General features: G+C 41.0%; 3 protein-coding genes across 5 annotated transcripts; 1 reads left to right on the forward strand and 2 right to left on the reverse strand.

Moving 5' to 3' along the window:
- Nucleotides 1–3,547: 3,547 nt before the first annotated feature.
- LOC141998592 (multidrug resistance-associated protein 1-like) lies at nucleotides 3,548–58,322 on the reverse strand. The gene is made up of 28 exons (XM_074971465.1): nucleotides 58,149–58,322; nucleotides 54,143–54,204; nucleotides 49,023–49,164; nucleotides 46,841–46,998; nucleotides 42,376–42,553; nucleotides 40,694–40,948; nucleotides 37,390–37,455; nucleotides 35,877–36,014; nucleotides 32,152–32,298; nucleotides 30,616–30,700; nucleotides 30,421–30,487; nucleotides 29,526–29,652; nucleotides 27,322–27,498; nucleotides 25,973–26,140; nucleotides 24,162–24,348; nucleotides 21,259–21,331; nucleotides 20,654–20,714; nucleotides 19,239–19,458; nucleotides 18,511–18,665; nucleotides 15,771–15,926; nucleotides 13,619–13,818; nucleotides 12,857–12,983; nucleotides 10,752–10,853; nucleotides 9,128–9,271; nucleotides 7,927–8,085; nucleotides 6,929–7,095; nucleotides 5,624–5,818; nucleotides 3,548–5,121 (listed from the first exon to the last, which is right to left on the reverse strand). The coding sequence occupies exons 1-28, from the start codon at nucleotides 58,212–58,214 to the stop codon at nucleotides 4,995–4,997; spliced, it is 3,909 nt and encodes a 1,302-aa protein (XP_074827566.1). The 5' UTR covers nucleotides 58,215–58,322; the 3' UTR covers nucleotides 3,548–4,994.
- A 4,500-nt stretch (nucleotides 58,323–62,822) lies between these two features.
- RBM11 (RNA binding motif protein 11) lies at nucleotides 62,823–74,742 on the reverse strand. 2 transcript variants are annotated; one of them, XM_074971486.1, is made up of 6 exons: nucleotides 74,410–74,561; nucleotides 72,148–72,516; nucleotides 70,169–70,331; nucleotides 67,698–67,776; nucleotides 65,432–65,525; nucleotides 62,823–63,402 (listed from the first exon to the last, which is right to left on the reverse strand). In XM_074971486.1, the coding sequence occupies exons 2-6, from the start codon at nucleotides 72,148–72,150 to the stop codon at nucleotides 63,070–63,072; spliced, it is 672 nt and encodes a 223-aa protein (XP_074827587.1). In that variant the 5' UTR covers nucleotides 72,151–72,516; nucleotides 74,410–74,561; the 3' UTR covers nucleotides 62,823–63,069. The 2 variants fall into 2 exon arrangements, with proteins under 2 accessions (XP_074827587.1, XP_074827581.1); XM_074971480.1 differs by lacking the exon at nucleotides 72,148–72,516 and having other exon boundaries at nucleotides 74,410–74,742.
- Nucleotides 74,510–116,671, forward strand: LIPI (lipase I). 2 transcript variants are annotated; one of them, XM_074971466.1, is made up of 10 exons: nucleotides 74,510–74,645; nucleotides 80,780–81,156; nucleotides 83,084–83,192; nucleotides 86,250–86,351; nucleotides 89,528–89,617; nucleotides 95,307–95,474; nucleotides 99,660–99,755; nucleotides 101,738–101,849; nucleotides 104,138–104,311; nucleotides 116,584–116,671. In XM_074971466.1, exons 1-10 carry the CDS (start codon nucleotides 74,510–74,512, stop codon nucleotides 116,669–116,671), a joined length of 1,452 nt encoding a protein of 483 aa, XP_074827567.1. The 2 variants fall into 2 exon arrangements, with proteins under 2 accessions (XP_074827567.1, XP_074827571.1); XM_074971470.1 differs by lacking the exon at nucleotides 74,510–74,645 and adding an exon at nucleotides 77,383–77,461.
- The last annotated feature ends 27,508 nt before the right edge of the window (nucleotides 116,672–144,179 follow it).

Below are 144,179 nucleotides of genomic sequence, written 5' to 3' on the forward strand. Positions count from 1 at the left end.
CCCTTTGAATGGCTTGTATTAGGGCGGCAACTAAAGGCAAAGAATTAAAATACATATCCAACATTGTGGGGCGGGGGGGGTTGTTTTTTTTTTTTTTTAAAGTGAACAGGACTTTTCTTTCGGCTAAACTATCAATGGACTGATGGACATTTAATAATGCGAAGAATAAAACTTTAGGGTTAGAATAAAGGTGTTGTAAGGATTTTGATGTCTAAAGGCCAATCTGAACAGAAGATTTTGGGAAGCCTCACAGTAACCTCCTGCTGGGTCCCCCCGTTAAGCCCATCTATCAGAGCTGAATATCAAAAACTACACACACACCAAGTATAAAAGCAAATAACAGTTTATTTAGCTAAGGGAAGAGGAAGGGAGGACAGGGGAGTGGATTAACAACTCTGGAGACTTGAGATACCACTTACACACAGTCATACACTTAATGATATAGATAGATGTTTGTTTACGTGGAAGGTGGCAGGATCCAGACGACCGAAGCCAGCGATGGACTGATGAACTCTGACCGTGGACAGCAAATGGAATGGACAGGTATGTATGTATCCCTATCTTAACTCCCACCCTATCCCGCTTTGTGTCGTGTGTGTGTAAGACTGAACTAACTACTCGGATCAGGTCCGTGCATGCCAGTCTGCTTTCCCAAATAAAAGCATAAACAAACCCAAACCTATTAGTAAATAGCTATTGCAGGTCAATAGCTACTGCCAAGATGGTACTGCAGTGCGAGAGAGCTGGACACTTGAACCTCTGACCACTTGAAAGCTCCAGAGACCAAGTGTGTGCCTAGCTCCTCCCCTCACACACTTTTATAGGGAGCTGTTGCCGGGCAAACCTAGTTTCCCGCCTCTGTGATTTCCCGCCTCTTCTTGGTACCAAGGAACAAGAACCTGACACACGATGGAGGTTACCTTGTCCTATTACCAAAACAAAATGGCCCTTTAAGTTACAGATTTCAATAATTTGGCAGAAGTAAATGAGGTTTAAAACCAAAATTAACAGTGTATATATCATTAAAGATCCAGGTTTTTACACAGTATCAATTGCATATAATGCTTGTTGCCACATTTTCACAGGCCAATGAGAAATGAATAGTTTGCACCAGTTTTTTTTTTATTATTATTATTAAACAAAGCTGTGGGTACACATGGAAATAGTCTGGACAAGGTTCAGTGCTGGTAGTTAGCTGACTGTTGTTTGTAGCTCCACTTCCTATGGAAAATGCAAGTGTTCCTTTTCTCTAAGCAGTAATCGTTTATTGCTGCTGTGCATTGCAGCACTTACACTGAAATGATTCATAGTCTATCTGCGCTGGAGCCAAGGTTGTTTTGTGGGAGGGTGGGGCAGTACAACACAAAAAGCCTGACAGGTTGGAGGCAGAGATGCTTAACCATAGATGTTAGGTAATACATAATGAAACAAAAAGAAAAAGGAGGACTTGTGGCACCTTAGAGACTAACAAATTTATTTGAGCATAAGCTTTCGTGAGCTACATCGGATGAAGTGAGCTGTAGCTCACGAAAGCTTATGCTCAAATAAATTTGTTAGTCTCTAAGGTGCCACAAGTTCTCCTTTTTCTTTTTGTGGATACAGACTAACATGGCTGCTACTCTGAAAACTGACATAATGAGACAGTTATCACTCTTAAGTTAGTCTCATTAACCCCTTTTCATAAATGCAACTGATGTCCCAAACTAGGAGAATCTGATATGTTTGGCTCTTCTGTGGTCCTTATTAGCAGCATATGAGCATTTCTCAGATACATGAATGTAGTCACTCATCTTGTAAGACAGAGTATTCTCATCTCACAGATGAGGAAATGAAGACACAGAGAGAAACTGAGTTTCTCAAACTTACTAATGAAAAGTTTGGTAGAGCAAGCACTAAGACATATAACTTCTAACTCCAGTCCCTTAGCCTCAAGGTAAGCTTTTCTCTTTGTCAAAGCCCTCCATCAGCATTTGGTGACCACCAGAGAGAAGCCTGCCCATGGTAAATCCTCTGCTCTTGTTCAGCATAAGGGAGAGGAAGGAAAGCAAAAATATTAAATGTCCTTCAGAGAAGACACATTGCAGGGCATTCCAGACAGAGGGCAGTTCCCTTTCAGCACAGCTGACCTTACCTTGTATCAATGATGGCTGGCTCTCTCTCTACAGGAGAGAGTGCCAGCTACAGCATCATATCCTTCCCCTTCCTCAGTCAAGGTCTTTTCTAAAATAAATATTAGGGTGGGGGTATCTTATTGTTATGAGACTCACACGTGATAGTTTTTCTACTACATTGCCTTCCTCCAGCAATGGACTACCTTTTTCTGTCCTCTGCTCCCTGGGGTCTTGTTAAGCAACATCTCTTACTTGTGATTTATTGCTACAAAAGACAAAAAGGACAAACTTTTTTTTTTTTCAAAATTGTTCAGTCTGTCTTTAAGGAATGTTAACACTGACCTGATATTTTCAAGGGAAATAAACCTTGTACCTTGTAGTGGCTGTACACCTCTTATTAATCCTGAGAAAATAGGTAATGTTCCACTTCGTCCCTAAGTCCTTAGCTTTAGAGAAGAATGGTACTTGTACATCACTTCCAGACTTCATTATTTATTTCTCACTGCAAATTTTCCATCTTATTGTTTGCTCAAACATCTCTGAACATGCTCTTGCAAACTAGCATCACTTGAGTTTAAAAATAATTCTTTCCACCTGGTTCATTTAAGTATGTAGCTTCTTTAGAAGGAAGATAAATTCTATAGAAACAATTGCCTTGTGTTAATATTAACTTCCCTGAGAAGTTAAATGCAAGTGTGTGCTGCAGAAGTGGGCAATTATGAACACCTGTGTTTAAACAGAAGTTTGTATGTTTATTTTTATTTTTTAAAAAGGCACTACCAAGAAAGGAACTAAAGGCCTCTTCCCTCCCTGGTTTCATTCTGTCACACTCAAGTTTCTAAATACCAAATAGGCTAGATTCTTGTAGTTGTCTTAATAGAACTCAGGACTAAATTCAGGTGAATGAAGGTGCACCCTTTTGTGCCAGCAGCGAATTGGGCCTACAGCTTGTAGAAGCAGCTGGGTTGAATTATGTCAACACCATCAATGATGTTTTACATACAAATAGCCTGATTGTTCATACGTAAAACAGAAGGCTGGTGCACAACATAGATCTTTTGAAGAAGCTTAATTCTGAGATTATAGTCAGTTGACAATGTCACAAAAAAAATCTATTTTAAAAGCAGAATTGCTCACCTCATACAGAAGGCAAAGGCTTCAGCATGAAGTCTAATCTCTGCCAAAATTAATTTAGCTTCACCATAGCTACTCTATCCTATCTAATAGTTTGGTGCAAGCTCTAGTGTATTAGTATATTTTAGGGAACTGTATTATATACAGCTGTCTATTATTGTCAGGGACAATACTGTACCTTTGAGATAAATTAAAAGTAGCAGGTAATGCCTGGGTCCTTCACTTACCCTTTTTTCCTGGGAGAGGCCCAAGCTACCACCAAAACAATGAAGCTGATGACTCTGCCAACATGACCAGAATGGCTGCTCTACTGGTGGATCTCCAATGGGAAGTACTGATCACTCTTCTCTGCTATTCCTTGTACGGCTGCTGTGACAGGGTGCCCACCTCAATTTGATTACCAGGAGGCAGAGTGTTCAGTGCCTACTTGACCTCCTACAGCATTTATGCTATAGTAATGAGGCTGGGCTGGGGCCCAACGCCTAATCAGGCCCAGGAGAAAAATCAAGGAACTCTGTAAAAGTTGTTCCTCGGGTGGTACTATAGACCTTAAAGAGTACAGTTTTGGATAGAAGCTAGTTTGGTGTTGGACTAGGTGAACACCAACGTGCTCTAGCTCCACCTGTGTGCCTCTCAAGAGAATAAGGCATGTAGGAGATGGTACATAAGAAGATACAGGTAACCTGCTTCCACAGCTTAGATACCTCAAATGCGTGCATAGGTTCTTATGGGGGAAGTAAAATGACTTCTCAAAGCAGAACTGTATCTGCTCCATGAATGTTTGAATTAGTGCAAAACACCATTTCATTTTTTTCTTGGGTATTCTTTAGTACGCATTGTATATTCTTATGGAAACTTTCTTCTCTTCCCTGTATCTTTTCACCCAGTTTAACCACAAAACAAGGCACCAAATTAGAACCATAACTTACAGTCCTTTATATACAGAAGAATATGCGTTGTCAGCATTCCCATTAAATATGAAAAGAGGGTTCTATTGCCACGACTAGCACAAGAATAGCTTGTACAAATGTGCTTTAAATATAAAATGAAGATTTCCCAGAGGGATTTTCCTTTTAGGAATTCTGTCACAATTTGACTTGAGAATGCTCAGTTAGGTGGACAAAAATAAGTACTAATCGTTTAACTTGTCATTTATTTTAGGGTTTTCAAAGGCCATTTAAAAATATCTACCAAATATACCCATAAAGAATTTTTAAAATATTCATGTACAGATTAAAGTCAGCACTGAACCCCTTATGTTCATAAAATGACAATTCTCAAATGAATTTTCACTAGCTCATTATTTATAACAGAGGATACTGGTTAAATCAGCATTATTTTCTAAATAATTTAAAACATACAAACTGATTCAACCAAAACAAGTGCTGAAGGTTCTGGAGCGTTAAGTAGTGTGGCTCACAAGCATTTATGTAGTCTCCAGATCATTTATTAAAGCAAAAGTCACTGTATGCTATGAAAAGCATAGCTTTATTATTTTGTAGTTCTAGAGAAAAAGTATATAAAATATTTTAAAGAAGGTTGAAGAGTGTGCAATACAGATCATAACAGTAGCAACCATCAGCTTTTATCCTATCACATGTAAGAAGTTTGTAGTGTTAAAACTACCCAATTCCCCTAAACTTGTGATCATTTTATAATGTCAAGGATACAATTAACCACACATCCCTGGAGCATTTCCTGCATTCGGAGTTCAGAATAACCAGCATTCTTGTCTTCACAAAAATAAGTTCATGAGTTATTTGTATCTTGTGTTATCCCAGCCTCAGAGACCATTTTCGAAAAAACTCCTTGCTGAAGTAATAAATTATGTGGGGTATCAAATTCTATAATTCTTCCAGAGCCCAGAACAAGCACTCTGCAATGCAGAAACAAAAAGGTGATGAGGAAAACTGAGCTATTTTTTTCAGCCATACTTTCCAGCCCTATGAAGGTGTGGATTAGGTAGATTTCCTTTAATATGGGAAAATCTCTTTGCAGTAGATAACTCAGAGATTCATGAAGCTGTGAACTCCTGCACAAAAAAAGTTTTTAGAAAATGAAACTTTGCCTTGTCACCTTAAGTTCTAGAGTGCAATCAACTTACTCTGGTAAATTAAATGGACTTGCTAGTAACTTGTGTTTGCAACTGTGATAAAATGGAGTTAAAAATTAATTCAGTAATTAGAATAGGAGAAACACTGTAGCACAAATATCAGTCTGTTTACTGTCAGTAACGACTGCTAATATAAATATATATGTATTTCATGGTACCATAGATTATATGAGGAAAGTGTCAAGCCAGATCAGCTTTCATGCCTACCAACTTTGACAATGTCTAAATGAAACCACATGTTTTTTAAAACAATATTGAAACTTACCTTTCAGAATCCATGATAGTATGCAACCTGTGGGCTACAGTTAATACTGTGCAGTTGTGAAACTCCCTCCGGATGGTGGACTGCACTAGGTTATCGGTTTCCATGTCAACAGAGGCTGTTGCCTCATCTAAGATCAGAATTTTTGTCTTCCGTAGCAAAGCCCGGGCAAGACAGACAAGTTGCCTCTGCCCAACACTGTTAAACACATTTGAAAATGGTGTCATTTCAATAACTTTGCAAAAGCAATGCTGTGTTCCCACCCACAATAAATGCTAGATAATACCTTGATCAGGTTATTTTGTAGAGAGAAAACAATGAGTAGGATAATTTTTCAATTGTTAGCAAAACCAGATGCTTACAATCTATTTTAGAGCACATCCCTGGTTCCATTTTCCAGATGGATGCATATTTGCATCCAGTTTCCACGTTAACTTAATACCCAGTATTATATTCATGTCCTAATTTGGACATGGGATAAGTCTGAAAGAGACTGATACACAGCAGATGATTATTAAATTATGTATTTTACAAGGGTAGGAGTTGGTTCAGGATGAGAGCTTTAAAAACTCTTTTATGCTATCTTTGGAAGTGGCATGTCCCATTTTTTTCAGATGCATTGGATGCAGATGCATTCCAATTTATTAACTAACTTTCCATTTCTGCTCTGCTTTTTTAAATTTTGGATTGCCACTCTGCTGCTAAAAGCTTATCAAGCATTTATATACATTTCTCAGATTTTTAGCAGACTGCAATGGCCTGACTCTTACACTCAGAAATTTTTTATCCTATAAAAAGTGTCACCTTCCTTGGCATATCTTTGAAATAACAAGGCACTGTAAAGAGAAACTAAACAGCTACTTAACTACACTAAGCAAATAATAGAAGATATAATATAGCGCAAGCGATAGTGTTCTCTTGGTTATATTTTGTTCCCTTTCTTTTTCTTCTTACTTTTTATATTGTTACTTTTCTCTCTGATTTCAATGATTCTGTTTGTGGCAGTCCTTTCCCTGCCTTGGACTATTTGCTCATTTCTCAAACACTTATAATAGATTTTAAGGCCAGAAGAGACCATCAGATCATCTGGTCTGACCTCTTGTGTAACATGGCCATAAAATTTCACCCAGTTACTATTTAGCTAAGTGACCACAAATTGCTTTACAAGAGTAATTCTATTTAGAATGAGGGAGTCACTTTTGTGACATGGAAAAATATTAGAATACTGTCATGTAGAATGTACTGAAGGAAAATCAAGTTAGCACACCAGAAGAGCTCCCTAGCCAGTAGATATTAAAACTTTTATACCTGAGGTTTTCACCACCTTCTGAAATCTCATGAAGGAGTTTCTTTGGGAGTGACTGGACAAAATTCTTTAAGTCACACAACTCCACTGCCTCCCACAGCTCATGATCAGAATATTTTCCAAAGGGATCCAAGTTAGATTGAAGGGTCCCAGAGAACAAGACGGGGTCCTAAGAAATAATATAAAATGCCTAAGCAGTAGCATCACAAATCTTAAAAAACAAAACAATGTTTTTCAACAAACACTCACAGGAATGTTAGGATTTTAATGAAGGTATTCTAGAAATAATACTTTTTAAAAGGCAAACTATAATATTTGAAATCTGAGTGAAAAGGCAAAACTAGCTATGCTCAAATTATTTAACACCACAAAGCCTAAAGGGGAGGGAGAGAGTGGTCTAGTCTATGTCTTTGGTAAATGAAAATACATATTCAAAAATATGTATTAAAAAAGAAGAATGTGTACAGTTAGCAAAGAACATTGTTTGTTTTTAAAAAAAATCTACTAGCTTTCTATAAATATATCCATAGTTACTGTGGACCAGTTTTTTTAAAGATATTTAGGCACCTAAAGAGGCAGATAGGCAAAAGCAGGTAAGTGCTATTGAAAATCCCAGTAGGTGTCTATCTGCATCTTTAGGAACTTAAACCTCTTAAGAATCTGGTTTTGTGCTTTTACATGACAGGGATTTAATATTCAATTGAAATCACCTACTATAAGGCTACTTTTGATTTTGCAATATGACCATTATTATTATTTGATTACATCCAAAGCTCTCTTTTCTTGGGGTATACCTGTTAATGAGTAACTTTGGAGTTTTCAATATTAGCAATAATTACAGTAATAATATCCTGATTTATCTTTCCTCTGGTGAATTGGTACAAAATGGGGCCTTTCTTATAGTTACAGTTTCAGCCTTTGGGATTTAGAATTTCTTCACAGATATGCAATAGCTAATGTTTGAATGAAAGACAAGTGTCTATTCGGAAACAGATTTTACCTGTGGAATAATGTTAAGATTGCCACGTAGATCATGTAGTCCAATAGTTGATATATCAATTCCATCTATAATTATTTTGCCTCTGTCTCTCTCTATAATTCTAAACAAGCAATTTGTGAGTGTTGATTTACCCGCTCCTGTTCTTCCTACAATTCCAACCTGGAACAAGATATTTGCTTTAAAAGAAAAACTAATAATGGAGAGTTTAGTAAACTAATGCCTTCAATTTCTTTTTAGTGACTTTAAACACTGTAGATAGATATCATGAGTTATAAAAGAACACTGCCCCTTTGTCCATAGCCCAGTGGTTTAGGTCCCACCTCAGATTTTCCTTAACTCTCTCACGCTTTGGTTGGGAATCATCATCAGGATCCTGACTATCTCGTTTTCTCTGGGGTAGGAGGGAATTCCCAAAGAAGTGTTTTGTGGTACCCACTCAAAAGCTAACATTCCCATCTGCTGGCACTGCAGCAGCACAGAAATTTAGGGCCAGATTGTGATCCACTGGCTCACCACACGAGTAGTTCCTTTGGCCCATGACTTTGTTCATACTGTTTCTGGAGATAGACTAACCTAACTATGGTTGGTGCTCAAACAAGAAATAAAAGGATCTGTGTTAATACTGTCCTCATTAAAAACATAAGTAATAATTTACCATACATAAAAGACAAAAAAGAAAAATAAATGGCTGGAAAACATTTGTTTTCATGCGCCTAAAATGGAGAGCAAAAGATTATTAAAAGTCATTTTACCAAAAAACTGGCTGCATAAGTTTCGTGTGAGGCACTCAACACTTGACAGGATTGGTTTCTAATTGGCATTACTAATCAAGCTACACTATAACTTGAAACTAAAGTCTGTCATTTAAAAACCTTGGTCCAGATCTTCGGCTTCTGTAAACTAGTGGAGTCCTATTCAAGTCAGTTGAGCTACATCAATTTACACCATCTGAGCATCTGTCCCCTTGTATCTAATGTTGCTATTAATAAAAAACTTAGATTAAAATATACTTTTCCCATTGGCTGCGCAACCATTTAGAAAATAGTTTCACGAATTCTAATAGCTTATTATTTACATACCCAGTAAGAATTATCCTAATTTGGACTCCTTCAGTTATGCTTTTATACATGAAATCTATTGACTGTAGAAAGTTAAGGGGCCAATTAAACTATTTTTGATTATTTCATATTATGTACAATACCTTCTCTTTACTGTGCGTTCGGAAGGAGACATCCTGTAGGGCCAAATCAAGACCTGTTCTATACCGAGCTTGGTAATTAATGAACTCTATTACCCCTTTACTGGGCCATCCCATCGGGGGCCTTTTAGACATTATCCAGGGGGCCTGAAATTAAATTAACATTGTTTTAGTGCACTGTTTTACATTTTTACAAGCCACTTAGAATACTTTATGCAACCCATTTATAGTTTTAAAAATACAAGTATAAACACATGATGATGACTCAGACTCAGTACAATGCACTGAGAAGTCAGACAACTTCTTGGACATCAGGATTTTTAATTAAAAATACTTCACCAAATGCAGAGGCATTGCATGATCCTCCTCAGTAACCAGACTCAGACAAAGATTGCACATATTCATTTAGAGAGCAACCTTGATTATTCTACCAACTCACAGGCCTGAGTTTTGAAAGAGACTCAGGCTTCCAAGGCCCTGGCTATTAATACTTTGTAATACATTCACTATTCTCAGCAAGTACCGCCTTCACCTTTCGAACAACTTTATTCATGTCTGCAATGCCACTTACTTTGAAAAAAATGCATAGGACACACTGTTCAGACTATATCAGGAGTGAACCCATGCTAGTTAAGGTCAGGAATCACTTCGGCTTATTTGGCCCACTGTGGGAAGTAGCAGTATTTGAGAATGGCTGCCCTGGCTTTTGGAAGTCTGGAGCCCAAACCATTTAAGCCACCATAGAGGAGCTTCGACAGCAGAGAGGAGAGGGACATTCTGTGAAGCCAGCCCTTCTTATACCTCAGCAGGTTTGTTCTCCTCTCATGGAAGCAGAGGGGAACACTCCAGCCTAGAATTGTGATGGGCAACTGTTATTCTAGTTACAGCAATTCATCAAATATCCACTCCTACCTTGCAACTTTTGTATCAGCCTAGTAGCAAAGGTTTTGATGATGGCAGATATCTCATGCTCTGTAGTGAATGGAACATACCATGTATCGTTGCACCATTGTATATTTCTGAATTTCAATCATGGGGTGTGATTGCAACTCATGTAGACATACCCAAAGAGCTGGATTAGCAGTGAAGCCGTGACAGCATGGCTTCTTCATGGGCTGTACAAACTCTCCTGGGTAATTACTCTGGCAACTACCCTGCACTGAAGTCCATGCTGCTGTGACTTCACTGCTCCAGTAGCCAAGCTAGCTAGCTAAAGTGTCTCAGGTTCATCTACCTGAGCTGTCATCACACTCCGTGATTGTAGTATAGATATACCCACAGACAAATTCAGATAGTAGTTCATGATGAGACTTAGAGATTTAAGATTTATTTTATGTATTTGTTTGTTTCTAACTACAATAGCTACCACAAAGTCTGATGTCAAGAAACTTACTGGTCAACATTAAAAATACAAAACTGTTTTGACCATTAGTATGAAGAGAAAGTCAAATACATTAGCTCATGAATGTATCACACTTTGAGAATGTACATATATTATTAATTATAAGACGCCATTTGTATTAGTCATTCAATTTATTTTCTTTTTATCAGTTAGCCACTAGCTTATACACATATATGAAATAGTATCCAAATACTAAGTTTATATTCAGTCTTCTAAAATGCTCACCTCTTTGTCCATTTTTTCATATTCACAAACTCTTTCAATGGAAACTCCATTAGTTTCAATTTCACATGCTTTACGCACCCAAAAATTCAGACTTTGAGTTATCTGAAAAAGATAAGATATATTCATGAGATGGTCTAGGTTTACCTGGTCCTGCCACAGCATAGTGGGCTGGACTTAATGACTTCTTGAGGCCCCCTTCAACCCTACATTTCTATGATTCATTTCACAGAATGTATTAAAATTGTTTGGCCTTCGTAAACAGCATAATATATTTCAGAAATGTATTATGGATAGTAAGAAACAGCATCAAAACACAATATCAGCTGCTTAGATAGTTCCAGAAGATGCAGAGCACAAGTCAGGAGTTGGTATGCAAAGCTGGCTTTAAGCTTCCACTTTCACTGCATTTATCCCAGTGCTACTCCGAGCACTTCTTCCACCATTTGCTGTGTTAGAAAAACTAGGTCAGGATTAGTGTAGGGTACAGGGCACCCTGGCTATCACCTTTTCCCCAGTAACCAAGCTCCCCTTCTGTGTTACCCTGGCAGAAAGGGGAAGTGTAGGTTTATGAGCCTGTGTTGTATGAATACTGTTGCAGTATTCCCTTTACACTGGGACAATCCTCCCGGAGCCGCTTACACAAGTATCTTAGCAGCGTGACAAAGGCAGCTGCAGTGCACCTAGGGATCGGGTCCATCACCTCTATCCTTAAGCACTGAGAAGCTATTTTTGCAAGTACTAGTGCTACCTACTCCAGTATTGGTAAGTTAATGCATTGGACACTAATTTTATGCGTCAATTCTCACAGTTGCCATGTGATGGCTGCTCAGTTACAGCAGTACAAAATTGGTCTATTTTAAAACTGTTCTAAGACATTGTACATTATATATCAGAACTAGAAATTAAACTTTAACAAAACTGGTCAGTGACACAATGAGTTAATAAACTAGCCATCCTAGGTTAAATTGTTGTTCTGAGGTAGGAATATTTAATGATGAACCTAAAGGCTTCTTAACAAAAAAAAACAAAAACAAACAAACACAAAAAATCAGCTATACTGAGAGCCCATATTTAACCAAATGTGTATAAGATTAAAAGTACAAATAAAAAATATTAACATTACTGAAAGCTAGTTTGTAATATACCTATCTGCAAAGACCTGAGTTCAGAGCTGTGATCCTCCAGTTAAGATGCCTGTGTTTTGGTGTTAAAGCATACAAGAAATGACGTACCCTTTCCTGTGCTGATGCAATCTGTTGCAGGGAAATCACAGAACACTGAATTCAGATCTTAGCAGGTATAAAGTCTTGCGGTAGCCAGTATCATCTTCATGGGTATAGTGATATATGTCTATGGTACTTTACCCCAAAGAACATACATTCTAATTTTAGACCACAGGATGAGTGAGAGAGAGCGGGAAAGTACACAGGTGACAGGACCAAACTATCAAGATATTGTGGATGCGTGGGTTTTTAAAACTCTTTAAATCATTAGGGTTTATTGTCTCTCTAGCCATTAATCAACATAGGTCTAGCCCTCCTTATTAAAAGGGACATGCTTGTCAAATGCGGTCCCAACTATGCTACTTTTTTTTTCTTTTTTAATAAAATAGGCCAGTAGAAATGTTTCCATTAAATACTTCAATACCAAAACAAAACTCATTTTTAAACCAACCTCCTCCTTGCAATGATGGCAACCTAAATATTTCAGCATTATGCTAGTGTACCAGAACTACAAAGTACGCATCTGAAAACACGAGTGCAATTGACTAGACTACTTCCCTTCTCCAAGCTAGCAAAATACTAAAAGTAAGCCATGCAGTGTAGTAAGTTTAATATTTACAATTCTCTTTCAATATTCCAATATTTTGTTGTTGCATTTAAACCTATCAATATTTGAATTGTTAATAAAACAAACTTCCACAATTAGTGTAAATTCAAAGAAAAACACATAGTAGTGAGAGTACATTCTGCTCAGTTACATCCATGAGATTAAAAATTGCACAGATGTAACTGTGCAGAATTTGGCCTACTAAATTTTACCCCAATCATTCTTGCCTTCCATATGAAATATTGTAGAAGCATCAAAACTATACCATCACTTACATTCAGTGCATATGATATGGATAAACCCACTGTAGAGGAATTAATTGTACTTCCAGCCAGCACTGCAAACAAGGCAGCAAAGAAAACCATCAGGTTTCCTAAAAACTCAAGCCTGACAGCCAACCACCTGTAGTCAATGTAGCCAGGGGAAAAAAAAAAAGGACTTATCTAAAGAAATTTTATTATGGAACATTGATATAGTAAAATATCAACAATTATCTCTTATAGCACCTGTCATCAACATGCTTTACAAAGAAGGTAAGTATCATTATCTCCATTTTACAGATGGGGAAACTGAGGCACAGAGCAGGTAAGTGACTTGCCCAAGATTACCCAATAGGCCAGTGGCAGAGCTGGAACAGTCCAGTGCTCTGTCAGCTAGGCCAGACTTCTCCCCAATCCATATAAATAGACAGCAACTCCATAAGTAAGTCAGTTTATAATTCTCCTCTTCCAGCAGCTGTTAGTAGACTTCATTGTTGTAGAATATTCTCATCTCAGAGCAGGCATATCTATCTCCTATAAATTAATTGGATTCTTGCACACAGATGATGACATACCCTATTGCTTAGATACAAACCAGGAAGCCAGTACTAAGAGTGGTGAACAAGTTACAGTGCTTACACACATTTTAGGATTATTTTAATCTCTTAACGAGCCTGCTCCCAACAAAGCTTATTATTTTAGCCACTGATCTAAACAGGATCAGGATTTGGCCCACTGTGCATAACTTCTATAAATTCTAGATCGTTAATACAGTACCTGTTTGAGATAACATTGTTGTAAAAGCAAACCAAGTTCTCATTCACCACATCTTTGTTTTGTCTAATGAATCTTTCTTGGTGTCCAAATGCTCGGATTGTAGAAAGTCCTAAGAGAGTTTCACTGAAGTGGGAGATCACAGGAGAATGTGATGCCCCAGCTAATCGTCGGATTTGTCGTGAACTAGCTATGTAGTATCGCTAAGGAAACAACACATACAAAAGAGGCAGATTCTAAGTTACTATAAGGGTTGGAAAAAAAAGTTTCACACAGCTTTGAAACTTCAAGTACAATTTGTGGATTATTTTCATATCATAATAAAAAAAGTCAAACAATTTTAGCACAAAACTTTTTGAAAATTTCTCTTTAATTCATAGAGGTGGACAATGTCTGTGCCTTATTGTAATAACCAGGCATGTAAGCTACTGGGAGGGCTAGCAGTAAGAGTAGTGTCATTTCCAAAATTGCCATCACTCCTGTTGCAACATACACCCTCTAAAGAGGTGAACTAAGTTTTACACTGGAATTTCCTGACTTATGTTCAAATGAAGGCCCCATCTTAAGTTTCATCAGTATAATTATGTATATTCTCAAATCTTGATCGCCTCTCTGCTCCCTCATTTATATCTATTAGCATATACATTATGCTACATTATGAACATGTCTGACATCAACAGAGCCTGGAGCGGAGATAGGGAAGCCGATGTTTCAAAGGACAGTTTTTCTGACACATTAAAACGACAGTTGAAATTTAGTTAAGGGATTTCTCTAAGTTCCTGTTCCTCAATGCTATAATTCATATCTGTGCTATGTATTTTCTTGAAGCAAGCTAGGCCCTACAAATATCTGCATGTGTTGTCCCAGGGTAGCACACACCCTACTTCAGTTTTTGCTTTGACTCTCTGTCTTTCCATATCACATGCCCATTCTTTTGTCATACAATTTTATTGGTTTTCTTAGAGGGACTACAATATAATATCTTACAAGAGAAAAAAAAGATGGGCAGGAAAGAATGGAAGTCACTGAAAAATACAGGCATTACCATGGTGGATAAAAATCAAGGATTTAAAAAAAAAAATCGTGGTTTTTTTTTTATTTAAATTGGTTTTTCTTGAAAATGCTTTTTGAGGAAAAAACCTACCTAAAGATAGTTTTAATTAAGATACATGATAGCTCAAAGATATCTCATCATGGAACAGGGATTATAAATTCTAATTCTATAGTATGAGACAATATATTCATGTAATGTTTAAGAAAAGTTTTGTAAATGAGTTCCAATAGTTCATGGATTAGGGACCCAATCTTATGGGTTCCAGGGGCTTCTGTATAGATTATTTAGGTTATTCTTTCTATCTACCCAATGGGACTCAGGGCTAAGTCTAGAAGATACCATCAGAGATGCTTAGTTTTGCATTTCTCAAACTGTGTATTTGTGTCTCCAGAGAAAACATGCTTGTTAACAGCAAAAATGTTTTAAAATAAATAAATAATATATAGATGTGAGAAATAACAGACCTCAACCCTATTGTCCCTCTGCAAATTTGTGTACACAGAGTTAGTCCCTTACCTCTCTCTAAAAGTGCACAGTTTCATAAAGATCAATGAATAGAAGATTGTTGGGGGCGGAATAGAGCCTTCATTGATTTGAGATCTACTATACCATTCTCTTACTAGAGGGGAAAACCTATAATGGCAGCAGGCCATAAAAGAGACCCAGTTTGGGTCTCATCTATCTCTGAGTTGTGAAGAATATGTATTAAGGTTGTAACAACCAACAAGAATGCACTTTTATGTAGACATCCATGATTAAATCGAGTCTTCCTGACTAGTGATTCAAATCAAATCCACCCTGGGCATTACTGTAGGAAACAGTCAAAATGTATTTGACTACTCTGTATACTTGAGAGAAGCTGGAGGATATTTTTAGGAGTCAGCTTTAAAAAGTGTGTGTGTGGGCAGGGAGGCGAAGATTTGGGTGGCAGAATACTAAAATATAAGTTTCTTAGGTTTCTACTTTGGCTTTTCAGGCAAGATTTGAAATTTACACCCAATTGTTTTAAACAATGCTTAATGATGATTTTGTTTTAGTCTCTCTCTCTCACACACACACGGAAAATACATATCGCTTATTGTAAAAGTTTAAGCAACTTACTTGGATAATAAAATACAGGTATCCAAGGGGAATAACTACCAGTATGAAGAGAGGTGAAGCAGACATGATTACTAGAATGGTTCCAATAACATCTAGTGTACAGTTTAACCAGGTCCGTAAGTAGTAATGGAAGCGTAGATCAATGATAAACATGTCCTGTGATATTACACACAAAAATTAGTTTTAATGTCTCCTTACTAAAACTGTAGACATTTCTCAAGAAACTGTCCTTAGACTCTGAACTCCAACAACCCAAATCCTTTTACTGCAGCAAAAATTGTTGGGGGAAAAGTTCTGGTGACATACTGACATACGACAGACTAATTTAACATATTGTAATCTGTCTATTACTACAAATAGATAGAATTACTCACCTTTTCCCATCTGAACTTTGTTCAGTAGATGTTGTTGAGGCTTGTTGCTAAAATATCAGACTGTTCCATAGTTGGTGAGTATACTCTAAAGCTTAACGCGCTAAACTGAACTGCCACAGAAATTCATAGTGGCAGCTATTGCTGCTTTCCCCTCTCAAAATACTATTAGGCAAGAGAAGGCATACGAGACTGGGAACCAGAAACCATGAATTCAACTCTCAACTTTTCTATTCACTCCTGTTATTTCTGTTCCTTTTATAATCTGTATTATTAATCAAGGCCTCATAACCCACTGAGAGGTTATAAAAGCTGGGAGCAAAACCCTGATTCTCAAAAGGCAGATCCAAGTCTCATTTACTTAGCCACACTGCCTCTCAGAAAGAAGCTACCAAATCTAAGTACAAGGTTATGATGTCTGTTTCAGTGCAATATGCATCCTCCTTGGGTCCAGTCCACAGAAGATAGCAGCCTACCAGTAATTGCACATCATCCTTTAGCTCAAGTAGCAGATGTATATGGGCAGTGCTGAAGCTTGTGGGTTCAAACTATGTTTATGAGAGGAACGGGCAGCATTATAGTTATATGAAATAGAATTCTTTTGTTTTTAAAAAAATGTAAGATGTTATATACAAAAAATAAAAATTACAAATGTTAAGGTTGCAAAGTCATGCACTCAAAAGTTAAGAAAGGTCATTCCCTGAGCACTGTCCATTCTGTGCATTGAAAGAGGTATTGGGTGGGGGTGGGGGGATCCTAACTTTGAGAGCTTGAATTTCACACCTTAGTGTTCATTCAACATAGTTTGTCTGTAATCTTTTATATCAAGTAGCAATGCATTAGCAAGATATAAAAATTATAATCTTGTAATATCAGTGGGACATTTCACTTCATATTCTTTATGAAAATATGCTTATGATATGAATGACATAACTGAGATATACTTTATGCCAGATGGCGCATGTAAGATATAATTGGAAAGGTTATGATTTACTGAATGTGATTATCCAATTTGTATGCCAGTATCATTTCTGTATCTGAAGTTAGGAATATTAACTATGTATCTGTATTTCAAAATGTGTTACTTTGGGTGTCACCCCCAACCAGCCCTTCAGGTACAACAATGGAAAAGCCAGACAGGGCTAATGGGCCATTAGCAGAGACAATGAACTGTGAAAGAGCCTAGTCTTCCTGTGGATGCTCCAGACAGCCTATGAATAATGGTTGCCACAGCCCTGCAGAGACATGAGTCTGAGTCACCTGGTATTGGACCCACCCCTTGTAATGCCAGTGTTCTTCCACTTGGAGACAAAGGGTTCCCGCCATACACAAGAGCTATATAAGGCAGGGGAGTGACATCATTGTGTTTCTTCTCTGCCTCCGCACCCAGAGAGACACTGAAAAATGCCTGGAAGCAAGAACTAAACTTGGGGGAAAAGGGTTAAGCCCAAGCTGGAAGGGCATCTAGCTTGTGGGTAATAATATCTGAAGTCTCAAGCTGCAGACCAGTGTAGCTACCTTTCAAGACTTTCTCTAATCTGCCTACAACAATATCTAGGGTGAGAAATTACTCTTTGTAACCAATTTCTTTAGTGAAACAAGCTTAGCTTGTGTGTTTTGTTTTATTTTCTTAGTAATCTGCTTTGTTCTGTCTGTTATCTCTTATATTCACTTAAAATCCACCTTCTGTAGTTAAAAAACTTATTTCTCATTTATAATATAACCCAGTTTGTGCAATTCATAACTGGGGGTGGGGTGGGGGGGGGATAAGAGGCTGTGCATACCTTCCTCCACAGAGGGAGGAGGAGGATTTCAAAATTTACCTTTGGGTCTGCACTCCAAGGGAGGTGGACACCTGAGTGCTGGGGCAAGTCCCTTAAGATGAGCCTTCCCAGAACTGATCTGAGTGTCTGTTTCATTCTGCAGTTGGGTGTGGCCCTGCCTGTGTGTGTGCTGGAGGAGACTTAATAGCCTGGCTCAGCAAGACAGATAAAAGGGGTGCCCAGGCTAGCAAAACAGGCGGACTCAGTGGTATCTCAGCACATCAAATGGCATCCTAAGGGGGTAACCTGTCACAACCAGACTGAGCTCAACTCAGCTTAACACCTCTAGTTTGCAGGACTGTGCTCTGAGGTATGCACGCCCAGTGACCATGGACAATAACAATATTAAAGGGCTTCAGTTGATAAAAGCTACTGGTGGTTTTTGCAGGAAAGTATTCTATGGCATTTGCGTAGGCTTCTTTCTATACTGAAACTGATGTCTAGCATCTGGTATTACTCTTTGATTTTTAAAAGCATTAGATGGCATTAAAGTTGTAGTTCTTTGCAGTACATTTTCTAAAAAATGTGGACATGTTTTTCCTTTACCTTTGTGAATCTATTGATGATCTGACCTACTGGATTAGTTTCAAAGTACTGGAGGGGAAGGTGCAGCACGTTGGCTAACATGTGATTATGCAATGTCCGAGAAGCACAGAGGGATCCCCGAGTAAGCACATATGCACCATAGCAGACCAGAAGACCTTAAGAATGAATGAATACATAAATAAATAAAACAATGACTGGTGGTTTTTTTCCTCTTCTAAACGGATTACACTTCAGCCTGGTAGGCCCACTATAAAGTTTTGTTTTACATACACATCTGTTCACATCTTACCCCTTCATAAGCAAGTCTAGCCTACCTTTAGCAAGTGCGTGTGATTCCTGTTAACACTAGCTGTGACATGGACATTGACATCTAACCCCACAAAAAATAGTAACACCTCATTAGCTAAAATGTGCACTTGTTCATACAACATTGACTTAGTACCAAGGACAGCCATTTTACAAATTAGTCTAATCTGCCTTTTCAATAATTCCTTCACTTTACAGCTCCCTAGCTTGATCCTTTCTCCCTGCCACTCCCCTCGACCAAATGTGAAGTGATTCTATTCTGCTGCTATACACACCTCTGATTACAGAATGACCAATATAGTTTGTCTTTGTATTACCCCAATCTCCAGTCTCCATTACAGATTTAACAGAATGTAAAAGAACCCCAGGCAACTAAGCTTTGCAAATACAGAGAAAATAAAGTCTTGTATGCTTAGGCTTACCTTGTATGAATCCCAAAAGCCCATAGATACCCAGTTTGTTGTTTCTTAAGTGTTTCCACTCTGTGTGATCCTTATTTTTTTCTTCTTCTGCTGACCAGGTGCTAAGCCACAGATTTTGTCCTACGGCTACTGCATTTTGTCCCAGGTAAGCTGCTAGGGTTAGCCACACCCACAGCCATCCAAACGCTTGCAGGTATTTCAAAATAACTGACATTGACATCTAAATACAAGAAAAGCACAGGAGTTACTAAAAAATGTCACCGTGAAAGACAAATTACAGTAAATGAACTGAATATACTAATTTCTTCAGACATTCATATAAATAATGAAATCTAATAATTTAATCACATGCAGTCATATTTTGGATCTCCAAAAATCTATTTTCCCCAGAAATAATTTTACCCCTTATAATACAAATTTGTCAGCTGTACAGGGTGGGATACTTTTAATATATGCTACACACAACATTAAAAAGAACATTAAGATTACAAACTCAAACCTAAAAATGTTAGGAAATGCCAGAATTAAGGTTGCTTAAGCACCTACAACTTGCTCCCTTTCTTCAAATGCATTATAGTACAATAATTAATTACATGATCACATACTGCTCTTTTCAATAGGACCCTAGTCTCATTCAGGTGCACAGGATCGATGATGCTCACTTAATAAGCAATTATTCATTATTAGTTTTCGCTTCACTAAACAATGTGTGCTGTTGACCTTATTTACTTCATGCTATTCAAACCCTGCTCTGAATACAGAATTATGAATTTTTCTCATGGTCTTTCCTATAATGCTCGTCACTACAGTATCTGAGTACTACACAAATATTTATTAATTAATTTTGATGACACTAAGGGCATCATCTCCATTTTACAGACTGAAAGCTGAGGCACAGTAAGATTCAGCTCAAAAGCATCCAATCATTTTCTGTGCCTAATTTGAGACATCTCAGACCTGATTTTCCAGACTACTTAACATGATTTTCAGAGGCTTATAACTTGACCAAATATGGGCAGATTTTCACAGTGATCGCAAAAAGCAAATCCCTGACACAAAGGCCACCCTCTTTCCAAATTTCAAGCCCCGGCTCCAAAACATGGAGGCATTAGAACTTTTCAAAGAAGGGGTCACCAGAATTATTTTTAACACAGGCAAAACATGTTTTTCTCTAGCGCTGAGCTCAGAAACAGCTGAACTTTTCCCAAAATATTCACCTTGAGGCAGGCACCTAGTATGGAAAATTTCAGCCCAAATGGTTAATGTTTGGCAAAGCTACCAATAACTGAAAACTGGGTCTTATAATGGGCAATGTCAGGAAATCTTAATCGGTGGCGCTACCAGCCCTGCCTATAATTACTTTAATACATTACATGTATATAGAAAACTACAAAGGTAATTTAGCTAATGCTTACACTGCCAGTAGCAACATTTTCTTTCTTCATTGAGAATGCTTTGGTTTGTTCAAAGGAAGAACTAAAAATAACAATTTTAAATGTATTTTAATCATAAATATGAAGTTAAACATCAAGAAAAACACATACACAGAATTAATCTTGAACAAAAAACAGTGAACTTAAAGGTCTGTGAATTCCTCTTCCTTGAAAATGCCACAGCGTATTTCCAAGCCCTTCCTTTTTAATCATTAAAATGTTAGCGTATCCAGACACAATAACCACGATTGATGCAGTGTCCTAAGTGCACACAGTGCTTTACAAACTTGCAAATAGATATCAGCCCCTAGGAATTTACTCAGCTATCAAACAGAATATAGAGGCAGTCTGATGTACACAAAAAAGCAAACCAAACCAATGTGAGAGAGCAGCATGAGTGCAAAGAAAAAACAAAGCCATATTCTTATGTCGCTTATGAACAGATGGAGTGGAGCCCCTCCCCTAGCCCAGATTTGCACCCAAATCTTGCACTATGCACTCCCTAAGGCTGGACTAGTTCTGGTATCACATCAATTACCCTCCCCAAATCGGATCCTGGCTGTGTACTACTTGCTTTCAGTACTTACCTGTTCTTCTGCCCCTGGAGCTCTTTTTGAGGCAGAGTATTGCCTTTTTGACTCTCTCTCTTTAAAGAAGACACTATAGTGAAAAAATGGAAAATACTTTTTTCGAGTCTTTATAGTTTGTTCAGACAGCTGCAATAATTAAGAAGCGAGTAATAAAAAGGAGAGAATGCAGGTGAAGTGGAAGTGGGGCTGCTCTATAACTATGTATGAATACTGTATACTGACCTGGTTATTGGGATGTTTACTGTATGAATATGTTGGTTTAGATTAATAGCAGTATCAGAGTTCAGGACCAGCTGCACTTTTGACCCCCTCTTTAGCCTGAGTGAACCTTTTCAGGTGACAGACCCGTATCTTCACGTCTCAAAGAATGCAATCCTGCAATTCTTCCACTTTCAGAATAGGTTCCCAGGGTGCAACACCCCTGTGTACTAACCCTAGTTACTCAGCAGACCCAGCTGTGTTCAACTACCTACAAGTCTTGTGCACTTCAGGATCCCTGTGACCAGTAGGTGAATACAGTGACTCCGAATAGCCTTTTCAAAACAGAAGTATTGTTTAATCCCAATAGTAGGAACAAAGCATAAACAGAGAAATGGGGTTTTAACACAACAGATGGTCTACACATATATCTATCTTACCTAAAGGCATAAGTAGGACTATCTTAACCCAGACACCCTAACCTCTGAGGACTGGGATTCAGTCTGGTCCCCGGCAGATTGCCTCTCCCCTCAGTTCTTCAGGGACTGTCCTTTTATCCACGCCAAAGTTGGGTGGATCCCCTGTCCTGTGGCTGCTAACCGGTCTGTTCAACTCAGCATGGTCAGAGGTAAAATTTGAAAGCAAATAACACCTGCATTGTCCTTTAAGTATCACTGTATGGGACTATCTGAAGCTATTGTCCATTTTCCTGCATATGTGCTGTTGACCCCTTGTAATCATGACAGAAAATGACATAACAATCTAACAGATCATACAATATTAATGAAATATAACAGCAGATCACGTATCATTCACAAGCAGGCTGCAGGGAAAACAAGCAGGAAGCAGAACAATGGCATTAGAAAGTTACCTTTCTACCAACACTTACGAGACGATGCAAGAGCCATTCACTTTGATGTCCTACCTCCCACCCCCCACTAAGTCAACTGAACTAGTTTGTCAAAAAGGGTCAAACTTGGGAACATATGCCTGAACTAGATGGAAAATGACACATTCCTTCAAGCAGGGGGAGACACAGTTAGAGGGAAACAGACTAACACCAAGACCGCAACAGTTAGTGGGAACTGGTAAAGCGAGGCCTGCCTACTTGGCAAACCTCTAGGTGTGTGTGTGTGTGTGTATATATATATATATATACACACATACACACACACACACACACACACAGATGTAATATATATATATAATTAATATGTCTGTATATCTATTTGTATATTCTATCTCTGTAATATATAGTAGCTGTTTTTTAAAGTTTGTGTGTTAATTATCTTTACTTACAGTTGTCAGGAGTGTCCCCTTTGAAGTTTGGCAACAATCTCTCTGTTGAATCTGGCCTATTTCATTATGCAAAAACTGATTTGCTTCCATCCCACTATTTTTCATAAATATATGATTACCCATAGAGGCCTTGCTAACCAAAAAACATGTCAATTTACACAGTAGCAGCATCATTTGCAATCTGAGAATGCATTGTTTAACTAGTTTCAGAGTAGCAGCCGTGTTAGCATAAGCTTTCGTGGGCTACAGCCCACTTCATCGGATGCACAGAATGGAACATATAGTAAGAAGATATATATATACACATACAGAGAAGGTGGAAGTTGCCATACAAACTGTGAGAAGCTAATTAATTAAGATGAGCTATTATCAGCAGGAGAAAAAAACTTTTGTAGTGATAATCAAGATGGCCCATTTAGACAGTTGACAAGAAGGTGTGAGGATACTTAACATGGGGAAATAGATTCAATATGTGTAATGACCCAGCCACTCCCAGTCTCTATTCAAACCCAAGTTAATGGTATCTAGTTTGCATATTAATGCAAGCTCAGCAGTTTCTCGTTGGAGTCTGTTTTTGAGGCTTTTCTGTTGCAATATTGCCACCCTTAAATCTTTTACTACTATACAGAAATAGGAGATACAAAACAAGGAAATGTTTGTTTCTCAGCACTAGAGCAATACATTAAAAAAACCAAACAAACAATAAATTCAGAAACTTTCCACGTGAAATGTTTCCCAGCAACACCGAAAGAGCTGTCAGCTAGATAAAATGTTAAGCCTAAACATCCCTCTGAAAAGTGCAGGACACTTTCTTTGTATATTTGTGAGAGGAAGAGAAATGCTCTCAGGTTGACAATTCCTATGCCATACTTCTCCATAACATGTTCCACAAACTTATGGAAATGGAGGGGAGTTTCTAATGTAACACCATGTAGATTGGTGATGTACCAGCAGGTATTACTGTAATAACTAAAAATGACTATAAAAGTGAGAATTATTGAAGTGTCAGATACACCAAAATGAATCTTTGACTAAAGTCAATTAGGAGTTAACAGGACAAAAAACCATAAGCAGAAAAATCATGAAACTATGTGGCAGTTTCCTGTTCCAGGAATTACTTATATTCACACAGGGCCTGGTCACAGGAGGGCCTTTAGGTGCCTGAACTCAATGACTTACTATTCCAATAGTGCCTGAATTTTATTCCAGTTTATAACTTGGAATCTCAGTATCTAGACCTGCCTGAATTCAAACAAGTGATAGAAAGGTGAAAGGCTTCTTTTACCAAATCCTTGTGCTATTCAATCCCCTAAAGGAAAAATATTTTCTTAGCAATTGATGTAGAAAGGTAAAACTAGGTTTTCTGAAAACATGGTATATTAAAAAATACTATATGTGCTCACTTTTCATTTGAGGTGTTTCTTCACTTTTATTTTCTGCACTGAAGACTTGAAGGAGCTCAGCAAAGTTAGCTCTTTCTGAGAGCAGCTCTTGGTAGGTCCCCATGTGCGCTATCCTGCCATCTTCCATTACAATTATAACGTCTGTCTGAGGCAGGAGTGTCAGGTTATGGGTCACTAAAATACGCGTCTGAAAAACACAAAACGTTTTATTTTTTACCATATGAAAATGAAGTGTGTACTAACAGTACAAGGGAGTTTTTAAAAAAGGAGAGTTGCATATGGAATTGTCTTAGGAATTTATCTAGCTGCTTCTTTAAAGCAACCAAATAGATTTGAAGAAATTGTTACCATTGTTACATATTACGATAAACTAAGTAATGATCAAAGTACACATTATTATACTGCTGTTGCACACATGGTTCTTAAGGCATGTTGTATCAGCCTTACAAATAAAAATACTTTAGAATTAGCGAAGTGCTCATTTTTAATGATAACAGAAGATCATGAAAGCTCGAGTTTCTTGGTAAGAGTCTCTCTAAATACAACCTAGTACCATATCTATGTTGATAGCAGCCCTGTTCATCTTGTTTAGGCATCTGTCACTACTAGTGTTTTCAGTACTGGAACCTCCTTTTTCAGGTGTTTATTACCAATAAAGCAGGTGAAGAAGAGGAGGTTAAGAGGGAAGTAAAAAGAGGAACATCTCCACTTCCACCAATCCATGAATTCCATAGGCACCAGCTAGCAGTAAATAATCTGCATAAATCAGTAATATTGAGGAAAGTTACTTTTCACCAAGATATTTGAATCTTTAACAAATTTTAGATGAGAAAACTCCATTCCCTGCCCACTCTTCCTCGGGGATTCCTTTGGTCACCAGAAAACCTTTTTGCCACTAACATTGGATGCAACTTCCTATCAAGTACATTTGGAAGTTGAATCTAGACAAATTCAAACTGGAAATAAGGTGCAAGTTTTTAATGGGGACAGGTGGGGGTATAACTAACCATGGGAACAACTTCCCAAGGGTTGTGGTGGATTCTCCATCATGAGCAGTTTTTTTAAAAGATATGTTGTAATTCAAATAGGAATTTTGGGGAAGTTCTATGGCCTGTGTCTGATGCAGGATAACTAGATGATCGCAGTGGGTCCTTCTGGCCTTAGAACCTGTGAACCTTCGGCCCCCCCTTTCAGCCAGGTGAAGGATCAATGGTGACCACAAGGCCCTTCCTCCCTCCTCACAGATAGAATCCACGGCACTCTTAAAATCTCTGTCAGCTAACGAGCAAGGGCCAAGTTGGAAGCCCAAATATTATATGACTCTCTGAGACTATATGGGTACATCTGTACTGCAATAAAAGACCCTCTTTGGCCAGTCAGCTGACTCGGGCTCACGGGGCTAAAAACTGCAGTGAAGACATTCGGGCTCAGGCTGGAGGCCAAGCTCTGAAACCACACAAGGAAGATGGTGCTCAGAGCCTGGGCTCCAGCCCCAGCCCAAACTTCTACACTGTGCTTTTTAGCCCTGAGGCCTGCGAGCCTGAGTCAGTTGCCCTGGACGCTGAAACTCGGTGCCACAGGTTTTTTATTGCAGTGTAGTTGTACCCTTTCAGACTTCCAGGTCAGCCCAGGTTAAGTGTTAATTGTGTCTGTGTTCATAAGACTGCTTGATATGATTCAAATAGTATAATCAGCAGGGCTTCTTATTTAACAAGGTGCTCCCTCTTTTTACCATATATAACAAGCCCACTCAGACACGATTGAAGATTTTCAATTTGCCTGTTGTACTATGTGAAGACTGATTTATTTACCTTGTTTTTTAAGAGCCCTGAGGGCCCAATCAGCTTCTCAAAAAGATGCTTTCCAACATGTACATCTACAGCAGACAAGGGGTCATCCAGAAGATATAGGTCAGCATTGCTGTAAACAGCTCTAGCCAGACTCACTCTCTGCTTCTGCCCCACACTTATATTCACTCCCTAGGAAAATAAAAGCAATATTAGATCAAACCAGTCAAAAGAGATACACATGATTTACTAAAAAAGAAAAGGAGTACTTGTGGCACCTTAGAGACTAACAAATTTATCTGAGCATAAGCTTTCGTGAGCTACAGCTCACATCATCGGATGGAAGATACTGTCATTCTCAAGCAGCATGTCTAGCTCCTATCAGTTACACTATACCACTAAGTGAAAATAGACTGTGTAAATCACTTCAAGAGGAGATACCACATATGAAACATATTTGTGGTAGTTTTAATATATGTATATAATTTATTTTCCATTCTTCTTGAAGGTTATAGGGTTAAAAGTAATTGTTTACAGCTTAAAACTGCTGTTGTAAGTCAACCATAGAGCATGAAAGTAGGGACCCAGCTTCACTTCAAAAGAGGAACTCTTTGGAAGTGGCTATAAATCCCCTTAGAGTTTTACAAATGTCCACTTAGCTTTAATTGAAAGAGTTTACAATTAAACTTTTCCATTCTGGTTCTCTCACTAACTTCCATACAGGAGCTTTAGCAAACTCCCAAGCTTAGGACTAGAAAAGGATATGGATGTATTTTATACAGTACATCTCCTTTGTGACAAACATACGTAACCTTTGAAAAAACAAGAGTGATATGTGATAGGCGAAGTATCCACGTGTTTGCGCACAAGCTGGGAAAAGGGGTAGAGAGGGGAGAGCAATATTATGGACAAGGGAGGGGGTTTTCAGAAGCAACCAGCATTGGCCTAACTCTGTTCCCACTGATTTCATTTGGGGCAGAGTTAGGCCTTTGTAGTATTTTTCATGTTTAATGTCAATTAAACTACGTCTACACTAAAGAGGTTGCAGCGGCACAGCTGTAAGATCTCTCATGTAGTCTCTCTATGCTGACGGGAGAGAGCTCTCCGTCAACACAATTAATCCACCCTCAACATGTGGCAGTAGTTATGTTGGCAGGAGAAGCTCTCCTGCCGCCATAGCGCTGCGCACACTAGTGCTTATGCTGGCGTAATTTAGGTCACTCAGGAGAGTGGAATATTCACACAACTAAGTGACATAAATTTTGCTGAAGGAAATGTAGTGTAGACATAGCCTTAGCAAACTAAATGCATTTGGAAGACATTGTGAACTACAGCTCAGCTGAGTGACTGCATGTGATTTTTCAAGTTCTCACCCTTTCTCCAATCTCCGTTTGATCCCTATTTGGTAACTGCTCCAAATCTGGTAGTAGAGCGCAGGCTTCCAAAACCCTCTCATAATATGGCCTGTTCAGATCTGAGCCAAAGAGAATATTTTCTTGCAAAATGGAATTCTGCATCCAGGCCTGCTGGGAAACATAAGCCACTGAACCCTAAATAAAGAGAAAAGGCAACACTCTCATTTGGACAGTTCTACATGTGGTAAGATAGCATTTTAAGAACATCTGCTGTTCAAATTATATTTCAAAGTAAAGTCATTGGTTATTACTTCTAAAACATTAGCATAGTCAAACTGTTAGAATTCTAAAAAGTCAAATGTTCCAAACCAAGCTGTTGAAGATACTGGCTGAAATACTGTGCATGTTATGAGGGCATGTGCACACTATACTCTGTCACCCTTACACGCATTGAGTAAAATTTTACTCATTGAGTAGCCTCATTGAGAGCAATAGGACTTCTTGCATACTAAGGTATTACTCAGTGCACTTAAAGGTAGCAAAACTGGACCTGTAGTTAGTACGTGGCAAATATAGGAAGATTATATTTTGGTTTAATTTGCAGTTTTTAATGTAAAGCCAGTTTTGAAGCATTGCTCAATTAGAATAACAAGGTGAAGTACTGCTTAATTCTGGAAACTCCTGTGGTTAGTTACACACTGCCTTTATGTACCACTGATGATCCCGCTAGATAAAAATGTCAACACTAGAAACTAACATGGTTTTATGGGACAGGAGTGATGATTTTAAGAGCTCCTGACTATATGATCAGAGTGGATCCTTCTGACTTAAATGAATAAATCTATGAACATCTATTAATTTTATTAAGAAATATGATGAGATTCATTGACATCACCCTCCACCCAATGAATCCATACTAACTCTTCAGTAGTTTACTCTATATCAGGAATCAGCCACCTTTGGCACGCGGCTCATCAGGGAAATCCGCTGATGGGCCAGGCTGGTTTGTTTACCTGCCGCATCTGCAGGTTCGACCGATTGCACCTCCCACTGGCAGCGGTTCGCCATTCCAAGCCAAAGGGGGCTGCAGGAAGCAGCAGCCCCCACATCCCTCAGCCCATGCCACTTCCTGCAGCCCCCATTGGCCTGGAATGGCGAACCACAGTCAGTGGGAGCTGCGATAGGCCAAACCTGCGGGCGCTGCAAGTAAACAAACCGTCCCGGGCAGCCAGCGGATTTCCCTGATGGGCACGTGCCAAAGGCTGCCAATCCCTGCTCTATATAGTTCCCTGTCCCAAAGAGGCCCCCCCTCACTTTTGTTGTTGTTGTTTTTTATTTCCACCAAAATGTACTAAATTGATTTGCTTGCTGTAAATTAGCAAGAGACTTCAGACCCCTCTTTATTTAAACATTAGTGAAAGGCAATATGGTCTAGCGGATTTACATAGGAATGGAAGAAAGGGACTAACAAATTCTAATCTTACTCCAAAGTGACTCACACTCAGGAGTTACTTGACAACTCTGTATTTATCAGTATTATGGTGATTGGTTAATCTATTTACAGTGTTTGGTATGATAAGTATTATTATTAGTGTGGGCTATGTTGAGAGGTTATCTTTCTGCTTAGCTGTTTTAGCCTAATATAAGCCTCTTTAAATTCTATTTTATTGTGATGGGCACTTGGACAATTTCTTCACTCTGTTCAACCACAGAAAGAGTTTATGCCAAGGGAGCTGTTATCATTGAGAGGGGCAGAATGAACTTCCTTCCATCTCTGTCCACAACTCACTTTCCCCCATTTAAATGTTTTCTCTCCTTTCTATGTGTAAGCCATTGTGAAAGGGCTGACTGTCTCCTGCAAAACTATATCACTGCTCCAAATGAGTTATGGTTGTATCACTCTTCTAAACCAGCCACTGTAGGATGTGTAGGCTTGATGCATGACCTTAATCCTAAGGATTTTTGCAATAAATAATTATAGGTTTACTAAAAATGAAAACTAAATCATATTAGTTTTAATGTAGGTGGCTGCGAATCAGTTAACTTGACAAGTAACATGAATGCCACCAAGCCATTTTTTCACAGAATCCAATGGTCAGCATACTAAAAGAAATGCTTCCATTGTCAATATATTTTATTATATTCACAAATAAACCATCTTCTATAAAACAGTCATATTGTAATAGTATAACTGTGAATACAAGAAACAAAATCAACTTTACTTTTCTCTGGACTGTTCCTTCAAACTTGTTCATTTCTCCAAGAATAGCAGAAAGGAGAGATGACTTTCCAGATCCAACCTGCCCCACCACAGCAACTAAAGAGCCTTCCGGGATCTTCATGTTCAAACTGGAAACATTTAGGAAGACAAACAACAGTAATCCTCTATAAACACTGTACTGTGTACAGAGTAGAATCCTCTTTAGTGGACACTAAACGGCAAAAATACAGCCTACTCCACTGTGACTGGGGAGGTGAATATTTCAGTTTGGATACCTGTGACTAGAGCATACTCTAGAACCCTGAAAAGCTATGGACTTAAGGAGACTGTAGTGTCTCTCTGCGTGTTAAAAATTCACCATATGCTATCAATTGCAGAATCAGGGCAACAGTGCAGTAGGAAGCCACCACACAGTACAAGATTAACAACAGTAAGAGACCATGTAAGTTCCAAAAGGAAAACAAAAACACCCTGTTTGATTTGTAGCTATTTTCACAAATGCTTTCAGGGGGCTCAGTGGTCCAGCTTGTGCAGCTGTGCGGAGGTACTGGGCCATCTTGTGCCTTCATGTCTCTGTTCTGGCTACCTGCATAATGAGTAGCAATGCGGTAGGAGAAGACGGCTCTGGTCACATAGCAGTGCCAGCACCTCAGGAAGCATGCGCTGTTATGGGTTTAATCCATTCCCTGAGTAGTGGGGAGTTCCGGAGGGATACTGTGGTCTGGGGAGTCAGTCTCCCACCTCGCTGTTCTGGGACATCACAACGTGCTGCACCTTGCACTAGGTGGACTGTTATGTCATGATCTATGTAAACTCCGCCCAGCAGAATGTGATGCCTGTACAGATTCTTGTTCAAAGTTACTTCACAAACCTACTTCACAAACCTTGATTCTTACTTATTTAAGATTGAAGGTCCAGTCTTCTCCCATCGGAAAGAAGCACCAATAAATCCCACAGCATGATCTGTTGCAATAAAGAGAAATTAACAATAAGTTACAGAGGCAGCCCCTCAGTTGATATTGCTGGTTAATCAATTTGTTTCTGCAGATGTTGAATAACAACAACAGAAACAACAACAAAACCCTGCTTACTTCCACTGTAGTTTGTGTTGATGTCTTGAGGGTCAAGGTCTTCAGAATACAGAAAATCCTCTAAACGACCCAGAGAAACCTTTGTCTGTAGAATGCACAAACTTTTATGCTATTTGGGTTTTTAAGCAATACTTCATATATTCTAGATTACACGAAGAAACAAGCATGTCTATTAGTTTATTCTGAGATGGGCAATGAAGTTCTTGGCACTAAACAGAAAATGTTTTCCTTATGTACATTCATAAAGGTAGCTGAAGTTTTAGGCCAGTGGTCCCGAAACTGTGCGGCGCACCCTGTAGGGAGGCACAGAGGAACATTCCAGGAGGCAGTGTGGGACCTGGGCCAGCCCCCATAGGGAGCAGAGCGGGATAGCCACCCAGCTCGCTATGCCCCCATATCTGCTCCAGCCCCACTCCAAGCCTTGGCCCCATGCCCGGCCTCAGCTCCCGGCTGCAGCTCCAGCCCTCTCCCCAGCCTTGGACCCCAGCCAGGGCTCCATTCCCAGCCCCAGCCCCATCTCAGCTGCGGCCCCAGCCTCAGACCCCTTACCCCGTCTATGTTCCCCCTCCCAAGCTGCAGCCCAACTCCCAGCCCCAGCTCTGGCGGGGGCACGGACAGGGTCAAGGAGGGGCGCAACCCTGAAAAGTTTGGAGACCACTGATTTAGGCGGACAGCAGTATTCACTTGAAACACCACACCCTGTTAGACAGCATGGATGCTCGTGTCCCAGTGGGAAGTAGGCTCTGCTGACTCATGAAGGTTATGTCTTCACTGACAAAAAAAGGGTGCTTTAGCTATTATTCTACTGGAAAAACATAGTGGAGACAATGCACTTTAGTTTTATTTAAGGTAAATGAAGCAAAGTCAACCACACGTTGGGGTACCATGCTGACCTGCTAGCTACCTTGTGGCAAACACTATGAGTGACTTGTTTCCACGCTCGTTAGTTATCTTGCTGTTTAAAAAACACCTGTGTGTCAGTGGAGACAAAGTCTGAGACAGGTTGTTTGTGGATTAGCTCTCTGGAAGAGAGAGGGAACATTTACCATATAAACTGAGCAGTCCTAAGGCAGCAGCCAAGCTTGGGGAGACTTAGCTCAATTTTGTTATACTACTGCTAATTTCTGGGTTAATAAAACCAAACCCCAGGAAGGGTTGAGTTCTGATTCAGCATATTTTGTTACCCATGTCTGACAGCAGGATGGAGAGGGCATCTGCTGACAATGGCCTTGCTACTTTCTTTACAAGAAACTGAACTACATAGAGAAACAGTAGATAGAGCACAAGTAGAAATAGGAACTGTACTCATGCCACCTGCTGGTCATTCCTTATAATATACTCTGAAACCCCCTCCAATACCAGTGCCTCTCCCACCCCTCAAAGACATGAAAATTTCAACAAAATAAAACTAGAAATAATCAGGTGGCTTAACCTTAATCTTAAAATAGATTAAACCACATGAAACCCCGAAGATTAATAAAGGGCCATAAATGTCATCCTTTTTTGACACCTATTTGCATTTGATTTAGATTTTACCTGGGCTACGGCAGAGATCACTGTTGGCAAATCAAACAAAGGCAGTCGCAAAATATTAAACAAAGAGATAGATGTAAAAACTTTAGTTGCAGTTAGGACATTCTCTTGATCCAGCAGAAAATACACTCCAAAGGTAGCCAATGAGACCTTTAAAAAAAAAAGGGAGGGGAGGGGGTGATTATTTTTCCATTACTTTTCTCATCCTGCTTAGTTTTACTTTTCAATGATTCCTGCTACAAAAATATGATGGTAGCAATTAAGAGCTGGATGTTGACTACAGCTTAATGCAAACTGAAACACAAACTGTGCTACTATTCATGAATTAAAACGAACATACTTCTGTCTTTAGACTAAATACAAGCTCTTATATCTTGTGGTATAAAATTCCATTTCATACTTAAGTTTGTACACACATAATATTCCCACTGGATTTCAGTCTATTTGAAGGTCTTAATTGTCTCCATTTGTTGATTGGCACTTGTATCCCCACTGTCTGCTTGTTTTCCACAGTATATTGGCACTGTCATTTTAACAAGCAATTGCATGCCTACTGACATAAACAAATGAAGGTGTTTCTGTTAGAACGGGGCAGGAAACAGATTTTTGGTCCTGAATTGGGACAAAAAGTCCATCTCACATATTTATGGACTGACAGTGTGAGGAAACATTCCATTCAGCGCACATGAAACACTGTGTGTCAATTTTGACGATTTTCCTTTTAAAATTTTATTTACTATAATTAGCTTGCATTTCAAAATGAAAAAAGTCATTCTGAACTAAAGAAAAGGACTTTTTTGTTTCAAAAATGTCAAAATGGGAAACTGGCAACTCTGAAATTTTTCCAATTTTTTTCCACAAGAAGTGTCAAAACTGTCCCTCTCCCATGAACAGGTTTTGTTTCAATGAATCGGCATTTTCTGAAGAAAAAGATTTGAGTCGACAAATTCCCAACCAGCTCTAGTTTCAGCCTTACTAGAAGGTCATGAAGGATCACCTAGGTTTTACTATTCCTAAAAACATGTGACATTCTAATAAAGGTCAAATTCTCAGCAGCTGTAAATGGACAAAGCCACTGAAGTCAATGAAGCTGCAGCCAAATATAAAGCAACAAAGAATTTGGACATGTACGTTTTACACGGGTGCTCTGAAAATCAAGTTAACTAACCTAGGCATTTCACACAGAATGGATATATTTTAAAGGCTTATGTTTTGTTAAAGATGATAAAAAGGAGAAAAAGATACTTCTCTACTTTAAAAAAAATGGAGGACTTTTGGCACCTTAGAGACTAGCAAATTTATTTGAGCATAAGCTTTTATGAGCTGTAGCTGTAGCTCACGAAAGCTTATGCTCAAATAAATTTGTTAGTCTCTAAGGTGCCACAAGTCCTACTTTTCTTTTTGAGGATACAGACTAACACAGCTGCTACTCTGAAACTTCTCTACTTTAGTTTGCCAAAACAGGACTTATCCCAGATGAGGATCTGGCCCATAATTTCTCCTATTTATTGAAGTGATTAAGTCTGAAGGGCCAAATGCATTCCTAGTGTAACTCCACTGAAACGGAGTTGGGATGAAGTTGGCTAGAAGTCTTGTTATTCTTTTTTGAACAGTTTTAGTTTCTTAAAATTCAGAACCTTACAGTTCAGTGGCACGGAGGGGAGTGGCAGAGAGAAAGGGAAGGGAAGAGAGAGGAGGTTGCTAAAAACAAGGATTAAAAGCATCTTCCAAACTTTAAAAAGCAGAAAGGCATAATAACAACAGAGCTGGTCACCATATGACCACATGATTTTTCAACAGTGTTTACTTATATAATTAAATTGTATCATTTTCTTTCTTCTGCAGGAATTTAGGAAGGGATGAAATATGTTACTGAGGTAAATGCACAAATGTATTATGCAGTAACAGTTGCACTTCTGCAATTATTATTTAGTACTTTACAAATCATGCATCATAACATGGTTGTGATTTATAGTACACAAATAAACATCAGTATCCCACTTTTACAAATGAAAAAACTAGCACAGAAGAGTTAAAAGATTGGCCTAAATCCATACAGTAAACTGGAATTAACCCATGAGTTTCTGACTCCCAGTTATGAATTCAATCTACTAACACATGGTCCCCCAATTTTCCAGCAGATGTAGGCTTTAGCTCAGAAGATCAGGTGTGCTGCAGAAATAAATGTGTTCACTTATGTTGTTTTTGGTACTTTACTATAGCAATCGCTTGTTATGTGTAGAGCCTTACCAAATTCATGGCCATGAAAAATGTGTCGCGGACCATGAAATCTAGTCTCCCCCTGTGAAATCTGGTCTTTTGTGTGTTTTTACCGTATACGATACAGATTTCACATGGGACACCAGAGTTTCTCAAATTGATGGTCCTGACTGAAAACGGAGTGGACGTCACAAGGTTATTTTAGGAGTTTGTGGTATTGCCACCCTTATGTCTGCACTGCCTTCAGAGCTGGGTTGCTCGAGAGCAGTGGCTGTTTACCAGGTGCCCAGCTCTGAAGGCAGCGCCCTGCCAGCAGCAGCGCAGAAGTAAGGGTGACAAAACCATACCATGCACCCTTACTTCTGCACTGCTGCCTTCAGAGCTGGGCAGCCAGAGAGTGGCGGCTGCTGATTGAGGTCCCAGCTCTGCAGGCAGCAGTGCAGAAGTAAAAGTGTTGTACTATGTCATCCTTACTTCTGTGCTGCTACTGGCAGTGGCTCTGCTTTCAGAGCTGGGCATCTGGCCAAGAGCCGCTGCTCTCCGGCCGCCCAGCTCTGAAGACAGTGCAGACGTAAGGGTGGCAATAACCCCTATAATAATCTTGTGGAACCCTTCCCTCCCACAATTCCTTTTTTGGGTGAGGACCCCTACAATTACAACACTGAAATTTCAGACTTAAATAGCTGAAATTATTAAATGTACATTTTTAAAAACCCTATCACTGTGAAATTGACCAAAATGGACTGTGAATTTGGTAGGGCCCTAGTTATGTGGCTGCAGAGGAGGGAAAAGAAAAATTCCTATCTGACTTCTGAATATAGCTATGCTATCAGTAGGTGTGGAAGCGTACTAAACAGATTGTGACTTTTGTGAATAACTGCGAGAAGCTTTATTTGATATGTAGGGAGTTTGATGGGGGAACCTCTAACAGATGCTATCAACTTCAAGGAGTGTGTCAGAGGGAATTTAGCTTCTGTCCTTCTCAAGTATATTATCCAGCACAGCCAGGCTTAAGTTATCTCTAACTCACTCCTATGTAAGGTATCTTTTTTCACCCACAGAAAGTTATTCTTCTCAGAAGAACTAGAATGTGTACCTCTTTCCCCACCTCCACCCCAATCTTGTTTCCTTTTAAAAATCTGAGCATGGAAAAAAAGCAAAAACTTGTCTTAGATGCTTAATGGGGATATCAACAAGAATCAACGCTATTAAAAAAAGAATGTGTGACTGTTTACATTACAGAAGGAGGGTCTTTGGATTAAGACACTGGACTGGACTGAAGAGATCTGGATTTCATTCCTGGCTCTGCCACAGATTTCCTGTATGACCTTGGAAAAGTCACAATCTCTCTATGCCTCAATTCCCCTATGTAAAACTGGTATTATAATAATACTTCCCGACCTCACAGAGATATTGTGGTGATAAATTCATTAATGGTTGTGAGACTCTCAGATACTCTGGTGAGAGTGATAGCTAGCTACAAAAATGGATATTGTTAAGTAACGCACCATAAAAGGAATACAGGTTAAAGTTAGCATGGAGAAAGTTGTCAGGTACCCAGATGACTTCAGAACATCTATTTCATGTTCTCGTATTTCCACGACCTTCTTCTGATATGAAGGTTCCCATGCATAAAGTTTAAGAATCTAAATACAAATAAACAGAAAATTACATCTTAGTAAATCAACAGCAGTGATTGTTAAAATGAGTTTAAATTCCAAAAATGTATCTGCAAATGTTGAACAATACAAAACTGTAAATATCCAACACTTGCATTTTCCAGTGTATAGCCTCTACAAATGAAATATTGTCCCAGCAATATAACCCAAATATAACCCAATATAACCCAAAATGAGATTTGTTATGAAGAATGCTATAGTGTAGTCACCTTGAGCTCTATACATTTCACTGTGCTCCTGTTTTGGTGGATTACTTATTATTCCAGGTTACTACTATCAGCATTCACCCCATGTACATTTTAGTTTATTAAATTTATTCACAGAGGTGCCACCATCTGACTTCATTCTAACCCTCTTCTATCACTTTCTGATGTGGGAAAAAATCAGCGTGGTAAGCTACACACTTATTTTATTTTTCTGGTGCACAGCATGTAAGACTGATCATCTCCAGGTGGTGTGTCCAGACAATACTGTTATCTGATAAGGAAGTAAATTTAAAGTGTGGCCAAAGGACTCCTAAGGACACCTGAAAACATCCTTTACTATTGTCCAGAACACCAGACAGAAGAATTACATATACAAGTAGGGCCTAACCCTTTAGCTATGTGAGTAGTTTAATTGAAGCAAGTGTGCCCATAGAATCTGGAAAGAAACTCTTAGGATCCATCTACATGAAAGATACTATATAAGGTGGTATTATGAATGAAAAGAACACAAAATGCCCAAGGAAGGAGAGGTTTCAAGCTTTGTATTGGCAAATAGCTACCAGTCCATCATACTAGCACTTTCATGATGAAAATATCTCTATCTTACTTGCAATCAAGAAGCAACATCTTAAAGAAAGTATTATATACATTTTATAGCAGCACCAATGTCTGTGGTTAGAAATCCACAAAACTTCAGAAAAATGCAGAATGAACTGTGAATAATTTGAAGTACTGGCTACTTCAATATTTAAAAATTGAAGAAGCATAAATGACAAATAGATTTTCAGAAACAAGAACAAATTTGAAAAACTCAATTTTGTTCTTCAAGAAAAGTGAAGTTTAGTGAAGATTTCCAACCATCTAATGACAAACTATCTGTGCTGATTAAAAAATAAAACAAGAGAACATGATCAAAATATCATGGGTAATCTATATTTTATAATCACATCTCTTATTTTAATAATGCTTTAAAAATCCACTTTAAGTAGTTATATAACAGAATATATTTTCCCCTAAATTCTTCTTTCCTATATTATCAGTCGAAAGGTTCAGTGACAAAACCCTAGTTTTCTGAATAACATAGTCGTTCATCTTTATTAGGGAGAGCAATGAAACTCATTAGCTGCTGGTATTACCTTTATTCCATGCAAGATTTCATTTAGTAGTTTCACTCGTTGATCTGTATTCTTCATTTGGCTTTTCTAGTTTAAAAAAGAGAGAGCAATGCCTACAATTTTTTAAAAAATATCAGAGATTCAAACATACTTTGTGTACTTCAGACAGTGAACACAGCTACTACTCCATTATTCGCAAAAAGAAAAGGAGTACTTGTGGCACCTTAGAGACTAACCAATTTATTTGAGTATAAGCTTTCGTGAGCTACAGCTCACTTCATCGGATGCATATTGTGGAAAGTGTAGAAGATCTTTTTATACACACAAAGCATGAAAAAATACCTCCCCCCACCCCACTCTCCTGCTGGTAATAGCTTATCTAAAGTGACCACTCTCCTTACAATGTGTATGATAATCAAGGTGGGCCATTTCCAGCACAAATCCAGGGTTTAACAAGAACGTCTGGGGGGGGGGGGGGTAAGAAAAAACAAGGGGAAATAGGTTACCTTGCATAATGACTTAGCCACTCCCAGTCTCTATTCAAGCCTAAGTTAATTGTATCCAATTTGTAAATGAATTCCAATTCAGCAGTCTCTCTGAATTTCAGCAGTCTCCCTGGATTTGTGCTGGAAATGGCCCACCTTGATTATCACACACATTGTAAGGAGAGTGATCACTTTAGATAAGCTATTACCAGCAGGAGAGTGGGGTGGGGGGAGGTATTTTTCATGCTTTGTGTGTATAAAAAGATCTTCTACACTTTCCACAGTATGCATCCGACGAAGTGAGCTGTAGCTCACGAAAGCTTATACTCAAATAAATTGGTTAGTCTCTAAGGTGCCACAAGTACTCCTTTTCTTTTTGCGAATACAGACTAACATGGCTGTTACTCTGTACTCTATTATTGACTCTCTTGGAAAAAAATTCTTGTACTGTACACGTTACATTGTCAAATGTAATTCACATTTGGTATCTGACATGTATATCATTTTATCATCATATGATAAAAGGATTGGTATGTCCTCTCTAATAGCACTTTTTCTTTAAAAAATATCATCTTGATTTTTTTGTAATACTTCCTGCAGCATGATTACAGTAATAACTGCATTTCTTAGATTCTAATTAAAAGCTTCCTAATTAGAGTTTCAGTTCTCAGTGTTCTAGAATTACAAAATAGATTAATCTTAAAAATGCTTAAACATCTAAATTATGATTTATAAAAAAAAACTGTGATGTTGATTCCTTAAAGTCTTGAATAGATTATTCATTATATTTTTCCATGGAGTAGTAACCATTTGCAAATTGATTTTACTTTAATAGTCACTCACAAGGAGTCAAATCCTGCTCACCTACCACATGTAAGTAGTCCCTGCTGAAACTATTTCTGTGACAAAAAACTGCTGAAACTATTTCTGTGACAAAAGCAAACAGAATTTGGCCCAGTCTGATTTGTGAGATGTGAAGGAATACTTAGGTTTAAGAGCATATTTTGAAAAAGAAATTCCTTTCCTCTGTTACTGACAACATCTTTGATGACTAAAAACTGGATTTTTAAAAAAATCCTCTCTTCTTACTACTTATGCTAGATTTAATTTGTGCATTTCACTCAATTTGCACAATGAAAACATGCTAGTCAGTTTCACTTAGCATCTTTCACACTCTGGTTATTAGGATACCTAGGCAGAACACTTTGGGTTGCAAACAGTGGCCAAGATCACTGCACTCGCCCTCACTTTTCTCCTTCTCCCTTCACATCACTGACAAGATCTGTATGGTGAGGGGAACTTCTGTGTAAAAATCTGCCCTCCTATTCCTCCTGGTGGAGGTCAGCTGCTTCTGTGGCACTGTTTTCACAGACACATAGACCAGACCTCTCCACAGGTCCATGGCCCTCACTGCATAAGCAGCTAGAAACAGGGTATGCTGGGGAATACAAATAGCTTCCCTTATAGCCCTGTAAAGTTTCCTTGGAAAAGATAATAGTTTGGGCTGTTTTTATTCTTTCTGTGGATCATGGGCAGCTGTGGCCAAGGGAAATCCATGATAAAAGGGTGTCAATGGAGCTGTGGTATCAGGGAGCCAGAGAGAGGGGTTGTGGAGGCAGGTTTCAGAGTGGGTCGTGCAGCCTTTTCTGAGTATTGGGGGGCTAATCTGCCCCCCACACACACACACTTCAATGGGATGGTGTGAGTCAGAGCATGAAAGTGAAATCTCTGAGAGGATCCTCACAAAGATATCTTTCCCCAGAATTACCTCCTGCACCTTTTACTACAGATCATGGCCAGATCATTTCATCTCTGCTGAGGAAGGTTACTTATTCCACTTCCCAATCCCCACTTAAATTAATTATAGTAATAATGGAAAGGTTTGTAAAAGCTTTTTTGTTAATTAAACCTAGATTTAGGGCCTAAATCAAATGTGTATTATTAATTTAAATGTATTGAATTACTGGCACACTCACTTCTGTGACTAACTCTTCTGGTCAGTATTTCACACTGTAAGCAGAGTGTCTGGTTTGTGGTGTTTATCTTTAGGCATATGATTTTTTTTTTTTAAGACCTGCTCTTTACTGACAGAAGGGAAGCCATGTAACACCTATGTCAACATCCTATGCTCCTGGGGATTAACACCCAAAAATGTATGGGCTACCTGTCCTATTTTCTTTTCCTTCTTCACCCCCAAACGAAAACTGTGAACAGGGAAAAGATATAGGCCCAAATCAGTTGCTGACTCAATAGCGCTTTGGGGACTAGATAGCAAGTGTGAAAAATCAGGAAAAAGGGTGGGGGGAAATAGGTGCCTATATAAGACAAAGCCCTGAATATTGGGACTATCCCTATAAAATCGGGACATCTGATCACGCTATTTAGTACTCCACATGGGTGCAGCAGTTGTAGGATTTGGGCCTTTGGATTTTTGACTTCCATTTTATTTAATAATAAGCCCCTGAAAACACACCTTACAATTTTGTTGGTATTTTAGTCAGTTTTGTCCTAAAACCAGAAATCCTAACTATTGCCAGAAATTTGCTAACAGTGAGTTGAACAGGATGACTTGTGTGTAAAGTTAAGCACATGCATAAGTGTTTGTAGGATTATGGCCTGTAACATTTCTACAGATACACAAAATCTCTTCGGTTTATTGTTTTTTGTTTATAGATAAGGTTTAGTGATCTAAATATTGATAGATGGTATACCACAAGCTCCCCCTCCAACAAAGGAATCTGGTTATTTTGTGCCTACATTAGTTTTACGTTCTTCTTTAAAAATCAGCTCTTCATTGTAACACCACAACTGTTTCCAGCATTTACATTTAGATTTCTTACCCTCAGCCGTTTCACTTTTGCAGCAACAAAAGCATTTATAGGTATAACCAAAACGAGCACTGCAACACCTGCTAGCACTGATGGGCCCAGTTCTTGCCAGAGAAAGACTATAGCCATCAGGATCTGAAAAGGTGCTGACCATAGAAGGTTGAGGTTTACAGTCAGTTCCATAAGTTGTTGAGCATCTGCTGACATCAAGTTAACAATGTCACCAGTTGTATATTTTCTCCGTGAAGAATTAGCTAAGCTTAAAGCCTGCAACAATAGCAAGAAACCAAAGTGTACGGTTACAAAATGAACTACCTTTCTTAAATATGTACTTTATTTTAAAGGTGTTTTCAAAGACCTGTCTTAGGCATAATAAAGTAACAGCTAAATTGCACTCAATGGGTGAGATTCCCAGCACCGCTTTGCCCCCGCATATGAGCTACAGGGACCAGAGTGGGGTAAAGGGGTTTTACAAGCCCTATATGAAGCCAAGAGAGAATACTCCCCAGTGCAGGAACCAAGGAAGACAGTTACAGGCTGTCTTAGGGGTGCAGCACAGAATCTCACCTAATGTTTGAGGCTACTTTGAGTATCCTGAAAGAAGAGGTTGTCTTTTGGACACATTAAATAGATACAGTGAATTGTTTCAGCCCTTGCATCCTTCAGATTGTGCACAGTAAGTATAAGATGCACTGCGTAGCAACCCATGCACAGTCCTGCCTCATTCATTACACAGTAAATTTAAAAGATGGAGTAAAAAAGAAAGCATCTTTGCCTCATTTGCTGTGCAGTACAGTACAGTAAAGTAAATACTTTGTAGCTCACAAACTCCACATAGACCAGCTATAGCGATATCTTCTCTCCCTCCAGAAAAGTTCTTGAGCTTTATTAGCACCTAAGCTTCCTTGCGCTGAATGAGACAGGGCCTACTACATGTATTAGCTATGCACACATTTACAGAGTTCATCTAAAACATCAGGTGAAAGTTACTTTTAAAAAAACACAACAGTTCCTAAACTATTGTGCATACTGCAACTTTCAGAGTAGCACTGCTGTGCCAAATCAAATCCAATTTTCACTGAAATGCTGAAGATCTCAACTTTTCTCCCCTAGAGAGGAGATTTCCTGGCCAAAATTTCAACTTTCTGCTCCCACCACTTCAATGCTAGAGCAATTCAAGGAAAGGTTGCGTAAGTAGTTTTTATTTTTTAAAAAGGCTAGGGAGGGAGGGGAATTCAGCCTTCTTTTTGCTCAAAAAAGGATGAATCATTTTTGTTCAAACTTACACACACACATATATGCACAGCCCTCCGCCTTTACACACGGACCAAGGCTGGAAACTTTCCGGTTTAAAAAAAAAAAAAAAAAGTGAGTTTCAGAGAACAGTAAGCAAGTGAAAAAGGGGGTAGCTCCCAATCTCGCAACTTGCCCTACCCTGGCAGACCCCTATATCTCCCCGGATTCTGCATTGATGCAGAGCTTCCCCCATTTAGTTGTAAGATGGGACTCTTAGAATGGAAACATGCAATTTTAACTTCAGCTGTTGCTAGTGCTACAGTTATAGTTCAGGCACCTTTATTAATATTTTCATCAATCTACAACATCTTTGTTTTTGTAGCACTTCTTTTGTTTTTCAAAAGGGAGACATTTGCCCTTTTTGGAGATTAGCAGGTAATGTTAGAAGAAGCAGTTACCTTTCTATATATCAGGCCAACAGCAGCAGTCTTAATTTTGACAGAGGTGAGCATATTGAAACGCTGGTATAACTGATGGACAAGCGTCTGCAAGACAACCACGACAAGAAGAGCAATGGCATAGCCGTATCCCTTCCAGCGTAAATCAGAGTGATTTTCATACAAAGTTATCATTTCCCTGCAAATGAAGGAATACAAAGTTTTAAAATCTGTGCATTAATCAACAATATGCATCTGGCAAACGGGTTCGGTCAAACGGATACATCTACAATCTGTGTAGTTATTACATCCACTTTGCACAGGCCAAAATGAGTCTAAAATGTGCAAGACAGTGGAGAACCAAGATATTCAAAATGTGGGGGGGGGGCAAGAGAGAGTATTCATCTGTGTGCTACTTTGCTACCTTTGAAACAATTCTCAATGCCACAGAGAGGGACGTTGCTGCTGATTTCACTGGTAATGAAGCACAAATACAGGGTGCTTAAAAAACGTCTACCATTTTTTGTTAGAAATAAAGAATAAAAAAATCAGTATTTGCCAAATGAAAAGGGTAAAAAAAAATATCAGAAGTTAAAATTAAGTTTTGTTACTAGCCTGAAAATAGACTACTACTAACAAGTGAGTGTAATAAACAATGTAGAGTAGTTGACAGTGTCATTCTAACATTTCCTTTCAGACAATTGCAGATGTAGGTCTCAGCAAGGTTTATTTTTAGCAAAAATTGTTCCATAGCTGAGGGTGACAGCTGCAACAGTCTAAAGGTTAACACTAATCACTTAATGTTCATAAATTCTCTGACAACCAACCAGGTGAACAACCGTGTTAACCACCTTCCCTTTATTGATAAAAATCACTTCCTCCTCTCCCTTGGCAGAGTCATTTTCAGTCTTCAATTAAACCTGAATTGTAGTTATTATAATTTCACTGAACTTCCATGCTTTTGTGGCTGAGACGTAGGTTTTTCTTTTTTGTTCAAGCTGCTCCAGCAAACGAGAAAAATCTACATCTAAGCAACAAAAGCCTGGAAATTCAGAGTTTTGACTCTGAATTTAAGCTAACACTTAATATGTACCTTTTGAGTTAGTCTGAGAATCAGCCTTCAATTAGGCTTTGCATTTCATTTGTTTTTAGTTCTTGATTCAGATTCTAAATTTTGAAATTCTTAAACACAGATTGCACAGATGGGCTTTGCATTTGTCACAGTTCCTGGGCTAACTGCCCCTCTGATCCTCCTCTAAATACACTCCCTCTCAAGTCCCTAGCAGTTGCCTGCCTCTTAGGATGAATCACACAATTCTCCCACTCTCAGACCAGGCACTGTGCTGCAGTCCCTTGTGTATCAACCATGATTACCTTAGGATTGCCACCTTGGTAATATTTAAAAACTGAACACTCCAGCAGGAGTGTCAGAACCTCCCTCACGCTGCCTCTTCCCCCCCAAAGCCCTGCCCCACCTATTCCCCCAAGCTCCTGCCCCACCTTTTCCCCTGATGTCCCACCCCCACTCCTCTTTTCCCCTCCCCCAGTCACTCGGTGCTTTTCACCCCCACCCCCCGCCACCCGGGTCAGGAGGGACTCGCCTGTGAAGCCAGGGCTGGGAGATGCAGCTGCCTGATGCAGATAGGGGGCCGCCCCAGCTGAGTAAGGGCTGGCGCGGGCAATGACCCAGTGACACCCCACCTCCCCCTCCTGCAATAACTGGACTTTGGGTGTCCAGTCAGTAGATGTGACCAGACACTGTCAGGTTCCCTTTTCTACCAGACTTTCTGGTCAAAAGCCAGACACATGGCCACCCTAGACTGACTCAGCAGGTCTGACGTATGTCCAGACCCTACAATTCTGTTCCTTCCAAGAATAATGACAGTTGCAACCAGACAGCTTTTTTAAAGTGGAGTATTATTTATTAGAACAATAGATTTTTCTCTGAAATGTAATCATTAAAAAAAAAAAAAAAAAAAAAAGCCAGTCTACACTCTTGCCTGTCTGTCCCTAAAGCTTAGCATTCCATGGATATGGGGAAAGATCCAACTCTTTCAGATTCCTCCTCAAAGTCTCTGTCACTGTCAGCCTCTCGCCCCTTGGGCAGCACCTGACAATTAACCCTCACTTCCTCTCCAGAGAAGGACTTTGTAACTGGTTTGCAGTTTGTTGTAAATAGGACACAGGATCATTGAGGGTAACATTTTGCCTCATTGTCTTTCAAGTGCCTGGATGTTCTTGTCTGGACAGCCATTGTGTTGCCTTCATGCACAGACCATGCTGCATTTTAACATTTTAAGCATATAATAAACATTCCACTACCTCCAATGTAAGTTAAATAAATTCTGACATTTAAGGAAATTCAAATAAATCCATACTAGTTACACAGTAACTTTACCTCACTGCCCAGGTCACATACAGCATTCATAAAATTGCTACATCTCCGTATTCTTAGATCATTACATAGCAGTTCCATGATGGTCACAGCATTTTCACTTCAAGCATTTTTTAAAAAAAAGTTACCAATGACTTCATACCACAACTTGGTATATAACCTGAATTATGAAATTTTAAAAATATGATTCCTTAGCTTGAGCAAATACATTATTAGGGAGCACTTACAGTTAATCATGCGAAGGAGTAAAGTACTGTTTATGGAGTAATTGTATCTGCTCTGATTAAGTCATATAGGGGCTGTTTACACAGCTGACCTGAAATCTACTTCAGAGTAGACAGGTTTCAGAGTAGCAGCCGTGTTAGTCTGTATCCTCAAAAAGAAAAGGAGTACTTGTGGCACCTTAGAGACTAACAAATTTATTTGAGCATAAACTTTCGTGAGCTACAGCTCACTTCATTGGATGCATGCAGTGGAAAATACAGTGGGGAGATTAATATACACAGAGAACATGAAACAAAGGGTGTTACTATACACACTGTAACGAGAGTGATCAGGTAAGGTGAGCTCTTGTCAGCAGGAGAGTGGGGGGGGGGGGGTAACCTTTTGGAGTGATAATCAAGGTGGGCCATTTCCAGTAGTTGACAAGAACATCTGAGGAACAGCAGGGTGCGGTGTGGAATAAACATGGGGAAATAGTTTTACTTTGTGTAATGACCCATCCACTCCCAGTCTTTATTCAAGCCTAAGTTAATTGTATCCAGTTTGCAAATTAATTCCAATTCAGCAGTCTCTCATTGGAGTCTGTTTTTGAAGTTTTTTTGTTGAAGAATTGCCATTTTTAGGTCTGTAATCGAGTGACCAGAGAGACTGAAGTGTTCTCCAACTGGTTTTTGAATGTTCTAATTCTTGACGTCTGATTTGTTTGAGGAAAGACTCATGAGCCTCCTTTTGACACATGATGCGCGAAGCTGCTACGTACTGGATGTACATTTTTAAAACATACTTTGGTGACTAAAAGGTTTCCTTCATTTCCTCTTCCTCCCCATAATCCTCTGCATTTTTTAATAAGACATGTACTAGTTTTCTGTAATACAATAATGCTTCAGAGATACAGGTTGACAGCCCTGAGTTCAGGGGGAAAATTTGGATAACTCCATGAGCCACTCTCTTTTCTGGTGGTTTCTACCTTGTGTTTCTAGGAAAGGGAAACATTTGCCCCACCTCTCAGTAGATGAACCACTTTGAGTGTATTTGTATTTCCTTACTTTCTTCCTTCCCCCGTTGTGCGGAAAGGGATAATTTGCACCGTGATTTTTTATTTTTTTTTTAGCTTTTGTAACTCAAGCTTCCCCCCAACACATACACTTTTAAATATTTCATTGTTTTCTTTAATATAGTAACAACATCTGATATTTCAATATCAATAGCAACATCATATTCAGCCATGTAACACTGCAAAGAGAGAAATGCATCTCTGCTATCAATAGGGTTCATAATTCATAACTAATCCACATTTTTTTTGCCTTATTAGCTCCTGTACTACGATATTATATCAATGCAAGGCAGGAAGGAGCTCCCTAATTGGTAGTATTGATAGAATGCTATTTAGTTCTACAGATGTAATAAACAATCAGCCAAATATTTAAGAAAATATGCATGAAGGAAATTACAAATTCAAACCAGAACTGTCAAATGGTGACTATCAATATTTGCATTTCAATAACTTCATGTGAACGGCTGCGTGCAATCTGCTAGGACATGGGCTGAGTGGAATTCAGTCAGAGACTCATTTCTTAATGACCTAACTTCTCAGTCTGTAAATATCAGAAGTATCTTTTGTTTTTGTTGGTCACAAACTGGCATTAAAACATCCTTAGAGGAAGTTTGTTAATCCCTCAAAAATCTTATAAAAATATGTAATATGTGGATAATTTTAAGTTACAGAGACCTTTGCTCTAATAAACCTAGCCACTGAAAAGTTGTGTTAGCAGAACTAAATTTCTTGATATTGGGAATTGTTTAGCTTTATTATTATTGCTGTCCTGAACACAAAATGGAGTACATTTAAAAAAAAAAAAAAAAACTTACTTCATTATCTGTGGACTCATGAAGGCCAGAATATCAGCTGCAACTTTCAGAATGGCAACTTTAATCAATAAAAATCTAAACGTTTGCCATAGAGGGTAAAGCAGAGATGGTTTCTGGAAACTTGCTTTCTCTGATATCATCCCTTTGTCACAAGGAGCCTGTCAATTTACAAAAGAGACACACACAATAAAGACAAAGATTTTAACACAAAAATGCAGAGTGTCAACAAAGAGTGTCAAGCTACAGCAATGGGCACACCTATAGTGCTGTGGAGCATACTTCTTCCAACTCAGTGAGGGGGAGGGATAGAAATATTTCTGTGCAGAAAGAATTTAGACTATCTAGTAATCCTTTACAAAGGGGGAATAAGGGTTCTGCAATCATCCTTCAGTATCACAAAAAGGCAATTTATTACCATGGGTAGGCCATCAACAGAAAAAGTCTTCCTCAAAAAATGATAGTTGGAACGTCCAAAAATCTGTTAGACGTGTTGGAGAAAGCCTTTTGTACTGTATATAGATCTAGATAAGTAAGTGGCTTTTCAGTGTATCTTTTTGCTTTCCAGTGGGAATTGTAGCAACTGTTAAATATAACAGGTTTCAGAGTAGCAGCCGTGTTAGTCTGTATTCACAAAAAGAAAAGGAGTACTTGTGGCACCTGAGAGACAAACAAATTTATTTGAGAGTAAGCTTTCGTGCGCTACAACTCACTTCACCGGATGCATTCCGATGAAGTGAGCTGTAGCTCACGAAAGCTTATGCTCAAATAAATTTATTTGTCTCTAAGGTGCCACAAGTACTCCTTTTCTTTTTGTTATATTTAAGGTTGCCTAAGAATTTCTATTCTAATGGTGTGATGTCAGTTGCTAAATAGCTTTCTAAATCTTAACCTGGCACACTGAAATTTTCCAAGTTAAGTCTCTAATCAAAAATGAATATTCTTATAAAGTCTGAGCAAAAACAAACCTACCCTTCTTGGGTATTACAAGAGTGAGGGGGTGAAGGCAGAGAGATACTTTCCACAAATCAGCTGGGGTTAGAAAGGTAGCATCCAGAAAAGAAGTGGCCCTGTAAGGTCTGAAGCCTTTTGGAACATAACATTGGGGCACAGCCCCAAGATCAGAGCTGCCAGACCTCAACACCCTGCCGACCATATCATGCAGAAGCCAGAGTCCCCTGATGATCTGATCTTGACTGGCCATCAAGAAAAGTTTGTCTGCCTTACTGGGAATGGTGAGCACTGTATGCTCCTAAGACTCTCAGGACAGAGGCTCTTCATATAGACTTCCTAAGGTTATGGCATTCCTGCAGTATAAATCCATAATGTGAAACTTCAAAAATAAACAAAAAACCCACAAACACCTACCATAAAACAACCCCCCAGGAAATTTCATTAAAACATTACACTGGAGCCTGCTCTACACTGCAGAATCTTACTTATGGTTGTAATACACCGGGCATCTACACATACCAGTGCTTGCAATGGTGCACAAGTGTTGCCAGAACCTTAGACAATTGCTTTTTGCTTAGAGCAGTGATTGTCAACCTTTTTTCATTTGTGGACCCCTAAATTTCAAATGGAGGTGTGGACCCCTTTGGAAATTCAAGCTGTAGTCCACGGACCCTTACCATAGAAGTCAGACTGAAAATTGATTGAACAGAGTTCAACTATAAATGTTGCATGTGCTCAGCACGGCAGTTAATGCAGCTTGAGAAAGGGCGCTGAACTGTGGGCATATATGGTAACGACACCACTTCTGGGCTTTGATCTGTTGGTGGGGGTATTCACATACTTTTGATTGATCAGAACAACAGAATGCCTTTTCTGGGAGCTGAAACATTTTATTTTCATAGTCATCTTTCACAGACCTCTTTGACACAGTCTGCGGACCTCCAGGGACCCGCAGACCACAGGTTGAAAACCACTGGCTTAGAGCAAGACTCATTACCATGGCTAATGGGAGCTAAACACATACACTTAAGCACTTTTGTCTGGCATTCTGAACTAGTGCACCCATCAAGGGAGGGCAGACTATATGGAAATCTATGGGGTGCTGTGAAGATATCTGATATAAATCATTGCAAGAATTTAATTAAGTTTTGACAAGGATTTTTCGGGATGCCTAATATAAATTTAGAAAAAGGTAAGGGTTAGTGATGTTATTTATTGCTATCACCGTTACCTTTAATCCTTTTGTTGCCTTTAAGAGTTCCTTCCTCCAATGCTTTTCAAAGTTGGGACATACAGTATATGGAGAGTCACTTTCATTCAATTCAAACAGGTCCTCTCTTTCCAATGGTTTCTTGTAGCCTAAAGTTATTATTCTGAAAGGAAAATACATACTTTAACAAGTGAACTATTACAAGAAACACAAAGCAGCCAAATCAAACAGGAATCCTAACTGAGAAGCTTTATACACATAATATAATACTTATACATTATTTATTATTGTGAATGTAGAGCTCATTTATAATATAAAAGGCAAAATTGTGGAACCCACCTACAGTCAACTTGACTATACCGAAACTATAGTTATAGTAGACAAGGGCCCAATCCAAAATCCCCAGACCTGAACACCCTCAATGAGGAAAACCTGCACTTCAGCATTCATCTGTAGTTATGAAATTAAGGAGAATAAAAATTTCTAGTTATTTCAACAGCAAATCTGGTTAGTGACTGTCCACTTATTATGATAATCTACACAGAAAATACAACGCGGAGTCCTTGTGGCACCTTAGAGACTAACAAATTTATTTGGGTATAAGCTTTTGTGGGCTAGAACCCACTTCATCAGATGCAAAGAGTGGAAAATACAATAGCAGGTATAAATACACAGCACATGAAAGTATGGGAGTTGCCTTACCAAGTGGGAGGTCAGTCTAACAAGACAATTCCATTAACAGTAAGATACCAAGGGAGGAAAAATCACTTTTGTAGTGGTAATGAGAGTGGCTCATTTCAAACAGTTGACAAGAAGGTGTGAGTAACAGTAGGGGGAAATTAGTACAGGGGAAAATTAGGTTTTGTAATGACCCAACCACTCCTAGTCTTTATTCAGGCCTAATTTGATGGTGTCCAGTTTGCAAATTAATTCCAGTTCTGCAGTTTCACATTGGAGTCTGTTTTTCTTTATAAAAGGATTCCACCCTACTGTGACTCATCCTTAACCAGTGTACGCAGGGACAAACAGAAATTGGGTTTTAGTATAAGTCTACAATAAACTTACAACAGATCTTGATTTGTTTAAATTTGGGGCCATATTATACCCTTTGCTGTCAGAAACAGAAGAGCTGAAATGGGTGTAAATAATGGTCATAATCACTCTGAACCCACAGGAATCCCCCACAAGAACAATGAAAGGAACCTGTAGGTTTTGGGAGTATGAAAGGAACCTGTAGGTTTTGGGAGGGAGCAGAGCAACCAAATCTGCAAAAATTAATGCTGATGTCAAAGTCAATTAATTTTTTAAGAAAGTTCCAAAAGTTTGGAAAGCAACAGATATGAAACAACCAGATGTCACTGCATAGGTCTACCAGGGTCCCAACATGGCAAGATTAAGGCATACATGAGTCATTGCTTAGAGTCCCAACCCCTGGAGTCAGGTAGTAAGATCAGAATTTCACCATTCATTTTACCAAAAAAAAAAAAAAAAAAGTTTCTAGACCTCAGGGATTCAAAGAAAATTTTAAAATGTGACCTGAGTATAATGGTACCTGTCTGACTCAGGAGAGAACCTGAAACAATACCTCTACAAGCAGTGAACTACCCCATTGGTCTCAATTCTGAATCCTGGTGCTCCCCCAAAAGACAGAGGAGTCCACTGAAAGGCCCAATGTGGGTTGTACCTAAAGCCCCAGATTGCCTTAATCTCATTCTGGAAGCATGATGAAATGTTATGAGTTAGTTATATAATAATCAGTTTGAGATTTCCCAGTTCAGACTGCAGAAGCCTAATATTACTTAATCCCTAGGTGTCCTTTACTGGAGAGACAAGGTGGGTGAGGCAATATCTTTTATTGGACCAACTTCTGTTAGTCAGAGACAAGCTTTTGAGCCACACAGAGCTCTTCTTCAGGTCTGGGAAAGGAACTCCTAGCATCACAGCAAAATTACAAGGTGGAACAGATACAGACAAACAGCTTAAACTCCCTTATAGCTTTCCACACTCTCTGGAATACTCTCACACTAGAATCAACTTCCTGAACACCATCATCATCTTAAACAATGGAACCATTCAGATGATCATATAAAAGAAACCCAAAGACCATCACACCCACCTTCATAGATCCAGTAATCACCCCAAACACACCAATAAATCTGTTATCTACAGCTAGGCACTCAGACACCACAGAATATGCTCACAGGAGAAAGTTACTGATATACATCTTAACACACTTAAAATCGCCTCTGCCAAACAAGGACACTGCACCAGAGAAGTAGATCGCATCATGGAACAGGCCACCCAAATACCCTGAAAGAACCTGCTTCAATACAGAAATAAAACCCCCTTGGATTACACACCCCTAGTCATCACATATCACCCCACACTGGAACCCAGATAGTCTATCATCAAACAACTACAACCCATACTTGATGGGGATCCCATCCTGAAAGAAATCTTTCCTGAACGTCCCCACTTCTGGCTTTCAGATAAACCCCCAACCTCTCCAAGCTCATCATCAAAAGCAAACTCCCCACAGACCAGGACACACCAACTCAAAGCAGCACCAGATGTTGCCAGAACAGCAGATGCAAAACCTACAGACATAGCTCCACTGCTACAATGATCAACACCCCCAACAACACCCCTTTCAAGATCCCGGGATCCAACACATCCCTATCACAACATGCAGTGTACCTCATCCAGTGCACTAAATGCCCCAACAACAACTATGTGGGTGAAACCAGACAATCACTACACTCTCAAATGAACTAACACAGGAAAAAGATAAAATCACCACCTCTGGATGAACATTTTTCACAAAGCGATATCTGACCTCTCAGTTCCCATCCTTAAAGGAAAGCTCCACAACACTTTCAAAAGATGAGCTTGGGAGCTTAAATTCATTACTTTGCTAGGCACAAAAAATAATGGACTGATCAGACACGCTGGATTTATGGCTTATTACGGGGTGGCCCAACTGTGGCTCACGAGCCGCATGCGATTCTTTTACAGTTAAAGTGCGGCTCTCGGAGACCTCCACGCCCCCCCCATCCCATTCTCCACCTACCAGGCCCAGGGGGAGGAGGCGGGGGGGCGAGGAGGGGGTGGGGGGAAAGGGGAAGCTCTGGACCTCTGCTTTGCAGCGGGGTGGTGGGGTAGGGGCTTCTGCCCAGTGAGGAGAGGAATGTTGGGGCTTCAGCCCCACAGGGCACACCTGCCGGGGCTTGGGGCTTCAGCAGGAGCAGGGCCAAGTGAGCTGGAAACATGCCAGGGGTGGAGAGGGGGCTCCAGCTTCCTCAAATGGTCCCTGGCAGCTGGGGTGACAGCGGGCTGCCCCCCACCCAGGCCCTGCTGCCAGGGACAGGGGCCGAGTGAGCCAGAACCCCCCTGTACCTCCCAGCATGTTCGGCTCCTGTCCCTGGCAGCGGAGTCAGGGCAGGGTTAGGCTGCCACTGCCTCCCAGCCAGGCTCTCTCTGACAGAAATGGCTCCGTCCCACTCCCCACCTGGCTGCCAGAGAGAGCAGCTGAATATGCTGGTGGGGAGATGTAGGGAGAAAAGATAACCTGGTGTGGGGGAGACCGTGTCAGCCCTGGACTGGGCGCAGGGTGGGAAGTCACTGGGCAGAGGAGACATGTGGGGAGGTCATGTGTCCTCCCCTTTAGATTGTGCCCCACCAGTATGGGGAGGCACAAGTCATCTATGCCCACCTTGTCTCTCTAATATCCTGGGACCAAGAAGGCTGCAACTACACTTTACTGGAGACTAATACACGATTTATTTAGAACGTTATCTAATAAAACAACATTTTAAATAAGTCTTTTAGAGCTCTCCAATAAGGACACTTAAGTTTATATAATATTGATTGCAACAAGTTGTGCAGTATTTATGTTACAGAAATCCTAAGGAGCTCCCTCAAGGAGATTATAGCATATATGCGTGAATACAGAGCACATGGATAACCTTTTCCATCACCAAGTTTTGCACAGACAGACAAGAAAATCAAAACCTTAAACAAAATCTGAACCTTTCTATTTTTGAAGAAAGTTGTGAACTTAATATTCATAAGTCAATGTCTGTAATAAAAGTGATGAGTTCTAAATTTTATGCAAATTGTGCGAGAACTGGAAACTTTAACTTGCAACACTACTGTATTCAAGACCATGGATTAAATCCTGGGTCCACTGAAATCAATGACAAAACTCTAACTTTAATGGAGTTAGGTTTTCACCATATAATGTGAAAGCTTGAAATTAGGCTAAGCAAAAAGAATCAGATACTAAAGTTTAAGAATATTACAATAGTAATGTAGAACAAAGCAAAAAACAGCTGTTACTTGTAACCTGACTTTAATAATATTTTTAATATTTCTCTCTCTCAGGACTATAGGCTTACACTATACACTTACGTGCCTCACTGTTTATTTTGACCGACAGTATTTCCAGACTAAGCATGTGATGTAGAAGAAGTGCTAATAATGAGTAATGGTCAGGAGACAAAACGTGAAATTGCTTGAAATATCCTAAAGAATGTTAAATGACAATAGGCAGTCCAACCTGAAGTAGCTGAGCTTTCCGTTCATACGAAGGTATGCTATACCTAAGGAGGAGAGGGTTTTTTTAAATCACTTGTTTAGAATGACACATGACTTGGAGGGAAGGAGAGAACATACATTAAAGAAGAATACACAGGAAATTAGTCATAACTGATTAACAGGGTTACTTGACTAATTTTCTGTAGGTCACACCAAAATATTTACTCTGGTAATTGTATTACCACACACAACGCTGGGAAACATACATGTGTATTTTCTAATGAAGGGGATCTTGTGCGTAGCTCCCACTGACTTAGAGCACTTTATAATTATTAATTAAAGTGCTAAACATTATCTGTTTGCTATTAGTAAGAATCAGGAAACCTAAAACATTAGTATGTGCCTAGAACTACAGGACCAGTACATTAGGAAGTAACTGTTAAGAAGTGACTTGTAGGAATTGCAAACTGTGGCTTTAGAACACTGTTTTAATAGCACACTCATTCTGGATTAAAATGCAAGGTTGCATAAAGGGATGGAATGCATGTATGACTTGTGCCTAAACCAACTGAGCATAAGCACTAATAAATAACTTTAATTCTCACCTGCTATACCAGGAATATGTTATCTTACTGAAGAAGGAAGCATTTTCTTCAGGACTGCATTTCTATTAATAAAAATAAACCAAACACAATTCATGTTATTTGAAGGGCAGAGGAAAATGAATCTGTACTTCACATTTTTCCTTAGAAACTTAAGCATTAAGAGATCCATTCTCCCCTGGATCAATGTTAATGTGAGTTAAATTTATATATCTCAGATAATAAACTCCAAGTCCAGTACACACAGTTGTAACTAAAAATAAATTTTCTTCATATTTAATATTCCAGTGACATAACCTATATTTTCTAGGTAACACAGAAAATCTAGACCTAAATACTAGAATTTATTGCTATGATTATCTGCTCATCATGATCAAGTGCCACATCTATCTCCCTTCTCTCTTTAACACAGAAGACACATGGAATGAGAGAGAGGTTTAAGGCTACTTGATTCAATGGGCACAACTCATCTCCAGTGGAAAGTGGATGTAAAATGCTACCATTTTACATTGATCTGGTAGTGGGTTTTTACCCACTTTGCACTGATGTAAACAACTACAGCAACAGTGAATCAGGCCTAACATAAGTAAAACTACCTTAAAATTTCTAAAACTAAAAATTGTTGCCTTACTATTTGGCCAACTGAACTATCAGGGGAAAATAAATTAAACATCATCTAGTAAAAAAAAGGCATCACTCACCAGTTTATCAAATAATAAATGAAATATTTAAGAATCTAACTAGAAATAAATTAAATTATATAATTGCTCAGATAAATGCGTACAGATATAGTGTGTCCTCCTGGTTAACAAAAAGAAGCTCCAAATTTAGTGTAAAGGCTATATTTAGTTGCAAATCAACATGTTTTAATGGTTACCAACCAATGAGAAGCAACCTTTCTTTAGGAAAATAACTAAAAAATACAAATGCAAAACAAGATTAAAATCAGTTACTTAAATGAAGATTTCTTTCTTGCTGATTTAAATTATGATTAAAATCTGTGAATGGATGTTCATCCCTTGCCTCCCCATTAATTCAAAGGGTGTATGTCAGGACAAGTTTACAGCACTGTCTCAGACTAGTCACTCACATTTTCACTTTCTGACACTGACCCTATTTAAAAGCATTAATCTGAAATCTAATCAATCTAAAAGTACTTTTAGATATTACACCTGTTCCAGAGTTCCCCTGCCAATCTTTCTGCTTTTAGAAGCACATTTTCCTATTTTAGTATTTTTCACTGTATTAAAGCCTCAAAACAATGGGAATCACTATTTTTGCAGTTATAATAATATTTGGTATTACTTTCACTACTAGTTATTAAAAAAATCTGATTTTTGTTCAGTTTTATTATACAGCTTTACCATCTTGTTACATAGACTGGTTTCCCGTTCCTAGCTCATGGAAGTGCTCTTCAATGAGCCAAGTGATATGGTGACTGAGCAACAAGATACCTTTTAAGTCCTATGACTTGTTTTGAATTTTTAAAATTAGGGAAATTTTCCAATTTGGAGAATGAGGAGAGGGAAATCTGAAGTGAAGGCACTTTCTGATGATGATGTTGATGATTAAGAAAATGTTTCTTTGCTAATTTTTAATTTGTAGTATATACAGACCCTTAATGGAGTTGACTGAGTCTCCAAAGTTGCAGTCCGATCAAGAAAATCATTGCTCAATTGAAAATTTCTAAAAATATTTTATCCAGAGGCAACAGCACTTTTTACTAAGGATACCGGACATATTTTGAGTGCAGATGTTACCATAACACTAATGATACAGTGTCATCATCAAGGTAGATTGACTTAAATCATAGATTTTAATCATAATTTAAATCAGCAAGAAAGAAATCTTCATTTAAATAACTGATTTTAATCTTGTTTTGCATTTGTACTTTTTAGTTATTTTCCTAAAGAAAGGTTGTTTCTCATTAACCATTAAAACATATTGATTTGCAACTAAATATAGCCTTTACACTAAATTTGGAGCTTCTTTTTGTTAACCAGGAGGACACACTATATCTATACACATTTATCTGAGCAATTATATAATTTAATTTATTTTTATTTAGATTCTTAAATATTTCATTTATTATTTGATAAACTGGTGAGTGATGCCTTTTTTTTTTTTACTGGATGATGTTTAATTTTTTTTCCGTATGTGACTTGTGTCAAGCTGGAAATTCAAATTTAATCAGAAATGCACAAAAACACCATTTAAAATGTTTCAATTGCTAAATAAAATTACCTTAACTGTGCTGGATAAATAAGAAAAAAGTTTATCACAGTTTATCAAAACATGCTTGCCATTTAAAACTAAATGATTTCTTAAACAATCAAACAAAGTAGTATCTGTAGTCAGTGAATTGAACTGACCATATCCTTCAAGATTTCAGAACCACTAGATCTCATCCTCATGCATTTAGTTTTTATTCAAAGACTGGAAGAGGAAAACAGGCCTTCCATTTTCCCAGTTGGTTTCTTAATGTTTTAAGTGAACTAGTCATTGAACTTAACAGGTTGATTAAAGTGAAATAAGGAAAATGTACTCTTTGCCCCTGAAAAAAAAAAAGCAACTGCTGTCAAAAGCTGGTTAGCTTCACAAACTCTGGATGCAGATGCTTATCCAGTGACTTACATCATGCCAGTGGTTTGGTTTTCTTTACAATTTGGCAGCCAACAGGTATTGCTTATTTTTTTAATTTAATTTAAATTATTTTAATGTATTATAATATGTTTTTTAGGCCATAACACATGCATTAATTTCACACCAGTCTCTCACTTTGATCCAAACTACAGCCTGCAAATCCTTTTACATGTGTACCACTCAGGCCCTGATACTGTAATTCTAATCTAAGAGCATAAACTGCTGGGTTGTTTTTTTTTTTTTCATATTAAAATATCAACTCAGGTCCCATTGTGTTAGGCACTGTTCAAATATGTAGTGAGAGATCATCTCTGCCGAAAAGGCTTACAATTATACAGACAACACAGAAAAGGAATGGGAAGGGAAAGATAAGCACAGAAATGAAGCGTCCTCTTGTTGGTTTCTCTTACTCTGAAATCAGTTTACATTCTGTTCATGGAATTTTACTTATTCTAATACTAGCCTGAGGGAGGCACAAAAGAGAATGTAAAGGAGAGGAAAGAAAATGCATAGGACAGGGAGAATCCTAAAAAGAGTGATAGCAGGAAAGATTTACCAAAAGTGGAGGAAGCAGGAAGTGCAAGGTTCCTAGCATGTTTTTTTTTTTGTTTTTTTTTTTTTAGGGGGCAGGGGTGTAAACCGGGGAGGGATGTTACAAGGCCTCCCAAAGAAAGGTGATGTGAGACTCACTTGGAGTTATCCGAGTGAAGGGAGCAAGATGTGCAAGATACCTCGGATAAACAACGGCCAGAAGAAAGGGGATGTGAGACTCACTGGGACCTGACACAGTCCTAACCCCTATTTCCAAGACGGTATATTTACCTAACGCCACATTTTAAAGAGCCCTCAGAAGATTGCCCCTATCCCGCAATCACCTTCCTCCCCCCAAATCCTTTAACTCTTGATTAGGACCTTTTTACTTCCGTGCACTGCCCCTCCCTGGTTTTGCCTCATATAACGACCAGGTTTCCATTAAAAAACAAGGGGACCAAGGAGCCCGGGATCCTGCCCCCAGCAGTGATCGCATGGAACTGCTCCGGGGAAACCGCTGGACCGAGCCCCACCAAGCCAGCCATTAGGTGACTTTAGCCTGGGCCAGGCACAGACCTGGCGCAGGTAGCGGGAGCGGCGGGTCTGTGCGCTCTACACGGCTGGCAGGGGAGCGACCGCAGGGGGCCCAGCACAGGCCAGGCGGCCCCAGCACAAGCGCCCCTGTCCGCTGCCTGCCGCCACGCCCCATCCCTGCCGGGCTGCACGGGCAGAGCGGGGCTCAGTCCCCAGCCGGGCTCTGCACGGAACCGCCCCTCCAGTCGCGCCCCGGCGGCTGTGGCCGGAACCCCTCGCCAACCCAGCGGGGCCGGGTTACCTTCTGGCTGAGCGGAGGGAGGAGCTCGTAGGAGCCGCCCCCTCGCCCGCGCAGGGCGGCCGGCATGATCCGAGCGCGTCCTGCAGCCCCGCGGGGCGCCTGCTGTCAGGGGCTCCGCAGCCGCTCGGGGTGGCTCTGGATGCGGGGCAGGGCGGTAGCAGCAGCCGCCAGGGCTTGGCTGAGTGACAGCCAAGGGGCACCCAGTGCCGAAGGCAGCTCGGGGAGCCTGGGAGGAGCTGGCCCGTAGGCACCACCCACCTCCGCGTCTTGGGCCCAGCCCAGGCGCAAGGCCGTCGCCGCACTTTGCCCGCAAGCGACGGCAGGGTCGGGTCAAGGGGGTGGAAAGCAACCCCCGCCTGTTCCGGCGTCCCCGGGGCTTAGAGACAGAGGCCAGAGCCCCTTGGAGGGAATGGGAGCGCTGCGCGTTAGCAGCGGGTGCCCCTGCCCAGAGCTGCGTGCTGGCTGACTGCGCGGGGGCGAGCACAGGCAGGGGTTAGGGGCTAACATCCCCCCTTGAGGCTTTTCGAGGTAGCGGTCCCGGCTCGAAGAGCAAGGCTCTCCGGTTGCGTTAAAGAGAAGGATTTTTTTATTGGACACTGTGGGACACAGGTTAGGCTGGGGCCGGGGTCGCAGCTCACCGCCAGGGCAGGGTTTCCTGCTGCTCATGTTCGCCCTTCAGGCTTTCCCAGGGCCTGATTCTGACCCCCTGCTTTTTTGTGTGGACTAGTATCTTAATCCCCAGTCTCACTGGGACTCCTTGCACACTAAGGGACTTACTACTCAAGGTTGGGAAGGGTGGCAGAAGTACGCCTGTAATACCTCTAATGGCTCCTTCAGCGTGTGCTTTGGAGGATCCTCCCCATTCTCCCTTCAAATCTTTTGGGGCAGGGAGAGATTCACCAGGGACACTCTTTGGTCCCCTTCTCTTCGCTATACCTTATCTTTGGGTAATCTAATCAGCAAACATAAATTCCACTACCAGCAGCATGCTGAAAACTAACAGATCTACCTCTCTACTCCAGGCTGTCTTCTTCTATCCAAACTAAAATCTCAGCTTGTCTCTCATATCTCCTTGGGGATGCTTAGTGTTCAGCTCAAGCTCAGCATAGCTGAAACAGAGTATTACTTTTTCTGTCAAGCCTTCCCCCGATCTTCGTTCTCAATTACTGTAGCCAACACCACCATCCTGTCAGTTACTCAGACCTGTAACCTGGGTGTCATTTTCAACTCAGACCTCGCTCTAGATCCTAACACCCCTGCCACATGTAAAACATCTAAGATATTACCTTTCTTATCCATCCACACAGCTAAATCACTTGTTCAAGCTTCCATCACCTCCCGTCTTGATCACTGGTGCATTTTCACTGGCCTTGACAAATACAACTTGCCCTACTCATGTCCATTCAGACTGCTGCTGCAAAGATCATTTTCCTAGCCTGTCACTTTGATCATGTCACCCCTCTCTTTGAATCCCTCCACTGGCTCCCCCTTTTATATCACATCAAACAAGCTGCTTATCTTCACTTTCCCCACCCTATCATCTCTCATTCACTATCAAGATGACAATCACACCTCCAGTCAGCCCATGATGCCAGCCTATGCTGCTCACTTGTTAAATTTTCTAACATGTACCTTTGTGCTTTCTCTCATGCTGCCCCTTGTGCTTAGGAGAAGCTCCCCATAAACATCGGCAAACCAACCTCATTGTCCCCCTTCCGATTCCTCCCTAGAGCTCTCCTTTGCTACAAAAAACTCGACAATGTTGGAGTGCTGAGACCACTGCCGGTCATGCTGTGCAATATTTTCTCCTTGTACTCCCCGTCTGGACTCCCCCATGTGTATTCTCTTGTCTTATACTTAGATTGTAGGCTCTTTGGGTAAAGGACCATCTTTTGTTCTGTTTGTACAACACCTAGCACAATGGGATCCTAATCCATAACTGTAGCTATTAGGCTCAACACTAAAATAAATAATAAGGTATTCCTCCATGCTGGAACCCTTTACTTAACTGCTGCCTGCTGTCACCTGTTACAGAGCATAGGCTGCTCTAAAATGACAGAAAGGTCTTTGATACCGAGAACTTGGGCCCAACTTTCTGATCTTATGAGCAGTATGTGGTTTAAAACCCGAGGGGCTGAAGTGGGGACAAAGTTGGCCTTACGAGACTTGAGAATAGTTTTATCTCATAAAGCTCTTCAAAATGTTTGCATGCTATTGGCTCTCTGCAAACAAGTAACAACAACAGCATGCTAGCTTGCACACAAATGAACAAGCTGAGTAATAATGGTCACTAGCTGGTACTATTGCAGTCTCAGGAGACTGAAGTTACCCAGGCCCAATGCATTAGCTGATTGCAATTCCATTTTTGGAACCACCTGAAAATAAAATAAAGCTGTCCACGATTTTGGTCTTCACAGATATGCATAACTGGAATCTGATCCAAGTCGTGCCCTACTCCAGCTCCAAGCTCTGCCCTTAATCCCCTGCATGTTCCCCTACCTCATTGGATCTCCCTTTAGACCCATCCTTCTATGCCCCCCCACTCTCCTGTCCCATTCCACTTTTAAAAGTTTGAAAATGTAAAGATTTATGGGCATGATTCTCAGTTACACTAAGGCCCTTTTATCCCATCCTGACAATGCAGAAAGGCCAAAGTGGGTGTAAGTTACATTTACACTCCCTTTAAGGTCCAGTAACGTTCCCAGAGTTATGTAAACAGGTCTTAGTATAAATGAAAATCAGGCCCCTATACCTATAAATATGCATAGATGGTTCATGTTTCCTTAACTAGTGACTTCCTAGATTTTTAGTAATTGTGTTGATGAGAAACATAATTGAGTAAACTTAAATGTAAAGCAAGACAATTTTTGGAGTAGGAATTTTTCCAGTCTATGAATTATGACTGAAGACAGAACTGTTTAATCTTAAGTAATGTTCTCTCCACTTAACCGAGATAGGTGAAGTTATACATTGCACACAGTGTTTTGTGCTGGACGCAATGTTTTCCTTATGTGTATACTAAATAAGATGTAATGGAAATTTTGTGCTTTACAATACATATAATGCACTGACTCAAACAGAATTCTTTTCCCTACTTCATTAATTCTAACAATCCTAAATGCAGATTGTGTAGCATACACGGCTCAAGGACCCAGAACAGTTGTATTAATTTTCCATTGGGTCTATCTTGTCTGGCAGTAGCATACCTGGTAGTTCTAGTTAAATGGACATTGGCAGGTTACAGGTAGCATCCTTAAAAAACAAGTTTACTTACCGGTGATATATGATGAAATAGAAATATTTACAACTCTCAATTTTCTCTTCATCTATGCTGTTTACTCTTTCCATCTCATTCAATTTGGGTACTAGAAATAATCAATTCTAATCAATTTGAAAATGGTTTCTTTGCATTAATAAAATGTTGCACTATTTGCCTCACAAACAATCCAAAGTGATATTTACATCTAAATGAACTGGGTCAATTAAAAAAAGATAAAAAATTAATAGTAATAGAAATATTAACAGCCTATTTTGAGCCTAAACTTTTTGTAATAGAAAAATTTCAAAAAACAAAGTCATCCTTTCCACTCAATAGGATTATAGTATTATTTCTGTTGCCCTTTTCTTGTACAAAACCACAGCACTGTACATTTGTTTGTTACTGTAACGAGTTATACTTTGTTGCAAATATAAGCAAGGCAGTGAAAAATAGGAAAATTATTTCTTCTTGCATTATTTTGATTTTTCACAGTTTTGTGACAGTGATGTTTTCCCTTTGTTAGATAGTGGAATAGTTGTCTTCTTTTCATACAATTGCTGTAGTAATTCACTTGTCTTGCTGTTGGGTTAGAAATTAGTATTCCAGTAAAAGATTAAAAGCTACTCACAGAGGCAACAACAACATGTAGGTGACCTTTTGACCCACTGACACAAAGCTTGCATTCCTGATTTTAAAGCAAGCAAATAATATACAGAAAGAGAAATTTATGGAAGGGTGACATCCTTTTGGTGGGTGCAAATCACACCCACAAAATGTGCATATAATCTTAATTATTAGTACATATTAATAAACATGGGCACAAATCACATAGCTACAAGTGAAATGACTCAGATTTCCACCCCAAATTATTTCGCAAGTCTTAACAGTACCAATAACTATGGAAGGCCAGATCTTAGCCCAGCTGAAAATATACCCTTGGTAGGAAAATTAAATCAAAGAAGATTCTGACACCTGAAAAAATCTGTTACCGTTTTTGATACTTTAGCCCAGGGATCGGCAACCTTTGACACGCAGCCCATCAGGGAAATCCGCTCGCGGGCCGGGACCGTTTGTTTACCTGCAATGTCTGCAGGTTTGGCCGATTGCAGCTCCCAGTGGCCGCGGTTGCCGTTCCAGGCCAAAGGGGGTTGCGGGAAGTGGCGTGGACCGAGGGATGTGCTGATCATTTATACTTGTCTAATCCCTGCCTTAGTCCAAAACAGAGGTAGGGTATGAAATCCTGAATCTTTAATACTGCTCAGCTTGAACAATTCTTGTAAAGCTACCCTACAGAGTTCTTACTCCAACTCACATCTGTAATACTCTTCTTGGCTGACTAAAGTTGAAAACTTCATGTATTAATGGAATAATGGGTGTCATTGCTTCATGAAAAAATAAGGGAAACAAAAGTGCTTTTGTCCTTTATTAGGAAAAGTTCAACTTTTACAATACTTTTCCTATACCTTTTTTAGAAGGATTTCTTCCTCCAAATATGTTAACTGCAATGTCAGGATACTTTATACATACTACATTTCAAAAATAATAGTCATGAATCTTGTGAATCCATTTTTGTAAAGTGCAAAAATGAGAGAGATGCTCACTCTCAAATAAAAAGAACAAATAAAAGTGCAATTAAAAAAAAGTGAACTCAGTCACACAGTATTAGTGCCTTTTTTTCTTGACTTTACACTTCCGGTATTTTTGGCCATGTTCTCTTTGTTTTTTTCTGTCATTTTCCATGCTACTGTCACTATCACTAGTTTGCTGCTCTCTTTTTCTTTTACAAGCATTTTCATTAGCCAGGTATGATTCACAGTCGCTCAGCTGTGGAGGAACCCACTCAAAAGAGCTTTGCCCAGCTTTAAAATCCTCAACAGGATTCATATAGGGTGGCATGGGCAAAACTGAAGATGGTGGTGGAGTCATCTGATAGTAAGGAAGCTGCTGTTCCATTGGACTGTAAACAGCATACTGCTGTGTTAAAAAATGGCTCATCTGAAAAAACAAAAACTCAGTTATTAGTAGGGCTGTCAAAGGACTAAAAAAATCACAATTAATTGAGAGATTAAAAAAACAGTTACAATTAATCAGTTTTAATTAAAAAGAAAAAAGAAAAGGAGTACTTGTGGCACCTTAGAGAAGGTGCCACAAGTACTCCTCTTCTTTTTTCTTTTTATGAATACAGACTAACACGGCTGTTACTCTGAAACCTGTCAGTTTTAATTGCACTGTTAAACAATAGAATACCAATTTAAATTTATTATAAATATTTGTTGTTTTTCTACATTTTCAAGTATATTGATTTCAATTACTACACAGAATACAAAGTGCACAGTGTTCACGTTATATTATTAGTTTTGATTACATATATTTTCACTGTAAAAAGGGTTAAGAAAAGACCATGCTTCAACTTGTAGATTGCACGAAGGGGCATACTAATGTTTAGCATATCTGGCACCTAAATACCTTGCAACACTGGCTACAACAATGCCATGTAAATGCCTGGTCTCACTTTTAGGTGACATTGTAAATAAGAAGCAGGCAGCATTATCTCCCATAAATGTAAACAAACTTGTTTGTCTTAGCAATTGGCTGAACAAGTAGGACTGAGTGGACTTGTAGGCTCTACAGTTTTACCTTATGTTGGTTTTGCATGCAGTTATGTAAAAAAAATTCTATATTTGTAAGTTGCACTTTCATGATAAAGAGATTAAACTATAGTACTTGTGTAAGATGAACTGAAAAATACTATTTTTCTTTTTTACAGTGCAAATTTTGTCATAAAAAATAATATATAGTGAGCACCATACCCTTTCAATTCTGTGTTGTAAATGAAATCAGTATATTTGAAAATGTAGAAAAATATCCAAAACCATTTATAATAAATTTAAATTGGTATTCTACTGTTTAACAGTATGATTAAAACTGTGATTAATCGTGACTACTTTTTATCTAGTTAATTTGTTTTGTGTTAATTGCTTGAGTTAACTGCAATAAATTGATAGCCCTGCATATTAGACTAAGTTCTAACAAGACAAATCTTAATTTTGCATGCATCACTGCATCTATAATGAAAATGCTAGCACCATTTTACAACTATAAGTTATTACCTTATATCATGCTTTTCCATCTTCAAAGAGCTACAAAAATATTAAGTAGTTCTATACCTTTGTAGGATACTTTAATATCTCCATTTTACAGACAGGAAAATTAAAGCAAATGTTAGACCCAATCCGTCAGATTCTCTGTTCTAGATAAGCAGGAACAGGGATGGCAATACAAATTAAGTGTGTGTGTGTGTGTGTGTGTGCGCGCACGCACGCACATGCTGGGGGAAAGGGCTTGGGGCAGAAAAGTGGTTTTATGTCATCTTTGTGCCTTCCCAAATTCTAACTTTGGCCTTCGACTAAGTTAGGGCATCTCTAGTTTATGCCTGGGGCAGTTGTGACAGCTGGACTGCAGTGATGTTTCAGCCACACTCTCCTAGCTATACTTTCTGCACACCTAGTGCTTCTCCAGATGAAACAGGAGAAGTATTCCCTAGTTTAGCAGATCCACTGTCTTTAATATTGGCAGCCTAATTGGACCACAGGGCAACATAGAATCCAGCCCACAATGTTTGCTGCCTAAAGTTGGGCACTAAAATCCATATCCAGGCAGCAAAATAAGCAACCTTATTTTTCAGAAGAATGGGGCTCCCTCAATTTGAGAGAGCCAATGTCAGAGCAGGATTAAAATTTTGGACTGGTAGCCAGACACTCAAATTCTGATCAGGCTTCCATTTTAATGTGTTACACAAGCACCATGTCAGAAAACAAAATATCCGATTTCTATACTCCCTGGTATGCTAAGAATTTGTAACTACTATCCAGACATACCTCTGTTATTTGGACATGGTGACTAGAAATTCAGAAACTATACTCTTTAATACATGAATTCTGTTGTCTTTCATTTCACACAAGTCATTTTGCTTTAATGGAAGGATCAACTATTAACCATATTTGTAACATTTAAGAAAACTTACCATCTTTTGAAAGACTGAATATTCCTGAGATAAACTATTGTTCATTGGAAAAGGAGTAATGGGAAATGGAGGACTGCCATAAGGCTCTTGATTCCTGTGAAAACAATCATAAATACGTGAAGATGACTCTTATCAAAGATTCCTTTTTAAAAAAAAAAAAATCAATTATCTGAATTTTGGGGATATCACATGCAGCCGACGGGATGGATGATATGTTAAAACAGAAGTTTATTCAGCTTTTAAGAGCTGAAGCTCCATGACAAAATTGTGTCAACTAAAGGAACTAGAAGAGAGGATTCAGCAAAGAACTGTTCCTGAAGGCCTGTTCTCAAAGTCAACTGAAGTCCATGGAAAGACTTACATGGACTCTAAAGGACATTGGATCAAGCCCTGAGAGCTTAATTTCCCTTAACAGTTCTGCCAGAGTTTTAAACAAAAGTGTTGAATATCTAGGCTGCATTTTCAGAGGTAAGCTCCACTCTGATGATTTATGTTTTTATATTCTTATGTCATTTGTACATGTACACAAACTTGATGGGGTTTTAAAATTATTTCCATTATCACTGATTGCTTTTTTTCTAAAAAATGTAGTTCTAGAGCAGGGATGGGCAAACTTTTTGGCCCGAGGGCCACATCAGGGTGCCGCTGCCCCCTATTTGCCCCCTCCCACTTCCTGCCCCCTGACTGCCCCCTCCTGGGACCCCTGCCCCAAACTGCCCCCCTCGGGATCCCACCCCTTATCCAACACCCCCTGCTCCCTGTCCCCTGACTGCCCCGACCCCTATCCACACCCCTGCCCCGACAGGTCCCCTGGGACTCCCACGCCCTATCCAACCCCCCTGTTCCCCGACCCCAGACCACCCCAGAACTTCCACCCCATCCAACTGCCCCCTGCTCCCAGTCCCCTGACTGCCCCCCAGGACTCCCTACCCAATCCTCCCACCACCCCGCGCACGCCGCCCCCTTAGCATGCCGCTCAGAGCGGCAGGAGCTTGCAGCCCTGCTGCCCACGCGGCGACATGGCTGTGGGAACAGCATGGGAGGGTCCAGGGACTAGCCTCCTGGGCCAGCATGGTCCCGTGGGCCAGATGTGACCTGCGGGCCATAGTTTGCCCACCTCTGTTCTAGAGGTTTTTTTTGTGGGGAAAAAAATGCTCTGAAATAATTTTACATTTATACTTTCTTGTGAAAGAAACAAGACATGTAAAATTCATTCTGTCTGGTTATTTAGGATTGACATAGTATCCATTCTAAACACCCAAATGTTTAAAGTAATAGGATCCAGGCCCAACCACGGTGGTCTAAAAACCAAGCTTGCTGACCTGCGACTACGCAGAGGTAACATGGTCCCCAACAGCTTGACTAGCTAGCAGGAATGGAGTCAAAATACACTACAGCTGTTTATATATGTGGTATATACATGCTGATCTCAGATTCTAGTATGGATTACAACTTTTAAAATACCAGATGTTTCATACCAAAAGGCCCCCACCCCTAATATAATACAGTAGAACCTCAGAGTTAACAAACACCTTGGAATGGAGGCTCTTTGTAACTTTGAAATGTTTATAACTCAGAACAAAACATTATGGTTGTTCTTTCAAAAGTTTACAACTGAACATTGACTTAATACAACTTTACTATGCAGAATAAATTTTATTTTTTTTTTAGTAGTTTACGTTTAACACAGTACTGTACTGTTATTTGTTGTTGTTTCTGATGCTGCCTGATTGTGTACTTCCAGTTCCAAACGAGATGTGTGGTTGACTGGTCAGTTCGTAACTCTGGTATACGTAACTCTGAGATTCTACTGTAGAACCATTCAGGGTCTGGCACAGAATCAGACTGAGAATTCCATGTACCATCAATTCCAGGCACAGCAACATATACTGTATGTGTGGGGCCAAAAATAATATATTATGACCATCATTTTACAGGGTGAAATTTACTCTATTAGGTATTTGTTTCCTTGAAATACTTATAAAATGATCCTGGGTATTAAAGTGTCTCTTGCTTTACTTCTATAAAGGCCTACTGCTGTTTCCACACACTACAATGTAAGTAGGATTGGGCCCTCAGTACTTTAAAAATACATGTGGGTTTTTTTTTTTTTTTTGGTGAAAGCTATTTCAACTCCTTCTTCTCACCCACTGATTGTATTATCCCACTAGGCAGATTTCAATTAAGTGTTAAATAAAATTTTAATTAAAATAATGCAATATCTTGAACACTTTGCAATGATATTTTTACAGATGTTCTCCATTACCTATATGTTGGTGAATATATGTCAACCCAGTTCTCAGAACCTTGACTAGGGCTGTTTAACTCTGGTGAGTAGGAACTCCCTGTAAACAAAATAAAAATGGTAACATTTATTCTGTTTCATATGAAGACTATTACCTTAACTGGTTAAAAATAAAGAAACTGTCCTAAATCAGTTGTTAGAGACACAAAGTTGGGTATATTTTTTTTATAGCAAAGCACTTGTAGATGAAAGACACCATTCTACAGCAGGTTAAAGTTCCAGAGCCTGATTGTGACCGCATGAAAACATTAGCTGAATATTCATGTGACCCCACTTATTACAGTGGAGTTACTTCTGATTTAACAGTGGTTTAACTGAAAGCAGAACCTGGCCCACTTTGTTGTAGAAGGTATTTTCTTAACTCATGGGTAAGTTTTTCAAAAGTGGCTAAGAGACTCAGGAGCCTAAGTCCCTTTTCAAAAGAGATGTAGGCACTTAGAAGCCTAAATCTCATTGAAAGTCAATGGGACTTAAGCTCCTAAAGCACTCAGGCACTTTTTGAAAATGTTAACCTATGCCAACAGAACTCTTTTGATCCAGGACTCCTATTTTGAATGTAAAATTTTTTTATCCCATTAGTTTCAACAGACTAGAAATCCTATAGCTTTTATTTAGTACACAACATAAATTATTACCATAGTATATTTACATAATCCCAAAATATTAAGGATTTGACTTAAAGAGACACACTTTCAACAAGTAAGATTCACTTTTTCTTCTCTTCACTTTTTGTAAATACTCTTAGTACAAGAGCTTGAAAATTAGATTTCTCTAACTAGTATTTCACTTTCTTTTTGCCAAATGTTTATTTTCTCTTTCCTGTGCTCTTTGTGGGGCTAAACAAATATTTTGTTTAATTTACAGTCAACTTCACCACAGCTTTCAGAATAGTTTTACTGTAGTACTAAAGAGCCTGGACATTCTGCTCTTAAAGTGGACTGTATTGGTTGTTTCTTTTTGGTGACTCACTCAGAAGATGACTCAGTGACAGATTTTGAGTTTTCTAGAAAGAGATATAACATATGCACGACATTCTCTGTAACAAATTTTAATGGATTGATTAATTTTGGAAATAAACTGCTGGAAAGTGTTCTTTTCACCTTAAAAAAGTACAATCTGAAATGTCATTCTTAACTCATCATTGGGGTAGTTCTCGGACTGAGACTGAGGGGATATGGAGATCAAATCCTGATCTCACAGAAGTCAATGGCAAACTTCATTGGGACCAATCCAAGTACCCATGCACCGATGAAAAAATATGGGAAGAGGGTAGGAAGGAGAAATCCCACCTAGTACATCTAGTACAGTACTTCAGCACACTTTTGTTGTTGATTAGTCTGGCAGGCCATTATTGAGATATAAAGAAAATTAATGACACATTATAATTATATATCACGTATATAGTTATATTTCACTGTGATTTTAAAAGGAAATTATCATTTTCTATTTTGAAAGCACTTACCTATGTATCTTACTGCATTCTCCCTTCAAATTATTAAATTTGTCAATTTGAATGTCAAGTTTATTTTCTACCATTTATGATAGACTGACTTTCCATTCACTGTGAATGGAATCTGACAGAATTAAGTAATAAATGATTTTACTGTGAAAAATACTTTTATATTCTGTATGATTAAATGACCAGCAAAGACCGTATCTACATTAGCAAACTTCATAGCTGTAACACACCAATGGTGCAACTTCACTAATGGTAAGGAACAGTATATGCTGTAGTGTCAACAGGATGCCCAGGCTAATACTTCAATATTTGTTTTGTAAATGTTTAAACTGAAATTCTTTTCAGACATGTTATTGGAATCTACTGGTCACAAGTTTTACAAAAGTTTGAGTTTTATTTTCTTAAACACAGAATTAAAATTTGAACCCAATTCGACAGTACCCTTTTAATCACATTATTTTCCATCTTAAAAAAAAAAAAAGTAAAAACAAGCACCTGCAAGCAGTCCACACATCCCTTTTTTGCCTCAGAAAAAAACCTGGCATGCAAACATGATTAAATACTCTACTGTAAACATTCTCAGCCAAGTTCTGCTTTCAGTTACACTGGTGCAAATTCAGGGTGACTCTACTGTCTCCAGATTTACATTGGTGTGATCAGAATTTTTTGCCATCTTGTTGTCCTCTCTGATACCTTACAAGTTATGTTCTGAATCCCCGGCCTTCCTTTCTTATTAAGCTTAAAAACACAAATATTTTATCTCTTGCTATATGAATATGGACAATTTCTTCCTAAGAGAACAGATTGTGCTTTGTTCACTTGTAACCCACTTCTCAAAAAGACTACAGCAAATCAAGAATTTGCATGTCACACAGCTACTAAATCCATTCTACAATGACAGAGCAGAGCTAGAATTTCACATTAAAGGAAAACTAAAGTTGTTAATTCAATAGTTTGGGAATTTAAAACCTACCAAATCGATACTGTACTTTAATTGGTCTTCCATATAAACGGATTCCATTCAGCAGAGCTATAGCATAAGGCACTGATTCTGTGTGCTTAAAGCAGACAAATCCAAAAGACTTGGGTTTTCCTTCTTTGTCTTTACATATTGTCACATTGGTTAATGGTCCAGCCTGCAAGAAACTTAAATTATTTTCTCATAAATCCTTAGTAGAGATTAGCTTTTAATTCTGTTTTGAATTTTTATTTTATTCATGAATATTTAGTAATGGTCAGACCTAAACAAAATGCAAGCATGTGCTATTTAAGATTCCCTACATCATTCCGACTATGCACATCATTTTTTACTGACTGCATCCATACAGCTCCAGACCTGGGGCTCTTGCAAGTAAAGGTCAGCTGTGCACCTGTTTGAAGGTAACAAAACATCTAATTGATGTGTGCTTATCACTGGTCCTGATCACCCCACTCACACTTTCTCTCTTTATCTTTTTAAATTATAAATTATTTGTGGCAGAAACGATCTTCTACTACTGTGGCAGAAACACCAGCTTGCACAATCCAGATAGAAACATTTGGGTGCTGCTAGTGCAATTCAAATAGTGAGTAATACCAGCTACATATAACTAGGTACCCATCTATGTTGGAGCTTGCATAAGTTCAGGTAACAAGTAGCATTATTCAGTTTCGATCAGCTACTTAAAAAAAAAAAAAAAAAAAAAAACTGTGGTAGGAATAGCAAACTTGGGTATGTGGCTCCACTGTTATCTGTAATTAAAACAATACAAAAAAAATCAGTTTTCACTCGAACATTGCCTACTTGTCATCACAAATATGTAACAAAGAAAAACCAGGGACACTGATAACCATTAGGGATACACTGTAGCTTATTAAGCATGAGGCCCACATGTCTCCATAGAGAAGGGATCCACCTCTGTGCCATTTTTTCAGTAGTGGGTAAGCATTTTTTTTAGAAGAACCAAGTTCAAAGTGATCATGCTTCAAGAAATGCTGATTATTGAACTTCAAATAAGTAGTAGTTTTCATAATACAGCATCCAAGACAATTGGCCTTCAGTACAAAAGAGAAGAATGAACTAGTATTTTAGTCACTGAATCAGCATTTCCTCCTCAGATATGCTTCACTTCTAAAATGTGATTTGGCAGAATGAGAGGAAATGGCAAGAGGAGCCCTCCTACCACAAACCAGGAATGCTTAAGAGTGGTCACACTACAGTTGGCTCATTTGTAGCAGGGACACATATGTAACTCCACTGCTGTCTTGGATTGGTAAAATTTCTGTTCAGTTCACTAGGTGGGGTCATGAAGCAACTAACTGCATGTCCAAATTATTGTTGTACAGCCACTAGACTTTTGGTCTTAAATGAGTGGCTTGCTTGTTGGGAAGTACTGATGATGAAATGAAGTTTCAGATAAGAGCCAAAAAACCCATCAAAATCATGTACTACTTTAGGCCAGGTAGCATGCTGTGTGCCTGGCTTTTCAGCAATTGTTAACCTGCTGTTCCTGCACAAACTGCCAGAGGCTTATATTGCCACGTATATGCACAGGTTAAATGGAGAACACTAGAGCACAAAGGAAAATAAAATCAATCTTCGGTTTTCTGTATTTCTACTTAATGTACTAGTCAGCATTTTAGATGATCGTTAGCAAAACGCAAAATCAGAATTTGTCTGTCTAGGGAACTGATCCTTTTGATTCATGGTGCTGAGCTGACAGTCATGTTATCCACTCCATATTATCACACTGAAGACATTAAGGATCCTCATTAAGGACATTAGGGATTCTGGATTAACGTAATCTGATAGCAAGGCATTGTTGCCAGCTATCTATGAATTGGGACTAGATTAAAAAAGATGACTGCACACACTTCTTTCTGAAAATAAAGTAAAAAAAATGATTTTTTTTTCAGAAGAAAATGGAGAATACAAAAGATGAAGGTAAATATGAAGGAACAAAAATAATGTACCATTTTTTTTTTCTAATTCTATCGCTGCAGAATGATGATCAAGATAGGCAGAAGATTCAGCTCACACTATCCTGTGCAGGGAGTCTTCAGAAAGGTGATCTTGCATGATCAAACATCTTGAAGTATTTGGTTTTTAAAGGAAGGCACATTTCAAAGTAATGGCAAATCATCCACCAACTTTTTCAACTCTGCTTTATTTTTTCCAGAGTTGTTTGAATCTCGAAGCAATTTTTTTTCCTAATCTGCAAGTTTCCTACAGGTATCCATTCTGCTGCTCAGGATTTGTCTAATGCAGATGATCTGGTTCTTCAAGAACTAGTAGTAACAAACCATGTGCTCTGATGATCAGTCTTTTATACGTAGATCTTCCTGTTTATAAATAAAAAATAATTTTGTGCTGAGCAAAGTTACATAAAAGAATAGTTATAAAAACAAAAAGAGAATCAATTTTATAGCTGTTCTTTCTATTTAATGTGGTAAGAGAAAACACTATGATACAGGAAAAAAGGTTTAGGAACTAAAGCCTTAGGAGTGTTTTTGGATTCTGGAGGTGCTACCATACTGAATTCTACAGTCTCCATGAGAGAGGGGAGGATAGCACTTCTGTGGAGCACATCCAGCCACAATAAAAATAAGAGTAAAGGAGCATGTATGGGGGAAGAAAGGAGAATAAGGAAGAAGGAAAGACCTGCTTGGACTCCTGAGGAGGTGTATGACAGAAGCTACAGCTAATAGGTATACACTGTTAGCCAGGATCAGCTGATCAGGGTAGCTCATATACAAGATTCATTTCAGGGTGAAGGACTGCACGTTGCGAGTGTCATCCTATTTTTATTTCACTGGGACAGCATGATGGACTGTCTCACCAGGGAGCATGAGTAGTACAACATGGTTTAAATGTAGGGAGCGAGAACCAGAATGGCTGCTAAGGGGAGATGAGATGGATGCTTTTTCTCGCCCCCATCTCTGGAAAAAGCTAATTCAAGGATTATGAAGTGGCAGAGGCAATAACAAAGGGTCGAACCTCCTAAAGTAAGAAAAAGTCTAGGCCTTGATGCTTTCTTCTATAATTGGCCTTTGTTTATTGTCAGTGAGGGGAACCCTGATGACAGTGAATTTCTGATGTGAACACTACACACATGTGCACGCACTCACACACACAGATAGCAGAAACTGATCCCTACCTCAACATTTAAAAGGTAACCGGCAGGAATTTGCATACACAAGCACCAAAAACATTTGAGAGAGAAAACTTAGACATCATGCTTTTCACTGGGAATGGATCACATGCCTCTCCTCCCTGTACTAGTTCCTACAAATCGGGGTAGCCTAAGTGTGTCCAAGGACCCAGAAGCAACCAAAGGACTACTGTTACCAACTCTTACAAATTCAATGTGTCTTGCAATAGTAGGTCTTCTTAATGCCCCAGTTTCTGAAGGCAGGTGATTACACGAGAATCTTAGCTTTCTCTTAACCTTTTGTGTTTTTGTACCTTTCTAACCTTTTCTGGTACAGAGAAATGCTGGAAAACATGACCCAAATGAATCAAAACCGAGAAAGCAAATAAAAAAACAAAAAGTTTATTAAAGTCACATGATTTGGGGGCCAGATTTACAATTTTTGAACGTTGGAGGCTGAGAATACCAGACTAGACAACGGGACAGCTTGGCCACCCTCCTCATGGACACAGGGTGGAGAGCTAAGGGAGCCAGCACCCTCAACCCCAGCTTGGGGGACAGAAGAGGACACGGACCCTGTACGGGGGGGAGGAACTTCTTCAGCCTGCTCCGCTGGACGCCAGTGGGAGCCCAGCAACGCCAGGCAACACAAGGGGCAGCTCCGGTACTGACTGCAGCCCCCCACCCCCATCACAGAGACACCCCAACCTGCCCCCAGCCAGGGGCCCTTCCATTCCACCAAGCCCACCTCCCCAGGATAGGCCCCGCCCCCGGGCCAGGCCCCCACATTCCACCCGCCTCGCTCCTACCAAGCCCCGCCCCCACCTTCCACAGACCCCGCCCCCGGGCCATCCCCCACCTTCCACAGGCCCCCGCCCCTGGGGCCATGATCTCACATTCTACCTTCCTCGATCCGCCCAGGCCCAGGCCCCGGCCCCGGCCCCGCATTCCACAGGCCTTGCTCCTACCAAGTCCCACCGCTCATTCCACCTCTTTGGCCCCACCCCCTTCCCAGGCCCCGCCCCCACCTGCCCACTCATTCCACTTGCCCGCCCCCTTGCCAGGCCACGCCCCCGGCCGGCACCTGCAGGAAGAGCTCGTAGAGAATCTCCTCCCGCACGCGGCTCTCCAGGTTCCCTACGAACAGGGTCCGGTCCGGCTCCCCCGCCCGCCCCGGCGCGGACATGGCGGCCCAGCAGGGCGTCAGTCAGTCAACGCCAGCACTCCATCAGCGTTGGCACGGGGCGGGGGGAAGACGGAGTGAACCCGCACGACCGTCCGTAAAGCACCGGCCACCCGCCTCAGTAGCACGACAGGCAGGCGGGGGTGCTTTACAGCAGTTGCTAGGAGACGAGTGCCACGCCCAGCGGCCGCCAGAAGGTTCCGTTTTCGGGCTCGGCGTCCTAGCAACCCTCGTGCGCGCAGCGCCTGAGGGGGCGGAGCTTCGCAGTTTCGAATGCTGCCTCCTGAGGGGGTGGGGAACCAACTGGAACCACCGCACAGCCTCTCCCCCATCTCGCCTCAAGGGCAACCGCCCCGCCCGCTCAGCGCCTGCGCAAAGGCCCCCGCCTTGGGGCCTGGCGGTGCCCGCCCGCTGCCGTGCGCAGTCCCCAAGCAGCGCTGCAGCCTGGGCCCAGCGTGGCCAAGAGGCCGCTAGGGTTGTGCTGGAGACCAGATCGCGTGGTGTGTCCTCTTCCAGGAAGGCAGCCAACCCAAACTGGCAATCGTCTGTGGGCCACAGGCAGCCTGAGACCAACCCCCCCCCCCCTTCTTCCTGCTGCAGAAGGGGTCCCCGTGGGGAAATCGCAGGCTCAGCTGCACGAAAGGAAGCAAGTGGTGCCCAGAGACTTGTTACTTTTGAATACGCTTGTCACCAAGTTGCATTAGTTGTCTTTTACTTGGTGGCCTTGGTACTGCAGCCCCGTGCTCCCAGTGGGACCTCTCGGGGTGTAAGCACCCCCTGAAAATGATAAACAAAGTCTGTGCTCAACTTGCCATCATGTGGCTCAACTAGATATTTCAAAAAGAAACGGAGTACTAGTGGCACCTTAGACACTAACCAATTTATTTGAGCATAAGCTTTCGTGAGCTACAGCTCACTTCATCGGATGCATTCAGTGGAAAATACAGTGGGGAGATTTATATACACAGAGAACGTGACACAATGGGTGTTACCGTACACACTGTAATGAGAGTGGTCACTTAAGGTGAGCTATTACCAGCAGTAGACCTTTTGTCGTGATAATCAAGGTGGGCCATTTCCAGTGGTTGACAAGAACATCTGAGGAACAGTGGGCGCGGGGGGGGGTGGCAGGGGGAAACATGGGGAAATAGTTTTACATTGTGTAATGACCCATCCACTCCCAGTCTTTACTCAAGCCTAAGTTAATTGTATCCAGTTTGCAAATTAATTCCAATTCAGCAGTCTCTCGTTGGAGTCTGGTTTTGAAGTTTGTTTGTTGAAGAAGTGCCACTTTTAGGTCTGTAATCAAGTGACCAAAGAGATTGAAGTGTTCTCCGACTGGTTCTCAGACGTCAAGAATTATAACATTCAAAAACCAGTCGGGGCCCAATGAGGTCTCCAAGGGGAGTTCAGAAACGACCCAGTCATGCCAGCAAAAGAACTGATGCCAGGGTAGGAAGTGGCCCAGGGAGCAGGCACCCAACCCCTTAGGCTGCATACTTTGACATATTGTTTCACTGGGCCCTGGGCTGGAACCCGCTGGAGTAGGGAGGGCCTGGGTTTTCCTACCCTGTCTACTGACTCACCATCGGGCAATACAGCTGCAAGCAGTTACTGACTCTCGCTGTTGGGCAACATGGTCCAGAGTATCTCCACCACATGATACTGCTGGCCTCGGACTCAAAACACCCCCTAACACAGTAGAGGAACACAAAGCCAGCCCAGATACTCTTGGTCTCTCGCTAGTCCATGAGGAATGGGCCCCATATGTTGTTCTGGAAAGAACATCACAAAATCACATCTCCTATCCAATGGAACAATTGTGAAGGAATCTTTGCAAGGAAAACATCACTCAGATTTACTCTGCCTTTTTCTACTCCTGTGGGTTTTCCAACTGGGAAGGGTAATGAGGTCATAATTGACTAAGTCTCACAACACCTCTGTGAAGGTGTAGGTATTATTCTGTTTTACACATGGGGAAGCTGGCACACATTGAAGTTAAGTGATATGAGTGACTCTCAATTAGGGTGACCAGATGCCCCGATTTTATAGGGACCGTCCCGACATTTGGGGCTTTGTTTTATATAGGCTCCTATTACCCCGCACCCCATCCCAATTTTTCACACTTGCTGTCTGGTCACCCTACTCTCAATAACACAGCAAACCAGTGACGGAATCAGAAATACAAGTCAAGAGTTCTGACTACCAATTCTGTCCTCTATAAAATATTCCCCACTCCCTATGTGGGTTAAGATTAGAGGGAGAATCCTTAGGAAAATCACAAAGTCAAATCAATCCCTAGGAATGCAATGGCTTTCTTTCTAGTCCTTACAGAGGAACAATTTTATAGCCAAAATGTGTTTTTGCTGCAAGTTGCTTTTGCCCATCTCAGCATCTTCTATTTCCACACTCTGCAGACCACCAGATGTATAACAGACGATCAAAAACAACCACATTGTCTTCCTTGGCATTTCATCTGAGCAGAGAGGGCAAGCAAAGTAATGTACAATTACTTCCACTCCTCCCTAAATTCCACATATCTGGCAGAGCCACCAGTAACGTACCACATCAACTACTCACAAGGTATAGACCCGTGTTAGTCCAGTAGTTCCCAAGGAGAGAGAAAGAAAGGCAACTGATGATTAGAAAAAAACACAAAAATAACTCTGAAGGAACGGAATATGCATCACCAATTTAAGTGAGTAAATAGGAGGAGTCATGCATTGCAAAAGCTTAAACATTGGTTTTTGCCCTTTGCAAAGTAACTTCCTTCTCTTCACCACACCTGTTTTATCGGTGACGTTTAATTGTCAGATCATAGTGAAAGCTAGCACACTATAAGGAAATACTAAAATCTTCTCCATTCAGTTGTGGATGTTACGTGTTGCTTTTCACCATTTCCATATGTTGAAGCTGTTTCTATTCATCCTTTTGACGTGCTGGGTGAGATCAGGTAAGAGAACCATTAAAAGTTCCTCTTGACTTTTTCCAGGCAAAGCAGACTAACTTTTCTAACTGCAAAATGACATGTAGATTAAACCTTCTGAATCACGATTAATGTAACAAACAATTAGTCAGGTGAACTTGACTGATTTGAAAGTAGGACAAAGGTTTTCAGTTAAGGTAAATAAAGAAAAAACATGATACTTTATCTCCTTCTGCATTTTTGTACACAAACAGAAGTATGTGGACTTTGTATTGTGGAAGTGTATGAGAACTGTAAAATAAATAGTTTTAAGCATAATCTGAAATTATTCAGCATTAATTTACTAGGTATACAGAATTTCAAAGTATATTTTACAAATGTATGAATTAGTTATTTTTATGTACATTGTAATTTGTTTATTAAAGCCCTTCCAATCAAAATGTGTGTTTTTGTTGGTTCTCTCTGTCCTAGCCTCAAAAGCCACTAAGTGAAGACAAATATAAAAGAAATTTTACAAATTTAAACGGAAAAGGGTGAAATGATATATATTTACTGGAATAAATACAACTGCCCAGCTGATATTTATAATTTTTGCATCTGACAAAAGAGCATATTTGAATATTCTCATGAGGGTGTATAAAAAGCAATGTTAGTTATACAAACATGTTAGTTATACAACTGTTAGTTATACGTTGCATTGCCCTCATTAGTACTACAAAAGTAGTTTTCCCTTTCTTGATATTCACTCCTTGTTGTCAACTGTTGAGAATAGGCCACTTCCACCTGAATTGAATTGGCCTCGTTAGCACTGACCCCCCACTTGGTAATGCAACTCCCATCTTTTCATGTGCTGTTTATATATACCGCTTACTGTATTTTTCACTCCATGCATCTGATGAAATGGGTTTTACCCCACGAAAGCTTATGCCCAAATAAATTTGTTAATCTCTAAGGTGCCACAAGAACTCCCCATTGTTTTTGGTGATACAGACTAACATGGCTACCACTCTGAAACCTGAAACCAATAAATGTTGCCTCAAAAATGTGTGAAATCAGATTTGCAAAGCTTCTGGTTTGCTTAATGATTTACTGCTGAACGGTCTCAAATTATTTCTAAACATTTCAAATCCATTTGAGTTTTCATCTATTCCACAATATAAAGTATGCAGAAGTGTACAAAGCAGATGCATTGTCCTTTTTCCTCTATTTACTTTTCAGTGAACACCTTTTGTACTCATTTCATACTTGAAAGTAAACATCTGAGATACGTTTAACTCATATGTAGCATACTTTTCAGCTAATAGGTTTCACTCATCTTTGATATCTCCAACAGGATAGGCTTTTGTGTTTCCATTGATCTGAATCTGATCTCACTTACATTGGTTTCATGCCCATGTAATTCCATTGACTTGAATGGACTTATTCCTGATTTACACTGATGTAAGTGAGAGAATTGAGCTTCATGTGTAGAAATCAAAATAGTCCCATTAATATCAAGGAACATTTCAATATTTAACGTATCTCAGTGTAATTCACTACACAGGTTTGAGAAATACATGGTAATAATAATAATAATCTTATCTAATTGTAAGTTAGTGATATCCATTTTGGATTTTCTAGAGGAAGAACAGCTGTTTCATAGTACACTGAGGAAAAATGTTGTACAGTTTAGCTGTGAATCTGAATATTTAAAATGCAATTAGATGTCTTAAGTAATATTTTTTTTTACTGAAACTGTCTCCAACATGTAGTTGTGGGTGTGTGAGTGGCATGTGTGAGAGAGAATTTCTGTTTTAGTTTTCTCACCTTACCTAACATTGACATGATTTGAAAACCAGAAATTAAATTTGACAGATGATAACTTTTCAGGATCTTGCCAATGTAAGACATTGAAATAGGACCTTTTGATGTTGTTAGTATAAAGATCAAATTAATTGCATCTGAATGTGAACTGTTCTTGAATTTCAGAGTTCCTCACTTTACTAAGATTCACTGTATACAAGTCTATGAAAGATTATAGCCAGACGTATCTTCTTTTATTAGTTATCTGATTTAGTGAGTCATATTAGTTCACAAAGATGTAACCTGTTAAATAATAACTGCAAATTACTTAAAACTAAAAACATTTAACACTTTTATTCAGAAAAAAATTGGTGTTGAATTTTAAAAGTCAGGAATTCCAAATATGTAATAATTATGGTTACAATAATTTCTAATGAGGTGACTGAATGAATGAGCAGGAGAAATATTGTGCCTTTCCAGATGATAGAGCAGGAAGACTCAGGACTTTTTGTATCCTGCTCTGTCACCTTATTTTGGTTTTCACTAACCCTGCATATATCCACTATTCTTTGCAACGTCAAGTCTATTTCTTGCAGTAACCTTGCTTTGGCCTGGTTATCAATGATTCCACAAATAATTTGACCTCTAATTATTCCGTCTGTTAATTGTTGAAATTCACATGATTTATCTTGGTTATGTAGATTTGGAACATAATGTTCAGCGATCTCACCTGTCAGTTGGTTTCTTAATTAAAACAATATAAAGGACCTTTTCAAGTGATGTTCTTATGTGGATCATAGTATTCTTGATTTAAAAAAAACCAAACCTTTGTCAGCTAGTTTGTAATCCTCTTCATGCTTCCACCGCAATGCACTGTGGATATCCAGGGCCTCTGGACCTGCCATGTATAGCTGTGTGGGTGATTTAACCATGTCCACTTTCTCTGTAATGCCACTTGGTTCCAGAGAAATGTGAAAGTGCTGCAACCACTTCCTCCAATCTCTGCCAGATTCCCATTTATTTTTTTGCCTATTTATAGAATCCTCAGTAAACTGAAAACTTAGTTTAAATAAGCTTACATGAAAAACTACCATTGAGGAACAGAGTAGTTACTATTCCTCTTCCTACTTCAACTTTCCAAAATAAATTGACAGTTTGTATTTTTATACTTTGTTTTATATAAAGAGGCATATGACAGGAAAAACCGAGGAAGGTTTGTAAAAATATTGGGGGCCTAACCTTCAGTTGGGTAAATCAGCTTTGAAGTCCATGTAGCTGTGTTGATTTACGATAGTTGGGGATCTGGCCCCAGGTTTGTGTCACAGAGTTGGAATAAGCGTAGGCTTTAGATGAGTTCAGTGAACCCAACAAAGCTGAGGACAAAGTGAAGATGCTAAACCAACTAGTTTGTGTTTGTTGGGGAGGAAATAAGTTATTCAGAATGCTAGAATAAATGGAAGTACTTCACCCTTTGTGGACAATTAGAGAAAGAAAGTGTAGATGAATGGCCTTTTACAGAGTCTAACTGATCAAACAATTGTCTAACATTTTTATATTTTTCAGATACAGAACAAAAATGTGAAGAGTTCACAGATCTTAGCATACACAATGCTTTAGCTGGGACAGATCTAAAAGTGAAACTGCTATTGTACACAAGGACAAACCAAAACTGTTCCGAGAGTCTCAGTGAATATAATACAACAGCATCTACATATCTGGATGTGACCAAGAAAACTGTCTTTATAGTCCATGGCTTCAGACTAACAGGCTCTACGCCAATATGGCTGAACGACATAAAAGAACTTCTGCTGTCTTTAGAGGACGTTAACCTCATTATAGTAGATTGGAACAGGGGTGCTACAACTATAATTTATCCTAATGCTGTCCACAACAGCAGACAAGTTGCAGAAATCTTGAAGAAATATATTGACCAGATGTTGGTAAGGTAGACATTTACCCTGGAGGTGAATTATTTAAAATAGCATAGCTTTGGGTAGTAAAAAAAAAAGTGTTCAAAATATAGTGGTCTCAGAAAGAACACAATAAATACCATACTTTGAAATGTCTGTACCAAAATGCTTACATTAGTGACTGCATGAAGTTATCACTGCATCACTCACATATCTTTGTTCTCACATCTGCTCCCACTGACGTCAAAAGGGGTTTGGGCACTTTATTTCAATAGAACTGAGATTATATTTGAATCACTTTGTCAGCAAGGAGTTTCAGCTGCATTAAGCAAAGAGCTGCTAGCTCAGAGGAGAAAGGTCATGTGAAGGATATGCAAAACTCGAGACCATTACATTGCTAAAAATTGTTGCATCAGGTACTCCTTTAAGTACTAAATGAGGTTCAAAGAAAGCCCACTTATGAATATTACTTATATGGAATGTTTATCAGAAATCATTGATACAAGGCAGTTAAAAAACAGTTCTCCATTGTACAAAATATTTTATATACCTCCCAGTGCTAACAGGAGCAGCTAAAACAATTGTTGATGAATAAAAGTCTGAGCCAGAGCCCACAAAGTTGGTGGAAAGTATGTATTTCACTAGGTTTTGGATCAGTCCTTAATGAAATGGACCAAAATAATTTAAAGTCTCATTTATTCAATTATCAATTTTATTGTCTGAAATTCTTCCATCCCCATCACTTCCCATCCTGAGCATTCTCAGAAAGTTTGAAGATTCTGTAACAAGAAAATATCTGCACAAATGTTAACAGAGAAAGAAAGTGGGTTGTGGTAAGAAGAGAGGACAGAAGATATGGCACACCATAGCATGGCCTCTGGGATCAGCCAATGCTGATTGGGTTGCACTAGCTAATTTACAAAAATATGGTGGAAAACTGACATAAGACTAAAATAATTATAAGAATGTAGGCACAGTCCCATACTGGGGTAGACAGGACTACATATTGCATAATCCCAGATCCCTGATGCAGGCTACTGCTTCCGATGAAATGGGGTTTAGCCCACGAAAACTAATGCTCAAATAAATTTGTTTGTCTCTAAGGTGCCATAAGTACTCCTCGTTCTTTTTGCTGATACAGACTAACATGGCTACCACTCTGAAACCAGGAAGCAAGTAGGCTACCTAGTGGAACAGTGGCTGTACCACATGCACTGAGCAGATCTTGTTCTGCTACAACTTGTGTTACAGTAAAATGTTCACAAGGGGGGTAAAAAAAGGGGTAAAGATGTTAAGGCCCAGGACTCCAAACGTCATACTGACAAAATGATTGTTATGCAGCCATTTAGTTGTTAATTCACCTCCAGACCAGGAATAATATATCATACCTCTAGGACTGATTGAGAGAAGTTCTCAATCCCATGGCCTTGCAGGCTCTAGATCTGCTGGTATTGCCTCTGAGTCCTGGAATAGCTTTTTTTTTTTTTAAGTCACCGACTGCGTGTGGTAAGCACTGCCTCCTCTCAGGGGTTCCTGCAGATGTAGCCTTGCTGAACTGGCCATGCGATATCCGAGCTTCTTAGTAGTATTTTTTTAATTGTATTGGGATGGGATCAGGGTTGCTTTTAGCTGATGGTTTTAGGAGTTCACCTTTCTAGAGAATCTGATAACACTCTGTCTCTTCTTCAAAAATAAATCAATGAGATAGCCTGGAAGAAAGGTTACCAGCCTCCTTCATACATTTTTATAACTACTGTACAGTATAACTAGTTAATAAAAAAGACACTTAAAATCCATCATTTTTAAAAGTCAGAAACCCCCCCTAAAGTTTTAAGGAAAAGTAAATAGTAAAACTTAGTTTACTGAAGTCTATTCAGCTAACCATATTGTAAACCTTATGGTTAACATTTATATAACCCATAATCACGCCTTTTTTTTTTTTTTTTTTAACTGACAGGCAGTTGGAGCTTCTCTTGACTCTATTTATATGATTGGAGTTAGCCTTGGGGCTCATATAGCTGGATTTGTTGGAGAGATGTATAATGGTAAACTTGGAAGAATTACAGGTAAGACTGCCACCCCCATTCTAGTTTATCTTCCATCATTGTCTGAGTTAGCTGCATACCATATGGGTGCCGGCGTTGAAAAATCAACACATAGGTCACGATTAAATTATTTAGTAAGACAATGGATCAAATGCATCCTTGATGTAAATCCAGAGATTAATTTGACCAAATATAACAGTAGCATAAACAGTATTTAGAAATATATTAATTTTTTTTTAATCCACTACAAAAATTCAGCCTAGGATTTAAGTCACTTTGGGGAAAAAAAAATTGTGACCAAAATGTTCAAACCTACTGTACTAAGGTTAGAATCCTAAATGGGAGTTGCAAGTGCCTAGCATCCTCGCAGATCAGGCCACTTGCTTTAGAGGAGCTTAAATATGGATTTACAAACCTAATTTTAGGCCTTAGGGCCTGATCAAGCATTGTATGTATTTCAGAATTCCTGTTGACTTTAGTGGGAGGTTTGGATGCATGTTAATATCAGTGGAATATGGGTGCATAAAAATACAGCATGGAGACCCTATATTTGAGGGATTTGTGGCAGAGATGAACAAAGCTAAGCCATTTAATTCACCAAGTTTCAAGAAACTAGCTTCTTCTATTTTGATTCTTGGGTGTTCACACCTGTCATTCTCTGAATTTCAGATTCACAAATACTAAATTTCAAATGAAAACTCAGTCAAAACCTGACCAGTTTCACCTGGTTTTGCGCTAAAACTCTTTAACCACAAATTTCAGATAATTTCAGTACAAACCTATAAATGGGGCATGGCTTGTTTGGAACCAGGACCACTGCAAATGTTATACCATGTGCTTTTGGTGTCACTGTCTGGAATTTTTTGCCTGAAATACCCCACTCACTTAGCGGACATTGTTTCTGCTGGGAAAGAATAAAGAGGCCCTAGTTTGAGAACCATGGTGTAGGTCAGTGGTTTTCACACTAGGGCCTCCACTTGTTCAGGGAAAGCTGCTGGCAGGTCGGACCGGTTTGTTTACCTGCCGCATCTGCAGGTTCGGCTGATCGCGGCTCCCACTGGCCGCGGCTTGCCGCTCCAGTCCAATGGGGGCTGCAGGAAGGGCGGCCAGCACATCCCTCGGCTCGCGCAGTTTCCCGCAGCCCCCATTGGCCTGGAGTGGCGAACCGCGGCCAGTGGGAGCCGCGATCGGCTGAAGCTGCGGACGCGGCAGGTAAACAAACCGGCCCAGCCCGCCAGGGACTTTCCCTGAACAAGCAGCGGCCCTAGTCTGAGAACCACTGGTGTCGGTGGCTTGTTACTCCCCTAGATAAAAGTGAGGTGGGAGTGGCTCTTTGGGTGGAGAGAATCTAGGATGTGAACTGAGCAGCCCTGTAGTAGGAACCCTAGGAGATACTAAGTCTGGAGTGAAGGCTTGAACTGCATTGTTAATTTATTAATATAGACAAAGCCAGAAAGGGATGAGTCTTTGTGCGTGAACTATGTGTTAAAGTAGATTGTCAAGGCATCTATTCAAACATGGGTGTTGGCGGGATCTCACAAGAAATTTTTTGAGGTCTCAGAATGCAGCCTGTTATACCACCTGTTATACCAATAAAATAAAAACCAGCAGGATCTTATTAAAGGGACAAGGCAAAATGCCACATTTATTGTAAATATAATAATAAAAAGAAATATATATAAAACTCACACTGTTGTATTGTTACTTATTCCTTACTTAACTATATATATATATATATATTCATAAATAAATACATATATATATACACATACATACATATATACACATACATATATATATATATATTCATTCATTCATACCAGTTCTGCATAGGGGTTATAGTTACCAGCCTAGAAGTTGCTCGTGACAGACAGAGTACTGGCCAGGTAGCCTGTACACGAGAGTGGAGCCGAGTCCATGTCAGATGCGCATCCGATGCTCCTGAAGTGTAGTGGCAGAACTGGAGACTCAAAGTTCTCACTTTCTAGAGTCCATTTTTATAGGAATTCCTTCCTATGCCAGTCTATGGGAATTGCTTCATCATGCTGTTGCTGAATCAATCAGCAGATAGCACATTCCTGACGGCTTCGTGCTGCTAGATGTTATCTTGTTCTTTGGTTCTCCCATTCTTGAGGCTGTTGGGTGGATTCCAGTCTGCCCTCCGGGGGGTCCTCTAGTTATTTCCACTTGACGTCTTCTTCAGCCGATGGACACTGGATTCTTAGGCTGGCACCTCCCTGATCATTCAGTTATTATCCACACCAAGCATCCATCCACATACATCCTCTATCTCTATTTTAATCACAATTGTTAATACAACAAAAGGGCGGGGAGTCTCTGGGTGCTGTTTCTGTTGTTACAGAGTATTGCTTTGAGTCTCTCTCTGTGTGAATTGCTTTGAGAACAGACTCTGTCTTAGAATGTACTAACGCAATTAGCAGCTTGCAAGTTTCACACATAGAGGGAGAGAAACAGTACCAAAAACCAAGAGACCTCTTAATTAGTAATACCCTGGAATTTAAACTATGGGGAATCAAATTCATTTGTGATTTTAATACAGAACTTCAATATGATCCAACACACCATCTCTTGCTGGTGGCCACTCTGACAATTTTTCCTAAAATATTTAATTAACTTAAGGAAAAACAGATAAATATGGACATATACACATCCAAATCATTGTAATTTATTTATGTAAGTTTTTATTGCATACTCAGTAATAATAAAGTACAGTTGTCTTATTCTTTACTGGACCCAAACAGAATAGAAACAAATAATGTACTTTGCATATTCTTGTCTTTTGTTGTTGTTGTTTTTTCTTTTGTTTTTTTGATTGCCTTATTTTTTAGACTTGCTAGCAAGTAAGTCTGTTTCTATGAAAAGTGATATTTGTAGATTTATTAACACTGCTCCTCCCCACCCCCGCATCACCACCCAGGAGGCTGTGGCCACACAAAAAGCCTCTGGTGGCCGCATGCAGCCATGGTGGCCACATCTGAGAAAAAATTAGATTAAAAAATTATTATTGAACTAGAGCCATAGAAAAATAATGCCCACATGATTCTTCTTTTCTTTCAGGTCTTGACCCAGCTGGCCCTTTATTCAGTGGAAAACCACCAAGTGAGAGATTGGATCATACAGATGCACAGTTTGTTGATGTCATTCATACTGATATGGATGGTAATAACATAGCTTATACTTTCCTGTTTGAGTTTAGGAGCAAATATACAACCTGGAATGCAGGAGTAGGAAAGAGGAGGGGAGAAAGTCAATTAGGAGCATCTAAGTAATGTTGCTCTGGTTCATACTGATAAACAGGAGCAGTTCTGAGTTGTTGCTATCTAAGGGTCTGATCCCATTGTACTCAATGGGAGTCTTTCCTTTGACTTCAGTGGCATTAAATAAGTCCCTATTTGCCTGTTCAAACTGAAAATGGAATACGGCCTTTTACCAATGATATTTAGAGATGAAGGGCCCAATCCTTCTGTTCTTATATGAAGGGTTCGGTTGTCATCAATTGGACTATTTTGAGCGACCTAAGGGTTTCAGCTCTAGATCCAAAACTAATTAGTATCAGGACTTCTTTAATTTAAAAAATCAACAAAGGTGTAGGCCAGCTGATTCCCTCCCACACAACTCTCCTTTTGTTCATGGGACACTGAGAAGTAGACTATTTTCCAGTAATTTATGTCTATATTGTTCCAGTAAATGCACTTTGAAGGAAGAAGAATTCATGCAGTCTCCCCAGGATATCAAAATATGTGTAAATGTAATGGGTCAATTCACACTGTGTTCTTTGTAGGTTCTCTTAGTTAAGCATTAAGATAATTTGTACAATACTCACATCATGTCCATACACATACGAGAATTGTGAACACTTACATACCACAGGGCCAAATTCTTCTATCAGATAGGCAACTACCACTCCCTTTGACTTCTGTGGAGGATGGACTTTAACTGAGGATGAATTTAGAGCCATTATTGAGAATCCTGAGCAGAACCACATTAGTGTAATGCTGAAATCAAGAAAGTCAGTTAGGATTCCCACAGCACCATAAGTCTGCCAAAGAATAATTAGTTCTGATGATTTTTAAAAGCACAGAAAATCTTGCATCTCTGTGCTTTGGTCATATGTATCACAATAAGGTCTCTCAATAATAATATTAACAGTTAACATTAATGTATTGACTTACATATTAAGGCATATTAAAACATTAATCTTTAAAACACCTTGATGTTGTAAACAAAGCTCATATGCAGTAAAATGAATAAGTATAGTAGAACCTTAGCGTTATGAACACCTCAGGAATGGAGGTTGTTCGTAACTCTGAAATGTTTGTAAATCTGAAGAAAATGTTATGGTTGTTCTTTCAAAAGTTTATAACTGAACATTGAGTTAATACAGCTTCGAAACCTTACTATGCAGAAGAAAACCAACTTTCCCTTTATATTTTTAGTAGTTTACTTTTAACTGTATTTACTTTTTTTTTTTTGACTCTGCCGCTGCCTGATTGTGTACTTTCAATTTCAAATGAAGTGTGTGGTTGACCAGTCAGTTCAGAACTCTGGTGTTCATAACTCTGCGGTTTTACTGTATATATGTATGTTTAAGTATATGGATCTAATCCAAAGCCCACTAAAATCAGTGAGAGTCTTTGGGGGGATAGGAAGACTGGAAAGCAGTTCCTTTCCATTCTGCTACATTGTATTGTAGTCTGCTAGTTTGTCTCAGGGCTCAGTGTTGTGAGCATAGAATGAAAAACCCTAATTAAACTAACATGGGTGCAGAATTTTAATTGCTGAGGTGAACCAGAGCTCTGAATTTCCTGACCTTTGTGCAATTAAATCTCAGCCACAACACTACGTAAACATAGGACTCTAGTCTTCTTTTATTCCATGCATGGCAATCTCATTGGTGTCAATGGGAGTTGTCAAGGCTGATTCCCCAGTCTGGTACTTCGAGTGCAGAAGATGGGGGCCCGCAAGGATTCTAAAAATTAATACTGACCACTCCGGGCTTGTGTTAAACTCTCAAGGTTACAGCTTCTCTCTGATCTTGGATGGGTAGATGCTGCTACCACCCAACTGCAAAAAAACCCTTTTTGGAACCCAGGAAGGAGCACTTGGGAATTCCTTCCTGTGGAGTACTCTCAAGCCCTTTCGCCCCCCCTCCCCTCCAGGGAAGAGATGAGAAAGAAAACAAAGGAAATCAGCCATTGCCACCAACTAATTAAACAACATATGCCCAAACCTGTTAGGACACAAAAATCCAATCCTGTTCTTTAAAAAAAGGTAAATTTTATTAAAAACAAAAGAAAGAAAATACACTTGGAATTTAGGCTTTTTGCTAGATTAAAAAAAAACAATTAGAAGGATTAAGCATCAAGATAGCTCTCTTGAGGTCCAGTTTAAAGGTTACAAGCAAAATAAAAGCACCTGGGGTTAGCACAAAAGAGTCCACAAGCCATAAAGAAATAAAAGAGATAAACCTAATCACATCTTCCTGGACATTTTCTGATCTACTTACATATCTGGGGTTTCAAATGAGTAGTTTTTAGGTATGATCTGGTGATTTTTATACCTGGCCCACAGCTTTTTACAGCATAGCTCCAGCCCTGTCTCTGCTCTGTCCCCTCTCTTCAGAGAACAACCACAGACAGACAAAGGGAAAATTTTTTCCCAATTTTAAGAAGTTCTAGCATTCCCATTGGCTATTTTGGTCAGGTGCCCACTCCCTTCCTTTTACCTATGGACTTTTTTTTAACTCTTTACAGGTAAAGCAAGTAGAGAACAGCTACTAACAGGGATTTTATAGCTAACTGGCTGGATGGATGTCCATAAAAGGGAGCTACCCCCTCCTTCATTTATCACAGGAGTACTGTGCAAATATCTGATTAGAATATAGCCCACTGACTTTTGCATATCATTACTTTTGTTTTTAGAGAAAATAACATGATTAGAAGAAAAAAAAGAGTGCAACTAGAAAAAAGGAACATATTCAGAGGGGTAGCCGTGTTAGTCTGTATCAGCAAAACCAAGGAGGAGTCCTTGTGGCACCTTAGAGACTAACAAATTTATTTGGTCATGAGCTTTAAATAACACTACTAAATAACCACAAAAGCTTATGCCCAAATAAATTTGTTAGTCTCTAAGGTGCCACAAGGACTCCTCCTTGGTTTTGCGGAACATATTCAGTTTATCTCAATAGGAGTGGTATGTACAGAACAATAGGAAAATAAACTCCGGAAACTTTTATTTACCTTTAAGCCTTATTAAACATTATTGTGCAATTATAAATTATAATTTGAAAAATCCATTGATGTTCCACTTTATTACCTCAGATGTTTTTACTTTAGTTTTCGGCTACAGGAAACCTTTAGGAAATATCGATTTCTATCCAAATGGAGGAGAAGATCAGCCTGGCTGTCCAGAAACACCGTTTAGTGGTAAATAAAGATATGTTCATCTTAATTCAGAAAAGAGCATGGCAGAAGATGTATACAGTTACTCAGCTAAGGTTTGGTAAGGCAAAACTGAACTCAGGGGGGTTTGCATGTATAGAACTGTTCGGATGGCTGAGCCAAGTGTATTCTTTTTCTTTCCCACTCTGCTATTGGATGAATAAGAATTAGTCCATGCACACTGCTACCTAGAGTTTGACGAAAAAGCTCTCTGTGAGCAGATAGAAGAGGCTTCTCAGACCAAAATACCTGCTATATCTTATTACTTACCATTTATACGTGTGTGTAAGATGCTTGCTATCTTTGTATATGTGTATGTAGTCATGCCAGGGGAGGAATGAGAGGCTGGGGGTCCAGCAGTTGTACAACATCCTTCTCTCAGAGAGTTTACATTGAAAAGGTGATATAGTATTACAGGCTGCAGCTGTATTGCCTTTCCACAGACCCCTTCTGCAGTGGGGACCCCCCGTTAAGAGGGATGTCTGTTGGGCAGCTGTGACCAGGAAGAGTTCCTGGTAGAATGGCTACAGCAGAGCCCCACTGCCAAGGGCCATGTGGAACCACGAGGGGCCAGAACTGCTGTGGTGGGCCCTGTGTGGATGGCCCTGGATGCTTGAGAATCCCTTAGGATTCCCAGGCATCTGCAGTGTTATGGAAAAGTCCTACAGCCTAGTTTTTGGGGAGAGAGAAATTTTGCCCCTGTGACAAGTTTCAGTTGGTCCACCGAGCCGGTAGGGGGCGATGGAGAGCTAGGGTCCCACGGGCAGGCCTTAGTCACACCTTTCGGGCGCTGGGGAATTAGCGGAAAAGGTGTGCTGGCCGGAGTCTGCAGGTCGGCGCCGGATATTCCTGGAGTGCTTGGACTTTCCTGATGAGGGGGCGGGTCTGTCCCCGGCCGAAGGTGTACCCCAGGTAAGTGGTTTCCTCCCGCCCGATTCGACATTTTTTTGGATTGGCCGTAAACCTGGCTGCGCGGAGGTCCCAGAGGACCGCCGCGACTTGGTTAAGATGTTCCTCCCAGTTATTGCCATAGATGACCACATCGTCCAGGTAGGCCGCAACGTACTTTGTGTGTGGTTGCAACAAACACTGGAAGGTTGCCGGGACCCCATGGAGGCCGAAAGGCATCCGGGTGAAATGGTACAACCCTGAAGGGGTGGCAAACGCGGTCTTCTCCTTGGACCTGGGATCCAAGGGGATCTGCCAGTACCCCTTGGTGAGATCTAAAGTGGTGATATAACAGGCCTCCCCAAGCCGGTTGAGGAGCTCATCGACACGGGGCATCGGATAGGCGTCAAATTTTGAAATGGCGTTTACCCTTCGGAAGTCAATGCAAAACCGCCGGCTCCCATCCGGCTTTGGTACGAGGACGACGGGGCTCCGCCACTCGCTCTGGGAGCGCTCAATCACACCCAGATCCAACATCGCCTGGACTTTCTCCTCTACAGCCTCCCGCATTCGCCTAGGCAATGGCCGGGTTGTCTCTCGGGCCACCACCCCGGGTTCAGTCTGGATCACATGGAAGGTGAGCGTAGTCCGCATGGGTTTCATGGTGAATGTCTTGGGGAATGCCCTTACTAAGCAGAGTGCCTGTTCTTGCTGCTCGACTGTGAGTGTCTCTGCTAGCTGGGGCTCACCATTATCCGACTCCTTGGGCGGTTGGGGCCCCAGGTCCGGTTCGGGGGGGTACGGGGCAACTAGGAGTCCTTCCCGGTCATGCCAGGGTTTTAAGAGGTTTACATGATAAATCTGTTTTTCCTTACAGCGACCAGGTTGCCAAATTTCGTAGGTGACAGGCCCTACCCGGCAGAGGACCTCATACGGACCCTGCCAGTGGGCAAAAAGCTTTGATTCCTCCAAGGGGAGCAGGAGGAGTACTCGGTCCCCTGGCACAAATGATCGAGCCTGGGCACCCCGATTGTAGTGCTGCTCCTGGGCTCTTTGGGTTGTGTTTAAGTTCTCCCTCGCGAGCTCGCCCGCCCGCACCAGCCGCCCCTGCAGTTGTAAGATGTATTTTAAGAGACCCTGTGTTGCGGATGGGTTGTGTTCCCAAGTCTCCCTCAAGAGGTCCAACACCCCGCAGGGTTGCCGCCCATAGAGGAGCTCAAACGGGGAGAACTTCGTGGACGTCTGTGGGACTTCTCGAATTGCCAGTAGTAAAGGAGGGAGCAGCTGGTCCCACTGGCGGAGGTCCTGGGTGGGGAAACGCCGCAACATTCCCTTCAGGGTCCGGTTAACCAGTTAACCTGATAAACCGTTCAACCAGTCCGTCAGTCTGGGGATGGTAGACCGAGGTCTGCAATTTCTTAATCCCCAATATGGCACATACCTGACAGACCAGCTTAGAAGTGAAGTTGGTCCCTTGATCAGTGAGTATCTCCCGTGGGAGGCCCACCCTTGCGAAGATCTTCACAAGCTCCGCAGCGATAGTGCGGGTGGTGATACTTCTTAAGGGGATGGCCTCGGGGAAGCGGGTCGCATAGTCCATTAGGACAAGGATGTATTGATGGCCTGCCTTACTTTTTGGAAAAGGCCCAACCAGGTCCATTGCTACCCGCTCAAATGGTACACCTACGACTGGTAAAGGGACCAGGGGGTCCTTCTGTACCCCTGCCGGGGCTGCATGTTGGCAGTCCAGGCACGACACACAGTAATCCTTCACCTCACGGTGGAGGCCGGGCCAGAAGAACCTGGCCAGGACCCTGGCCACAGTTTTTTCCTGCCCTAAATGGCCTGCAGCCGGGATGTCATGTGCAAGCTTCAGGACAGCCCGACGATGAATGCGGGGGACCACAGTTGGGTCCGGACATCTTGAGTCTGGGGGTCTCGGTCAAGGTGGTAGAGCCGCTCGTGGTTGAGTTCAAACCTAGGCCATTGGGTGGTGCGCCGCGCCTCCACGACCTCACCATCCACCCGGGCCAGCTGCTCATAGGCAAACCCGAGCATAGGGTCCTCCCTTTGATCTCGGCTAAAGTCCACCAGGTCAGGAGGGGGACCAGCCATTTCCAGGCCATCCTGCCCGGGGGTGGGACCTGGGTCAGCTCCCGGGTCAGACCTCGAGTCAGGTCCTGTCTTCCTCTCAGGTGGAGCTCCCTCGAACGCCTCTTTGGTGGGTAGGGATTGGAGCACCTCGATGAAGTCTGGCCAGTCGCGGCCCAGAATCACTGGATAGGCGAGGGATGACGCCACTGCCACGTTCATTAACTGAGTTGCTCTGTTCACTGTGATGGGGACCTGAACTGTGGGGTACGATTTTACGTCTCCGTGGATGCACTGAATCCGTACTTCCCCAATGGTCCGCTCGGTGTCCGAGAAGAGCGCCTGGTGGACAAGGGTCTGCCCACAGCCTGAATCAACTAGACCAACCACGTGGATCCCAGAGACTTCCATGGGAGCTGTCAGTTTGGCCACGGAGGGCGGACGGGCCCGTAGCTCCCCGGTGCACACCAGGCCAAAGTTGCAGTCCATCGCAGGACAGCCCCATTGCAGATGACCGTACTTGCCACATCGAAAGCAAGGTCCTACCTCTGGGCGCCCCGGCCGCGTGGGTGCACCGGTGGGGCTGCAGACTTGGCTGGGGCCTGGTGGTCGGGTTAAGCGTCTAGGGGCGGAGCGCGGTGTGGACTCGGGGCGTTGGGGAAAATCGGTCCTGCCACCATCTGGTCGTCAGGTACGGTGGGGTGCGTTGGTTTGGGAGGTGGGCCCCCCTCCTTTCAAGTTTCTGTGCATTGGGTCCAGGGTTTGGGGTGCGGGCGGCCGGTCCTATCAGGGCCTCTGCCTCGAGAAAGTCCTCCATAAGCGCGACGGCCGTGCTCAGACTTTGTGGCTGGTGCCGCAACACCCAAGCCCTCCCCTGGGTCGGGAGGATGTATACAGATTGTTCGAGGATGACCTGTTCAGTCACCTCAGCTGCTGTTCGACGCTCGGGTTGTAGCCATTGGCTACCTGCGTCCTTCAATTCCTGGGCCATGGCCCGGGGTCTGGCGCCCGGTGGGTAGACCTTTTCCCGAAACCGTCGCCGAAAAATCTCGGGGTAATGTTGAAGGCATCCAAGATAGCCATTTTCACTCGAGCATAAATACGGGCCTCATCATCTGGGAGCCCACAGTAAGCCTTCTGGGCCAGCCCTGTCAGATATGGGGCGAAGAGGGTCACCCATTGGTCAGGTGCTGGGCCCCCAGGGTTTGAAGTAACTGCTGCTGCTGTACGAGTTGGTTCTGCTGCTGTTGCTGGCTCTCAGCCAGGAACTTGATAAGCCTTTCCATCTCCATCTTTCCAGTAGGGGAGCTTCAGAGGCCCCCTCGCGCTAACCCCTTGCTGCAGGGATAGGGATCGCTGCCTGCATTCTCCACCACTTGTGACAAGTTTCAATCGGTCCAGCGAGCCGCTAGGGGGAGATGGAGAGCTAGGGTCCCACGGGCAGGCCTTAGTCACACCTTTCGGGCACTGGTGAATTAGCGGAAAAGGTGTGCCGGCCGGAGTCCGTAGTGCGCCCCTCAAGCCCCGGGGCGCGCCGGCATGAGTCTGCATCGTGCCCCTTAGGCAGGGGAGCGCTGGCACGAGTCTGTAGCGCACAGTTTTGCTACCCAAAGCAGGTTGGCCGGGGTAGGGGAATGCAGGCCCACCCAACTCCACTGCGTTCCAGCCCAGGGCCCTGACAGTGGCGGGAGGCGAAGGTCCCGCCGCTGGGTCAGAGGGGGGCCATCCGCATCCCGCTGACCAAATACACCCACCCCACGGTGCAGTTCTACCCCTGGACTACTTCCTACCCGGTCTCTCAAGTGGGTCTCTCCGGTCCCTCCAGCTCATCCGGGTATTCTGCTGCTGGCAGCTCCAGCTCCCCCTCTGTGTCGGGCTCACGCTGGCCCGGGTTACAGCCTGGCCCCTCCAGGTCCTCCGGGTACTCAGCGGCTGGCAGTCCTGGTCGCCAAGGCCTTCCTCCCGGTCAGGTTCCTCCTGGCCCCGGGCTTCCCCTGGGTCGGCAGCAGGATCGCGAGAGAGCAGCCAGCAGCCTGTGTCTGTCTCCCTCCCTGGTGCTGCCCTCACTGGGCAAAGGACGCCGCCCTTTGTACTTCCTGTCCCACCCCTCCCCTTTCCGGAGATTGGCGTAAGCTTGGTCTGGCCCCGCCCACTCAGGCTGAGAGGGTGGCTCTTTACCCTCTCCTTCGGAGGGAAGCCACCCTGGCTCCCTACAGCCCCCCAGAAGAACAGCATGGGGGAAATCTTGATGAGGAGATGCTCCCAGAAGGTCTTTCTCCCTGAGCTCCCTCCCATGGGAGGGACAATTTGTCCCATTTTGACTTGGGCCCATGTTTAATCCCAATAACTCTGTAAATTTTGCAAGAGGACTCTCTATAATACTTTTTCTATGTACACTGCCCCCTTGTTCAGCAACTGTATACTCTAGCTCCTCCTTAATTCCTCATCTTTTATTTTTGGATAGGTATAAATCCATTCCTCACCTTTGAAAGCTAGTAGCCAAATAAACCATAAGTCAATCTTCTCCCTCTGACTGATTAATAAAAGGCAAAACCCTGAGCAGTAGGGAATAATGTAGTCATTAGAAAGAACTGAAATGGGATTATTTTGTTGTGTGTCTAATATTGTTTCTCTTTAGGAATAGATAATTCAGTGTATATTCCTTGCATATTTAATTTTTCTTTTTTAATTAAAGGATCTCAGTTTGTTAAATGTGACCATCAGAGATCTGTTTTATTGTTCCTGTCATCCCTGAGAGGGAGTTGCAACATAACAACATACCCTTGTGATTCATACTTGGATTATAAGAATGGAAAATGTGCCAACTGTGAAGCTTTTCAACCAATGCCTTGTCCAGTACTCGGTAAGAGTTACATGGTGGTGTCTGTTTTTTCAGTTGGAAGGGCCAAATAATGTATTGGTGACTTTTTCATAGCAGTCTCTTCATTGAAAATAGCTGTTTCTCAGGTATCTTAGACTTTGTCTCCATATTGCAGCCTGCTGTAAATATTACAGGAGACATTGATAGGATCTGTGGAAGGGGGTTGCTTGCAGAACTACCTAACATCTAAAAATAATCTAAAGTTTTAATGCTATGACTGCTTTTTTAAAGGCCTCTATAGAATCATAGAATCATAGAATCATAGAATATCAGGGTTGGAAGGGACCCCAGAAGGTCATCTAGTCCAACCCCCTGCTCGAAGCAGGACCAATTCCCAGTTAAATCATCCCAGCCAGGGCTTTGTCAAGCCTGACCTTAAAAACCTCTAAGGAAGGAGATTCTACCACCTCCCTAGGTAACGCATTCCAGTGTTTCACCACCCTCTTAGTGAAAAAGTTTTTCCTAATATCCAATCTAAACCTCCCCCATTGCAACTTGAGACCATTACTCTTCGTTCTGTCATCTGCTACCATTGAGAACAGTCTAGAGCCATCCTCTTTGGAACCCCCTTTCAGGTAGTTGAAAGCAGCTATCAAATCCCCCCTCATTCTTCTCTTCTGCAGACTAAACAATCCCAGCTCCCTCAGCCTCTCTTCATAAGTCATGTGCTCTAGACCCCTAATCATTTTTGTTGCCCTTCGCTGGACTCTCTCCAATTTATCCACATCCTTCTTGTAGTGTGGGGCCCAAAACTGGACACAGTACTCCAGATGAGGCCTCACCAGTGTCGAATAGAGGGGAACGATCACGTCCCTCGATCTGCTCGCTATGCCCCTACTTATACATCCCAAAATGCCATTGGCCTTCTTGGCAACAAGGGCACACTGCTGACTCATATCCAGCTTCTCGTCCACTGTCACCCCTAGGTCCTTTTCCGCAGAACTGCTGCCTAGCCATTCGGTCCCTAGTCTGTAGCGGTGCATTGGATTCTTCCATCCTAAGTGCAGGACCCTGCACTTATCCTTATTGAACCTCATCAGATTTCTTTTGGCCCAATCCTCCAATTTGTCTAGGTCCTTCTGTATCCTATCCCTCCCCTCCAGCGTATCTACCACTCCTCCCAGTTTAGTATCATCTGCAAATTTGCTGAGAGTGCAATCCACACCATCCTCCAGATCATTTATGAAGATATTGAACAAAACCGGCCCCAGGACCGACCCCTGGGGCACTCCACTTGACACCGGCTGCCAACTAGACATGGAGCCATTGATCACTACCCGTTGAGCCCGACAATCTAGCCAGCTTTCTACCCACCTTATAGTGCATTCATCCAGCCCATACTTCCTTAACTTGCTGACAAGAATACTGTGGGAGACCGTGTCAAAAGCTTTGCTAAAGTCAAGAAACAATACATCCACTGCTTTCCCTTCATCCACAGAACCAGTAATCTCATCATAAAAGGCGATTAGATTAGTCAGGCATGACCTTCCCTTGGTGAATCCATGCTGACTGTTCCTGATCACTTTCCTCTCATGTAAGTGCTTCAGGATTGATTCTTTGAGGACCTGCTCCATGATTTTTCCAGGGACTGAGGTGAGGCTGACTGGCCTGTAGTTCCCAGGATCCTCCTTCTTCCCTTTTTTAAAGATTGGCACTACATTAGCCTTTTTCCAGTCATCCGGGACTTCCCCCGTTCGCCACGAGTTTTCAAAGATAATGGCCAAGGGCTCTGCAATCACAGCCGCCAATTCCTTCAGCACTCTCGGATGTAACTCGTCCGGCCCCATTGGACTTGTGCACGTCCAGCTTTTCTAAATAGTCCCTAACCACCTCTATCTCCACAGAGGGCTGGCCATCTCTTCCCCATTCTGTGATGCCCAGCGCAGCAGTCTGGGAGCTGACCTTGTTAGTGAAAACAGAGGCAAAAAAAGCATTGAGTACATTAGCTTTTTCCACATCCTCTGTCACTAGGTTGCCTCCCTCATTCAGTAAGGGGCCCACACTTTCCTTGGCTTTCTTCTTGTTGCCAACATACCTGAAGAAACCCTTCTTGTTACTCTTGACATCTCTTGCTAGCTGCAGCTCCAGGTGCGATTTGGCCCTCCTGATATCTTTCCTACATGCCCGAGCAATATTTTTATACTCTTCCCTGGTCATATGTCCAACCTTCCACTTCTTGTAAGCTTCTTTTTTATGTTTAAGATCCGCTAGGATTTCACCATTAAGCCAAGCTGGTCGCCTGCCATATTTACTATTCTTTCGACTCATCGGGATGGTTTGTCCCTGTAACCTCAACAGGGATTCCTTGAAATACAGCCAGCTCTCCTGGACTCCCTTCCCCTTCATGTTAGTCCCCCAGGGGATCCTGGCCATCTGTTCCCTGAGGGAGTCGAAGTCTGCTTTCCTGAAGTCCAGGGTCCGTATCCTGCTGCTTACCTTTCTTCCCTGCGTCAGGATCCTGAACTCAACCAACTCATGGTCACTGCCTCCCAGATTCCCATCCACTTTTGCTTCCCCCACTAATTCTACCCGGTTTGTGAGCAGCAGGTCAAGAAAAGCGCCCCCCCTAGTTGGCTCCCCTAGCACTTGCGCCAGGAAATTGTCCCCTACGCTTTCCAAAAACTTCCTGGATTGTCTATGCACCGCTGTATTGCTCTCCCAGCAGATATCAGGAAAATTAAAGTCACCCATGAGAATCAGGGCATGCGATCTAGTAGCTTCCGTGAGTTGCCGGAAGAAAGCCTCATCCACCTCATCCCCCTGGTCCGGTGGTCTATAGCAGACTCCCACCACTACATCACTCTTGTTGCACACACTTCTAAACTTAATCCAGAGACACTCAGGTTTTTCCACAGTTTCGTACCGGAGCTCTGAGCAGTCATACTGCTCCCTTACATACAGTGCTACTCCCCCACCTTTTCTGCCCTGCCTGTCCTTCCTGAACAGTTTATAACCATCCATGACTGTACTCCAGTCATGTGAGTTATCCCACCAAGTCTCTGTTATTCCAATGACGTCATAGTTCCTTGACATCACCAGGACCTCCAGTTCTCCCTGCTTGTTTCCAAGGCTTTGTGCATTTGTATATAAGCACTTGAGATAACCTGTTGATCGCCCCTCATTCCCAGTATGAGGCAGGAGCCCTCCCCTCACAGACATTCCTGCCTGTGCTTCCTCCCGGTATCCCGCTTTCCCACTTACCTCAGGGCTTTGGTCTCCTTCCCCCGGTGAACCTAGTTTAAAGCCCTCCTCACTAGGTTAGCCAGCCTGCTGGCAAAGATGCTCTTCCCTCTCTTCGTAAGATGAACCTCTAAATTCATTGCAGGGGTTAAATCCATATAGACTGTCTTCACTGGGCTTTCTAGTCCAAAACAGAGGTAGGCAACAAAAATAATTAGAATCATGTAGAAATTTAAGGTTAGGGAGAGATTGAAAAGATTGGGACAGTTTCATTTAGAGAGGAGATGAATCAGAGGGGCATGATGGAAATATGCAAAATAATGAATGGTAAAGAAGTTAAATCAGGAATGCCCATGTACCCTCTTTCATAGCACAAGAATAAGGAGACAATCAATGAGACTAACTGGCAAAAAATTAAAAAATGGGTAAAATGGAAATACTTTTTACATTGAGTCCAAGAGTTTAGTAGGATTCAGAGTGGATTAAACATTTATAAAATAAAATATCCACAAATACATTACACAGGATAAAAAACCCAACATTCTTAGGAAGCATATCAACCTTCATAATTCAGTGATAAGCTAATTGATAATTTATGGGAAGAATAGGAAGAAACTTTACCTATGGAACTTTTCCTTAATTGTTCAGTAGGAGGTTTCTTACATCTTCCTCTGAAGTAGTTGGTAATGGCCACTTTTGGAATAAGATACTAGACAAGATGGTCCCCTGCTTTAATCCAGAATGACAATTCTTATGATCTTAGTATAGCAGGAGAAGTATGTTAAGTGGCCTACTGAAGACTGAAAGGATATATATTATCTGTTGGACTGGTTGGATGATTTCTATGTTTTCCAAATCAGTTTTCTTTCCCAGTTAATGCACTGAAAAATTAAGATAAAATGTATAACCTTCAGTAATTTTCTCTTTTGTATTTGTTGCTATTTTGCTTAGTAATGTAAGGTTGAATTTATAAAATTTGGATTTCAGGTTATTTTGCTGATAAATGGAAAAACTATTTAATCCAAAAAGACCCTCAGGAGACAAAGGCTTATTTTGATACCTCAGGCCAAGAACCGTTCTGCAGTAAGTGACTGACCATGCATTACTTTTTTACACTTACCAAACTTGTCACTGATTATTAACTGATCCAGAAAAGATGACATGTTCTTGATTAAATTTTTGAACATTGTTACTATATGACTTGTAAAATACTATAATAAAAAGAATCTAAACCATCAGTTAAGTGTCAGTATATAGAATGGGGAAAGGAGAGGGATGATCTGGCCAGAATAGTAAACAATGAGTGAGCTGAACAGGAAAGAGAAAGAAATGCGGCTGCACTGGATAATGGGGAAAGATGGACTGTCAGGAGGGAAAGGGGAGCCAGAGAGCTAGGCTTGTTAGTTAGAGAGGAGAGGCTGGGTGATAGAACTTGCTTAGGTGGGAAAGGAAGGAAACATGGCTGTACTGTTCATATACAGTAATAAGCAAAACACATGTAGCGGAACAAGAAGCCCTGACACAACTGGGCACAGTAAAGTACTAATAAGCAAGAACCAACAGAGAAATTAGACCAATAAATCGGTCAGGAGAGCAGAGTAATTACTGAGTGAAGCCTATGGTAATCCCTAGGAATTTGAAAAGGAAACGGGTTACTGAGGAAACAAATAAACAAGAGAGACTACGAAATAAACAAAAGAGATCAATCAAACTAAAAACCTGAGACACACATAGGGAAAACAAACTTAAAACATTTATATAAAGTGAGACATGTTTTTTGAGCAAAGAATATTAAAAAAACAAAATAAACAAAACAGTTTTAATTGAATTTAGTGCTTAAAAAAAGTATAACAGCCCCAAGTAGTTTCTTTTCCTCTGATTATCCACACAACAGGTACTGCATTGGCAGCAACAATGCAGTCCAATTTCCTCCAACATTCTGGCAATATACCTCAACTATTTTCTGGAAGTTTTACTTCCAGAGGTGACATGGTTGCTTTACAACATTCTCATTCACTCTCTCTGGAGGCTGCCAACAAAGATGGCAGTTAGAGTCTGACCTCTCATTCCTTTGTCAGGCAGAGCTCCCACTGAAGTGAATAGAGTTTTGGCTGAGCAATGGAATACAGGATCAAACTCTTAATACCAGTAGTGCTGGTTGTTTTGTGATGTGCATCTGTAATGAGGTATCCTGGCCCTTTAGGCCTAGAGGAGGCCAGAAAACCCTGTTGCAGGGACACTGGAACTAGAAAAGGAGCAGGTAGTGGTCAAAGCCAGAAGAGAGAGGAAGGAGTACCAGGATGTTAGTAGTTGGATGGGGAAAACCCAGGACACTAAGGGTCTGGAATCAGGAGCCCTGTGGTATAGAGTGGGGCAGGGCGCCCCTGTCTCACCACAGACCCAGAGGAGCTCTCAGTAGGACAGCAGTATATATGCTGCCATCTCCCTCAGACGCTTGCAGGAGAGACGCTGGCAGGAGAAGGAAGTCAAAGCTAGAAGGCTGAGCTCCTAGTAGGAAAGACTGCAAGTGGCAGACTGATGAGGAAACAGACTGAGATAGAGGAAGAACTCCAAATATGGTAAAAGAGCCAGAACAGAGTATGAACTTTTGGGTAGTGGTGAATGGTTTTATTCGTGGGGTTTTGAAGACTGTTGTTGGACTGTTTTTGTTAGTAAACAGGCCCCAAAGGGAGAGTGGGATTAGCCACAAAAAAGACTGGGTAAAGTTCATAAGGGGTTCAGAAGAGGGGAAAGAGAAACAGAGATGGAAAACAACCTCTGGGCACGAGGCGGTGCTTAGGAGGTGACTAGTCCAGTGACAGGACCATTTCCTTCTAAGAACTGGGGGAAGCCACTGGCTCTATTCACATAACTCCGAATAGCCATCATATGGAAACTACTTTAATTAATAGCCTCTAGCTCTGATTTGAACTAGTAACCCAGAGAGAGATAATGAGTCATCATCCTCATCCAATGAGTATTTCTAATAGGGAGAGAACATGAATTGTATTCATGATGTTGAGTTCAATCTTTGAATCTTATCATTTTCTGTTTCTATTTTGCAGTGTATTACTACTTTGTGGATTTTATTACTTGGAACAAAAGCATTAGGAGAGGTTTCATTAGAATTAAAATAACAGACAATGCTGGAAACACAACAGAATCAAAAATGAATAGGTAAGTCATGTTTTACTCAACAGGTTTTGTATCTTTTATTTATCTAAAGTTGCCTTACCTTGCAGCAGAATCTACTGGGATAGATTTAAAAAAGAAGAAGAAGAAAACCATTAAGAGTTCTGTTAATGTAAGTGCTGAGTTGGGTAAATATAGGGCAGTCTTATGTAGTAGAGGATCATTTGAGGTTTGTTCTGCTTTCAGATAAAAATGAAAAGCCATACTATGTCTAGAAACTTATCATGGTCCCTTTCACTGACAGATCTAAAATAAAAATGGATGCCACTATCATATAGAGTCAAAATAGTCCCAGAATGGTGAATTAACACATTGAGGCAGTGACTGCTTACCAGTTACATTAAAAAGTTACTGAGCAAACTGTTTGTAGCAGTCAGTTCAATAGCAAGCTGTTTATTATTGAAAATAAAAAAATGTTCTTAAAGAGTATTTACCATTATACATGCAACAACAGTGCTGAATTAAGGCATCAGCAACTCAGATTTGTCTTGGCTTTCATAGATTTGTTAGAACCTGAAGACATTTTCATGTAATATGTGTATATAGGCTTTTTTCTCCTGCTGTCTACATAGGTGTAAACTGGGAGTAACGTTGTTGAAGTCAGTGGAGTGACACTCATAAAACTAGTAAAAAGAAAAGGAGTACTTGTGGCACCTTAGAGACTAACAAATTTATTTGAGCATAAGCTTTCGTGAGCTACAGCTCACTTCATCGGATGCATTCAGTGGAAAAGCTAGTGTGAGCTCAGAATTATGTCCTATATAAGTGACTTATATTTACATATCTTATGTCTGAAACTTATATAGTGTTTTCTCATCCAAAAATTGCAATGAACTTTATAAACATTAATTACTTTAATCTCTCAAGGTAGGTAAATAATTATTATATTCTCCATTTTGAAGGGGAGGAAACAGAAGCACAGAAATTATGATCCTGCTGTTCAGAATCACAGAGCTTACACAAAAATGTGCATACTAATATGTACCTAATTTGTGTGCACAATTGCCATGATAACATACATAAATTTGCAAAAAGAAAAGGAGTACTTGTGGCACCTTAGAGACTAACCAATTTATTTGAGCATGAGCTTTTGTGAGCTACAACTTACTTCATCGGATGCATACTGTGGAAATTGCAGAATACATTATTATATACACAGACACCATGAAACAATACCTCCTCCCACCCCACTCTCCTGCTGGTAATAGCTTATCTAAAGTGATCATCAAGGTGGGCCATTTCCAGCACAAATCCAGGTTTTCTCACCCTCCGCCTGGAAATGGCCCATCTTGATGATCACTTTAGATAAGCTGTTACCAGCAGGAGAGTGGGGTGGGAGGAGGTATTGTTTCATGGTGTCTGTGTATATAATAATATATTCTGCAATTTCCACAGTATGCATCCGATGAAGTGAGCTGTAGCTCACGAAAGCTCATGCTCAAATAAATTGGTTTGTCTCTAAGGTGCCACAAGTACTCCTTTTCTTTTTGCGAATACAGACTAACATGGCTGTTACTCTGAAACCATACATAAATTTGTAATTGTACACCTAATGGCAAGTGAGACATGTAATTAGCCATTTTGTGTATGCAATTTTACAGTTTGTATGCTCAGCTGTAGAAGTTGTCTATACAAAGTAGGTACACCATGGGATATGTTTTATTGCAAGTGTAATTGCACATACCTGGTTTTGAAATTTAGTCCCTAAAAGAGTTGCCAAATGTCTTGCAGAAGTCTTTAGCAGAGGCAGAATAAAATCTAGGGGCCAGATTCTGGCTTTGGCTGCTCTGCACAGTGCATAGAGTATTAAGGGTGTGTGCATATTAAAAGGTGGTTTACAGATCCTTTTGCACCTCTGTGCAGGGCTGATGACCATGGACTAGGTTAAAGCAGCCTAAGGGATGCTCTAATGTACACCAGTGAAAACTGACTCACTGATAACTGATAACTCAGCCAGGGATCAGCATGGGACAGTGACATCTCGGTCATATCTCCTCTGGCCATACCTCTTTTTCTGATCCCTATGCTAGCTCTGTCCCACAGGAGAATCCTCCTTACATTGGGGTGGTGGTCCCTGGTCAGTTACAGCAGGGTAAGAGCCAGTTTACACATGTAATGTGGTGTAAAGTAGATACATGTACCAGGGAATCTGGATTCAGATCTCCAGACTCCCAGTTCTGAACTTAACCACAAGTCAAGACATCTTACCAAGATTATTTTCTTAATAACAGTGGATCTGACTCAGACAACAATGTATTATACTTTCTCTCTAGTGAAGCTACTACATTTCAGCAGTATAGACAAGCCAGTATCTTTGTTGGATTTTATGAGGATTTTGACAAAATATCAAGAATTTCCTTGACTTATTCTACAAGGACTCTAATTGGCCCAAAATATAAGCTCAGGATTCTCCGAATGAGGCTAAGATCTATTACAAATCCAGCAAGGTAAGTGGACGGTTGATAAAAAGGATACTTGAAGATTAGATTGTTTGAGGTGTTTCTGGGAAAAATATTTATTGGGCTGCTTGTGGAAATTTGTGTATAATGCATAGTCCTAAATACAAGCATATTGTTGTCACAACAAATTATATCCTTGCCTAAGACATAATTCATCCTGTGAAACAGTTGATTTGTGCATAAATATTAAGTACACACTCCATGTGTTAAGCATACATCCATTGTATATGCAAGTTCTGTGTACATGCTGCTTACTTTGGCAGGATACTGCCATCCTTATGCAAGCAGTCACAATTAGTTCAGAGGGACCACTCCTGTGAGTGAGTATGACCTGCATCTCTAAAGTTTGCAAGATTCAACCCTTTTCTGTAACAGACATTTTAAAACATTATTTCAGCATTTTTCTGTCCTCAGCAGTTCTGTATATAGATTTTCTCACATGCACATACAGAACAAACCTGTTGATTTCAATGTATCTCCATGTGTGAGTAAGCAAATAGGGTTTGCCCCTGTTAGGATTCTACAGTACAAGAGCAAAACATGTATGCTATGCTTACTGACACTGATAAGTATGTATGATTTCAGTTTTAATGCTTAAATGTCATTTCCTAAGCTCCTTTAACTATTAATGTATTAATCAGTTCATAAAGCTGACAGTATCCCAGTAGCCATTCTTAAAAGCTCCACAGATAACTGTACAGACACCATAACATTTAAACTTTGCCTTTCCGTCTTGTGAGAACAAACCATTCACTACAATGTTGGTAGGAGGATTTTACTTCACAATTTATCCTGCATTTAATGTAGCAACATTTTTGCATTTTAATGTATTCTGCACACAAATGCCAAGTGCAGCAAAGGCAGAATTTCAAACAAAATCTAATATGAGTTCTGACTCTAACAGAATGAGTACTGAATGGAAAATATATACCATTGGAATTATGAGTCACTGACAAAAGTAGACTATTATGAATTAATAACAGTCCTAAATAACATACAGCTAAGAAGTCAGAACCTTGCTAATTTACTTGGAATCCCATGGCAAATTACGCTGTGCTGTTTTTGTTCTGTGCCTCACAGGGTATGTCTACACTGCAATTAGACACCTGTGGTTGGCCTGTGCCAGCTGATTTGGGCTCGTGGAGCTCAGGCTAAGGGGCTGTTTAATTGTGGTGTGCCCAAACTCTAGGACCCTGGGAGGTGGGAGGATTCCAAATCTCGGGCTGCAGCCCAACCCCATACATATACACCGCAATTAAACAACACCTTGGCTTGAGTCCCATGAGCCCTAGTAGCTGGTCTGGGCCAGCATGATTGTCTAATTGCAGCATACACATACCCTTATAGGCACAAAACAAACCTTGCAGCCCACGAAAAGTAGGGACAAAGATAGCTTTAAGCCCCCTTTGTACCCTCCCAATTCTGTGCTGCTCTGAGGGCTGAACCCTGGGTGTAACAGCATACCTATGCTGCCTGTGGGTAGCGCTGCTGTTCTGAACCACTCTAAGACACAGCACTATGGCCCTTCTCCAGCCCCTAGCATGCCCACAGAGTGGATCTTGTGGGGCAGTTTGTGGCAGCGTAACCCAATTAGTGTGCTGGGGGAATTCTCCCATGGCTGGCTCTGGGGCTTTTAGAGCCTGGTGTGGTATCACAACAGCATATGGAGGCTCTAGTGGGGACCAGAATTGCTAGTATTCTGAAGATGCATGGTATGCACCGAGGGCCAAGCCACTCTTTATCCCCAGTAGAGCTGACTGCCTGTGTGAGGAGTTGTAAGCTGCACTCCTTAAAAGAGTATTTCAGTGGGCTTGCAGCCTCTAGGTGCACCAGGGCCCTCCAGCCTCCCAAAGCAGAATACCCTCGATGCTCTTCTAGGGACAGAGTATACTGAGAAATGAGATGTAATCTGGGATTTTTAATGCACTGTAGCAGGGGCCACATGGAATGTTACTATGCAGCAAAATGGTGCAATATAGATTGATACCTTGCCTTGCCACTCAGTAATTTGCAATGTAGACAAGGCTACAAGGCTTAGGCTCCTAAGTCATTTAGGCACTTTCGAAAATTTTACCCTAGAACTCAGAATTCCGACTGCTAGACAATTTTTTCAGTACTAAACTATGCTGCCTCCTACAACAAAGTAGTACCACAACTATATCAAATAACGCAACTTTCTATTTCATCAGCAGCTTCGGGGAAACAAAATATGTCAAACAATATCTTGCACCGTATAAAAAGAATAATGGGTATTGAAGATGAGAGTCATTTCCTGTGCACAGGTAGCAAGACAAAATGTGAAGTATGTAAGCAAAGAAATAGACAAGAAAAAATGTTTTGAGGTGCTGGCTGTCCCATGAAATTTCCAATTAAGATTTCATTTAGTGAGATTTTGAGGAGGAGTAGAGAGGGGGAATGGGCAAAATAATTCTTATTTTCTTTATGGATTTCCAGTGGCTCTGTTTCTAAAGAACTGTCTACAAAGCTTTTGTACCACTTCAGCTATACCTGTTTGAAACCAGTATAGCTAAAGGTGTACAACTCTCTAAAGTGGACATAGTTATATTGGTAGAAAGGTGCTTATACTGGTACAGCATACTCCCATAAATTTAGGGGATAAACTATACAGGTATGAGGCACCCTTATAGCAGCATAACTAACTGTATCCACACATGAGATTGTACTGATAGAACTATTTTGGTAAAAAAACCACCTAACTGAAATAATTAAATCCGTACAAAAACGGTGTAGACCAGCCCTAATTCGTATGATGACGTATGTAGGGACTCTACTCTCAATAGAGCTAGAATAGGGGTGGGCAAACTTTTTGGCCCAAGGGCCACATCTGGGTGGGGGAAATTGCTTGCAGGGCCATGAACGTAGGGCTGGGGCAGGGGGTTGGGTTGCGGGAGGGAGTGTGGGGTGCAGGAAGGGGTTCCGGGCAAGGGGTTGGGGCAAAGGAGGGGTGTGGGGTGTTTGAGGGGGCTCAGGGAAGGGGGTTTGGGAGCAGGAGGGTGCGGTGTGGCAGGGGGCTCAGCGCAGGGGGTTGGGGTACAGGAGGGGTGCAGCAGGGGGTTGGGGTGCAGGAAGGATGTGGGGTGCAGCAGGGGGTTGGGGTGATGGAAGGGTTCAGGGTGCGGGCTCCAGTCCAGCGCCGCTTACCTGGAGCAGCTCCGGGGTGGCAGCGGCACGCACCAGGGCCAGAGCAGGCTGCCTTCCTGCCTGCCTGCCTGCCTGCCCTGGCCCCGGCCCCATGCTGCACCAGGAAGCGGCCAGTGCCACGTCCCTGCGGCCCCTGGGGGAGGGGAGGCAGAGGGCTCCGTGGGCTGCTCTTGCCTGTGGGTACCACCCGCGAAGCTCCCATTGGCCGTGGTTCCCCGTTCCTGGCCAATGGGAACTTCGGGGGAGGTACCCACAGGAAAGAGCAGCCCGCAGAGCCTTCTGCCTCCCCTGCGCCCTGGGCCGCAGGAACGTGGTGCCGGCTGCTTCCCGGAGTAGCGCGGTGCCCGCGGCGGCGCCACGGGGATGGCAATCCAGCGGGCCGGATCCAAAGACCCGAGGGGTCGGATCCGGCCCGCAGGCCATAGTTTGCCCACCCCTGAGCTAGAATGATTTTACTTAAAAGCATTTACAGTGAGAGAGACTCTAAGACCTAAATTAATGTTGTAAATACTTTTCTATCCAACAATCATAAAACGAGAACCATTTCATAAGGTTTATCAGCCTCCAAGTTTTTTTTTAAATTATTGCTTAATCTGGTAGAGTAGGCAGGCCATAAATAGACTGCCCAATCTCAGTCTTGCCTGGTGTTCTTATTTGTGGACTGCCAGAAGCTGGGGCTGGATGACAGGAGAGGGATCATTGGAGAAATTGCCCATTCCTTTCATTCCCATTCATTCTGGCCCCTGAACACTATCGGAAGACAGAAATACTAGCTAAATGGGTGATTGGTCTGACCCAGTATGGCCATTCTTATGTTCTTGTTCATGCTTGGAACTCCCATTAATTTTACTATGAGTTGCACATGGTCCATTATTTTAATGTTAGGATCCAATACTGGCCTGTTTTCAGATGCATATAGCTTGGCAGTGAAAGAATTATATCATCTCCTTCCCCACCCTCCAAAAATATGTTGTGTTTTTAAGTACAACGTAAACAAAACAACAAAAAAACAAACCAAACGGAGGAGCAGTACAGGAGCCAGCAAACAGCTGAAAACGAGAGAGTCTGAATTGAGCTCTGTTGAAGGAGAAGGGAGGCAAGCCCCTGTTCCTTAGGGACAGTGGGTGAATGAGTTCTTCAGAGATAGCTTGGGGCTTCTTTGCTGATTTCTTTTCTGTTTTCAGGTTGCAGAGGCTGGTAGGGGGCAGTGTGCTGTGAGAGAAGCAGAGTCTTGGATCACAGTAGAGCCGTGATTAGGCGGGCTATAATGGCAGCCAAGCAGCCAGCCAGGGACACAGGAACCAGCAATCAGAGTTGAAAACAGAGGAGTTTGAGGGGAGAGCTGTTGGAAGGGAAGGGAGGCAAGTCCCTGTTCCTTAGAAGCCATGAGTGAGTTCTTGAGAGCTTGTTTGCTTGCTGGTTTGTTTGCTGTTTGCAGAGACTGACAGGAGGCAGTGTGCTGTAAGAGAAGCAGAGCCTTAGCCCACAGGGGAGCACTGATTATTGGGCTTATTAAGGCAATCAGTCAGCAGTGCAGAAGCTGCAGCACAATAGCCAGCAAACAGAGCTGAAAACAGGGGAGTTTAGGTGAGAGTTTGTGGGAATGAGTGTGGTTGTTGTTTTAATTTGTGGAGTGTTTTTTCCCCTTGACGGGGGCTTAGGTGTGGTGGCTATCACAGTGACAGAGGCAGCTGTGGTAGTGACCTAAGGAATGGAAGAGACAATTAAAATGACTGGATGTGGAGCCTGTGAGATGTACATTGTCCTGGAGTGAGCACCTGAAAGCTGCTTTGTATGAAGTGCTGCCTGATAGGGTTGACGGAAGAGAAGAGTCGAGGTTTGGAGATGCAGGTAGAAACTATGGTTGAGCTTCGAAGGTGATTTGAGCACATGATAGAGGGAAGGCGAGAGAAGGCTGAAGGGAAAACTCAAGACTTATAGATGTAAGATGGACTGGAGAACTGTTGGGGTAGACTGCTTGATGAGGAAAGTGGTCAGTGGAAGCATGTGACTATCAGAACCAGGCAGAGGAGAACACCTGCTACTGAAGGTGAAATTGAGCAGAGGAACAGGTTTGCTGAATTGGGAAATGAAGGGGTGCAGCAGGCAGTAACAGAAGGTAGGAGGTAAGGAAGAAGAGAAGAGGGGCTAGTCATACAGGAAGAGGGGAAGAGACAGTGGAGATAGCCAGTTTGGAGACCCAGAAGGATAGAGAATGACTCGCATAAGATTGCAAGTGAGAACAAAAGACAGAAAGAACAGGAGGAGGAAGGCTGATGCACTGCACCATCACAAGAAAGAAGCAGGTCTATGCGATTGTGGACTCTCTTCCAAAAATAGACAGGCCTGTCACCAGAGCTGATCCAGAGAACAGAAGAGTGTACTGTCTGCCAGGAGTTAAGGTACAGCATGTGGGCCTGAGGCTGGAGAGGATCCTATTGGGAGCAGGAAAGAATCCACTGATGTTCACATGTGAAGGACAAAATGATACTGCTAGCTTCTTGCTGGAACGCATCAAGGGAGACTGTGCCAGGTTGGGGAAGATGCCTAAATAAATGAAGGTTCAGATAATTGTCAGTGGGGTTCTGCTTGTCCCTAGAAGAGAAGAACTGAGGTGAGACAAGATTATGATGATCAACAGATGATGCAGGCAGTGGTGCTATAAGGAGGACTTTGGGATGTTCAACCACTGGGAGGCATTCACAAACAGAGGACTGTTCTCATGGGATGGATTCCACCTGAGTAGGGATGGAAATAGAATTCTGGGATGGAGGCTGGCACAAATGATTGAAAGAGCTTTAAACTAGGAATCTGGGGAAGATGGTTAGGAGATATTCATGTAATCTCAATGCCTGATTCTAATATTGAGTAGGAGGAAAAATCAAGTAAGAGGATAGAGCAATGGAGAAAGGAATGACAGATGGTAAGAGAATGGACATCAAGAGGAAAGATAGTGTCATTGGTATTACTGGCAGTAGAATTATTGTACCTAATTAGACAAGGAAGCTGGGTGAAACCAAGCAGAAGCTACTAAGATGTTTGTACACCAATGCAAGGTATCTGAGTAACAAAATGAAGGAACTAGAAATACTGGTGCAGGATGTGAAACTAGGTATTATACGGATAACAGAAACATGATGGAATTGTTGTCTTGACTGGAACACAGATATTGAAGGGTATGTGCAGGTCAGGAAAGACAGAAATAAAGGTAAAGGTGATGGAGTAGCATTATATATTAATGATGAGGTAGACTAAAGAAATTAGAAGTGATGGAATGGATAAAATGCAGTCTGTTTGGGTCAAAATCATGTTGGGGAAGAAAGAGGTCCCACTGGGATAGTGCTTGGGGTATGCTACAGACCCCCAGAATACAACTTGGGTATGGATAGAGACCTCTTTAATATTTGTAATGAAATAAATACTACTGGGAATTGTGTGATTATGGGAGACTTTAATTTCCCAGATATAGATTGGAGGATAAGTTCTACTAAAAATGGTAGGGCCCAGGTATGCCTGGATGTGATAGCTGACAGATTTCTTCACCAAATAGTCACTGAACCAAAAAGAGGTGATGCCATTTTAGATTTAGTATTGGTAAGTAGCCAGACCTCATTGAATAACTGGTTATAGAGGAGAACCTTAGTTTGAGAGATCATGAGCTAATTCCATTTAAACTAAATAGAAGGATAAAGAAAAATAGGTCTGAAACGAGGGTCCTTGATTTCAGAAGGGCAAACTTTTTTTAAAAATAAGGGAATTAGTTAGGGAAGTGGACTAGACTGAAGAAACCAAGGATCTGAATATGAAGGATGCTTGGAATTAGTTTCTGCAACTTTGACTGAACGTATCTGAAGCCTACATCCCAAGGAAGGGAAAAACATTCATAGGGAAGGGTTGAAGACCAAACCAGATCAGCAAGCATCTCAGACTGGTTATTTAGAAAAAGCAGAAAGCCTACAAGAAATGGAGCATCAGATGGATTAGCAAGGAAAGCTATCTTTTGGCGGTCACTAAGTGTAGGGTAAAAGTGAGACCTGTCAAAAGCCAAGCAGAGCTGGACCTTGCAAAGGAAATTAAAACTAACAGTAAAAGGTTCGTTAGCCATATAAATAAAAAGAAAACAAGGAAAGAAGTGGTAGTGCTAAGCACTGAGGATGGGTGGAGATTAAAGATAATCTAGGAATGGCCCAACACCTAAACAAGTATTTTGCCTCAGTTTTTAATAAGGGTAATCAGAAGTTTAGCAGAGTGGCTAATGGAAATGAGGGTATGGAAGTAGAAATTACCACATCCAAGGTGGAAGTCAAACTCAAACAGCTCAATGGAACCAAATTGTAGGACCCCAGATAATTTATATCCTAGAATATTAAAGCAATGGCACATGATATTGCAAAGCCAATAGCAAAGATTTTTAATGAATCCATAAACTTGGGGGTTATACCTATGATTGGAGAATTGCTAATATACTACCTATTTTTAAGAAAGGGGGAAAAAAGTGATCCAGGAAACTACAGGCTAGTTAGTTTGACCTCAGTTGTATGCAAGGTCTTAGAACAAATTTTGAAAGTCAGACTAGTTAAGGACGTAGAGGTAATTGGGATAAAATACAACATGGTTTTACAGAAGGTAGATCTCGCCAGGCCAACCTGAGCTCTTTCTTTGAGAAGACAACTGATTTTTTTTAAGACAAAGAAAATGCAGCAGATCTTATTTACTTGGATTTCAATAACTTCCACACTGGGGAAATTATTAGTTAAATTGGAGAAGATGGGGATTAATATGAGAATTGAAAGGTGGATAAGGAACTGGTTAAAGGGGAGACTACACTGTGGGGTATTGAAAGGTGAACTGTCAGGCAGGAGGAAGGTTAGTAGGGACATTCTTTAGGGACTGATCTTGGAATCAACCTTATTATTTGTTCATGACCTTGGCACAAAAATTGGGAGTGTGCTAATAAAATTTGCAGATAGCACAAAGTTGGCGGTATTGCCAGTACAGAGGAAGAATGGAATATCATAGAAGATCTGAATGACATTGAAAACTAGAGTAATAGAAATGGGATGAAATTTAATAGTGCGAAGTGCAAGGTGATGCAATTGGGGACTAACAACAAGAATTTTCGCTATAAGCTGGGGTGTATCAGTTGGAAGCCACAGACGAGGAGAAAGACCTGGGTGTTTGGGTCAATCACAGGATGACTATGAGCTGCCAGTGCGATGTGGCCATGAAAAAAAAGCCAATTCAATCATATGCTGCATCAGGTGAAGTATGTCCAGTAGAGGTAAGGAAGTTACCACCATTATACAAGGAACTGGTGAGACCTCATCTGGAATACTGTGTGCAGTTCTGGTCTCCCATGTTTAAGAAATATTAATTCACACTGGAACAGATGCAGAGAAGGGCAACGAGGATGATCAGAGGAATGGAAAACCTACTTTATGGGAGGAGACTCAAGGAGAGTGACTTTTTTAGCTTAACCAAACAAAGACTGAGAGGAGATATGATTGCTCTCTATAAATACATCAGATGGATAAATAGCAGGGAGGGAGAGTTATTTAAGCTATGCACCAATGTGAACAGAAGAACAAATGGATATAAAGTGGCCATCAACAAGTTTAGGCTTGAAATTGGATGAAGGATTTTAGCCATCAGAGCAGTAAAGTTCTGGAACAGCCTTCCAAGGGGAGCAGTGGGGGCAAAAATCTAACTGGTGTTGATACTGAGTTTGATACATTTATGGAGGAGATGGCATGACAAGACTGCCTGCAATGGCATGTTGCCCATCTGCAACTGCTTGTAGCAAATATGTCCAGAGATGGGACACTGGATGGAGAGGGCTCTGAGTTACTGCAGTGACTTCTTTCCCAGGTATCTGGCTGGTGGGTCTTGCTGACATGCTCAGGGTCTAACTGATTGTCCTATTTGGGCTTGGGAAGGAATTTTCCCCCGGGTCAGATTGGCAGAGGCCCTGGGGGTTTTTTGCCTTCCACTGCAGCATGGGGCAAGGTTCACTTGCAGGATTAAACTAGAGTAAATGGTGGATTCTCTGTAACTTGAAGTCTTTAAATCATGCTTTGAGGATTTCAATAACTCAGCCAGAGTTTATGAGTCTATTACAGGAGTGGATGGGCAAGGTTCTGTGTTCTGCAATGTTCAGGTCAGACTAGAAGATCACGACAGTCCCTTCTGGCCTTAAAGTCCGAGTCTGAAATTTCAAAATAATTTTAATACAGATTTTATGATGCCTTTATTTGCTGTAATTACATAATTGCTCATGGTAATTCCATAAATACCTCTAATTAGAGTGACTACACATATTCACTTCATGTAGTTAGACATAATTACAATTACATAAATATGCCATAATCAGAAAGGTCTGAAATGTTCATACAGCAAAAGATTAGATTAAGAAAAGGGCACAGGTGCAGGGAGGGAGACCTATGGCGCTATGCAAATAGGAGACAGTTGTAGTCTGGGATATATCATAGATGGGACAGGTCTCACCTGGACTGCCACATGATCCACACAGATGGTGTATGGACATGGGTGTCCCCTGGGGCCACACCCAGTTTTCAGGACTCTTCACCTGATCTCTCTGGTGAAGAGATCAAACTCCAAAATGAAGCTTGCAGTGTTGTCTGTGTACTGTTTTCTCTCCCATGGATAAGAAATACATCTTTACGAGGTAAAAATTCCACTGATGGAATGGCAGGTCACATTGGAAGAAATGCCTATATTCACACATTTCTCTCTTAATTCAGCATTTGTTCCAGTATTCTACTACTCTGTGCTGGTACCTACTATCTTCAGGTACATTAAAATTACAGCACTATATAATTACAAGGTATACACACGTCTACCCCTATATAATGCGATCCGATAGAATGCAAATTCGGAGATAATGTGGTAAAGCATTTCCCCTCTTCCCCCCTCCCAGGCTTGCGCAAGCCTGGGAGGGAGGAGAAGTGGAGCAGCAGCAAGCTCAGGGGAGGAGGTGGAGCGGTGGTGAGCTGGGGCAGGGGGTGTATGGGGGGGGAGGGCAAAGGAACCGCTCACCAGCTCAGCTCCGCCTCCTCCCCCAAGCGCACCGCTGCTCTGCTTCTCCCTGCTCCCTCCCAGGCTTGCCGCGCCAAACAGCTGATTTGTGGCAAGCCTTGGAGGGAGAGAGGGAGGGGGAGAAGCAGAACGGCAATGGTGCACTCGGGGGAGGAGGCGGAGCTGGAGCAGAGGTGAGCTGGGTCGGGGAGCTGCTGGTGGGTGCTCTGCACCCACCAATTTTTCTCCCTGGGTGCTCCAGCCCCGGAGCACCCATGGAGTTGGCGCCTATGGCGGCAGCATGTCTGGCTCTGACACGCTGCTCTGAGCGGGGTGTAAGGGGGCTGGGCTGGGGGTTGGATAAGGGGCAGAGGGTCTTGTGGGGCAGTCAGGGGACAGGGAGGGTTGGATGGGTCAGGGGTACTGAGGGGTCAGTCAGGGGGCGGGAAGTAGGTGGGGGTCGGATAGGGGGTGGGGCCAGGCTGTTTGGAGAGGCACAGCCTTTGCTACCCAGCCCTCCATAGCAAGTTTGATATAACGTGGTTCCACCTATAACGCGGTAAGATTTTTTGGCTCCAGAGGACCACTTTATATCGGGGTAGAGGTGTACAAAGTAAACCTTGATATAGAGGTACATAATGATTTGTTGTTGCAGCTTGGCCTGGAAGCTGTTCCATGAGTTCTTTGAAGGTCTCTTGTGAGGAGCTCTAGATGAATAAATGCTCAAGGCTCCAGCAGTAATATGCAGGAATTGCTTCTCTCCTGTTCCACAGAAAATTAAAGCATTATTAAAAAGATGTGCTTTAGCTCAACTAGAAGTTATGGCTTTGATGTAGAAACTACTGGTGAAATTCTGCAGAACACAGCTCATAGGAGGTTAGGCAAAATCAGAGGGAACCACTATATCTATAAACTCTATTCATTTGTCTTCCCTAGGGAAGATTGAGTAGGGCCCAAGCTTGCTGTTCTGTACAACATATGGTAAACCACTGTCCCTTTACTCACAGATGGGTGGAGCTATAGCTGACTTGGAAACCACACTTAAATAATGAAATAACCAAAGAGGCTGTACATCTTTTCCCATTTTTTTCTCTTCTCCATGTCATCCCCTAAAACCCATCCTACTATGGGACTGGATTGATTATGCCATTTAGGCAAAGCTGTGAATTAGAGGGCAGTGCATAGCCACACTGCCCCAAAGGGAGCACCAGTATATAGACGCTGCTGTAACACTCCTTTGTGGGATAGTTTCTTACCCCACACACATCCAGCCCCTTCTATCCAGCTCTGCTTACTCATGCATGAGGGGCAGGGCCGTGGCCTCTTTCCTACCTTTGTGGGGCATTGTGTGCTCCTCCATGGCTCTCACATAGCGAGAGGGTTCTTTATGCCCTCCTTACCCTATTGCATACCCATGCTGGGGCAAGGCAGAATCTGGTACTACAATATTGTGAGAATTTTGATTTTTCTTAATGTTGATGTGCCAAATTGACCCACCACCATCTACATAAAACCTTCTCCAATAGGCAGCCATTGCAACAAGAAAAAGGAGGAAATGGGACGACTTGGTTTTGCATTGCTCCATTCACTTATAACAGCCACATCCCTTCCTTAGGAGAATGGTAAGGAAGGATTACATCACACATATCTGCTAACCAGCCCCAGCTAGAAAGATATCTTTGTACCTCTGTGGGCAGGGGAACAAAATATTCAACCCTAATGGTTTCCTAGGAATTGGCTATTCTGTGCCAGAGCCAGTCATTCCAAGAGGACAGTTTGAATGAAGACTAAATCCACCCCAGGCTGAATGACAACGCCTATCTTTATTGGTCAGACTGACAGGACATTCTTACTCCTTCCCCACAGCACCACCCAGCTTATTACCCAAGGAACAAGGACTAAACAGAGACAAAAAGACTTATCCTCTTGTCCTGAGCATATTTTCTTAAAAGTGGTAAATGCCACCAACTTAATCATTCATATACTACAGTATTTTGAACGTGAATTAAAAATAGAAAATTTTATACTGAGAGAGTGTTCTCTCTCCTTGTCTATTTATGCAGGCTGCAGATGTGCAGATATGATTTTGTACTTCTGGAAAACATCGAAACAACCTTCAAGCCTATTCCATGCCAAGAGAGGGACAAGTAAAGAGAGCCTCTGCTAACTTGCTTTCTTCTGTAGACAATATCACGTTTAATTCTTTCTTAGGACGAAGGCCTGCAGTGAGGAGGGAAATGAGTCAAAACAGGCTCAGTTTCTGAAGTCGGAATGATAATCTTCATTGCTTCCTTTGGGTATCATAGAGTGAAGTTCAACCACCAGTTCAGTCAAATTTTGAAAACAAATGTATGATGGCAGAACACATACAATGATCTATTAGCCATTGTTCGTAAGTAGCAAGAATACTCCAGGAGTACTCTGAATTAAATATAACTATCTGCGCTGATCATGGCAAATTAGTTGTCATGTAATTTTTTATAATATTTTTCATATCAAGACAATTATCTCTGAATTTAATATGCTACACAGATTATATACAAACCAAATATATAGCAATTATGGACTATTATATTCACTGAATAAATAATTTGTATTTATTTTGTTATGTGATGCTTCTATTTTTGGAAACCAGAAAAATAGTTGATATTTGTGCAAATATATGTAAATTTGCTGTTTAAAGCAATTCTCTGATCTCCAGTGTCTTCTGTAGGTGACTATTATTACAAATCTTTAAGTGTTTGTCTATTAATGGGAATGGACAAGAGATTGGCATGCAGGTTTGAAGAAATTGGAATGTCTGCTTATGGCTTGTGTTATACAGAAAGTCAGACTGGATGATCACAGAGTCTTGGAATCTATGAAGCTTTGAATATACTTAGAGAAATAGTGTGGCATTAGGAATGGTGTCTACAATTACCAGATTTTACTGCTAGGTGGTATGAAATAGGTATAGAACTCTGCACATACACAGCTGTCTGTCTACAAATCTGTTGTACCCATGCCAGTAATGCTCACTGAATGCCTATGTATAACTGCTACCTTTTCTATTATTGTGTAGCTCCAGTTTTGCAGAGTGCTTGAAAGACATTAGATTAAATTTAGAAATATTGTAATGAAATATTTTTACTCACTTGATCTTAAAACATAACTTCTATTATTTTGCTTATAGTTGTGTTTTAACAGTAATGGAAGAGTCTAACCATCAGAAAACAGATATGTTCCAAGAGTGAATTTAGAATCTTTAATTAGGCAATATATTGCAGTAATGCCAAAGGGACCTAATTAGCACTTACTTGTAGTAATGTACTTAACATTGTGTTTTAGCCATATGCTAAGTGGTTTGGGAGGTTTAATGCAGTGTTTATGTTTAGCACTTACTAATTCACAGGAGGAGAAAATTGATAAATATGACAGTTTATTGCAACTCAATTTCTGATGTCAATTAATTTCAATGAAATTGATCCAAATATAATCTGATTTAGCTGAATCCACGTTTTCTCCTAACTATAACATTTCAAAAAAAATCATGATGAAAATATAGGGAGAAACTCATTCTAAATTGACTAGGGAATGGAGTCAGTAAAGGAAAGATTAAATATACTGAAGATATTCTAATAGTGATATAACTATTTTTTAACAGTGTCTTGAAGTATGCTAGGTTAAGAACAATTTTCACACAGACGTGTGAGTAACTTTGCACACATGAACTATCTCACTCATTGCCAGGGGATGTGGTGAAGGCCAAAAATATAACGGAGTTCAAAAAAATTAGATAAGTTCATGGAGGACAGGTCCATCAATGGCTAGTAGCCAAGATGGTCAGGGATGCAACCCCATGCTCCAGGTGTCCCTAGCCTCTGACTGACAGAATCTGGGAGTGGATGACAGGCGATGGATCACTTGAGAATTGCCTGTTCTGTTCATTGCCTCTGAAGCACCTGACTTTGGCCACTGTCAGAAGACAGAATACTGGGCTGGATGGACCATTGGTCTGACCCAGTATGGCCATTCTTATGTTCTCATCAATGGGACTACTCACCTGAGTAAAATTTAAGCATATGTGTAAAAGTTTGTAGAATTGGGCCTAAATTCAAATGCAATTAGATAGGTTAAAAAAAAGGGCTGAAGGGGGTTTGATTTTCAAGGAAAAGTAAGCCCATTTAGAAACATCTCTTCTCTTGCAGCCCAGGTATTCTAAGAATAGAGTCATAGGTTACTTTTAGGAGGGGTGTTAATTATGACAGAATAATTAACAATCACATAAGACATCTTTTTGATAGCCATAGGTTCAGACATAAGAAAAGCAGGTGAGCATTTAAATGCATGAGTTAACCACTGATAAATTAACCAATTTTTTAAAATTACAGTATAACTTACAACTTTGAAAGTCTACTGCCTATCTCATGCATTTAAAAAATGAGACACTTCCTGTGTTTTAAGCTATATTATCAGATTGGACTGCCTTCTGATAAGTATATGTAAAATGGCAGCTCGTTTAGAGGAACACCAATTGCCCTCACAATTATGGAGATATTGAAATAGAGATATACACTTCTTTAAAAGAAAAGAAATTATAGTGCCAATAGCTGCTCTCTTCACTAACAAGTAGTCCCAATGATTGCAGTGGGATTGCTCATGTGAGTAAGGAATGTGTGATTTGATCCAATGTATCAACTTACATATTATGTAAGAGAACCAGTAACTGCAACTTTATGCTTTAAAGAGAAAACACTGACTGTCTCAGGGTCAAATTCAGCTCCTAGAATCCTATCAGGCCATGACTTCCATGCAGGTGGGCTCAATATGAGGAATTAATTGCAGGAACTGGTGTCTAGCTTGTACTGTGTATCTGAAAACTAGAAAATAGTGTACATTTGAGGAGCATATACCAGTACCATGATGGAAATATGTAGATAGACTAATATCCTGCCTGACCCCAAAATGGCAACTCTCCAGAGCCTACTTAGGTGATGTCTCAGAGAGGTGGCTTGCTGATTATATTGTGTTTAATGATTTGACTGGACCAATTATGTTTCTGTGATCTGCATAGTCACATATAAATTACTCACTGTTCTCTCATTTCCAACTCAGAGTACCTTAGCCACACTCTTGCTTAATTACCTTTATCTTTTCTCTGTTTCTTGTAAAGTCTTGAATATGTGCATAGGCAAAATGTCTGTACATATATTGCCAATAAGCTGTACAGAAAGGTTGAAAGAGAAAAGGTTAGTGGTTGTAGTGGTACTAACAAAATTAATAAATTTTAGAAGAATTAAAACTGTTGTCAGAAGAGGGCAGCCTTTTCACATAAATTGTAAACAAAACAAGGAAAAACATGCCTTCAAATAATTTCTCTCATTGGGGTTTCATGTGCCACTAACAAATCACCATGGAAAGGAGACTACATCAAATACAAAACTCTGACTAAACAAGCATAATAATCTCTTGCACTACTTGATCTTCAGTGGATGGGATTGTTTGCTTTGTAACATTTTTACTTTTTTTGTTGTACACAGAAAAGATTAAAATTGGCTACAAGGTGAGTGAGGGAAAATACCTTAGTTCACCTGTTAGTTCCCACCCCCCCCTAAAATGAAAGGCAAAGATGTTTTTCAGAATCTGATAGTACATCTTGGTCTTAAGTGTAAAGTGTACTTGCTCTGTTTAAATGGTGATCACCTTTATGGGAGATATTCTCACAATAAAAGCTTAATGTTGCAGAGAGCCTATAGGTTAGTTTCAGCTGAGTTAAGAGCTAAAAAAGCATTACCAGAGGAGTAAGCGCACAGTGCTGTATTCTTCTTATACTTTCATCAGATTAATCTGTTTCCATATGTATTCCATATAAAATATGTAGCCATGAAAACTGTCATATTAAACTCAAATGTGTACCATGATTTGTGAACTATCAGTACTGTAGTATAAATTGACTGTATGTCTACAAGTAAGTTTCACCCATAGCCATCCCATAATCTTTCCTATAGTAACCAATGTACTGCAAAGGGGAGAATGCACAAGAAAACTAAAATTAGGATGAAAAACAAACCATATGAGATCTGGTGCAGACAGCTGTAAAGTTTTTTTGTTGCTGTTGCCTTTTGTTTGGAAAGACCCGTATATAATGTATTTATGGCTCCACCACTTGTGAGTAATGAGATCCTCAACAAGTCATGGTGCAATCCATGAAACAATGTAGCCACCTAAGTCCCTGTGTGTCGTGCCACTGTGATCCAAGATACTCCTGCTTAGCTGCTGCCTCACACTGTATGGACAAACTCACTCAGTGAGTAACCTTCTGTTGTAAAAGTTCCCTAGATGCCTAAGGTTTAGACTCTGGGGCATGCATGCTGCTGCCTCCCTCTAGATGCCCAGGTACCCATTTTCTGCCTATGCCCTGGGGCAATTCACAAACTAGGGGAGGATAGATGCTTATCCACCTCACTTGTGTGTGGGGCCTGATCTGGTAGGTGGCCTTTGAGCACACCTACTGGATCGGATCCCATTCAAAATCTGGCTGGAAGAAAAGGTGTTGGTGATGCCCACATAATAACTTTTAGCCCAGTGTTAGAGCACACTCCTGAGATGTGGGAGATGTAGGTTCAATTCACCCTTCTTTGTGAGAGGGTGAGGATATTTGCACAGGAGGCTATGGGGATATTCTGATGTAGAGCTCCCTCAATCTCTCCTGCAGAAGTTGTTCCACTGTGGATAAATAATAAAAGAATGATGGGAGCAGGGGAACTGGATCCATGATCTCCCACCTCCTGGCTGGTTGACCTAGCCACTGGACTACAGTCACTCTCTCTCTCTCCCCCACCTCCTCCCTGCCAGGACTATTAAAGTATTTATCCACAATGGAACAGTCAGAGCCATAAAGAGAGCATCTCCCATTGGCTAAGTTAGGCAGCTGGCTGTCTGCTTAGTGTGCCGGCTTTGGCTGATTGTGTTCTAAGGCCTATCTCTCCCCATGCATTGTGTAGAGAGCATAGGTGCCTATCACAGTATTGTTCATATGATTTTTCCAGGCACCTAAAAGCTAGGCATTGTGATGCTTAGCCTTGTAACACCTAAATCTTTTTTGTGGATCCCATCTCTCTGCCTATCTATTTGTGTTTTTATAAGGTCACCCATCACTGTGATGTCTAAGCATCTTCCATCAAAAGTAAACACTGGCACAATATTTATCCACAGCTGTATCAACAGCTATCAGTATTGGGGAAGTGCAAGCTCATTCTTATGATGTAAGAACTGCCCATCACCCAAACCTTTTCCCAAGACTTGAGTTTAACTGAACTCAAAGGGATAGATCCTCAGCTGATATAAATCTGTATAGCTGCTTGGACATCTGTGGAACCAATTTATACCAGCTGAGGAACTGACCCAAAATGTCTGAGGTTCTTAAATTCTTTGAGATGGACTCACTCCTGTAAGAGGTCCAAAGTGGTCTGTAGTGTGATGTAATTGCGGAGTTATGGATGATGATTCATTTAACTCCAACCAGTATGTAAATGGAAGGATTGGAACCTCTCTCAGAAGCTGAGAGAAATAGAGTCTTGGACAAAAAGATCCTGCAGGAAAAGATCTGGAAATAGATGAAAAAAGCTTGAAGAAAACTTAGGTGGAAATGTATGTTGTGGTGTCATTAGTTAGGTTACCAATAAAGCCAAATCCCAGGAAGGGTGTAAATAAAGACTAAATACTAAGTCTATATACTCTGTTTAGAACCAAAAATCTTTAGTAAATTAGATTCTATAGGATTTTGAAACAATGTAGTCCAAATATTATGTAATTTCTGGTAGAAGTGATTCAGGGAGCATTATGAAATTGGGACTGAGGATGAAGTGATTTTAGAGTTGAATAGCACTGGTTACCGGGCCATTGTCACATTTAGGTTTTGGTACCATTAATGTGAATTTATTGAATTTAGTTTAGGATGAATCCATTTTACATATTTTCACTTTGCACAGAGCAGTAATATAACTGGATGGGGTGTCTGTTAATACTGTACCCTAATTCACCTTGCAGAATTACTGAATTTTTTGGAAGGAAAACATTCCATACATCTGTTCATAATTTCTGCCTCATGTGGCCTTAGGAGGACCTTCTAATAGGGACAGTTGAATTATTATTATTTTTTATAATGGGGTTGTATAGTTAGGGAAGGTGTGTCCGAGTCATGAGGGAATGTCTGGGTTTGGCTGCCTATGCATCCTAAGGAAAAAGTCAGAGAATCAGGCAGCCAAAAAAAGTTAACAGATATATGTGAACCAAAACACAGGAGTCTTATTCTTATTTCAGTTAAACCTGTGTAAATCAGGAATAACTTCACTGAAGACAATGGAGTTGTACTAATGTAAAACCAGTGTAAGCAAGGAAAGTATGAGACATCAGATTTGGGCTTGTCTATACTTAAAACACTGTGGGTCTTCAGTGTAGACACTACCTATGCCAACAGGAGTAATCCGCCTCCCCAAGAGATGGTAGATAGGTCGACGGAAGAATTCTTCTGTTAACCTTGTGCTGGTCTACACCAGGGCTTAGTTTGGTACAGCTATGTCACTTGGATTTTTCATCCCCCCCCCCTCCCCCCCAAGAGATGTAGCTATATCAAAGGAAATTCCTATGGTAGAGTAGGCCATAGGTTCATTCAGATCTAGGTTTGAGGCTGCAAACTTATCTCAGAATGGCTTACATTGGAATGCCCAATCTGAGCACCCCAAACTCTCCTAAAGCTTGCCTGTTGATCTGAAGTATAACTCTCAGATTTGAGATTTTGGTTTTGATCCCTAAAAAGATTCAAAAGTTGGATCCAGACCTGTGGTTTGATGAAGCCCATCTCCATTTAACTGGGTTTATAGGTCCAGATGCAGGAAAACACTTGTGTATTTAAAGTCCATAGAATTTAGACTCATTTTTAAGGTTAAGCATGTATCTGTACTTAAATATATACATAATCCATCCCAAATCAGTACAGCACATATGTTTTTTTGCAGAATTTGAACCTTAATGCTCAAAACCATCACAAAAAAGTTAATGTCTCAGACTTCAGCATGCTACACAAACCCATGTTGTTGTTTCCAGATGAGAAACAAATAACCCAGCATACAGAAGAAGCATATAGGCTTTGCCAATCCTCCCTCACACTGGTCCCTGTGCCAAGTTCAGTTATGTCAGAGGTATGAATCTAGTCTCTAGAGTCCTTCCTTTAGGCAACTCTTGGGTAAAGGCTGACAGCTAACCTTACCATGGCATACTGCTCATCAGTGGGGAGCATTCTGTGTCTTTAGCTGGGATACAAGGGCAAACACTTACCCTTATGAAACGTGGCATGCGGTCTTTATTATATAAGCAGAGCAGATGAGACTTCAGTTTTTAAGTTCTTATCTAAAAGAATCTCTTGATAGTAAATTTACTATCCAGATGATTTTCCTCAGAAGTGTAGAGAGCTGAGTGAACCTTGTACAAGACTTGTACTTGTGGTTCTAGGGGGGCTGTGGCATTTTACATAGATATTGTATTTAAAGGGTGTTATGTTTTGAATGTTTCTGTGGGAATCCATTCCCAATGCTCTCACTGGCAGAAACATGTGAGATACTGGCAGGTCTGCATCACTGAAGAGACAAATATGAACTAATCTGGATATTTTCCATAAACAATTTGACTCCTCCTGACTGAGATCTGTCTCCTTTTCCTTCCATTACCAGACATCTGAACTAGGTTGTACCGGAGGCAGTAAACTCAGATTGACATACTGACCCAACAAAAGCTTCAGTCTCCTGCTGGGTACAGTTACCTATTGTAAGGGGTACTGAGGCTAGCCTTGATTCTTTATGCACACAAGTAAATAAAAACTGTGCTAGTTGCTCCCATTTTTTAAACTCTCTTTTTGAATGACTAAAAAGTGCCAGAAAACTGTTCAGTCACTAAATTCCTAGGTCTTTCTTTGAAATCACTCAAGGAGTGAGAATGATGATAGCATATTTCCAGTCATTTGTGAAACTAGAACCATATTTTGAACAGAAATAATAATGAACACATAGGGCCAGATTTTCAGCCAGTGTAATTTTGTATAGTCATAGAATCATAGAATATCAGGGTTGGAAGGGACCCCAGAAGGTCATCTAGTCCAACCCCCTGCTCAAAGCAGGACCAATTCCCAGTTAAATCATCCCAGCCAGGGCTTTGTCAAGCCTGACCTTAAAAACCTCTAAGGAAGGAGATTCTACCACCTCCCTAGGTAACGCATTCCAGTGTTTCACCACCCTCTTAGTGAAAAAGTTTTTCCTAATATCCAATCTAAACCTCCCCCATTGCAACTTGAGACCATTACTCCTCGTTCTGTCATCTGCTACCATTGAGAACAGTCTAGAGCCATCCTCTTTGGAACCCCCTTTCAGGTAGTTGAAAGCAGCTATCAAATCCCCCCTCATTCTTCTCTTCTGCAGACTAAACAATCCCAGCTCCCTCAGCCTCTCTTCATAAGTCATGTGCTCTAGACCCCTAATCATTTTTGTTGCCCTTCGCTGGACTCTCTCCAATTTATCCACATCCTTCTTGTAGTGGGGGGCCCAAAACTGGACACAGTACTCCAGATGAGGCCTCACCAGTGTCGAATAGAGGGGAACGATCACATCCCTCGATCTGCTTGCTATGCCCCTACTTATACATCCCAAAATGCCATTGGCCTTCTTGGCAACAAGGGCACACTGTTGACTCATATCCAGCTTCTCGTCCACTGTCACCCCTAGGTCCTTTTCCGCAGAACTGCTGCCTAGCCATTCGGTCCCTAGTCTGTAGCGGTGCATTGGATTCTTCCATCCTAAGTGCAGGACCCTGCACTTATCCTTATTGAACCTCATCAGATTTCTTTTGGCCCAATCCTCCAATTTGTCTAGGGATTTCTATTAAAGACAATAGAGCTATGCCAATTTACATCAGCTGGGGATCTGGCCCGAATACTGTAACTAAAAATATCCTTCCTGTGGTCTTCTGAATCCGACTCCATTGCTCCTTGCTGGCACTGTTATGCTTTTTCATTTGAAAACCTGCATTTTAGTTTTAATAAATGTAATAAATTGAGAGATACCAAGTATATCACTGGATCAAATTTGTACTACGTTACTAGTGATTAAGAGTTGCTGGGCATCACACAGCCATTCAGTAGCCTATGTGAAAAGAGTCTGGTGGTCTTCCCAGTCAAAAGTATCCATTAAAAAAATTCCAATAGGTACTAATCTTGTTGGCAGCCTTCCAGAGGCCAAGGATCAAATGGGAATGGAAACTAGACTGTACATGTTACACCATATACTGAAATACTCCTTCCAGGTCAGAACTGAAGGACTTTGGTATTGTGGGGTCTGAGGAAGCTAATGCTGACAATCCCCATACTATACTTGTTCTGTGGAGAGCCAGAGAATTTCATTCTAAAGTTGTTATATACAGTACCATTCACAAACACTAAGGGCTTGATCCAAAGCCCATTTAAATCAATGGAAAGACTCCCACTGACTACGTGTGGCTTTGGATCATTACTACATTCACAGAAAGAAAGATTATGTCAATATCAAAGTCAAATCCAAAACCAATGAGGGGGAAAAAAAAAAATCTATAAACACTTACAAACCCAGAGAGCAAAGTTAATGACATTTGGAAAACTCAATCCATTACAAAAAATAAATAAAAATAAAGCTCATTTATCTACAAGACCATAGACATTATATGTAATTTCTGGTTCATGAAAGATTTTCAGAAAGTAGCTGTGCTTCACAGCATACATATTATTAGAAAAAGGATACAAGACTGTAAAAGATAATCTTGGAGTGATTCTTTACATGAAGACAGTTTTTGCCTACAGCATTAATGCATTAAACTTGGCATTTCTAAAATATAGCTGTGACGAATCCTGTGAACCTGCTAATTAATATGACTTTTCCTCAGACATTTCATTAACCTAAACTTTTCTGGTTTCCTGTAGATTGATTGTATGGGCGCCTGTTTTTAACCTTTGCATGATAGCTCCTAATGTTATAATTCCTTTATTCCCAAAAGCAAGAGGACAATAATAACTTATATAGGTAATTCAAAGTGAGTTATGCATAATTTATACTGATTAATATTGTATAGTATCACATTTGCCTTTTTCTGTAACTATACTGAAGATTTTTTTTTAATAGCAAAGAAATAATGATTTATGATATTAAATGTGCATCTTTTCAAGAAGTAGTTATAAACACAAAGAAACATTTATGCTGCCTTAAACAATACACAGTAGGATATTGATCACTCACCCATTGGAGGTTGCATATCAGCATGCAAAGTGTTTAAAAATACATTATTGATTTGTTTAGATCTCTCAGTTGATTACATTTTTATCATAATTTGTCTACCCTTTATATTTTCAGGAGGGAGAGAAGAGTCAAATAGTCCTTTAAAACTACTGTATTTCATACTGATGTAGATAAAGGAGCAATATACTCCTCTTTACAATGACTACCTTTTTGTGCCAAGCACCCCTAATTTTTCATAATGTTTCCAATGTTTAAGGTGACATTGTCCAATACCTTTTAATAGTGTTCCATGTAGATGCTTGAAATTGAAAAGAATATTTCTTTTCCATTTATGGTAACACAAGCATTTAGGGCATGATCCTGCAAGGTGCTGGGTGGAACTGAGCTCTGTCGGCTCCCACTGTTAATATCAGTGGGAGGTGAAGGCACTCGACAGCACTACCCAGAAGGTGATCAGCAGTTCTCAGGACTGGGCTCAGTGCCCCCTTTTATTTGGTGTTCAAAACCAAGGAAGTTCATATTTACCTCTGCCTTGTTTTCTTCCATATTGTCAATATTGCTAATGCCATCACTGCAGTTTTGTTAATTTGCATTCCCTCTGTGGCTTGGCTAGCTAATTCTGCAAGAGCAAAAATAGTCCCTTGAGGGCCCTCATGCTGGGACTGGATGAAATTGGTGAAGGATTTTTCACTAAATAATCAGACATACAGAAGTTCACTCTCCCCCCCACCCCCATGTGCTTTTTAAAAGTCAGACTTCTGTCTTCTGTGCAGGATCTAAAACCTGACAGATCCAGGACTATTACCCATTCTAGAGCCTGATCCTGCACCGTGAAAAACAATGGGAGTTTTGCCATTGACTTAGGCCATGTCTACACTCAACTAGTTAGATCAAAGCTAACTCAAGCAACAAAAGCAGCAAAGCTGAGGGAGCATGGGTGGAGGCATGAGCTAGTCTGTACCAGGGGTCCTGGGCTGGCGAGCCTAGCCCAGCCTGCCATGGCTTCACTGCAGTTGTGCTGCAATCACTTTTCCCAATGATAGTGTAGACATTACCTGTCACAGATAGAGGGTAACTGCACCTGTATTCCCCTCTCCATGGTCCCTTGAAAACACCCACTTACAGGTTTCTGGTTCCCAGTTGTCACCTCTCCTGGGTAGAGATCTATGTCTCACTCCCTCCTGACTGGGTTTTTAAGGCTGCAGAGCTCCCTGATCTACACAGTCATATAGCCAGGAAACCAATCTGTCTAAAAGGCCATCACCTGTGCTTTGCTTTCTCTCCAAAGGCTATGAACAGTGTGTTGCCAGCAGTTACAAATTACTACACAGGTGTGGCTAAGCAAACACATTTAATCTTAAGGTAAAACATCACAGAGAAATCCTATAAAATCAGTAAAAGAACCAACACATGTGTGGAAAAGCTTACCAGAGCTCACTCCCAGCTCCAACATAAGGCTCTGCTAGGCGTCAATCCTGCAAACTCTGCAACTAGGTTTTCTCTGCGGCTACAAGTTCATATCAGTCTTTACATCACAAATCAGAACAAAGGTCTTGAGTCAGTTTAAGCTTGGGCTGTTTATCCAAAAGTCTTTTCTTTGTCTGTTGGTCTCTGGAGAATCCAGTTTGAAACAGAATATGCATGCCTTCTTGGAAAGCAGTACCTCTCCGGTGGTGTTATAACCTGAATGATTTGTCTTAATCATCTCTTACTATTTTAACTTCCTGGAAGAACTGTGATAATCCTCCACCCTATGGAGTGGCCCCCATTAGTACATAAACCATTCACGTGCTTAATACAATATGGTTTCCCAAATATATTGCAAAAAGTTGCCTTAACGATCTCCCTTACTGGGTGCAGGACTGGGGCCTTAACTTGGTGGGAATAATGCAGAAGAGAATTCCACATCTGAGGGAAAGGAAGGAAACATTTCTGTGACAAGTGACTTTTATTTTTTAAATGATAGTTGTTTGAATCAGAGATTTGAAATGTTAGAATAAAATCTGGGGATGACAGATTAGTGGGTGGAAGATTGGTTCATCAAAGGTTCATGATAAACATTTATCATGTATATGTGTGTTAGCAAACAGGCATGTCATGGTGAACAAGACTCTCAACAAAGTGCGCCTAAGGCAAATGTAAGTTTCAGATCCCTCTCTTTGGCTTTGCCTACACTAGCACTTTTGTTGGCAAAACTTTTGTTGGCCAGGGGTGTGAAAATAACACCCTCTTGACTGATATAAGTTTCATCGACAAAGGTGCCAGTGCGGACAGCGCTATAGCCAGGGGTGAAAGTAAGTTAGAGGACTTACCGGTACACTGGAGTCCTGAGCAGGGGCATGGCCTCAACCGGAAGAGGCAGGGCCTTATATCCCCGGGCCCTTTAAATCTTGATTTAAAGGGCCAGGGCTCCAGCTGTGGTAGTGGCGGCTGGGAGCCCGGGGTCCTTTAAATCACCCCCGAGCTACCAGCTGCAGAGGCTGCTGGGAGCCCTGGGGCTCGGGGGTGATTTAAAGGGCCCAGGGTTCCAGCTGCTGCTACCACAGCGGAGCCCTGGGCCCTTTAAATCACTGAGGAGCCCTGGGGGCTCCCGGCTGCCACTGCTACCCCAGGGCTCTGGGCTCTGGCAGAGCTTTAAAGGGCCTGGGGCTCCACTGTGGTAGCGGCTGCCAGAGCCCCAAGCCTTTTAAATCCCGGCCTGAGCCCTGCTGCCTGAGCCCTGGGGTAGCGGTGGCTGGGCTCCATCGGGGATTTAAAGGGCCCCAGGGCTCCAGCCGCCGCTACCGCCCCGGCCCTTTAAATGCCCGCTGGAGCCCCATCGCCGCTACCCCATGGCTTTGGCAGCAGGGCTCCAACAGGGACTTAAAGGGCCGGGGCAGTAGCGGTGGCTGGAGCTCCGGGGCTCTTTAAATCCCTGCCAGAGCCCCCCGACCCCTACCCCAGGGCTCGGGCAGCAAGGCTCAGGCGGGGATTTAAAGGGCTCGGGGCTCCAGCCGCCGCTACCGCCTCGGCCCTTTAAATCCACTCTGGAGCCCCGCCGCCGCTACCCCAGGCTTGGGCAGCAGGGCTCAGGCGGGGATTTAAAGGGCCCCGTTGGGGGTAGCAGCGGCTGGAGCTCCGGGGCCCTTTAAATCCCCGCCAGAGCCCCACCACCGCTACCACAGGGCTTTAAATTGCCCTCTCTGAAAGCTGGTCCTGGTATGGCGCACCTGCTCTTACCGGTACGCCGTACCGGGGCGTACCGGCTTACTTTCACCTCTGGCTATAGCGATGGAAGAGCTTCTCCCGCTGACCTATCTATCGCCACTCATTGGGGGTGGTTTAATTATGCCAGCGGGAGAGTTCTCTCCCCCTGGCATAGAGCAGCTACACAGGAGACCTTATAGCGGCGCAGCTGTGGCAGGACAGCTATGCCGCTGTAAAGTCCATAGTGTAGATGTAGCCTTAGGCAGACACTCGCTATTTAAAATGTTCAGAGTATACCAAGGCAGTGAGCTAAACTAGACTTTTAATTTTAAACAACTGGCTATCTGTGTGCATGGAATGCTCTTGCCCACATTTGTCCCAGATGCTGTTTCTTTTGTGGAGTGCCCTGTTCACCATGAAATGTTTGTAGAATGAATTTCTTCACAGTCAAAGGGACTCGGAGTTTTTCTAATCTGAGATAAGTAATCTTTCAGGTATCTAGTTGTGCACATCACTCTTTGAATTCATGATATTTTTCAGCATGCAGATGGCTGAGTATTTATTTGGTTTCCCTGTTTTAATATTTATTTTGTTATTTCCTCTCAGAGTGTTCTGGCTTCATTAGTGTTTATTATTTAGCTCTCTACTAATTATAGGCTTGCATAATTGCAAAGCTTATGTTTTTAATGCCTATTATGTGTTTATTCGACAGTTCTTTATTAATTTTTCCAGTATGCTTTCACATTGTAATCACTCCAGAGAATATTTTCAAAAGTACTGTTAATATCTTTTAACTTGTTAAGGATGACACTTACATTTTGTTCTCTCTATAGCTTTTATTCCGTAGCTTTTTTTCTGTAGCAATTTTGAAAAAATGGAATTAAAATGGTAGAGAAGCAAAAAAGAGTAAGTGAGCCAGTAATTATCTACATTATGTGCTTATGTTGTGAAATGTTCTATCATGAGCATAATAGCGTCTTTGAAAATTGGTAGCATGAGTGCCTCATCTGTAAAGTGTATTAAGGTAACAAAAATTGGACTGAACAAGTCATCTTGTGACAGTTTGGATCTGCTCCGTGCAAGTCTTCAAAGTCTCATCTGTTTAGTTCACTGATGAAAAAAGGGTTTACTGTTTTCGGTACTTCAGAGATAATTTGGACGTAGATGAGTAAACTGTATTCTATAATCTGTCAGTCTATTTTAGGCAGGGGTCAGATTTGGGGGGGAAAAGGAGGCAAGCTCTGCTGACAGGCTCTTCCAAGCTTTGCCCACAATATAAGCTCCAGTAAGGCCAGAATGAATGCCACTCACAGTTCAAAATGTTCAACACAGGAAGAAGTATGACACTGGGTTTCTTGAGTTGTGGCTCTCCCCCTTGAGTTGTGGCAGTGCGGGCTGAACATACCCACGGTCTGTGCTGGGCTGCTGGGGCTGGGCTGTGTCTTTATTGGGGAAAATAATAAGCGTTGGTATCTCCCCACTGCCACCCACTTGTGGCACCAAAACGAGATGTCAGTTGTGTAGACTGTGCATATCTGTGACCCTCCCTTTCCTTCCCTACATGAGAAATGAATAGATTTACAGGGCTAACACTGAAACGATCACAGTGGGCATCTGGATTAGTACCTAACTAAGGTAAATGGGGCACTTCACAGCTCTCAGATTCTCTGTGGACTCATCAGTTACATTTATCCACTTGTTTACTGTTTCATTTGCAACCATAACAAATAGAGACTTGCTAAACCCACTACAGGAACTTCGTGGGTCAGAAAGGATGTGCCGGGGGGAATCCAGAGCACAGTGGTTCTATGTGGGGGTATTTCTATTGCAAAATCTCTTTTGGCATTCATGCTGCTGGAAAGAGTATTAATTTTCCTCCCTGGTTTCCACGTCCCTTGCCCTGCAACAGGAGAGGTAGTGCACAGCTGCATGAGTCCAGTGAAGAGTATGACTAGATTCTTAAGGGAGCCATGCTGCCATGAGAAGAGTAAGTCATCCCCAGCTCAGATCTGAGAATTATGTCATTTGATTTATCTTGCAGATATTTGTGATTTGTAGAGTTCGCTAGCTATTCTACCTCCCCACTGTGCAGGGTGCAGGCTTCTTCTTGCAGGCCAGGATGCTATGCTACTAGCACAGGCCACAGCAGACCTGCTTCCTCCCTAGTATATATTTCCTCCTCCACAGCCAGCATCCTCTCAAATCATCATATCCCCCACCGGACTCTGCCCAACTGGCAAGTATCCTGTATTTTTGCCTGGGCAGGCCAAAGATCTCAGCGTCTGAAGCATACTTTGCCCTGAGAAAAGTTCCATTAAAATGAACTGAAGTTTTGTCTCCATAAAGAAGCATGGAAAAGGGTCTTATCTAACTGCTGTAGAATACAATTTCTTTTGAAAAAATCAATACACAAAGGTATTAACAGTCATTCTTATCTTTTAACCTTCCTGAGCTGAATTTCTCCACAGCAGATTTTTTTTAACTTTAAAATAAAGCTCACAATTTTCATTCTTCAGTTATCGGAGATTCATTAGGGGGATTTTAATTTTTGGGGGGGCGGGGAGGGAAGTGAAATAAAAATTCTTTGAAATGAGAGCCCTTTTTATCTTTCTAAAGGTGTGTGCCATGTAAAAAAACAAAAGGATTAGGAAATATAAAACAAATTCCAAGAGACTGATCATTATAATCAGGTTTCCTGAAGCTGAAGTGGTAAAATTATCAGTGCAAGTGGTGGTTAGCTCTGATTACAGCCACTTGCATTAAGAATTCATAAGCAGCACATTTTATGAACAAGAATAATTTAACCAGGCAAGTTCAAAGCAGCGATAATGCATTTGATTCTTTGAGTTTATGTGATCTTATTACAACTAGTAGAATTCACATGTTTTAATCAAAGATTGTTTAGGCCAGAGACCAGGGAAATGGATGATCAAGAATGCAGCAGAGCTGAAGAAGAGTTCAGAATTTGGGAGCAAAGGAAAAATACTTAACCATGGGAGTGATCACTTCTTCCTCTGGAAAACCCTGCAGATGGGCTGGGAGAGAGGAAAACTCAGCAAGGTTCCCCATGTGGAGTTCCCCCCAAATTGTTCTCTTCTCCCAAAACAGGGGAAGAATCAAGAGAATCTCTAGGAGGCGAGGGCCATCCATGAAGAGGACCTGTATCTCTGCACCACATGTAGGCCACTCACCCTCCCTCTGGCTCCTGGATAACTCTGATGGTATCAGGCAGCCAGAATTTCCTTTGCTGGTGGCTGCCCCGAACCTCCTCAAATGGGGTAGTTGGCTTCACAGCACAGAAGAAAGCCATGGAAAAGCTAATATAGTTTAAAATTGTATTCATTTTCAGGGTATTCTCCTGTGGACCTTGTGCATCTCCTCAGGCTCTGGTTCTCTAGACTGCATGATACCTGGGCCATCAAGGAATTCTTTCAAGAGGAGAGGGGAAATGGTGCTGCAGAGGAGGGACTCCCCTTAGCAGGGCTGCAGCTAGATATTTACTGTCTTAGATAGATCCAAGCCTCCTCCCTGAAGGTTGTCCTGGCTGGTAGGGAGGGTGAGTCCAACTCAAAATCATGCTGGTGAGGCAGCCCTATTCTTCACAACTGCTGCTGTTCCCTGGCTGGAAGGAATGCTGCAGCTTCCAGATTGGGTATGGCTAGGGGTGGGAGTGGTTGGGCACAGCCACCTCTGAAAATTCAGCTACCTATGTGGGCTACCCCTAAAGCTGACCCTGTCCCAGATACCCTCTGCATGCAAAAGGAGTGGTCACAATGTGTATCTAAGTGGCTGAACCTAACCTTTGGGTTTATTTTGTGTTGTTTGTAGTTTCGTTCATGACAGTACATAAATAGGGAAGGAGTCTTCCATAGGAGGATGGATGGTCCAGTGGGTAGGTTACTGGCCTACTAATGAGAAGACCTGGGCTCTAGTCTCTATTTTGTCACAGGCTTCCTGTGGGACCTTGGGAAAGCCAATTCGTCTCTCTGACCTGGACCCATAAAGGGATGTAAGTGTTGCAATGCTCAGCATCAAGAGTGCCTAACTTGTTAGGAACCTAAAAAATTCTAAGAACAACACTGTGATCCATAAAGTCTTCTTTTTTCAAGACTAAACATGTCTAGTTTTTTTAACCTTTACTCATAGTCAGGTTTTATAAACCTTTTATCATTTTTGTATCTCTCCTCTGGACTCTTTCCAATTTGTCCACATCTTTCCTAAAGTGTGGTGCCCAGAATTGGACACAGTACTCCAGCTGGGGCCTCACTAGTGCTGAGTAGAGCAGGAAAATTACCTCCTGTGTCTTACATACAACACTCTTTTACTCGTCATTTGTTAACAGAAACAAACTCCAGGGTGAGGATCAATTATGCGAGGTGTGTGGACTGTTTTTTGGAGAAGGTGGGAAAGATAGCTGCATGCATTTGCCTTGAAGAATTCCTCAGAATAGGAAGAATTGACTTCAGTGGGACTTTTGATGAAGTAAGAACTACAGAATTTATCCTTGATGGAAAATGAGTGAAGTTTCAAAAAAGTAGAATGGATTCAAGCTTGACTAGCAATTGATAGATTCTTTCCTGAGCCAGAGGTCCACTTGGTGTGGCAGAGTGGGAGTTAGAGGGACTCACAAAGGTAGTTATGGCTCCATGTTCCTTAGAGCTGCCATCACTGTTGTAGGATCCTTAACAGACCCTGCATCACTGGATGATTGGTATAGGGGAAATTTTCTCTGCCTTGCCACCCAACATGCCCCTTCTATCCCCTGACATGCCCTCTATACAGAAAATGAGGATGGCCAGAGATGAAGCCCAGCAGAGCCTTCACTTCTAGCACAGGAATTCTGTGCTAGGAATTTGTGGACAGATAATAGCCTGTTCATGCCAGATCAGTGGTACAAAGGAGCTATAATACACAAGAGTTTGGCTTTTGGAATTATTATGTATAGAATACATGGCTGTCTCTCAGTGAGAGGAAGCCTAATATAGGGAGCTGTAAGTTTTGGGGGAGCATATCTGACAGGGTAATGTAGCATGGGATCGTCAGGTATCCTGGATATTTCACATAGGAAGTCTGCAAGGGAAAAATTTATCCTCCCTGGTCTAGGGGGCATTTAAAGTGTATTTGCAGGGGAGATAAATGTTTTCAGAGGGGAGTGCTTTGGAGCAAGACTCTTTTTGAGGGACGTGTGCATGTGTGGAGGCACCGCACGTGGTAGCAGAAAGACACATGCTGGAATTGGGGGGCCAGAGCCCACAATCTTGTTGCACCTGGCAGAGGAAAGGTAAGAAAGTACTGCCTCCAGAATAAAAGGCCTTTGCTATAAGAGAACTACTAGGACAGACAAACTCAACAGTCTGCCCCCCCCACCCGCCTTTGTTCTTACAGCTATAGTATGTGCTGATTTGTAATCACTAACTCATGTAATTAATATGCAGTTATATTGTATGTATTGTGTAGTGGACATAATAACCTGGAGCTCAGTTCTCTTCTTTCAGTGATGTAACTCCATGGACTTCAGCAGAGTTATTTCTGATTTACACTCGTGTAAATGGGAGGGGCATCAGGCTCATGGGTATTTCCACATCAGAAAAGAAAGTGATATTAATTAATTGAGCAGCACTGGATTAGAAGGAGAGTTGTTTATTGACTATCTCAGGTAGTTAAATGTTGTTGTAATAGCAAGAAGACTATCATTAAAATGCTTATAAGTATAAGAAAGGAAGAGTATAGGTTTAATAGCCAAATAAAATTGCTAAGTCAATACAGTTACACTGATGTAACAAGGATCAAAATTGCCTCACTACTTGTTTCCCCACTATATATGTCATTGTTTATTTTCCAGCATATAGTCTTACTTGTGAGTTTTGTCTGGTAATTTCACAAGGATATATTCAGCCTCCCTCTTCTTGCTAGGTAGCTGGTAGATCATGCAACTTCTAAAAGCTCTTTTTTCTTAGTACTTCCAAGCAGAGAAAGATAGTAGCTATCTAGGTGATATACAGTTCTCTAAATTCAAGGCATCTATAGCCTGTGAGAAATGTTTATCTACTAGCATAATGAATCAATGCACTAATGTCAAGGCTAGTATATCACAAGACGTAAGTGTAGTATATAGCAACAATCTGGCTTTGAGTTCTGACAAAGATTTAACTGCTGAGAGTCAAACAATCAAGTTTGCCTACAGTGGTAGTATTTTTATAGCATGTTAGCGTTCCAAATACTTTCATCAAGGGAAGATTTTTTCTTTTCTCTGTAAAATGTGTATCTGGAAAGAAAAAACAATGTCTGTGCCATTGCTTCATACAATATTTGGAGTTTCAGACGTAGATTAAACCATTATGTATTACGTGTTTGGTTCATATTCCGATGGCTCCGGTAGTGCAGTCCTGATGCAAGGAAGTTCTCAATTAAGTCAATAGGAATGTTGTATGACCAAGGGCTACAGGATTTTGTTTGATAAGTATGACAGCAGCCAGATGTTTAAATCACTGCATATAATAACATATAAATATAGGGCAGGAAGGGATTGTCTGTGGAGGGTTGTAGCTGAGCCATTGTGCCTGGTTCATAATTGACTTATTTTTTGCTTAAGATTATTATTATTTTTCAAATTATTTCATGTTAAGCTTCTGTTAATGGGTGCTCAGCACAGAACAGATAAGTCTGAAAAACAAAAAAACATGTTGAACTGCTATGCAAAATAATATCCTAATGAAACCTGACACTTTCCACAGATGTACGCAAATGTAAACGTGGCTTTTGTGTTTTAAATTTAAATTCTTAGAAATCTCTCATTTTAACGAGCAAGGGTCTTTTAGACTTTAATGATATAATCGTAGACTTTCACACAGTACACTACTAATTTGTAGTGAGTCTTTGAAGTGTAAATTATACATTTCCCACCAATTAGTGCAAAGGATGGGAAACATCAATTCACACTACGAATGAAATATGATTCCAGTTTGTCACAAGAAGAAAGGTTTTAAATTTGCAAGTTTCATCCACTAGATAAGGTGTTAATGAATTATATATTTTATCCAGATGGATATGTGAATTTCTTTTCAACTTGGTTACAGCACAACTACTAGAAAAAATAGTGAGGTTAGTCTCCTTGCTGTGATTTCTTAAAGTTCTTTTCCAGCTTCTGCTGCAGAAGACCTTATCTAAAGTTTGTTGCAGTCTATGGAATATTCCCTGGACTTTGTATCAGAGTTCATATGGCCCAGTGCTGCAAGGTACTGAGGCCCAGATCTTCAAAGGTATTGAGGGCCGAATTCCCCACTGATTCGGAGTTGTGGGTGTTCGGCACTTCTAAGGACCCAGCCAATATGGTTTCCCTTAAGAAACATTAAGCAATATTTAATAAATTACACAACACTCTTTGAATTTTTCTATATGAGTGTGCTTTTCTTTTGCTGTTATCAAGCCTGATCCTGTACCACTGGAGTCAATGGGAGTTTAGTTATTGTCTTCATGGGAGCAGAATCCAGGCTATGTGTAGCATGACTAGCATGAGTTTGACATCATAAACACTGAAGCATTTTAGTAAACAATTATGAATTAAGATATCACAGTCCATCAAAATATCTTGTATATTAAGAACTCAAAGTATTGATGTAACATCAGGGATGCTGCTTTACAATCAAGGGCAGCCCAGTTTCTCCTATTAACATAATAGAAGATCGAAAATATGAATCTTTTCATAGTAGTGCGACATTGCTCTTCTGTCCTTTCCAGTACCATGTGAATGTTAAGTATCTACAAATAGAAAAATAACAATACTTTTCATTTGCATAGTACCTTCTCATGTCAGGATATTTGATCAACATTAATTCTCATATCAGATTTTCTCTTTGGGGTATGTTAGGTAAATAAATATTATTCAAAAACAAAAACGTGTTAAGATGGAGTTAAGGTTCAGAGTACATATTGGTAACTTACAGGTAAACAACATTACAGGGATATTGTAATTACCCCAAAATCAAGCATAAGAACATAAGAATGGCCATAATGGGCCAGACCAAAGGTCCATCTTGCCCAGTATCCTATCTTCCATACCTGCTAATACCAGGTGCCCCAGAGGGAATGAACAGTTAATCATCAAGTGACCCATTCCCTGTTGCTCATTCCCAGCTTCTGGCAAACAGAGTCTAGGGACACCATCCATGCCCATCCTGGCTAATAGCCATTGATGGACCAGTTCTCCATGAATGTATCAAGTTCTTTTTTGAATCCTGTTATAGTCTTGGCCTTCACAATATCAGCATTATGAACTAGGAAATTCAGAGTTAAGGTTATATTTAAAAAGTATACAAACATGTTACGGTGTGCACATGTGTAATTAAGAAACCCCAAAAATCTTAGTCCTGCCTTTTTCTGAACTATTATAATTAAAAAGACAAGGTGGGTGAGGTAATATCATATTGGACCAACTTCTGTTGATGAGAGAGAAAATCTTGTAAGGCAGTTTAGTGGTTGTAATTCCAGATTAGATTAAGCTAATTTTTAAAGACACAGACTTTTTCTTCATATTTGTCCCTCTGGCCGTTAATTTGCAATTGACGTATTGTTTTAGCAGGCTGTGTTACAGACACTGCAGCTGTGTGAAAACAAGGCTCAGTGCCTGATTCCCAATATCTCTGCACTCAGCTTCTGCCTCAATGTGCAGTGGATCTGAGGCATCAGTCCCATTGGGAGCCTTGCAATCACTGATTCCCAAACTAGTATGTAGCCATGATACCTTTAAGGAGCAGAGATAGTTGCACCAAATAATCTAAAAGTGAGAACTTTTGACACATGTCCAGTATCCCCCATACAACTGACTCATTACAACAAATAGAATTGTCACATGTAAATTAACTGTAGAGGATGGGTAGTGACTGATGAAGTTAATTCTGATGCCACAATATACATATTTAGGATCCACTGTACTGCTGACTTGATCCTGTCTGTAGCCTATATATTTGTAACAATTAGATACATCAGTCATTAATAACTTAGCTTAGTTACAACATAACTTCTTCAACTGTAGCCTATATACAAAATTCTAATGAATTTTAATTATATGGGAAGTTTGATGAGTCTCTATTACTATGATCATTTGGGAGAGAGAAGAAAGAGATAGATGGTGAATTTCTTAATTGAACCATTTTTAACTGTACCCAAAAAGTAATTAATGGATTTACTTGTAAATTTTCAGAAAATTCATTCTGTGCTCAAGGATTATCTCGTATAACTTTTTGGGGTGGGAGAAGTAGGGAGATATTTTGTATCTCTTTTATACATAACAGAGTCTGGCTTCCTGGTTTGGGTGCAAAATGGAACTCAACTCTAACTACGGCGCAATGACCCATACTTCCATAATTACTTGGGAAGGGTCCAGATTGGTATCTCATATCTGAACCAGACCAACCTTGAGTAAATCAACATGTGGCTTCCTGTCTCAGGCTTATCACTGTGCTGTGCCCAAACTGGCATTCCTCCAGACACTTGCAGAGTTTGAATCTGGATCCAAACTTCAAGGCTCAGACATACATCTGATGAGCCTGAGCCATTTTACAAATGGGAAACTGAGGCACAGAGGTTGCCATTTTCCCCAGTCTATGGAATAAGTCAGTGGGACAAATTCCACAAGCTGTTACAGCAGCATAAATGTAGAGCACTTCACTGATGTCAATGGGCAACTGCAGATTTATGCTGTTGTTATTAAGAGATGACTTAACTGAAATGTTTTCCCCAAATCTCTGTGCTCCGGTTTCCACGTCAGTTAATGGGCTAGTAATATTTATTTACTTCACAGGATTGTTGTGTCAATTAACTGTTTGCAGTCCTAAAACTCACCAAATGCACATATCAGCTGGGGTTTTGAGGGCTGCTAGGAGGGTTATTTGAATAATTGTTCCCTGCAAAACTCTTCTAAATGTTGCAAATAACCACAAGCAGAGGGATCCACTTCTCCTGCAGCACAAAGTTTGGGTGCATTGAGGGGGGCAGCAGAAGAAACTTAATGGCCCCCACACAACTACCCAACTTTATGTAAAGCGAGTTAAAGTTTCAGGTGTATGCCAAAGAATCCTCTTACTAGCCTTCTCCAGATCCTAAAATATGTAATCATGGTAGACAGGAAGAGGGGGGAAGAGGACAAGAAAAAGTTATTTTGCAGACTCTCTCAGAATCACTTAGTGCTGACTCTGATGTGGAGTTGTTGAAAAAATACTAATGGATAAAACAACTAATCAGTGTTAAGGCTGTGATTCTCTCATGGAGGTAATGGAAATCACTGATTCCGTGACTTTCTGCGACCTCCATGACGTCCGCAGTATCCGGTGCGGCTGGCTCTGGGGAGCGCCCAAGCAGTGGTCCTGGGGTGGCTCTGACAGTCAACCCCCAGCACTGGTGCAGGACCCCCCTAGAGCAGTGGGGGTCCAGAAGGAGAGATTTAGTCATGGGTATTTTTGGTAAAAGTCATGGACAGGTCACAGGTTGTGAATTTTTATTTATTGCCTGTGACCTGTCCATGACTTTTACCAAAAATACCCGTGGTTAAATCTTAGCCTTAATCAGTGTGCACATAGCTCTAGTATTAAAATACTTTTACTTTGACAAAAATCACTATTATACCAAATTCCAGTATACCAAAAATATTCCACTAATTTACCTAATAAATGTTGTACTTAAAAGTCTGTTGCTGTGTTTCTGACTTTATTTGCCTGCAATTTATCAGATTTATAGAAATGACTGACTGCTCTGCTTTTAGAAAAATCACCTACAGCACATGAATTCATAATAGTTGCTCTGTGCATCTCTTAAAATGCCATGTAAACATGTATATTATGGACATAATTGCTTATAATGGATTTATTGTAGTCTATTGTGCCATTAAGTAGTTATAAACTCTGTATTAATAAACAATGACATTAATTCATTACTGTCATGGCTGTTATTTCTTCAATGAATCTGTTTTCCTCTCCAGATGTCTACATAATTGCCATAGATATTAATGGAAATTTTACAGAGAAGGGATATAACCCTTTCACCCTTACAGATTCATTCTTGATCTCTGGTATAAGGTTGTTTACCAACACATATCTTGTAAATTGAGCTTCTGGGTTTGGACTCACATTGCTCAACTTATAGTACAAGATAAAGGGCATGATAGCACCTGCCTCTGTTACTAAGAGCAGGATGAAACTGTAGATCCTAAAAATGCTGGTGTGCATGTTAAATACACCTCTTATGAGTATGTAGCACAAATAATTATGAGACAAGGGCTTGCCAATATTTTTTCAAAAAATGTATTCTAGGTCATTTTAAGCAGGCACTTTCAATGCTGGCTCGAAAGTGTATCTTTGCAAATATACGATTTATTTTTCCTGAAGGATAATAAACAAAGTTTGATACTCTGCAGATTTGGAATTGTAATGAAAAGTGTAAACACATCAAATGAAAGTAGAAAAAATGCAGTAAAGTCTGCAAAAACCTTAAAATACAACATATTGCCAATGAGCTGAAATTGGAGTCCCTAAACTAGATCATACTGGGTTTGTAACTTACTGAATACTAATTTCTCACTGCAGATGTACTGATACATTTCAATGCATTGATAGACAAAATCAAAACAATTTTATCCAACTGTAGGCACCCCTGAACTTTGGTGGTTTAGGTAAATTGGAACCCAAATTCAAACCACCCTTGGGGTAGGTTTTGCTAAACTAAAATCAGTTGACTTTTGCCAAGCTCCATTTCAAAATCATTGCTACAAATTTAAAATTTTACCTAATTGTTTTAAAGCTTTCCACATTTGAATCACTCTTCACCACTTCTTTACAAATTCATTTAGCATACACAAGGCACTGAAAAGCCTGTTCACTGGGGTATGTCTACACTGCAATGTAAGGCCAGGGTTAGTAGGCATGAAGTCTCCAGACCCTGGGTGTACAAGCCCAGAGCTTCAGCATCTACGCTGCATACCAACCCTAGATTTAGAATTTCTGGACCTGGGCCCCAACGCAGGGTTCCAGTGTCCACACTCCAGTGTTCAGACCTGAGTCAAGCCATATCCCAGGTTCCTACTGCCTTCCCCAGCTGTGTCTGCTCTAGCCCTGGTTTGTGGTGCAGTGTGGGAAACTTGACTCTCCACCCTGCACTTTACAGGAAGCTGACGCTCTCTGCCAAGTTCCCAGCAGATCCTGCCGAGCCATTTTTTGTGTTGGCATGGCATGGCATACTAAAAGGGAGGCAATATAACATTCTTATTTTAGACACCCTAGCACATCTCTGTGAGAATGTGCGAGTTTCTAGAAAAAAAATTAAAATGCTTGTTTCACTGTTTGCACTTCCCGGTCTCCATTTTGATTCCAAGTGCTGATGATGGGATGAACCCAGGGCATGGGTGTGCAATCTGCCATTTGAGTATACATGTTGCTGCCTGCAGCTTGCAATAAATTTAGTATTGGGTAATAAACCAGAAATCCTTCCCATCCCTGTATTAATAACAAACACAGAGCCAGAAACTTACCAGGCTCAGGAGCTACTTCTGCCTCTTGTGTTTCTGGTGCCGGTTCTGTGGTGGGCAGCTACTCTAGGGGGCATCAGAAAGTTTTTCCTAATAGGGACCCAGAATGTGCTACAGCTGCTCTAGCTGCAAAGACGCCTCATGAACCGGTTCAGGTACAAGAGTCACTTCAGCAGCCTGCACTGGCACTTGCTGGCTCCCCTCTGCTCCTATACTGGATTCATGGGAGAGAAAGTTGCCATCTCAACTGACCAGATTGCTGAGAAGTTCAGTCCTTGGTGCAGTACCCAGCACTCATTCAAACTCCTCATGAAAGGGACAGGGTGGTGGCAAGGTCCCAGAGGTGTGGTTCTCATCCTTGGCTTTCCGGTGGTGATTCTTGAGACACTTAATTAGTTCTCTGAAGTGGCCCCTGGTTCGGTGAATCCGCAACGCTGCTAGCTGCTTTGCTATTAGCTGGTGCATGTGGTCATTACTGGAGTTCTTGCTAAATTAAAACTGCTCGCTTTGTACCAGAGATATACCAAAATCTGGCTGTGCTCCCAAGATCAGCCAGCACTGCACAATTGGCAAAGGACTCGTTCATGTTGGTGGCCATTAGAAATGCAGGAGAAGGCTCACTCTGTGTGTAGCTCAGCAGTCAAAACAAAATAGAAGGGTTAAATGCAGAGCAGTTGTACTTGAACAAGGGGGGTTGTTTCCATTTCCTGGAAATCAGTTGGCTGGTCTTGGGATAGAAATGACAAAATACACTGTCCAATGGGATTGTGGGATAACATTGGCAGACTTGGCAGCTCTGGCAGCTCTTGGCAGCTCTGGGGGGACCTGGGCCTGAGCTGCATCCACATTGCCAAATAACATCAATGGGTTTGGGCCTGGGCCATTGTGGGCTTGAACCCTCTACCCCTGTGGCATCCAGGTCTGAGTTAGGCAGAACTGTGTGTAGATGGAAGGAAGGTTTAGGTTTGAGCCTTAGTCTGAGTCCAGACGTATGTTTCTGTGTTGATATACCTTTATATGCTTAATACTGACCTTATTACATACAATATGTGTCATAATAGCACAGTTACCTGCACCTCTGCTTCCTCCATAGCCTGTTGAAGAGCACACCTTAAAGTCTCAGGCCTCCAGTTGTCCCGTCTCTCTGGGCAGGGACATGTGTCCATTTCCCTCCAGATGGGGTTTAGGCTTTCAGACCACGTAATTCACTGTACTTAGCCTAGAAGGTCTGACCTTAGTCCAGTGTCTGCAGTTTGCTGACTCTCAAGGACTAATGACAGTGGTTGGGTAATCAGCCAGTTTTCATAAAGCTCAATACATTTATTTAGGAAAAAACACTGGAGAGAAAACAAAACATAAAACAATAAATGGTCTACACACATGCTAAGCTTCCCAGGTATCACCCATTTTCCACAAGGAGATGCTAGTAGGTTCTCAAAGTCCTTTGAACCCTTCCAGCAAGTTTTTGCCCCCCTGGTTACAATTTCATATCATATGAATTTCATTTCATATCAATTTTCATATCATATTGCATGAGGGTCCCTCAATCAGTCTGGCTTCTGGGCCCCTTGAAACCTGTCTGAACCAGTATATACCCACCCCCCAATGAGGTAGTACTTCTCCCAAGTTATTTACATATCCAGAGATTTGCAGTAACTAACCTCCACTG

The sequence above is a fragment of the Natator depressus genome, chromosome 1 (assembly GCF_965152275.1).
Source record: "Natator depressus isolate rNatDep1 chromosome 1, rNatDep2.hap1, whole genome shotgun sequence".
Lineage (NCBI taxonomy): Eukaryota > Metazoa > Chordata > Testudines > Cheloniidae > Natator > Natator depressus.

What these genes read in the sequence shown, in the direction of transcription:
- RBM11 (XM_074971480.1), bottom strand. Translation starts at nt 74,511, where the DNA reads ATGTCCGCGCCGGGGCGGGCGGGGGAGCCGGACCGGACCCTGTTCGTA. An exon ending in TAAAGTACAGTATCGATTTG is followed by an intron (nt 67,777 to 70,168) that starts GTAGGTTTTAAA and finishes TTTTGTTTACAG; the next exon opens with GGAGTTCCTACTCACCAGAG. An exon ending in ATTCAGTCTTTCAAAAGATG is followed by an intron (nt 63,403 to 65,431) that starts GTAAGTTTTCTT and finishes TTGTTTTTTCAG; the next exon opens with ATGAGCCATTTTTTAACACA.
- LOC141998592 (XM_074971465.1), bottom strand. Translation starts at nt 58,214, where the DNA reads ATGCCGGCCGCCCTGCGCGGGCGAGGGGGCGGCTCCTACGAGCTCCTC. An exon ending in CAAAAGTGAAACGGCTGAGG is followed by an intron (nt 37,456 to 40,693) that starts GTAAGAAATCTA and finishes TTTTTAAACTAG; the next exon opens with AAAAGCCAAATGAAGAATAC. An exon ending in TCATCAATAGATTCACAAAG is followed by an intron (nt 15,927 to 18,510) that starts GTAAAGGAAAAA and finishes GTAATATCACAG; the next exon opens with GACATGTTTATCATTGATCT.
- LIPI (XM_074971466.1), top strand. Translation starts at nt 74,510, where the DNA reads ATGGCGGCCCAGCAGGGCGTCAGTCAGTCAACGCCAGCACTCCATCAG. An exon ending in CATTCATACTGATATGGATG is followed by an intron (nt 86,352 to 89,527) that starts GTAATAACATAG and finishes TTTTTACTTTAG; the next exon opens with TTTTCGGCTACAGGAAACCT. An exon ending in TCCAGAAACACCGTTTAGTG is followed by an intron (nt 89,618 to 95,306) that starts GTAAATAAAGAT and finishes TTTTAATTAAAG; the next exon opens with GATCTCAGTTTGTTAAATGT.